The sequence below is a fragment of the Tachyglossus aculeatus genome, chromosome 11 (genome assembly GCF_015852505.1).
Source record: "Tachyglossus aculeatus isolate mTacAcu1 chromosome 11, mTacAcu1.pri, whole genome shotgun sequence".
NCBI classification, from domain to species: Eukaryota; Metazoa; Chordata; class Mammalia; order Monotremata; family Tachyglossidae; genus Tachyglossus; species Tachyglossus aculeatus.
In genome coordinates, this window is record NC_052076.1 from 31,902,189 (window position 1) to 32,024,084 (window position 121,896).

The 121,896-nt window shown below is 50.6% G+C and overlaps 4 protein-coding genes and 1 non-coding gene across 6 annotated transcripts; 2 read left to right on the forward strand and 3 right to left on the reverse strand.

The window, feature by feature from the left end:
* Positions 1-49,496: 49,496 nt before the first annotated feature.
* LOC119935048 (protein piccolo-like) lies at positions 49,497-65,030 on the forward strand. Its single transcript, XM_038754682.1, has 9 exons — positions 49,497-49,583; positions 57,026-57,168; positions 57,621-57,747; positions 57,990-58,137; positions 58,237-58,359; positions 59,853-60,057; positions 63,649-63,745; positions 64,533-64,690; positions 64,787-65,030. Exons 3-9 carry the CDS (start codon positions 57,673-57,675, stop codon positions 65,007-65,009), a joined length of 1,029 nt encoding a protein of 342 aa, XP_038610610.1. The 5' UTR covers positions 49,497-49,583; positions 57,026-57,168; positions 57,621-57,672; the 3' UTR covers positions 65,010-65,030.
* A 781-nt stretch (positions 65,031-65,811) lies between these two features.
* BUD13 (BUD13 homolog) lies at positions 65,812-81,813 on the reverse strand. 2 transcript variants are annotated; one of them, XM_038754802.1, is made up of 11 exons: positions 81,692-81,813; positions 77,384-77,474; positions 71,460-71,544; positions 70,680-70,737; positions 69,867-70,513; positions 69,381-69,622; positions 68,310-68,415; positions 67,927-68,065; positions 66,943-67,127; positions 66,598-66,679; positions 65,812-66,212 (listed from the first exon to the last, which is right to left on the reverse strand). In XM_038754802.1, exons 1-11 carry the CDS (start codon positions 81,808-81,810, stop codon positions 66,119-66,121), a joined length of 1,848 nt encoding a protein of 615 aa, XP_038610730.1. In that variant the 5' UTR covers positions 81,811-81,813; the 3' UTR covers positions 65,812-66,118. The 2 variants fall into 2 exon arrangements, with proteins under 2 accessions (XP_038610730.1, XP_038610731.1); XM_038754803.1 differs by lacking the exons at positions 77,384-77,474; positions 81,692-81,813 and adding an exon at positions 74,021-74,313.
* A 3,510-nt stretch (positions 81,814-85,323) lies between these two features.
* Positions 85,324-96,008, reverse strand: ZPR1 (ZPR1 zinc finger). Its single transcript, XM_038753824.1, has 14 exons — positions 95,817-96,008; positions 91,548-91,709; positions 91,271-91,361; positions 90,661-90,731; positions 90,044-90,130; positions 89,814-89,936; positions 89,539-89,592; positions 89,283-89,349; positions 88,672-88,742; positions 88,301-88,390; positions 87,002-87,112; positions 86,791-86,877; positions 86,540-86,605; positions 85,324-85,933 (listed from the first exon to the last, which is right to left on the reverse strand). Exons 1-14 carry the CDS (start codon positions 96,006-96,008, stop codon positions 85,799-85,801), a joined length of 1,407 nt encoding a protein of 468 aa, XP_038609752.1. The 3' UTR covers positions 85,324-85,798.
* Positions 92,184-92,321, forward strand: LOC119935389. The gene has a single exon (XR_005453273.1). It is a non-coding gene; the product is annotated as a small nucleolar RNA SNORA7 (small nucleolar RNA).
* Positions 96,009-115,531: 19,523 nt separating the features above from the next.
* Positions 115,532-118,868, reverse strand: APOA4 (apolipoprotein A4). The gene is made up of 3 exons (XM_038754606.1): positions 118,791-118,868; positions 117,502-117,631; positions 115,532-116,710 (listed from the first exon to the last, which is right to left on the reverse strand). The coding sequence occupies exons 1-3, from the start codon at positions 118,837-118,839 to the stop codon at positions 115,816-115,818; spliced, it is 1,074 nt and encodes a 357-aa protein (XP_038610534.1). The 5' UTR covers positions 118,840-118,868; the 3' UTR covers positions 115,532-115,815.
* Between the last annotated feature and the right edge of the window lie 3,028 nt (positions 118,869-121,896).

Below are 121,896 nucleotides of genomic sequence, written 5' to 3' on the forward strand. Positions count from 1 at the left end.
AGCCCCCTCAATCCTATAAATCCTGGGGTGGGTACTACTGGGGTGATTCTCTTTTGCTGTCATCACCAACAGGAGTGGCCCAGGGATGAGTGGGCCTGCTTCCCCACCACCACCAAGACTACCTCCCGAATCCAGCCTATAAACCACCCCACCAGTCTTGTCTGCTTCCCCCCTCCCCCCGCCCACACCGGCAATTTGACAGGTGAGACAACAGGAGAAACCACTTTCTTTGAATTGACGAGACACTCCGGGAAGCTTTCTCCCTAGGCCCCCTGCCCACTCCCTCCTCCTGCCCAACCAGTCAAAAGAGAAACAGTGGCTAATTGTTTTTCCCCACTTAGAGATGGGGGATTGATCCGGAGAGCGGAGTGGCTCAGATATTGGTTCCTTATTGATCTCTCCACCTTCTCTCCCCCCTCCCCTCAAACCCCGGTGGTTTTCTTACCAAAGGGAAGAGGAGAAAGGACTTTTTGCTGGGGTCAAGGAGTGGGGGAGTCCTGCCAGTCGGGGCAGTGGGCCCACAGGAAATAGGGGCTTGGGCGTGGGGGAGGGTTCACACCCCACCTAAAAACTCTTGCTGTCGGGAAGTTCTTCCCTCCGAGCGGTCTCACCTCCACCCCTCTGGTTCGGAATCCCTTGGTCGGAGGAGTTCCGGGTCAGCCAGAGGCTTCCTGGAGGAGGTGGCCTTGAGCCGACCCAAGGCCAGGAGGGGCCAGCTGTGATCCGGGGGGGCAGCGACCTTTGGGGAGCGTCCAGGAGCCCGGGGTGGTGGGGAGGGGACGGGGGAGAGCCAGCAGGCCCTTCGTGCCCCGTTTGGAGAGGGTCCCGGAGAGGCCGGGAGCCTCAGGCTGGTGGGAAGAGGGAGGCGGGGGCTCGCTGGCGCCTCGGCCCCCCGCAGGGAGGGTGGGAATCTAATCAACAAAGCATTTGTCACCAGGCTAATTCCATTAGAACGGATCTCAATGGCTGATTTCCTTTTACTAATGAACAATTTAGTTGAATCTACCATCCCCTCTTAGGGCCCCTGAACAGGCGCGACGGCCAAACGCATCGGAGTCGCTGGGACCTGGCCGGCTCGGGGAGCTGCGCTTGGGGGAACAGCAAGGTGTAGTGGTTAGAGCACAGGCCTGAGAGTCAGAAGGTCATGGGTTCTAATCTCGGCTCTGCCACTTGTCCACTGTGTGGTCTTGGGCGAGTCACTTAACTTCTCTGGGCCTCAGTTACCTCGTCTGTAAAATGGGGAATAAGACCTTGAGCTCCATCCAGGGCAGGGGCTGTGCCAAACCTGATTTGCTTGTATCCATCCCAGCGCTTAGTACAGTGCCTGGCACATTGTAAGCGCTTAACAAATTCAATTATTATTACTAAGAGAAACAGCGTGGCTCAGTGGAAAGAGCATGGGCTTGGGAGTCAGGGGTCATGGGTTCTAATCCCAGATCCACCACTTGTCAGCTGTGTGACTTTGGGCAAGCCACTTAACTTCTCTGTGCCTCAGTTACCTCATCTGTAAAATGGGGATTAAGACTGTGATCCCCACGTGGGACAACCTGATCACCTTGTATCCACCCCAGCGTTTAGAACAGTGATTCACACATAGTAAGCACTTAAGAAATACCATTATTATTATTATTACTATAATGCTCTGCACACAGTAAACCCTCATATGATTGATTAACCCTTATGACCTCCCCCGAGCTCCAGGGACTCTCCAATCCCCCAAAGGCCGGCTCTGGAGCCCCTCCTCCGGACACCCCCACCTCCAAACCTCTGGCCTTTCCCAGGAGGGAGGAGACACTGAGCTTGGGGCCGAAACAGAGAGAGCCTCAAGCAGGATCCAGTGAAGTCCAGGACGCTGAAGTTAAGGCGGTTGGAAAGGTTAATAGGAGGAGGAGGAGGAGGAAGAGGAGGTGTAGTAATAATAATACTTGTTAAGCGCTTATTATGTGCCAGGCACTGTACTATGCACTGGGGTGGATTCAAGCAAATTGTGTTGGACACAGACCCTGTCCCACAAGGGGCTCACACTCTTGATCCCCATTTTACAGATGAGGTAACTGAGGCCCAGAGAAGTGAAGTGGTTTGCCCAAGGTCACACAGCAGACAGTTGGCAAAGCCGGAATTAGAATCAATCAATCAATCAATCAATCGTATTTATTGAGCGCTTACTATGTGCAGAGCACTGTACTAAGCGCTTGGGAAGTACAAATTGGCATCACATAGAGACAGTCCCTACCCAACAGTGGGCTCACAGTCTAAAAGGGGGAGACAGAGAACAGAACCAAACATACCAACAAAATAAAATAAGTAGGATAGAAATGTACAAGTAAAATAAATAAATAAATAAATAAATAAATAAATAGAGTAATAAATATGTGCAACCGTGTATACATATATACAGGTGCTGTGGGGAAGGGAAGGAGGTAAGACGGGGGGATGGAGAGGGGGACGAGGGGGAGAGGAAAGAAGGGGCTCAGTCTGGGAAGGCCTCCTGGAGGAGGTGAGCTCTCAGCAGGGCCTTGAAGGGAGGAAGAGAGCTAGCTTGGCGGATGGGCAGAGGGAGGGCATTCCAGGCCCGGGGGATGACGTGGGCCGGGGGTCGATGGCGGGACAGGCGAGAGCGAGGTACAGTGAGGAGATTAGTGGTGGAGGAGAACCCACGTCCTCTGCCTCCCAAGCACGAGCTTTTTCCACTAAGCCACGCTGCTCGTTTAGGAGTATCATGGGATAGTGGTTACCTCTAGTGGGCCTTCCTCCTTTCCCCTTCCCCCCGAGAAAGCAGGACGATCGAACGGCGACCCCTGGGGACTTCAGGCTCGCCCACGGCCTAGGAGACGTCCACCGGCCCTTCCTGCGGTGGCCCCGGGCAAGCCAGGGGGGCAAGTGGGGCAAGGCTCCCAGCTTTCTTCCGGCCCTCGGATCCTTCACGGTGGAAACGGCCACCACGTGCCTGCGGCGCCGCGTTCTGCGAGTCTGAGGTCTTAATGACGCTCTAAATTAGATTCCACCGATCTATATTTAGCTTTTAATTAAAAGGGAGCTGGGAAGGGTGGGGGAAACACCTCAGCCTGCCTGGGGGAGGGACAGCACCTGGTTCGTCCTTGCAAACCGGTTCCTGCAACTTCGTGTGGAAGTGCCCGGGGTGGGGGGCAATAACCTGTTTAATAATTGTAATTGTGGTATTTGTTAAGTGCGTACCAGGCGCCAAGCACTGTTCTAAGCGCTAGGGTTGACATAAGGTAAGCAGGTTGTCCCACGTGGGGCTCACAGTCTTAATCCCCATTTTACAGATGAGGTAACTGAGGCACAGAGAAGCGAAGTGGCTTGCCCAAGGTCACTCAGCAGACAAGTGGCGGAGCGGGATTAGAACCCACGTCCTCTGACTCCCAAGCCTATGCTCTTTCTACTAAACCACGGTTTGTCCAGTCACTGCACCTCCTGACCCTACCACCCAGCCCACCCCTCCCTTTGCCCCAGATAACGCCCCCATACCCCACCATAGACAATTCAGGGAGTTCGGGTCTCCAAATTCTGGGCCTGACTCTGCTGGGTTCCGGCCTTTGGCAAGTCTCTGAACCTTCCTTGGGCCTCCGTTTCCCCGCGTGGGCCAGGAGGAGAAATTTTCCAGCCTCCCTACCCTCTGAAACGGGTTGAGAAGGAGCAGATTCTGGGGTTCAAGTTGCCTTGGGGGGTCATCGAAGGTGATGTCCACACGGCCACCCACGCCTCTCGGGGGTCCTGACCTGCCTCAGTGGAACCTCCGATCCCACCAGGCAGCTCCTCGGGAATCATCGCAGAGAGAGCTGTCCTTGCCCAGTCCGGCCCTGGCTAACCCAGCCTTGCGGAGAAACAAGACTAATTTACCCGCTCGCCAATAGCCTTCCGCAGCTCTCCCTGCCTCCCAGCTGCCCGGCCCCGAAAGTCAAGGAAAGAAAGCTAAGCACTCGGTACAAGCCAAAACTGCTCCCTGCGAGGCTGCTTTGAGACTGCATCTTACCATCTGCTGAGTTCGGCGCACGTTCAGGGGCTATTGTGCTCCTCCTTTTCCAGATGAAGGCCCGGAGCAGTTCAGAAACCTTCTCAAGGTCGCACAGAAGGTAGAAGTGTCCCCTGTCCTCCTCTTCCAGAATTCTCTCTTTCTCTCTCTGTCTCTCTCTCTCATATTTGTTAAGTGTTTAACTATGAGCCAGGCACCGTTCTAAGCACTGGGGTAGATACAAGTTACTTAGGTTGGACACAGGCCCTGTCCCACAAAGGGCTCCGGTCTCAATCCCCATTTTACAGATGAGAACTGAGGCGCAGAAAAGTGAAATGACTTGCCCAAAGTCATTTGGCAGCAGACAAGTGGAGGAATTGGGGCTAGCCTGGGCCTGGGCTCCATCCTCTTTCTCCTCCTCCTTATCATCCCCAGTATACTGTTCCTTTATCCCCGTACTGACACAGTGTTCTGCGCACGGTGAATGCTCATAACATGATTGTTGATTGTTGTGTGCGTGCAGGGTGGCTCAGTGGAAGGAGCACGGGCTTGGGAGCCAGAGGTCATGGGTTCTAATCCCGCCCCTGTCACTTGTCAGCTGTGTGACTTTGGGCAAGTCACTTAACTTCTCTGGGCCTCAGTTACCTCATCGGCAAAATGGGGATTAAGACTGTGAGCCCCATGTGGGACAACCTGATCACCTTGTATTCCCCCCCCCCCCCCCCCCGGGATTAGAACAGTGCTTCACACATAGTAAGCGCTTAACAAATGCCATCATTATTATTATTATTTATTATTATGTGTGAGTGCTGGACTGAGAGCACACAGCTAGGATGGGGTGGGACAAGATCCCTTATCCCAGGGATCTATGAGGGGATATTCCCAGAAACCTCTGCTCCCTTAGCAGGAGCGGGACCAACCCGGGGCCCTGAGCCGAATAACGGGGCCCAGGCTGGGCGAGGTGGGGGACGGCGGGGCCGGAGAGGAGCGGAGGTGGGGGGCGGGAGGGGGTCGCCCGGAGAGTAACTGACCACCGCGCAAAAGAGATGCAAACTGGGGCCCTTTGGTCCATCAGGGCAGGAGGCCCTGCCGCCCCCTCAAGCAGCGTGGTTTAGTGGAAATAACCCGGGCTTGGAAGTCAGAGGTCATGGATTCCAATCCCACCACCGCCATTTGTCAGCTGTGTGACTTTGGGCAAGTCACTTCACTTCTCTGGGCCTCAGTTCCCTCATCTGGAAAATGGGGGTTCAGACTGTGAGCCCCACGTGGGACAACCTGATTACCTTGTATCTACCCCAGCGCTTAGAACCGTGTTTGGCGCATAGTAAGGGCTTAACAAATACTATTATTATTATTGTTATTACTATTATTATTATCATCATTCCTGCCCCCATCGGCCGATGCTTTAGCGGGTGGCCCGCGACCGCGGCCCCGTAGGCGGGACCCTCTAATCCAATTACAAGTTCCCGAGCTGCGCGCCTAAATCCAGCACATTTTTAATCTTAATTAGAAATCTGAGCGGCTCCCGCCGCCCCGGGAGTCAACATTTAAACAGCGCCGACCCCCGTCTCGTCAACTGCGAGAGCCTCTGGCAGGTAAACGGTAGAGGGGCAGGGGGTCGCGGAGGAGCCCAAGCCCACCAAAAGGCCCCCTCCAGCTCCCAAATTCCTGCAGAGACTCGATTCTGGTCCTGAGAGAGACTACGGGAGGGTGAGGGGAGGGCTGGGCCCGAGCCAACCGCCGGACCGGGGTCAGAAAAGAGAGAAAACAGTCCAAAACGGTCCCTCCCGACTGGCCGGCTGGGGGAGAAAGGACACCCACACACCGCCCCCCTCCTCTGGGCCAGGAGCTTCCTTTCTCTGGGTCTCAGTTTTCCAGTCTGTGAAACAGGGAGAAGTGTCCCGGATACAAGTTAATCAGACCGGTCACAATCCCTGTCCCTCAAGGGGTTTCAAAGGCTAAGTAGGAGGGACAGCAGGTGTTGAATGCCCTCCCTCTGCCCATCCGCCAAGCTAGCTCTCTTCCTCCCTTCAAGGCCCTACTGAGAGCTCACCTCCTCCAGGAGGCCTTCCCAGACTGAGCCCCTTCCTCTCCCCCTCGTCCCCCTCTCCATCCCCCCCATCTTACCTCCTTCCCTTCCCCACAGCACCTGTATATATGTATATATGTTTGTACATATTTATTACTCTATTTATTATTTATCTTACTTGTACATATCTATTCTATTTATTTTATTTTGTTAGTATGTTTGGTTTTGTTCTCTGTCTCCCCCTTCTAGACTGTGAGCCCGCTGTTGGGTAGGGACTATCTCTATGTGTTGCCGACTTGTACTTCACAAGCGCTTAGTACAGTGCTCTGCACACAGTAAGCACTCAATAAATACGATTAATTGATTGATTGAATCCCCATTTTATAGGTGAGGAAACTGAGGCACGGAGAAGTGAAGTGGCTTGCCCGAGATCACACAGCAGACAAGTGGCGGAGTCGGGGTTAGAACCCACGACCTTCTGACCCCCAGGCCCGGGCTCTAACCACTAGGGTCATGATGCTTCTAGTCTGTGAGCCCGTTGTGGGCAGGGATTGTCTCTGTTGCTGAATTGTGCTTCCCAAGCGCTTAGAACAGTGCTCTGCACACAGTAAGCGCTCAATAAATACAAATGAAAATGAATGAATGCTGCTCCTCCATCTGGGAGCCGGCAGAGAGAGGGTGGCTGGGCCCAGGGGGGCCGGACTTCGGACGCCCCCCGGGCTGGAGAGCCGATCCAGGGCCGGGGGGACCCGCTGGCAATGGACCCCTTAAGCAAACAGCATCGCTTCCACGGTCCTCGCGCTGGCTATTTATTAAGCGCTCCAAGATCCGCAAAGGAGGCTTGCTCTCTGCCGTTGTCTGCCCCAGCCGAGCAAATTTGGACAGCGCCAGTCAAACACGGGTTTAGGGCTGAGCTAATTGCCGAGCCAGAGTAAAGTTTGGAGACACACACACACACACACACACACACACACAAACACACACACACACTCCCTCTCTCTCTCTCTCCACTCGCGGGGCTGCCACATGTCTCGCCACATGTCTGCTGTGTGACCTTGGGCAAGTCACTTAACTTCTCGGAGCCTCAGTTCCCTCATCTGTAAAATGGGGGTGAAGACTGGGAGCCCCACGTGGGACAACTTGATCACCTTGTATCCCTCCCCAGCGCTTAGAACAGTGCTTTGCACATAGTGAGCGCTTAACAAATGCCATCATTATTATTATAATAAATGCTCAGCAAAATACCACAATCATTCTGCCAAGTGGCACGCGGGTGAGTGTCTGCTCACTAGAGTATGTGGAGACCATTGGTGTGTGTGAATTTAAGGGGGGCTTGGGGAGTACACAAGTAGGCGTTGTTGGGCAGGGACCGTCTCTCTATGTTGCCGACTTGTACTTCCCAAGCGCTTAGTACAGTGCTCTGCACACAGTAAGCGCTCAATAAATACGATTGAATGAATGAATGTGAGCATATGTGTTTATACAGGGGTGAGCGATAGAGAGACAGATAGAGCGAGAGATCCCGCTGCCCCCTCATCCCGACGAGGTGGTTCCTGCTCTGCCTCTGGAGCGGTCTCCACCCTTAATAATAATAATAATAATAATAGCAATAGTAATGATTATTATTATTATTATTATTATATTTGTTAAGTGCTTACTATGTGCCAAGCACTGTTCTAAGCACTGGGGCAGATACAAGGTAGTCAGGTTGTCCCATGTGGGGCTCACAGTCTTCATCCCCATTTTACAGCTGAGGTAACTGAGGCAAAGAGAAATGAAATAGCTTGCCCAAGGTCACATAGCAGACTAGTAGCGGAGCCAGGATTAGAACCCATATCCTCTGACTACCAAGCCTGTGCTCTCCGTTGTGGGCAGGGAAGGTGTCTACCAATTCTGTTATAGCATACTCTCCCAGGCGCTTAGTACAGTGTTCTGCATACAGTGAGTGCTCAGTAAACACCATCGATTGACTGAAGAACTCCATCATTTTGTAATCTCCCAAGGGCCTCTGCACACAGAAAGAGTTCCATAAACACAATTGATTGATTCACCAACTCTGTTATATTATACCCTCCCAAGCGCTTAGTACAGTGTTCTGCACCCAGTAAGCACTCAGTCAATACCATTGATTGATTGATTGATTGATTGATTGATTCACTGGGTGGTGAACAGGACGTGTCCCATAATCCCGCCCATATCCTGCAACCAGGTAATCGTGGTGGAGGCAGGATGGAGGGAGGGGGGTCTCCAAACCTCATTTTATCCATCCCCCTGCCTCCAGGCACATTGAGCCCTCCTCGAGTTTGGGTAAATATGAGATAAAGAGGGAGGGGTCTGGCACATAGTAAATACTTTAAAAAATACCATTATTATTATTATTAGTGGAAACAGCATGGGCCTGGAAATCAGAGGATGTGGGTTCTAATTCTGACTCCACCACTTGCGTGTAGTAAGAGCTTAACAAATACCATTACTGTTATTATATGCCAGGCACTATACTAAGTGCTGAGGTGGTACCAATGTTAGACACAGTCCATGTCCCACATGGAGCTCACACTCTGAATTCCCATTTTAAGGACGAGGAAATGAAGCCCAGATAACGTAAAGCAAGTTGCCCGAGCATGGCTCAGTGGAAAGAGCCTGGGCTTGGGAGTCAGAGGACATGGGTTCTAATCCCGACTCCGCCACTTGTCTGCTGTGTGACCTTGGGCAAGTCACTTAACTCCCCCGGGCCTGGAATGCCCTCCCTCTGCCCATCCGCCAAGCTAGATCTCTTCCTCCCTTCAAGGCCCTACTGAGAGCTCACCTCCTCTAGGAGGCCTTCCCAGACTGAGCCCGCCCCTTCCTTCCTCTCCCCCTCATCCCCCTCTCCATCCCCCCATCTTACCTCCTTCCCTTCCCCACAGCACCTGTATATATGTATATATGTTTGTACATATTTATTATTCTATTTATTGATTTATTTTACTTGTACATATCTATTCTATTTATTTTATTTTGTTGGTATGTTTGGTTTTGTTCTCTGTCTCCCCCTTTTAGACTGTGAGCTCACTGTTGGGTAGGGACTGTCTCTATATGTTGCCAATTTGTACTTCCCAAGTGCTTAGTACAGTGCCCTGCACACAGTAAGCGCTCAATAAATATGATTGATTGATTAACTTTTCTCATCTGTAAAATGGGGATTAAAAGTGTGAGCCCCACGTGGAACAACCTGATTATGCTGTATCTACCCCAGGGCTTAGAACAGTGCTTGGAACATTGTAAGTGCTTAACAAATACTATAATTACTATTATTATTATTAAATGGCGGAGTCATGGTTAGAACTCGGGTCCTTCTGACGCCTAGGCCTAGGCTCTATCCACTAGGCCATGTTGCTTCTCCTCTCCCCTGGCAGCAGCAAATCCTGGCGGTGGCCCGGAGCTGGGTGGCCCCGCTGGCCCTGGTGACTTTGCTGGCCCTGATGGCCCAGCTAGCCCTACTAGCCCTGCTGGCCCAGCCCCAGGCCCGGCTCCTCGTTAACTCTCCAGCGTGTCCGGCACTGGCTAACGAGAACGGATCTGACAGAGGAGGATTACCGCGCCCGGGAAACCAGAGTGATTGTATTTACTCCCAAACCGGGCCCTATTTAGTGGGCGGTGGGCATCATTAATCTTCTTCTGCAATCCGCTCCCCATCTGCTCCCACTTTTTAATGAACTGCCACTTGTCGCTCTCAATAAAATCACCACTTTGTGAAGGGGGCTGGGGGGGAAGGGGGGAGGGGGAGACCGTTGTGTGGTGGAACCCAGTTGCGGAAAACCGAGGTATTGGAGAGAAGGGGAGACCGGCCCGAGCTGGTGACCAGCCGTGGAGTAACGAGGTGGAGGGAAGGGGGTTGGAGGGGAGATGACGGTCATCCTGTTTGGGCCGAGAGCCAGGCTCTATCCCACTTGCTCCCTGCCCCCACCCAAGGTCTGCCCACCCCTAACAGGAAGTCAATAAGGAGCCAGGGCTGGGTGGGGGGAGCCGAGCTCTTCCTCCCCTCCCCACACCCACTCCGTGCAGAAAGGATGGTTACACCGATCAATCAATTATTCAATTGTATTTATTAAACTCTTACTGTGTGGTATTTAGTGAGCGCTTTCTGGGCGCAGAGCACTGTACTGAGCGCCTGGGAGCAGCGTGGCCTAGTGGCAAGGGCACGGGAGTCAGAGGACTCGTCTGCTGTGAGAACTTGGGCGGTGAGCACTTCTCTGTGCCTCAGTTCCCTCGTCTATAAAATGGGGATTAAGACTGTGAGCCCCATGTGGGACAACCTGATTACCTTGTATCTACCCCAGAGTTTAGAACAGTGCTTGGCATATAGTAAGCGCTTAACATATACCATTATCATTATTATTATTACAACCCAACAAAGACGGTAGAGAACAGTGCTTTGCACATAGTAAGCGCTTAACAAATACTATTGTCATTCCCTGCCCATAATGAGTTTACAGTCTAGAAGGGGAGGGAGGCAGGGAGGGTTCCAGCTTTCTGGGGGTTCACAAACTTGGACTTTCCTCCCCCCTTGCCACCAGGGACCTCACCGGGCCTTAAACCAAGGGCACAGACAGAAGGGATGCCGGGACTGGAACCTGAGTCTACAAGTTAACATTTTTCCCATCTGTCTCCACCGCGGCAAGGGGCCGGAGGGGACCTGAAGGGGCCAGAGAAAGGGTCTGAGAGGAACCAAGAGGTCAAGGTCTCCACTGAAATCCATTCTGAATGACAGTCACTACATTTCCCTGGGGGACAGTTTCCCCTGTGTACCTCCAGGCAGGGCTTCAGGAAAAGACCCCTCCCCGTTGGATGTGTGAAGGGGGAGGAAGAGAGAAATGTAGTATTTCAGAGGCTCCTGGGCTTTATAATCCCATAATTTGAGCATGTGCATTGGGAGAGAGCAAAGCTCCCCTCACACCTGCTCAGGAGCTGGAAGACTGGACATAATTTGGAGTTCATTCATTCAGTCATCAATCAATCAATCAATCAATCATATTTATTGAGCGCTTACTTTGTGCAGAGCACCGTACTAAGCGCTTGGGAAGTACAAGTTGGCAACATATAGAGACAGTCCCTAACCAACAGTGGGCTCACAGTCTAAAAGTGGGCTCACAGTCATACTTATTGAGCGCTTACTATGTGCAGTGCACTGTATTAAGTACTTGGGAGAGTACAATATAACAGTAAACAGACATATTCGCGGGCCACAAAGAGTCCATTCTTCAGGAGGGAGGCTCCAGGGCACGGGAACAAAGTATCTGGGATTGAGTGGGGAGGGAGGCAAGGAACTCTGTGCATTTTGGTGCTACAACGTGTAGGCTGTAGCAAGACACAAAGGCTGTTGGGAGTCATCAGCTCTGGTACTTTGCAAAACAGGCCCTGCTGGGCTAGGCCCTGGGCCCTCATCATGGTGGGAACGAACTCGACATCCAAGGAGGAGGAACACTCCTGGGAATCTCCCCACAGAAATGGATTCAACTCCAGCCGAGGGGGCAGAATCCCATTGTCTGCTCTTGGACAGTTACACCCGTAGACTGGAAGCTCCTCACGGACAGGGAACATTTCTACCAAATCCCTCCCCAGCACTTTGTACAGTGCTCTGCACACAGTAAGCTCTGGATAAATGCCACTGAGGAACAGTGTAGCTAAATGGAAAGAGCACAGGCCTGGAATTCAGCGGTCCCGAGTTCTAATCCCAGTTCTGCCACTTGCCTCCTGTGTGTCTTTGGACAAGTCACTTCACTTCCCTATGCCTCAATTTCTTCATCTGTAAAATGGGGATTCAATCCTCCGATTTAGGCCATGACCCCCATGAGGGGCCTGATTATCTTGTATCTACCCCAGTGCTTATTTCAGTGTTTGGCACAGAGTAGGCACTTAACAAATACCATCATCATAATTGATTATTGCCAGTGCAAGGAGTAAGACCACTACCGGAAATCCAGCCCAATGGCCTGCTAGACTCTAGACTCTAGACTGTAAGCTCTCTAGGAGCAGGGAATGTGTCTGTTTATTGTTACTAGTAATAATGGTGTTTGTTAAGCGCTTACTATGTGCCAAGCACTGTTCTAAGTGCTGGAGTAGATACAAAGTCATCAGGTTGTCCCACCTGGGGCTCACAGTCTTAATTCTCATTTCACAGTTGAAGTAACTGAGGCACAGAGAAGCTAAATGGCTTGCCCAAGGTCACACAGCAGACATCAAGTAAACACTCAATAAATATAATTGAAGTGAATGAATACTGCTTCCTCCTGTAAACTGTAAGCTCTCTGTGGACAGGGAACGTATCTACCAATTTTGTTGTATTGTCCTCTCCCAAGAGCACAGCACACAGTAAGCCCTCAATAAATACAATTGATTGATTGATTGATTCCTGGGCCTGTGGCAGACCCCGCTGGACAGGCCTTGACTGGTCTATCTGCAGGGACCTATCTGGCCTCTGAGCCAGAGTGGCTGAGTTGGGGCCGATTTGTCGATTTGATAATTGTCAAATTGACCAATGGTCCTTTGGTCTAAATGGTCAGATTGTCAATTTGAGCATTGCATCACATAACGCACCTCGCCCTCCAGGCACTTCAGATCTTGCTGCAGCTGGGTGGGCCCTGTGAAAGTGGAGAGTCTCTCTGCACACACACCTGGGCACACTCACATCTGTGCTCACGCACCCAACCCTGGGTACACACACCTACCTATATAAACACACATGTTCCCTTACCCCCCCACACAGACCCTCTTTGCACACACACCTGTGTACACCCAAACCTGGGCACACACCTAACCCTGGCACACACACACACGGGCATACATGCTTACCTATACACACAAACACACTCCCTTGCAACCACACACAGACTCTCTCCGCACACACACCTGTGCAAACCCACACCTATACACACACATACACACAAACCTGGGCAAACACAAAGAAGCAGCATGGCTCAGTGGAAGGAGCCTGGGCTTTAGAGTCAGAGGTCATGGGTTCGAATCCCAACTCTGCCAATTGTCAGCTGTGTGACTTTGGGCAAGTCACTTAACTTCCCTGTGCCTCAGTTCCCTCAACTGTAAAATGGGGATTAAGACTGTGAGCCCCCCGTGGGACAACCTGATCACCTTGTAACCTCCCCGGCGCTTAGAACAGTGTTTTACACCTAGTAAGCACTTAATAAATGCCATTATTATTATTATTAAACACATTTATCTATGCTCACAGACATTCCTATGCCTCCACTCACAGACTCTCTGCACATATACCCACACCTGTGCAGACCAACAGCCCTGGGCACACACACCTAGTAATACACACAATAATCCCCTTGCACTCATATACAGACTACCTCCACCACAACTAACGTTCTTTGTCTCTCCCTTGCATTGTTTCTTCCACTTATTCCCTTCTTCCCCCCCCCATCTCTCTCTCTCCCTCTCCCTCTCCATCTCTCTTTCTCTATCTCTCATCCAAGGCCAGCCTCTGCTCCTTCATGCTCCGCTGTCTTCGGCTCCCGCCACCTGCATTGATGTTATCTTTGCAATTTAAGATGTTACGAGTGTCCATTCGTTTTCCCTCTGAACTCTATTGTTTTCCGGTCTGGCGGAGACAGATTCAGACTTCTTATTCTCTGATGATTCTCTTGACTTCTCACCTCTCCGTCCCCTCCATCCCTGTCATCTCCTCTCCGGGGCTGTGGGTGTGGGGGGAAGGAGGAGGAGGAGGAGGTGAGGAGGGGGGCTCCATCCCTGTGGAGGAGGTAGGCGGAGACTGCTGGCTATGGGGGAGCTGCAGAACTTGCCCAGACTCCTCAAGGCTTCCAGCCTCGCCCCTCCCGGCCACAGCTCCAGGACCACTCAGCCTCCACCCCAGGAACTTACGGGTGGCGGGTGGGTCACACCAAGCCCTTGGCAATCTTGTAAATAAGGACCAGGACTCCTCGCCCAGAGTTTGGACTGGTAGCCCCTGGCAGGTCTGGGTTTGGGGAGGGAGGGTGGATTTTCCCCAGGGAGGGAGAGATACTGCAGGCCCGAATGTCACTTGGAGTTTCTCTGCCTCTTTGGATTGTGAATGAGCTGGGCAGGTTGGAAGGGGGAGACCTGGAGGAAACACAGAAAAGGTGATGAAGGGTTTGGGTAAGGGATGAGCTGAGGCCAGAGACAAAAAGAAGTTGGAAGAGGGGGAAGAGGAAAGAGAGAGGGAAGGAAGGTGGATGTGGGGGAGAGAGAGAGAAGGAAGGAGGGTGGGGAGGAGAGAGGGAAGGAAGAAAGCAGCATGGCATAATGGATAGAGTACGGGCCTGGGAATCAGAAGATCATGGGTTCTAATCCCGGCTCAGCCATCTGTCTGCAGTGTGACTTTGGGCAAGTCACTTCATTTCTCTGTGCCTCAGTTACCTCATCTGTAAAATGAGGATTGAGAGTGTGAGTCCTATGTAGGATAGGGATGGTATCCAACCTGATTTGCTTGTATCCACCCCAGCGCTTAGTGCAATGCCTGGCACATAGTAAGTGTTTAACAAATACCACAGTTATTATTATTATCATTAGTATTAAGAAAGGAGGTGGAGAAGAAAAGAAGAGGAAAAGAGGGATCGAGAGGGTGGGAAGAGTCAGAGACAGAGACAGAGACAGGGAGAGATGGAGATAGAGATTGAGATAAAGAGAAGCTGAGAGAGACAGAGAGATGGAGAGGTGGGGGGGCCCCCAGAGAGCGGGCAGGCAGGTGGTCTGTTCTGTCACACCTTTCTCCCCCAGCTGTGAACACTCCCTTGTTCATTATTCTAACGTTCTTCGTGATCAAACAATCCAGTGTTAATGTGGCTCTAATGTACAAACCCATACGGGTCCCACAGCCATTTAGCATTAATTAAACACGCCATCCTAGAGCTGGAATTCTTCTGGGTGCAATTAGCCACCAGAACCAGGAGCGAGGTGGCGGGGTTGGGGAGGGGAAAGGGAGGGGGACGGGCAGTCCTGGCTAGGAGGTTCCTGCTTTGGCAAACAGGAGGAGGAGAGGAATCGGTGGAGGAGGGGGTTGGAGAAAGGGCGAGGTTGTACTGGAGTCCTGGGTACTACACACTGAGCCAAAGGGACCGGTGGTTACGGGGCAAGGGCCCATCTCTCAGGGACCTGTGACACCCAGGAACGTAATAATACTAATAATGATGGTATTTGTTAAGCGCTTACTATGTGCCAAGCACTGTTCTAAGCACTAGGGTAGATACAAGGTAATCAGGTTGCCCCACGTGGGGCTCACCGTCTTAATCCCCATTCTACAGATGAGGTAACTGAGGCACAGAGAAGTTAAGCGACTTGCCCAAAGTCACACAGCTGACAAGTGGTGGAGCCGAGACTAGAACCCATGACCTCTGACTCCCAAGCCAGTGCTCTTTCCACTGAGCCACGCTGCCCTCTCAGTAGAAAGCTAACAAGAGAGGGATCCCCACCTTTGGTCCCCATGCAACTCGGAAGGATGGAGAAACATTAAGGTGAGGCTGTGAGGTTTTCAAGGTTCTGCCCTTAGGCGGCCTTCTGACTGGCTGGAGCATCCGATTGATGGACAGCTGCTCCCTAAGGGTGCTGGCCATTCTGGGCTGTGCTCCTCACCCTGCTGCCAGGCTGCACCAAGCCCCCGGGGGAAAGCAGGGTCCAAGGCTGAGGTCAAAGGGCAAGATGATCCACCTGGACGTGGCCTGGACGAGTCGCTGAAGCCCTGGCTCCACGGGAGCAGTCACGGCCCCCTCTCCGCCAGCGGCTTAGGATGCAGGCTCAAGGCCCCAGTCAACTGTCACTTAGGCACTTACGGGCAGAATCGTGGAAAAAACCAAACCACTGTTATTACACTTAATAACCAGTTTCCGCATCATCAACTCATCGGCGTTTGACAGAGGCTGTTATGGCACCAACTCGCACGGCCTGACAAGTTGGGGCCGAGGAGGCCGTTAGGGGCAGGGGGCTCACTCACACTGAGTTATTCCTCTCGTACACCTGCTTCCACCTCCTCACCCCACCCTCTCCTGCCTCTCTCCCCCATCCCCGACAACCGGGCCCGCTTGTCCATGGTCAGCCTGACCTCATGGCCCTGACTGGCTCCCCGGGCATGGGGACTGGGAGGGTTAGGGGTGGTCTGCCTCCCCTCGGGGGAAGGGGATTGGGAGGGTGGGTAATGTGGGGGACAGGGAAGTAGCTCAGTTAGACTCTGGAGCCGTGGGTTTGTTCAACTGCAGGTCCTCCCAACTGGGACCACAGATGGAACGGTGTTTAGAGCAGCGCTTAGAACAGTGGTTGGCATATAGTAAGCACATTAACAAATACCAGAATTATAATTATTATGGAGGTGGGGCAGGCATGGGGGGCCCCGGGAGCAGTTGGTGGGGGGGCTTTGAGGGAGAGATGCAGGGCCCAAGGACACTGAAACTAGTGGCTAGGGGAGAAGGGGATATTAAAGAGAAAGGATTGAGGGTTTGAGGTCTAAGAATGTTGTCATCATGCGTGATCTGCGGGAATATTCACATCTGCGTCCATTTTTGAACAGTGGTGTGTTTTCATGGGACTTCGGGGTTAGCTGTGGTCAGGCTGGGCTGGGCAGAGCAGGGGGGGATTCATTCCCCTCCCGAGGCCACCATCATCTATCTCAATCGATCAGTGCTATTTACTAAGCACTTACTATGTGCAGAGCTCTGTACTGTCACCATCACCTCTGCCTCCACCCCCTGTCTCCATGATCTGTTTCTCCATCATCTCTGTCACAATCATCTGTCATCACCGTCTTGCTCCCCTTTAAGACCTCAAGCTTGTTGTGGGCAGGGAATGTGTCTCCCAACTCTGCTATATTGTACTCTCCCAAGTGCTTAGTACAGTGCTCCGCATGCAGTAAACACTCCATAAATACTATGGATTGATTGGTGGTAATGATGGTGATGATTCTGGCTGACTCTTTGAGGCCCAATCAATTAATGGTAATTATCGAGGACTTACTATGTGCAGAGCACCATACTAAACACTTGGGAGAGTACAATTCAACAGAGTTGGCAGACACACTCCCTGCCCACAATGGGTTTACAGTCTAGAGGGGAGAAAGGCCTTGTGCCATGCCACCGTAAGAATAATATTAATAATAGTAATAATGATGGTATTTGTTAAGCACTTACTATGTGCCAAGCAGTGTACTAGATAATCAGGCCCCACATGCGGCTCACAGTCTATGTAGGAGGAAGAACGGGTATTGAATCCCCATTTTGCAGATGAAGGAACTGAGAAACAGAGAATTTACCCAGTAACTTGCCCAAGATCACACAGCAGACAAGTAGTAGAGCAGGATTAGAACCCAGGTCCTCTGGATCCCAGGCCATGCTGCTTCTCTGCCACTCGAGGTCACCTACACTGGCCACTCCCTGGAGACCCCAACCCCAGCCAATCTCTTCCCAGCTGGGCAAGGCCCCGCTCCAGACCCCTGGCAGGGACAACCACTTGGCATATGATTACAAGACAACCTAACAAAGCATATGGCTATTAGTGGTACGCATTAATCACAATTACGCAAATCAGCATTTGTGGAGAAAATGCAGACGCAAGAGGCCGCCCCCACCTCCCCGTCCCCCAGACCAGGTCTGTTCCCCACTCCCGGCCTCTCTGCCCTCCTGTCCATGTTCCCCAGAAGCTGCACCCTCTCACCCGAAGAATCAGTGCAATCTCCCAAAAGTTCAGAACTTGAAGGGAAACCTAAGGGGAGTCCCAGGGAACATGGAGCTTCGGGGGGAGGTGAGGTGAAGCTTGATTCTGGGCACCACTGATTGTTCAGTGGAAACCAAGCCTGTCTCCCATCTTTCCCCTTTCACAGACCCTGGTCACACGAGGGAATGTATCTGTTTATTGTTCTACTGGACTCTCCCAAGCACTTAGTACAGTGCTCTGCACACAGTAAGTGCTCAATAAATACAACTGAATTAATGAACCTCCCCAGTTAGCCTAACTAGTGGAAAGGGAAGGCCAGGAGCAAGTTTTCCATCTGGCTGTACCCGTACCCCCTCACTCCACTGGGCAGGGCATTAACCACTAAGCAACCCCTCTCCCCCTAACCCAGCCCCAGGTCTGTTCCCTCACATGGCACCTGTATATATGTACATATGTTTGTATGCATTTATTACTCTATTTATTTTACTTGTACATATTTATTCTATTTATTTTATTTTGTTAATATGTTATTATTATTATTATTACTTAACCACTCTGTGTCTCTTTTCTCATCTTTTCAGTGCCAGGCACTGTTCTAAGCGCTGGGGAGGTTACAAGGTGATCAGGTTGTCCCACGGGGGGCTCACAGTCTTCATCCCCATTTTACAGATGAGGGAACTGAGGCACAGGGAAGTGAAGTGACTTGCCCAAAGTCACACAGCTAAGCGTTGGAGCCGGGATTCGACTTAAGTGACTTGCCCAAGGTCACACAGTAGAGAGGTGACAGAGCTGGGACTGGAACCTGGGTCCTCTAACTCCCTTAGACCACAATAAATATTATTATTCTATGTAATACGATAATAATTGTGGAACTGGTAAAATGCTTACTATGTGCCAAGCACTATGCTAAGCACTGGGGTAAATACAAGATCATCAGGTTTGACACAGTCCCTGTCCCACATGGGACTCACAGTCCAAGCGGTAATACCAGATATTGAATTCCTACTTTACAGATGAGGATACTGAGGCACAGAGAAGTTAAATGCCAGCAGGCAAGTGGCACAGCCAGGACTAGAACCCAGTTCCCAGGCCTGTGCTCTATCCACTAGGCCACGCTGCCTCTGTGCCTCTCCCCTCCTTGGAGAAGCAGCATGACGGAATGGATAGAGCACAGGCCTGGGAATCAGAAGATAGTGGGCTCTAATCCCGGCTCCACCACTTGTCTGCTGTATGACCTTGAGCAAGTCACTTCAATTCTCTGGGCCTCAGTTTCCCCATCTATAAAAGGGTGATTGAGACTGCGACCCCCACGTGGGACAGGGACTGTGCCCAACCCGATTTTCTTGTATCTACCCCAGAACTTAGCACAGTGCCTGGCACATAGTAAGCGCTTAACAAATACCACAATTATTATTCCTCCGTCAGCACCCAGCACAGACAGCAGTCCAGAGCGGGCACGCTCAGTATGGTTGACCGATGGACAAGACGAGAAGTACAGGGGAACAGAAGTACTGGGATGGAGGCCCCCTCCTTCCCTCCCTCCCTGCCGCTAACTGCAATCAATCAATCAATCGTATTTATTGAGTGCTTACTGTGTGCAGAGCACTGTACTAAGCACTTGGGAACTGCAGTCACGAGCTCCATACAGGCAGCTCCCATGTCTCCTTCTGCAGCCCCAAAGCCAGGCAAGGTTCCAGCCAATTTCCTGAGCTTTCATTTCCTTAGGCTTTCCATCCATAGCCTACTTCCCCTCCTGCCTCAGAGAGGCAAAGAGGGCCAAGAGTTGTTCTGCCCATTTCACAGATGGGGAAACCTCTAATGCCAACCTACTCACTGTACCTCCATCTCGTCTATCTCACCCGCGACCTCTCGCCCACATCCTGCCTCTGGCCCGGAATGTCCTCCTGTAATGAAGGCCCATCTCCTCCAAGAAGCCTTCCCTGACTAAGCCCTCCATTCCTCTTCTCCCACTCCCTTCTGCATCACCCTGACTTGCTCCCTTTATTTATGCGCCCTCCCAGCCTCACAGCACTTTTGCACATATCTGTGATTTATTTATTTATATTAATATCTGTCTCCCCTCTAGACTGTAAACTCATTACAGGCAGGGAAAGTGACTGTTTATTGTTCTACTGCACTCTCCCAGGAGCTCAGTACAGTGCTCTGCACACAATAATCACTCAATAAATACAATTGAATGAACGAAGCCAACACTGTGAGCCCATCTTCTAGACTGTGAGCTCGTTGTAGGGTAGGGACCGTCTCTATATGTTGCCAACTTGTACTTCCCAAGCGCTTAGTACGGTGCTCTACACACAGTAAGTGCTCAATAAATACGATTGAATGAATGAATGAATGAATGAATGACAGACCACCACCCTTCCCCACCTTCAAAGCCTTACTGAAGGCACATCTCCTCCAAGACGCCTTCCCTGGCTAAGCTCTCATTTCCTTTTCTCCCATTCCCTTCTGCATCACCCTGATTTGCTCCCTTTATTCACCCCCGCAACTCCCAGCTCCACAGCACTTACGTATATATCTGAAATTTATTTATTATATTAAAGCCAGTCTCCCCCTCTAGGCTGTATACATTCTGCCTCCTACGCTCCCACACTGTGTATAATAATAATAATAATGGCATTTATTTAGCACTTACTATGTGCAAAGCACTGTTCTAAGTGCTGGGGAGGATACAGGGTGATCAGGTTGTCCCACATGGGGCTCACAGTCTTCATCCCCATTTTCCAGATGAGGGAACTGAGGCCCAGAGAAGTGAAGTGACTTGCCCAAAGTCACACAGCTGACAATTGGCAGAGCCAGGATTTGAACCCATGACCTCTGACTCCAAAGCCCGGGCTCTTTTCCACTGAGCCACGCTGCTTCTATGTTTATATGTGGCTTGTGTATTTACCCCTTGGCCTGCAGTTCTCTCTGGGCTCTATCCTCTCGCTCTATAAGCGATGGCCTTACGGGAGTCAGAAGACCTGAGTCCTAATCCCGGCTCTGCCACTTCTTTGCTGTACTACCCCTGGCAAGTCTCTTAACTTCTCTAGGTCTCACTTTCCTCATCTGTAAAATGGGGATTCCGACCCGTTCTCCCTCCTACTTGGACTGTGAGCTCCATGTAGCACAGAGACTGCGTCCGATCTGATCGTAGAGTAGCTACCCAGTTCTTCGTACATGGTTGGCGTATAGTGAACATTTAAAAAATACCCTAATTATTATTATTGGGTGATTCGTATTTGCTCAGTCACCATGCATGCCTGGAAGCCCCGGACGGCAGGGATTCCATCTTCTATTTCGTCTGTCCACAGTTCTGCCCGAGTGACTCCAGTCCATCGTGGGGCTGACCCCAGACCCCAATCCCTCCTGGACATCCTTTACGCCAGGCGCGGCCCGTCCCCTCCATGCCCACACCCCTCCTGCCAGCGCCCCTTCCTCCTCCCGTGCAGCCCACCCGGCCTCCCCTCCTTGGGACATTTCCAATCTGCTCCGTGTTGATTGTAATTAACGGATCCGAAACTGAACAAACAGCCCCTAGCAGGCGGCCACGCGAGTGTGAAATAAGCAAACTGTTTTATCTGCCGCGGCAAAATCCGCGAGGAGATGTCTTCAAATGAATCTGGGTAGGCTCCGACAGCGGAGTCCTGCAGCCAAGCTTCCCGGCCCCCCAAATATTTGTCTTTATCAGAAATCGGGGTGCCTCTGGGGGCCCTCAGGGGTTGTCAACCTGTTTAGTGCCCCCACACCAGTCCTCCCCTTCCACTGCCCAGCCCCATCTCCAGCCGTGGCTCTCGTCAGGAGGCTGTTCCTTAACGGAGGAACAGATCAGATGGAGATTCATTCAATCATTCATTCAATCGTATTTATTGAGCGCTTACCGTGTGCATAGCACTGTACTAAGCGCTTGGGAAGTACAGGTTGGCAACATGTAGAGACGGTCCCTACTCAACAACGGGCTCCCAGTCTAGAAGGGGGAGACAGACAACAAAACAAAACATGTGGACAGGTGTCAAGTCGTCGGAACAAACAGAATTAAAGCTAGATGCACATCACTAACAAAATAAATAGAATAGTACATATGTACAAGATATGCCAATAATCCAGAAGTCACATGGTGAAGTTCCACATTATTGATCCTCCATGATCATCTAACAGTCCTGATTAAGTAGCAACAGAAGAGTAAAGTAAGGATGAAGACAAATATAGCGGTGCCAAAAAGCGCAATGTATATGTTGAAAGGAGATGTCTCCCCCCAGCCCCGCCCCCTCCTGGAAGGCGTGGCGCTTGGGCCTGGGAGTCAAAAGGTCATGGGTTCTAATTCAGCCTCTGCCACTTGTTTGCAATGTGGCCTTGGGCAAGTCACTTTACTTCCCTGAGCCTCAATTATCTCATTTGGAAAATGGGGATTAAGACTGTGAGCTCCATGCGGGACAGGGACTGTATCCAATCCAATCTGCTTGGATCCATCTCAGCGCTTAGTACAGTGCTTGGAACATAGTAAACCCTTAACAAATACCACTATCATTATTATTATTATTATTATTATTATTATTATTATTATTGTTAAGGAGAAGGCCCCAGCTCCACGGGGACAATGTGACCAATGCCACTTGGCTCCCAGTTGTGGAAGTGAAGTCCCCCCTGCACCCCAAGGTGTCTAGGATGGACTTTTAGACTGTGAGCCCACTGTTGGGTAGGGACTGTCTCTATGTGTTGCCAATTTGTACTTCCCAAGTGCTTAGTACAGTGCTCTGCACATAGTAAGCGCTCAATAAATACGATTGATTGATTGATTGACTCCCAGCCCCACTCAAGCCTCTGACCAGACCGGAGAATTCCTGGGCGGGCCAGAGGGACCCCCAAATCAAGTGTTAAGCCCCTCTAGCTGTTCACAATCAGTCAATCAGTCAACTGTATTTATTGAGCGCTTATGTGTAGAGCACTTTACAAAGTGCTTGGAAGAGTATAATACAACAGAATTAGCTGGCATGTTCCCTGCCCACAGCGAGCAACTGCCAGCCTCCCCACCAGCCATCCTGCCAGCTGGATGGCCAAGCAGCTTCAAGTGCCTGGCATCCTCTACCCAGAGACCCCTCTGCCCACCCACTTCACCAGACCTTCAATCAAGCAATCAATCATATTTATTGCACTAGAACAGTGCTTTGCACACAGTAAGTGCCTAACAAATACCAACATTATTATTATTATTATTATTACTGTTGAATGCTTACCATGTGTAGAGCACTGGACTAAGCATTTGGGAGAGTACAATATAATAGAGTTGGTAGACATGTTTCTTGGTCCTCCTCCCCCTCTAGATTGTAAGCTCATTGTGAGCTGGAAATGTATCTGTATAATGTTGGGTTGTACTCCCCCAAGCGCTTAGTATAGTGCTTAGCACACAGGGCTCACAGCCTTACTGTAATAACTGGTATCAAATCCCTATTTTTCAGATGAGGAAATGGAGGAGCGGAGAAGGTAAGACCCTCTCCCGTGGCAACCCACTTCCACTGGTCATCGGCCCCCGGCCCTGTCCGCGAGCCGGGGACAGAGAAGGCAACTGGAGCTGGTCATCAGAGAAAAGTCAGGGGGAGGAGGGGAAGCCTCGGGGTGTGGGGGGCTCTCTGGAACCCCTCACCCACCAACTCAACCTGCAGGGACCAAGTGGAGTCGGCTGCAGGGGTTGGGGGGCGGGGAGTCGGTGCTCAAGGTGGGAGGGGTGGCAAGTTCCTGGGGGACGGGGCTCCAGAGGGGGTGGCAAGCTCGGGGGTGGGGGGGGGGGGCAGTGGTGAGCTCAGGGTGGGAGTGGGGGGTGAGGTCAGGGTCCGATGGTGATCTCCGGAGTTGGAGAAGGGGCAGACAGGCCAGGCCTTGGGGCAGATGCCACTGAACCTTCACACTTGGCTCCTCTGCTACTAACCGTCTCACTGGGCCTCCATCTCGTCCGTCTCACCTCTGACCCTTGACCCACGTCCTGCCTTTGGCCTTGGAACGCCCTCCCTCCTCAAATCCGCCAATCAATCTCCCCCACTTCAAAGCCTTACTGAAGGCCCATCTCCTCCAAGAGGCCTTCCTCATCATCATCATCATCAATCGTATTTATTGAGTGCTTACTGTGTGCAGAGCACTGCACTAAGCGCTTGGGAAATACAAATTGGCAACATACAGAGACAGTCCCTGCCCAACAGTGGGCTCACAGTCTAAAAGGGGGAGACAGAGAACAAAACCAAATATACTAACAAAATAAAATAAATAGAATAGATATGTACAAGTAAAATAAATAAATAGAGTAATAAATATGTACAAACATATATACATATATACAGGTGCTGTGGGGAAGGGAAGGAGGTAAGATGGGGGGGATGCTTTTCCTCGTCTCCCACTCCCTTTTGCGTCACCCTGACTTACTCCCTTCGCTCTTCCCCTTTCTCCCCGCCCCTCAGCACTTACATATATAGCTGTCATTTTTTAAATTTGTATTGATGTCTGTTTATTTGTATTGAAATCTGCCCTCCCCCGCAAACTGCGAGCCTGTTGTGAGCAGTGATTGTCTCTTCGTTGCTGTATTGTACTTTCCCAAGCGCTTAGTACAGTACTCAGCACACATTAAGCACTCGATTAATACGATTGAATTAATTAATTAATTAAGCGCTCAATAAATACGATTAAATGAATGAATGAATGAACCTGCAGATGGTGGGCACACATCCATGCCAGTGTGCGGGGCTGGTTCAGCCTGCGCTGCTGGGGTCCGAATCCCACCCTGGCGCTCTGTGAAGGGTGGGGGTCTGACCGGCAGGTCTGGGGGGTCAGGGGTCAAGGGTCAGGGGTCGGGACAGGGTCCTGCAGGCACTGTCTTTGACACCTGTCTACTTGATTTGTTTTGCTGTCTGTCTCCCCCTTCTAGATTGTGAGCCCATTGTTGGGTCGGGACCTTCTCTATATGTTGCCGATTTGTACTTCCCAAGCGCTTAGTAAAGTGCTGTGCACACAGTAAGCACTCAATAATCTCCAGTGGCTACCAATCAATCTGCACATCAGGCAGAAACTCCTCACCCTGGGCTTCAAGGCTCCCCATCACCTCGCCCCCACCTACCTCACCTCCCTTCTCTCCTTCTACAGCCCAGCCCACACCCTCGGCTCCTCTGCCACCGCTAACCTCCTCACCGGGCCTTGTTCTCGCCTGTCCCGCCATCGACCCCTGGCCCACATCATCCCCCAGGCCTGGAATGCCCTCCCTCTGCCCATCCGCCAAACTAGCTTTCTTCCTCCCTTCAAGGCCCTACTGAGAGCTCACCTCCTCCAGGAGGCCTTCCCAGACTGAGCCCCTTCCTTCCTCTCCATCCCCCCATCTTACCTCCTTCCCTTCCCCACAGCACCTGTATATATGTATATATGTTTGTACATATTTATTACTCTATTTATTTATTTATTTTACTAGTACATATCTATTCTATTTATTTTATTTTGTTAGTATGTTTGGGTTTGTTCTCTGTCTCCCCCTTTTAGACTGTGAGCCCACTGCTGGGTAGGGACCGTCTCTATATGTTGCCAACTTGTACTTCCCAAGCGCTTAGTACAGTGCTCTGCACACAGTAAGCACTCAATAAATACGATTGATTGATTGATTGATCAATAAATGCGATTGAATGAATGAATGAATGAATGAATGAATTGTCCAGCCGGTCCGGCCCGTGCCAGGGCCCGTCGGCGGGGCACCGTGGGCCACGCCTGCCCTCTTGTGGCCACCACGCTGCCTGCAGTCTGCCGGACAGCCGGCCCAGGGCCCTTGTGGCTTTTCTTTTTTTAAAAAAATGATATTTCTTAAGCGCTTACTCTGTGCCAAAATACCAAAATAGATAAAAGCTCATCAGGTCAGATTCTATCCATGTCCCTCATGGGGCTCACCATCTTAATCCCCATTTTACGGATGAGGTAACTGAGGCCCCATCAGGTCGGACACAATCCACGTCCCAGCGCTTAGAACAGTGCTTTGCACATAGTAAGCGCTTAACAAATGCCATTATTATTATTATTATTATCATTATTATTATTATTATGTCCCACGTGGGGCTCACAGTCCCCATTTTACAGATGAGGTAACTGAGGCCCAGAGAAATCACTTGCCCAAGGTTGCACAGCAATATTAGAAACCAGGTCCTTCTGTCTCCCAGGCCGGTGTTCTTTCTTCTAGGCCACACTGCTTCTCTAGTACAGCACTCTGCCCACAGTAGGTATTTAGTACAGCACTTTGCATACTTCTTTACAGCATTCTATACAAAGTGGTCCACTAGGCCACACTCCTTCTCTATACAGGTCTATTCACAGTCTTCTAGACTGTGAGCCTAATGTTGGGTAGGGACCGTCTCTATATGTTGCTGATTTGTAGTTCCCAAGCTCTTAGTACAGTGCTCTGCACATAGTAAGTGTTCAATAAATATGATTGAATGAATGAATGAATTCAGGTCGGGTACAGGGGGTCCTGTTGGGGCAACATGAGCCCCACACCCCTCTAGCCCTCAGCCCTCTAGATGGGTTCTAATCCCAGCTCTGACATTTACAAGTCACTTCACTTCTCAGTGCCTCAGTTACCTCGTCTGTAAAATGGGGACTGAGACAGTGAGCCCTATGTAGGACAGGGACTGTGTCCACCTTGATTTGCTTATATCCTCCCCAGAGCTTAGTATAGTGCCTGGCACATAGTAAGCACTTAACAAATACCATAATTACAATTATCATTACTAAACTCCTGGTGGGGAGGAATCTCTCTATTCCTACTACTCTACTACTTTACTACCTACTCTATGGCATTGTACTCTCCCAAGTGCTCACAGTAAGCACTCAATAAAGATCGCTGATTGATTGGAGGGGAAGCCAGTCCCTAGAAAAAACCCATTAATCCCAGGTCCTTGGTCCCACCCAGGATCCCACTGCCCAACTCTACTTATTCACCCCTACAGTAGTGCCCTGTAAGCACGGGGCATAAATAGCCCAAACACCCACTACAGTGTTCCTCCCTCAGTTAGCACTAACAGTACTCCAGCACTTAGAACAGTGCTTTGCACATAATAAGCACTTAATAAATGCCATTATTATTATTATTACAGGGCTCTGCCCAGAGTAGGCATGCAGTTCAGCCTTCTGCAAATGGTAAGTTCCCAATATGGCACTCTGCACAAGATGGCAGCCACATGGAAAAGATGGGACACAAGGATGGGACAGCAGAGATCCGTTTGTGTGGGGTTTAAGTCAGGGTATCAATCCCCAAATACCTGTGCCATTCAGGCGAGGGGCAACTGCGGTGGTACTGGTGGAGGAGAGTGGTGCTAGAGAATCACTTCCACACATGCTGCATATGACAAGCGCTTAGTACAGTGCTCTGCACACAGTAAGCTCTCAATAAATACGATTGAATGAATGAATGAATGGTTACGTTGTATGTGCACACGGAGAAACATAATAAAGTCAAAGGGTGAGGTGGGAGGCTGGTTTTTCCACCTCAGGCTGGCAAAACCACCAGATTTTACCCTGTTTTCTGTCCGGGTATCTCTAGCCCATCTCTGTGTTTTTAATCTCTGTCTTTCTGCCTCCATATCTCTGTCCCTGACCATCTCCACACCTGTCTCTCTCTCTCCCACTGCCACTCTCATTTCCTCCATTTCCATCCCTTGGGATGTTTTCTGGTTGGGAGAGAGGGCACCCCTCTGCACTCCCCCAGCCCTGCTTCATCAGCAGGAGACAGAACACTGTGCTCTCCACAGCCTGAGGCTGGGGAGGCCAATTAACTTGGCATTTGTCTTGGAAAGCAAGGGAGAGGGGGAGGAGAGAAAAAGAGAGAGAGAGAGACTTAATGTGGCGGGAGCAGAGTCAGCATTTGATGGGAACACCAGCCCAGGGCTCCTTAGCAAGGCGGTAAAAAGAGGTCAGTGGTGTGGGGAAGGTGGGGAGGTACTACACTTTGGATCTGGAAAGAGCACGGGCTTTAGAGTTAGAGGTCATGGGTTCAAATCCCGGCTCTGCCAATTAGCTCTGTGACTTTGGGCAAGTCACTTCACTTCTCTGTGCCTCAGTTACCTCACCTGTAAAATGGGGATTAAGACTGTGAGCCCTCCGTGGGACAACCTGATCACCTTGTAACCTCCCCAGCTCTTAGAACAGTGCTTTGCACATAGTAAGCGCTTAATAAATGCCATCATTATTATTATTATCTGGGTTCCCCCCATCCCCACACCCACCTCCTAACCAGGACTCCTTCCTCTCTGACCTGTTTTACTACAGCCTTGCAGATAAGCCCCAGATATTTACTCACCTGCCCTCTCCCTGAAGTGAAACAAATATCAGGGAATCCTGGAACTGGAAGAGATCTCAAGTGGTCATTTGGTCCAGTCCTCTGCCTCCCCAAGAACTTTGCAGGGTTTTCCAACACTTAGCCCCTCCTCCTCTCCAGAGCAGTGGGGTGGCAGTTCTCAACCTTTTTCGCACCTGCCCTGGCACTCCCTCCCCCTTCAAATCCTTGTCCCTCCTCAGCTTCAAAGCCCTCCTGAAATCCCACCTGGTCTTGGGAGCTCTCCCTATTTTCATTCCATCATCCCAGGCCTTGTAAACTCGTTATGGGCAGGGAAAATGTCTGCTAATTCTATTGTATTGTTCTCTCCCAAATGCTTGGTACAGTGTTCTGCACATAGTAAGAGATCAATAAATGCCATTATTGATGGATTGATATCACCTTGACATCCTCACTATTGGATTCAAAGCTCCCCATCACTGTTCCCCCTCTTACTTCACCTCCCTTATCTCCTTCTAAAGCCCAGCCTGCACACTCCGCTCCTCTGTCGCCACTGATCTCCTCACTGGGCCTCGTTCTCGCCTGTCCCACCATCGACCCCAGGCCCATGTCCTACCTCTGGCCTGGAATGCCCTCCCTCCTCAAATCTGACAAATAATCACACCTCCCCCCTTCAAAGCCCTACTGAAGTCTCACCTTCTCCAAGAGGCCTTCCCAGATTAAGCCCCCCTTTTCCTCAGCTCCCCCTCCCCTCCATGTCGCTCCCTTTGCTCTTCCTTCTTCTCCCCACCCCACTGTACTTGGGTGTATATGTACATAACTATAATTCTATTTATTTATATTAATGCCTGTCTGTTTTGATGTGTATATACCTGTAGTTCTATTTATTTCTATCTATGCCTGTTCACTTGTTTTGATGTCTGTCTCCCCCCTTCTAGACTGTAAGCCTGGTGTGGGCAGGGATTGTCTCTCTTCATTGCTGAATTGTACTTTCAAAGTGCTTAGTACAATGCTCTGCACACAGTAAGTGCTCAATAAATACAATTGAATGAATGAATGAATCCACTTTAGTCCCTACATACCCAAAGCCATCCTTAGCGCTGAGGGAAATATCTATTCATGTATATTATTGATTTATTCCCCATCCTCCTTCAAGGGTTGCTCACTACTCTCTGAATCAATCATATTCACTGAGCACTTACTCTGCAGAGAGTACTGGACTAAGCACTTAGTAGAGTACAATATAACAGATTTGGAAGGCACATTCCCTGCCCTCAGCGAGCCTACAGTCCAGAGGCAAAGTTTCAAGCGGAAACTTCTGACCATTGGCTCTGAGTCACTCACTCAATCCCCTCTCTCTACTAATCCACTCTCTTCTCCCATATACTCCAGCTCACACTCCTCATTCTTCTCAAGCTCACATACGCAGCGTGGCTCAGTGGAAAGAGCCCGGGCTTTGGAGTCAAAGGTCATGGGTTCAAATCCTGGCTCCACCACTTGTCAGCTGTGTGACTTTGGGCAAATCACTTAACTTCTCTGGGCCTCAGTTCCCTCATCTGTAAAATGGGGATGAAGACTGTGAGACCCCCCCATGGGACAACCTGATCACCTTGTTAACCTCCCCAGCACTTAGAACAGTGCTTTGCACATAGTAAGCACTTAATAAATGCTATTATTATTATTATTATTATTATTATTATTATACACACCATACCTTGTTCTCGTCTCTCCCACCATTGACCCCTTACTCACGTTCTCCCCTCAGCCTGGAACACAGCGAAACAGGGTGGCCTCGTGGATAGAGAATGGGCCTGAGCATCAGGAAAACTTGGGTTCTAATCCCGGCTCCACCTCTTGTCTGCTGTGGGACCTTGGGCAAGTCACTTCACTTCCTCAGCTACTTCATCTATAAAATGGGGATTAAGAATGTGAGCCCCATGTGGGACGGGGACTGTGTCCAACCTGATTCGATTGTATCTATCTCAGCCCTTAGGACAGTGCTTGACACATAGTAAGCAGTTAACAAATACCATCATCACCATCATTCAGCAGACCACTGGTCTCCCCACCTTCAAAGTCCTTCTGAAATCACATCTCCTCCAAGAAGCCTTCCCTGGTTAATTTCTCCCCTTCTTTGATCTTATCCCCCAGACTACCATTCCGGCTCTTGGCACAAAACACGGTCTTAAGAACTTACAAACACCTGTAGCTCTTTCGTACATACTTTCTGCTTTAGCATTCACTCATCTAAATATCCATTTTCTTTCTTCCTGTATGAAATTTCTTTTAAGGTCTCCCCTAATAGATTTTAAACTCTTCAAGAGCCAGCCTACTACCTCTATTGCATTCTCTCAATCAATCAGTCATATTTATTGAGTGCTTACTGTGTGCAGAGCACAGTACTAAGAGTTTGGGAGAGTACAATATAACAATACAACAGATGCATTCACTACCCACAAAGAGTTTACAGTCTCGAGGGGGAGATAGACATTAATAAAAATAAACCATAGAAGCAGCATGGCCTAATGCGTAGAACCTGGATCTGGAAATCAGAAGGACCTGGATTCTAATCCCAGCTCCATTACTTGTCTGCTGTGTGACCTTGAGCAAGTCACTTCACTTCTCTGTGCCTCATTTCCCTCATCCGTAAAATGGGGATTAAGACTGGGAGCCCTATGTGGGACAGAGACTGTGTCCAACCCAATTTTCTCATTTCTACCCTAGTGCTTAGAGCAGGGCCTGGCACATTGTATGTGCTTAACAAATGCCGCTATTATTATTGCTGTTATTATTATTAATAATAATGGCGATGGTTATAATAAATTACAGATATGTACATCAGTATTGTGGGGTTGGGGAGGGGATAAAAAAAGGAGCAAGTCAGGACAACAGAGAAGGCAGTGGACAAAAAGGAAAAAAGAACTTAGGAAAGGCCTCTTGGAGGAAATGTGTCTTCAGTAAGGCTTTGATGATGGATAGAGTAATTGTCTGTTGGTTAAGAAGAGGGAGGGCATTCCTGGCCAGAGGAAGTTACATGGGAGAGAGGTCAGCAGTGAGATAGGCAGGATCGAGGTACAATGAGTAGGTTGGCATGAGAAGAGCAAAATATGCAGTCTGGGTTATATAAGGAGAGCAGCAAGGTGAGAGAGGAGGGAGAAAGTGATCTGCTGCTTTAAAGCCACTGGTAAGGAGTTTCTGTTTGATCCAGAAGTGGACATGCAGCCACTGGAGGTTCTTGAGGAGTGGGGAAACATGGACTGAATGTTCTTGCGGAAAAGTGATCTGGGCAGCCGAGTGAAGTATGGACTGGAGTGAGTAGAGACAGGAGGCAGGGAGGCTGATACAGTAATGAAGTCGAGATAGGATAGGTGCTTAGATTAACATGGTAACAGTTTGAATGGAGAGGAAAGGGTGGGTTTTAGCGATGCTGTGAAGGTTGAACCGACAAGATTTACTGATAGATTGAATCTGTGGGTTGAATTCATTCATTCATTCAATCGTATTCATTGAGCTCCTTGTCTTCCCTCCCAAACCTTGTCCTCTCCCTGACTTTCCCATCTCTGTTGACGGCACTACCATCCTTCCCGTCTCACAAGCCCGCAACCTTGGTGTCATTCTCGACTCCGCTCTCTCATTCACCCCTCACATCCAAGCCGTCACCGAAACCTGCCGGTCTCAGCTCCGCAACATTGCCAAGATCCGCCCTTTCCTCTCCATCCAAACTGCTACCCTGCTCGTTCAAGCTCTCATCCTATCCCGTCTGGACTACTGCACCAGCCTTCTCTCTGATCTCCCATCCTCGTGTCTCTCTCCACTTCAATCCATACTTCATGCTGCTGCCCGGATTATCTTTGTCCAGAAACGCTCTGGGCATATTACTCCCCTCCTCAAAAATCTCCAGTGGCTACCAATCAATCTGCGCATCAGGCAGAAACTCCTCACCCTGGGCTTCAAGGCTGTCCATCACCTGCCCCCTCCTACCTCACCTCCCTTCTCTCCTTCTACTGCCCAGCCCTCAACCTCCGCTCCTCCACCGCTAATCTCCTCACTGTACCTCGTTCTCACCTGTCCCGCCGTCGACCCCCGGCCCACGTCATCCCCCGGGCCTGGAATGCCCTCCCTCTGCCCCTCCGCCAAGCTAGCTCTCTTCATCCCTTCAAGGCCCTACTGAGAGCTCACCTCCTCCAGGAGGCCTTCCCAGACTGAGCCCCTTCCTTCCTCTCCCCCTCATCCCCCTCTCCATGCCCCCATCTTACCTCATTCCCTTCCCCATAGCACCTGTATATATGTATATATGGTTGTACATATTTATTACTCTATTTATTTATTTATTTATTTATTTTACTTGTACATTTCTATCCTATCTATTTTATTTTGTTGGTATGTTTGGTTCTGTTCTCTGTCTCCCCCTTTTAGACTGTGAGCCCACTGTTGGGTAGGGACTGTCTCTATGTGTTGCCAATTTGTACTTCCCAAGCGCTTAGTACAGTGCTCTGCACATAGTAAGCGCTCAATAAATATGATTGATTGATTGATTGATTGTGTGCAGACCACTGTACTAAGTGCTTGGGAAGTACAAGTTGGCAACATATAGAGACAGTTCCTACCCAACAGCGGGCTCACAGTCTAGAAGGGGGAGACAGACAACAAAACATATTAACAGAATAAAATAAATAGAATAGTAAATATGTACAAGTAAAATAAATAGAGTAATAAATACTCTAGAGAATAAATAGAGAAGCAGCGTGGCTCAGTGGAAAAGAGCTCGGGCTTTGGAGTCAGAGGTCATGGGTTCAAATCCCAGCTCTGGCACTTGTCAGCTTTGTGACTTTGGGCAAGTCACTTAACTCCTCTGTGCCTCAGTTACCTCATCTGTAAAATGGGGATTAAGACTGTGAGCCCCACGTGGGACAACCTGATCACCTTGTATCCCCCCCAGTGCTTAGAACAGTGCTTTGCACACAGTAAGCGCTTAACAAATGCCATTATTATTATTAAGGACAGGGTTTGAGCAGGAAGGTAAGGAATTTTGTTTTAGGTATGTTGTTTGAGGTGGCAGCAGGACATCCACGGAGAGATGTCTTGAAGAAAGGAGGAATTGCGAGACTGCGGAGAGGGAAAGAGATCAAGGGCTGGAGATGGAGATTTGGGAATCACCCGCATAGAGGTGGCAGTTGAAGTCATTGGAGCAAATGAGTTTTCCAAGGGAGTGGGTGTAGATGAAAAGTAGAAGGGGATCCAGAACTGAACCTTGAGGGACTCTTACAGTTAAGGGCTGGGAGGCAGGGGAGAAGACTGTGAAAGAGGCTGAGAATGAGCAGCCAGAGAGATAGGAGGAGAACCACAGTCAGTGAATAATAATAATAATGTTGGTATTTGTTAAGCACTTGCTATGTGCCAAGCATTGTTCTAACTGCTGGGGTAGATACAAGGTAATCAGGTTGCCCCACATGGGGCTCACAGTCTTCATCCCCATTTTACAGATGAGGTAACTGAGGCACAGTGAAGTGACTTGCCCAAAGTCACACAGCAGACAAGTGGCAGAGCCAGGATTAGAACCCATTACCTCTGACTCCCAAGCCCAGGCTCTTTCCACTGAGCCACGCTGCTTCTCAATGAAGCCAGGGTTGGATCATGTTTCCAGGAGAGGGAGTGGCCGGCAGGGCCGAAGGCAGCTGAGAGGTAGAGGAGGATTAGGATGGAGTAGAGGCCGTTGGATCTGGCAAGAAGGAGATCAATTGTGACCTTGGAGTGGGCAGTCTCTGTGGAGCAAAGGGGACAGAAGCCAGATTGGAGGGGATCAAGGAGGGAATTGGAGGAGAGGAACTTGAGACAGCAGGTGTAGACAAGGAATGTGGAAAGGAATGGTTAGGAGGGAGATGGGACAATAACTGGAGGGAACAGTGGGGTCAAGGGAGGGTTTTTTTTAGGATGGGAAGACATGGGCATGTTTGAAAGCAGTGGGGAAGAAACCATTGGAGAGCAAAAAGGGCATAGTATGGTGTTCTGCACACAAGAGGTGCTCAATAAATACCACGGATTAATTCCTGACTCTTGAGATTGCAATTCTATCTTTGCAATATGACCTTCCTAGGGAAGCAACGTGGCCTAGTGGAAAGATCCCAGGCCTGTGAGTCAGAAGATCTAGATTCAAATCCTGACTCTACCATTTGCTTACTATTTGACCTTGGGCAATGCACTTAACTTCTCCGTTAGGTTACCTTAACCTCATGTGTAAAATGAAGATTAAATTCTACTCCCCACTACTTCGACTGTGAGCCCCATGTGGGACAGGGACTCTGACTGACCCGGCTATCTTGTCTCTACCCTGGTGCTTTAATATAGTGCTTGGAGCAGAGTAAGCACTTAATACATACCATGATTATTCATCATCATCATCATCATCATTATTATTATTATTATCCTTCCACCTGCTTCCAGTAAATTGCAAATGATTTGCTTTTGTCTGCCTTGCCTGCTAAATCACAAACTCCTCAAGGGCAGAGACTTTTACCTTCAGTGTACTTATCCCAGGGCTTAGTACAGTACTCTGCACACAACAGGCTGATTTGTACTTCCCAAGCGCTTAGTACAGTGCTCTGCACACAGTAAGTGCTCAATAAATACGACTGAATGAATGAACAGGCTCTCAGTACAGTGCTCTACCGACGAGCACTTAGTTGAGAACTCTGAACCGAGTAGACATTGAGGAAACATTCATTCATTCATTCAATCAATCATATTTAATGAGAGCTTACTGTGTGCAGAGCACTGTACTAAACGCTTGGGAACTACAAGTTGGCAACATATAGAGACGGTCCCTACCCAACAGTGGGCTCACAGTCTAGAAGGGGGAGTCAGAGAACAAAATAAAACATATTAACAAAATAAAATTAATAGAATAAATATGTACAAATAAATACCACGTCGATGGTGATCTCTAGAGGGGGTGAATGTCCCACCTTCCTCGGTCACCTGCACCGAAGTTCAACCCCTCTGACAGACAGTAAGTTCTTGCTTCAGTCAGACCAAACTCTCTGGCTGCAGCTAAAGCCTTTTTCCTCTTTGGAAAAATAGCAAGTGGGAGACGAAGTCGAAGTGCGATCATAATCGTTGTGATTGTTGTGTTGTTGCTGTCGTTCCTCTGCAGATGTGGAGAGGAATTTGTTGCCTCTTTCCCATGAAACCCCCCCGAGATCTACAGACTGGGTGATTCAGTCCCCGTGCCCCCATGGGGAGGGAGGCATTCTTTCTCCGTGGCTTGGCGCATACAGGTTCTCACCCTTGTCGAGGCCTGTGCCCCCGCACCCCCGTTTTCACCCCTGCCCCCCAACCCCCCAGACAACACCCCTGGCTTGGCCAGACTTTCCTCTGCCCAACTAGATGCTGCCCTCCTGGCTGGGCCACTTCCCTGCGCTAAACTAGCTCTCTTCCTCCCTTCAAAGCCCTACTGAGAGCTCACCTCCTCCAAGAGGCCTTCCCAAACCGAGCCCCCTTTTTCCTCTCCTCCTCCCCATCCCCGCGCCCTACCTCCTTCCCCTCCCCACAGCACCTGTATATATGTTTATACAGATTTATTACTGTATTTATTTTACTTGTACATATTTACTATTCTATTTTGTTAATGATGTGCACTTAGCTTTAATTCTATTAGTTCTGACGACTTGACACCTGTCCACATGGTCTGTTTTGTTGTCTGTCTCCCCCTTCTAGACTGTGAGCCCGTTGGTGGGTAGGGACCGTCTCTATACGTTGCCAACTTGTACTTCCCAAGCGCTTAGTACAGTGCTTTGCACACAGTAAGCGCTCAATAAATACGATTGAAAGAATGAATGAATATGTTGCCAACTTGTACTTCCCAAGCGCTTAGTACAGTGCTCTGCACACAGTAAGCGCTCAATAAATACGATTGAAAGAATGAATGAATACGTTGCCAACTTGTACTTCCCAAGCGCTTAGTACAGTGCTCTGCACACAGTAAGCGCTCAATAAATACGATTGAAAGAATGAATGAATATGTTGCCAACTTGTACTTCCCAAGCGCTTAGTACAGTGCTCTGCACACAGTAAGCGCTCAATAAATACGATTGAAAGAATGAATGAATACGTTGCCAACGTGTACTTCCCAAGCGCTTAGTACAGTGCTCTGCACACAGTAAGCACTCAATAAATACGATTGAAAGAATGAATGAATATGTTGCCAACCTGTACTTCCCAAGCGCTTAGTACAGTGCTCTGCACACAGTAAGCGCTCAATAAATACGATTGAAAGAATGAATGAATACGTTGCCAACTTGTACTTCCCAAGCGCTTAGTACAGTGCTCTGCACACAGTGAGCGCTCAATAAATACGATTGAAAGAATGAATGAATATGTTGCCAACGTGTACTTCCCAAGCGCTTAGTACAGTGCTCTGCACACAGTAAGCGCTCAATATGATTGAAAGAATGAATGAATACGTTGCCAACTTGTACATCCCAAGCGCCTAGTACAGTGCTCTGTACACAGTAAGCGCTCAATAAATACGATTGAATGAATGAACCCCCACAGAGGCTGCTGGGAATGAGCAGAAGTGAGGGGGTGGGAAAGGGAATCAGGGAAAAAGCTCTGCAATTGGACACCCATTAAAGGAACCGCACGTAAATGAAATTCCAAAAAAAAAAAAGAAAGAAATGCAAATGAGAACATCATCCGCTCCCTTTTCTTGTTTATTTGGGAGCCCCCCCACCCCGGGCAGCGTTTGCAGCAGGGGAGTCGGGCTGAGCCTTGGGAGAAGATGGGGAGGAGAGGCAGGCCGAGGGGGCTGTCTCCATGGCAACCTGGGCCCCACCCCGTTCAGCCTGCCCCAGCCCAGGGACTTGGGGGGCAGAGAGAAGCCAGTCGAGTTTGGTTTCCATGGCAACCGGAGGCCGCGGGAGCTTGGGGCTGGGAGGGGAGGATGCAGAGGAGGAGGCAGCTGGCTCTGGGGTGGGGAGGGGGGATTGGGGGTGACCCTTCTCCAGGGGACCCCCTCCCACACAAACATACACAAGCACGTTCTGCCCCCTTGTTCCCTCCCCATCCTCCCAGCGGGGGGGTAACCCTGGAGTTGCCATGGCGACTGAATCCCTGCAGCTCTCCCCATCCCTCCTCCTCGTCCCCACCCCGGCTACAGACCCCCATTTCTCCCCAAACCAGACACCTGCTCACCGCTCCGAACAGCCAGATGGTGCGATGTACACCCCCCAACACTGTCACACACACTCCCGTGACAGACTCAACCAGCCTGCCAAACACCCACCCTCACCTTGTCATATACACACTCACACCCACAGTCACAGACGCATAGCCATCAATGGTATTTATTGAGCTCGTACTCGGTACTGCTCGAGAGAAGCAGCGTGGCTCAGTGGCAAGAGTAAGAGCTTTGGAGTCGGAGGTCATGGGTTCAAATCCCGGCTCCGCCAATTGTCAGCTGTGTGACTTGGGGCAAGTCGCTTCAATCAATCAATCAATCGTATTTATTGAGCGCTTACTGTGTGCTTGGGAAGTACAAGTTGGCAACATATAGAGACAGTCCCTACCCAACAGTGGGCTCACTTCTCTGGGCCTCAGTGACCTCATCTGGAAAATGGGGATTAAGACTGTGAGCCCCCCGTGGGACAACCTGATCACCTTGTAACCTCCCCAATGCTTAGAACAGTGCTTTGCACATAGTAAGCGTTTAATAAATGCTATTATTATTATTATTACTGAGCACTTAGGAGGATACAATAGAGTTAGTAGACACCTTCCCTGCCTTCGAGGAGCTTCCTGTCATGCAGTTACACACTCACACCTACATCCATATTGTCCCCCACACCCTCACACTGCGTAGAGACACAGATTCCCACTTACCCTTAGTATGTGGGCCAACCAACTAACACAGCCTGATAGATGCACACATTAACATAGACACAGAAATACACCCTCATAGGCTAAGATATCTTGAGATGTAAATCCACTCGTCTTGACACAGAAACACACACAGATTTGGATAAGAGCACACCCACACTCTCACACATTCTGTGACACTTGTAGACACACAAACACCCACAAACACACACTCGCGTAGAGACAAGCCATACAACCTCAGAAACACACTCCCGCAGACATACAATCCCAAAGATGCTCAGGCACCGAGGCACCCTCGCTCACCCCCAGTCGCACACTCACGCACATATACACACGCACATGCATGGATATATACACACATGCACACATGCACATACATGGGCACAAGTACTCATAAATGTGTACACACACACACTCATAGGTTTATGCACATTCAGATGTATACACACACCCTCAAACACAGTCGCACAGGTGGTCTATTCACCTCAAATTATTTAGACCATTGGCCCCCATGTGGGACAGGTTCTGTGTCCAATTAATGTCAAAATTATTATTATTAATAATAATAATATTCCAGGTATCTCTAGTTAAATATGCTTAGCATGGTGCCTGGCACATAGTAAGTGCTTAACAAATACCATTACAAACATAGAGCTTAACAAATACCACAGTTATTACCTTCCTCCCACTGGGTTTGGTGGAGATGGGGCCAGCGAATATTCCATGCAGGCTGGTAGAGTCTGAGCTATCCTCACGGTTATTTCAACGGTATTTATTGAGCACTTACTGTGTGTAGAGCACTGTACTAAGCACTTGGGAGTTTACAGTATAACATTATAACAGACACGTTCCCTGCCCACAACAACTTTACAGTATAGAGGGGGAGACATCCCCAGAATGACCAACATGGAAGAATGGCTGGAGTTGACTTAGCCCCCTGTGCTTCTCTCGGGCCCCAGGACTGATGGCAGAAAAAGAGGGATGGGCCTGCCAGCCGTATGACTCCTCAGATTCCCGTAGAGCCTCAGGCAGAGGAAGGCCGGGCTGGCAGAGACCGGGGAGTGAGACCAGGCCCAGGAGCCAACCGGCAAAGCCAAACGATCCGCTGCATAATGAATCACCGTAAAACAGTTTCATTAAGGGATGGTGTTCCGCAGCTGTTAGTCTTAAAAATTTAAACAGCGGAAAGAGAACAAGCGAGAGGAGCCACTTGAGCTTGACATGGGCGACTCTGGGACAAGGCCAACTGTGGACGAGACACTTCCAGATCCTCCTCTTGCCCCCTCTGGCCCTGGTACCCGGATCCAAGGTGGAAGGGGCATCCCGACCCTCCCTCTGCCAGCCCTGACCATCTGGCCTTTCTGCCTCCCAGGCAGTCAGCCCGTCCCCAGGCCCGGGGGGAATCCACCGCTGGGACCCCAGAGACACAGCCCAGTTTCTCCTCAGCCCCTCCCCAAGGACCCTAGCAGGAAGGAGGCAGAGGAGAAGGAGCAGAGCGCCTTGGCAATACCTGGATCTCACGCAAATGATATGCAGAGCAGCTTGCAAAGAAGCGACTCCCCGCTCTGAGTCATCCGCTCAGGCCCGCTTTCAAACCAGCCTGCGGCACAGCTGGGAGACACCCGGTCCAATCTTCCCGGCTAGACCCATCTGATGACCCCAACATCTCCACCACCCGGAGAGAGCCAGGCTGGATGGAGAGGCCAGCTGGACCCAGGCCCTCCTTCCCCAGACCCTCTCGCTGCCAGAGTCCCATCTCTGCCATCATCTACGGATTCAGCCGGGCTTTTCTAGCCAGAGAGGAGAGGGAGAAACAGAGAGATGTTGACAGAGACAAGGGCAGAAAGACAGAAAAGACAGGGAAACAACTTTCTAGACATTCAGCCCCCTCCCACCTCCCCAGTTCTGCAGCCACTGTAGCTTGTGCTTTTTTTTCCCCTCCTTCACTCAGTCAATCAAGTTAATCAGGTTGGACACAATCCCTGTCCTGTCCCACATAGGGTTCACAGTCTTCATCCCCATTTTACAGATAAGATGACTGAGGCACAGAGAAGTTAAGTGACTTTCCCAAAGTCACACAGCAGACAAGTAGTGGGGAGCTGGGATTAGAACCCGGGTCCTTCTGGCTCCCAGGCCCTGCTCTCTCCACTAGACCATGATGTTTCTCATCTAGAATTTTTTTAAACGTCTGTCATCCCCTCTAGACTGTAAACTCCTTGATGGGAGGGATTGTGTCTACCAACTCCACTGTATCGCACTCCCCCAAGCCCTTAGTACTACACTCTGCACACAGGGAACTCTCAGTAAATAGCACTGATTGATTGATTGAAGGAGGGGGAAAAAATGCCTGCATTCATTCATTCAATAGTATTTATTGAGCACTTACTGTGTACAGAGCACTGTACTAAGTGCTTGGGAAGTCCAAGTTGGCAACATATGGAGATGGTCCCTACCCAACAGTGGGCTCACAGTCTAGAAGCAGAACTGGGGAGGTGGGAGTGGGCTGAGTGTTTAGAAGGTTGGATCTCTGCCTGTCTTTCTGTCCACAGTCATAACCCCCATTTTACAGATGAAGGAACTGAGACCCAGACAAGTGAAATGATTTGTCCAAGGTCACACAGCAGACAAGTGTCAAAGCTAGGATTGGAACCTGAGTCCTTCTGACTCCCTAGGCCTGTGCTCACTCCAGTGGGCCATGCTGCTTCCCAGCTCTGTCTCTGTCTGGGAGAAGCCATAATTACTGTAATTGCCATAATCAATCAATTTATGGTATTGATTGAGCACTTACTAATAACTGTGGTTGTTGTTAACAACTTACTATGTGCCAAGCTCTGTACTAAGCAGTGGGGTAGTGTGGAAGCCCAGTGATCAGGGCCTTGCATTTGCTCCTTTTCTTCAGAAGGTGCCCTCTGAGAGATTTTGCCTCCTGACCCCCTTGATTGCCTCATTACCATCTTAAGTGAACGAGAGTAATTCTGGTGACTAGAGCACCTAGGAGAGGTAGAATACCAAGGGATGGAGGCTGATGGGCCTTTAGGCTTAGACTCCATTTTGTCTGGCCAAGCCGCCATTTACTCATAGCAGGCACATAACGTTTCCTCTCTCCTTTGTTCACCCTGTCTGGGTGTCTTGCCTTATCAGGAGCTGTGGCATGTCAAGGTCTTTTTTTTTTTTAATGGCATTTGTTAAGCACTTACTTTATGCCAGGCACTATACTAGCACTGGGGTAGGTACAAGATAATCGGATTGGGCATAGACCCTATCCCACATGGGGCTCGTAGTCTTAATCTCCATTTTACAGATGAGGTAACTGAGGCATAGAAAAGTTAAGTGACTTGTTCAAGGTCACACACAGCAGACGAGTGGTGGAGCCAGGATTAGAACCCAGGTCCTTCTGATTCCCAAGCCCATGCTCTTGGCATTAAGCCAAGAGACAGGGTGGAACCATTTCTAACTTATCAAGCTCAGGATCCTTACCTGGCTTATTAGTGGTATTTGCCCACCTGACCCCTGTAATGAGGAGAACCAGGCAGGGCTGAGCAATAGCCCCCAAAGAGAAATTTCCTGCTGCCCGTCTTAGAGTATAGATCTTGTGTCATCTGTATTCTTAGATCATGAACGAAGCTTGAATGTTATACCAGCTTTATAAAAAGAAACTATATATTTTGTTAATGATGTGCATTTAGATTTAATTCTATTGGTTCTGACGACTTGACACCTGTCCACATGTTTTGTTCTGTTCTCTGTCTCCCCCTTCTAGACTGTAAGCCCGTTGTTGGGTAGGGACCGTCTCTATATGTTGCCAACTTGTACTTCCCAAGCGCTTAGCACAGTGCTCTGCACACAGTAAGTGCTCAATAAACACGATTGAATGAATGAAAGAAACTCTGTATTCTGTGGAGCTGAAATGGTCTTGGCTAGCAGGGAAAACTCTGACTGTCTAGCATTAGTAGAAATAAACTTGTCTCTGACATACCTGCTTGAGCACAACACAGTCTGTGAAGTTTCCTTCCACAGTTGATACAAGCTAATCAGGTCCCACACGGGGCTCACAGTGCTTTGCACATAGTAAGCGCTTAACAAATACCATCATTATTAAGTAGGAGGGAGAATAGGTATTGAATCCCCATTTTGCAGATGAAGGAACTGAGGCACAGAGAAGTTAAGTGCTGTGCCCAACATCACGCCACAAGTACATGGTAGAGTCAGGATTAGAACCCAGATCCTCTGACTCCCGGGCCCTGACTCTTTCCACTAGACAATGCTGTTTCTCTTACTGCTTATGGTATGCAGAGCACTGTACTGAGCACTTGATAGAGTACAATGCAACAGAATTGGTTACCACGTTCCCTGCCCACACGTGTTTACAGTCTAGAGGGGAAGACACAATTAATAAAAATAAATTACAGATAATGTACATAAATTGCTGTGGGGTTGAGGGTGGGGGTTGAATATCAAGAATTGAAAGGAAACTGATCCAAGTGCATGGGCAATACAGAAGGGAGAGAGAGTAGTGGAAATGAGAGCTTAGTTGGGGAAGGAGAGGATGGGATTTTAAAAAGGCTTTGAAGATAGGGAAGGGTGATGGTCTGTCAGATACGAAGGGGGAGGGAGTTCCTGGACAGAGGGAGGAGTCAGCGGCAAAATAGAAAGATTGAGGTACAGCCAGTAGTGGAGGAGCAAAGAGAAGCTGCAGTCTGGGATGAGGTAGGAAATCAGTGAGGTGAGATAGAAGGGGGAGAGCTGATTGATGTGGAAGTGGATGGGTAACCATTGGAAGTTTTTGAGGAGTGGGGAGACATGGACTGAACATTTTTTTTAGAAAAATTATCCGGGCAGCAGAGTGAAGTATGGAGTGGGGAGAAACAAGAGGCAGGGAGGTCAACAAGGAGGTCAAGGCGGGATAGGATAAGTGTTTGGATCAGCATAGTAGCAGGTTGGATGGAGAAGAAAGGGCCGATTTAAGCGATGGTGTGAAGGCAGAACAAATAGGATTCAGTGACAGATTGACTACGTGGGTTGAATAAGAGAGATGAGATGAGAATAATGCCAAGGTTATAGGCTTGCAAGATGGGGAGGATAGTGGTTCTGTCTACAGTGAGGGGAAAGTCTCGGGGAGGACAGGTTTGGGATGTGAATTCCGGGAGTTCTCTTTTGGACATGTTAAGCTTGAGTTGTCGATGGGACATCCAAGTAGGGAGAGCTGTCCTGAAGGCAGGAGGAAATGAGAGACCGCAGAGGAGAGAGGTCAAGGCTGGAGAGGGAGATTTGGGAATCATCCACTTAGAGATGGAAGTTGAAGCCATGGAAACAAATGAGTTCTTCAGGGGAGTGTGTGTAGATGGAGAATAGAAGAGAACCCAGAACTAAACCATGAGGGACCCCCACTGTTAGGGGGTGGGAGGCAGAGGAGGACACCATGAAAGAGACTGAGAATGAGCAGCCAGAGAGATAGGAGGCGAACCAGGAGAGGACAGTGTCCCTGAAGCTGGGGTCGGATAATGTTTCCAGGAGAAGGGGGTGGAGTAGAGCTTCGAGCTTCAGGCAACTTAGCCCAGGCCACAGCCCTGCTGTCTGAAAAGCAGACAGACATTCAACCCGAAGGGGAACTGACAGATTTTTGACTGGAAAGAGCACAGACAGACTTTCAGCCAGAAGGGGAGCAGACAGGCTGGAAGCGGAGTGGGCTGACCCCTTGACTGGAAGGGGATTGGGCAAACACCTGGCCAGAAGAGGGTTGCTCTGTCTAATGCCCTCAGCCAGTCCCCAGATGGGGTATATGAAGCATCAGGAGGCCGAGTCAAGAAACTGGGACATCCTGGGAGCAGGGGCTGGGGCTGAGCCCTGTGCAGTGAAGGGAAGGGACTCAGGACCTGCTCTGGTCTCATCCAGCTGGGTCCCCTCCCTGCTCCTACCTGGCTAAGCTGCTCCTCTCAAAGTCACCTTGTAATGCTTCCCCGCTTCAGGGCGCTGGGCCAGCAGCTGGAGGGAGTGCGGGGGAGGCACAGGGGAGGGGCGGGCCGGCGGCTGGCTTCCTCCCCAGACCGGCCCGGCTACAAGCTGCAGGCCGGCTGAGTTGGGAGAAAGGCCAGCTGGATCCAGGGAGTCAGCCAGTCAATGGTAATTATTGAGATCTTACTGTGTGCAGAGCACTGTACTAAGCAGTGTGGTTTAGCGGAAAGAGCACGGATTTGGGAGTCACAGGATGTGGGTTCTAATCCTGGCTCTGCCACTTCTCTGCTGTGTGACCTTGGGCAAGCCACTTAACTTCTCTGTGCCTCAGTTCCCTCATCTGTAAAATGAGGACTAAGACTGTGAGCCTCACGTGGGACAACCTGATTACCTTGTATCTACCCCAGTGCTTAGAACAGTACATGACACATAGTAAGCACTTAAATACCATCATTGTTGTTGTTATTATTATGCACTTGGGAGAGTACAATACAACAATATAACATTGATATAAATAAATAAATGACAGATAGGTACATAAGTGTTCTCTGTCTCCCCCTTCTAGACTGTGAGCCCACTGTTGGGTAGGGACCGTCTCGATATGTTGCCAACTTGGACTTCCCAAGCACTTAGTACAGTGCTCTGCACACAGTAAGCGCTCAATAAATGCGATTGAATGAATGAATAAGTGCCACGGGGCTGGGGGAGGTGAATGAAGGTAGTAAGTCAGGGTGACACAGGAGGGAATGGGAGAAGAGGAAAAGAGGGCTTGGTCAGGGAAGGCTTTTTGGAGGAGATGAGCCTTTGATAAAGTTTTGAAGGTGGGGGGAGTAACTGTCTGTTGGATATGAGGAGCGAGGATGTTTCAGGCCAGAGGAAGATGTGGGCGAAAGGTCGGTGGTGAAATAGACGAGATAGAGCTACAGTTAGTAGATTGGCATTAGAGAAGTGAGGTGGGTGGGCTTGTAGTAGGAGAGCAGCAAGGTGAGATAGGAGAGACAAGGTGATTATCTGTTTTAAAGCCACTAGTAAGGCGCTTCTATTTGATACGGAGATGGATGTGCAACCACTGGAGGTTCTTGAGGAGTGGGGAAACATGGACTGAGTGTTTTCGCAGAAAAATGATCTGGGCAGCAGAGTGAAGTATGGACTGGAGTGGGGAGAGACAGAAGTCTGGGAGGTCAGCAAGGAGGCTGATACAGTAATCAAGGCAGGATAGGAGGGGCAGAGCCTGGAACCATAATATAATAATGATAGCATTTATTAAGCACTTACTATGTGCAAAACACTGTTCTAAGCACTGGGGAGGTTACAAGGTGATCAGGTTGTCCCACGGGGGGGCTCACAGTCTTAATCCCCATTTTACAGATGAGGTAACTGAGGCCCAGAAAAGTTAAGTGACTTGCCCAAAGTCACACAGCTGGCTATTGGCAGAGCCGGGATTTGAACCCACGACCTCTGACTCCAAAGCCCGAGCTCTTTCCACTGAGCCACGCTGCTTCTCCATGGCCAGCTTCCAGACCTGCGGAGGGGAGGGAAAATCCAGAGCCAGGGGGGAGTCTGAAACCCCACCTTAGAGCAGTTTACAACTGGGCGGAGAGATCTGGGCTGGACTAGCCCTTCCCCTCAGTTCACCTACATTAACCCTCATGCTCCCACCCCAGCGCCCTCAGCTCTCAAAGGGAAACAGAGCCCTACTGAGAGCTCACCTCCTCCAAGAGGCCTTCCCAGACTGAGCCCCCTTTTTCCTCTCCTCTTCCCCATCTCCCCCAGCCCTACCTCCTTCCCCTCCCCACAGCACCTGTATATCTGCTTGTACAGATTTATTACTCTATTTTACTTGTACATATCTACTATTCTATTTATTTTGTTAATGATGGGCATTTAGCTTTAATTCTGTTTGTTCTGACGACTTGACACCTGTCCACATGTTTTGTTTTGTTGTCCGTCTCCCCCTTCTAGACTGTGAGCCCGTTGTTGGGTAGGCGCTCAATAATGAATGATGAATGAATGAATTGAGCACTTACTGTGTGCAGAGCACTGTACTAAGCGCTTGGGAAGTACAAGTTGGCAACATATAGAGACGGTCCCTAGCCAACAACGGGCTCACAGTCTAGAAATAAATACGATTGAATGAATGAATGAATGAACTGAGGCTCAGTGACCCTCAGACTCTATTATAGAGCTGTCAGTGGTATTCACTGAACACCCACTGTGTGCAGAGCACTGTGCTCAGCCGGCAGACAGCTGTCCCCCTGCCTACATCCTGCCAGGGCTCTTCTCCCCATTAAGCAAATACACAGTCGCATGAGAAAACACACACACATGCTCTCACACAGACAGAACCCATGCTCGCAGCATAACCAGAGGTGCCAACAGAAACACACATGTACACAAAACACACATACATGCACATGCCACCCTTTCTAACTGGGAGCTCACTGGGAGAAGCTGGGGTTGTGAGAGCAGGGTGAGAGTTGGGTGGGCAACCAGGAGGTTGCAGGGGGGGCAAAGCCTGGAGGTACACCTGGAGAATGGGCTCCCGGGCCAAGGCCACTGGGATCCTCTTGCGCTCCCAGGAATCGCATCCAGACCCCATAATGAGGAAGTCTGGGCCCAGAATCCAGGAGAACCCCAGCATCCCTGTCCCACCTCCCGCACCCCTCCCCCTGTGCTGGCTTATCGCTCGTCACAGGATGTTTACAATAATTTTTAATTTGTGCAATTATTAATCGCTTTTCTATCTACCTCATTTGCATAATAATTAGTCATCTCGCTGTCTGGCATGCCTGTGAATGACGCTGTTTTAAATTGAATTAAGATTTTAATATTCCATTTTCCTGCGGTTTCCCACCATGCCCGGGCGGGCCCCGATCTAGGTCACATTTTGGCAGCTGAGGAGGATGGAACCAGGGTCAGTGAAGGATGAGCAGTTTCCTGCCGACCGTGCCAGGAGGCTGGCACACCCCGAGCAGATGCCATTTACTCGTCCCCCCTTCTCCCACCATCACCAACCTGTCGGAGTTGGCCCTCAAGGGATCAATCAATCATATTTATTGAGCACTTACTGTGTGCAGTCTGGGAGCTTGGGAGAGTACTAAGCGCTTGGGAGAGTAAAACAGAACAATATAACAGACACACTCCCTGCCCACAATGAGCTTCCAGCTCTTAGGACAGTGCTTGGCACAGAGTAAGTGCTTAACAAATACCATAATAATTATTACAGTCTAGAGGGGGGACTAGCTGAGCCTCGTCACAAATTTCACATTTGTGGGGGGAAATAGTGGAGAAGGGGGCAGTGTCAAAGATTCATTCATTCAATCATATTTACTGAGCGCTTACTGTGTGCAGAGCACAGTACTAAGAACTTGGGAAGTACAAGTTGGCAACATATAGACATATGTTGCCAACATATATGGCCACAACAGTCCCTACCCAATAATGGGTTCACAGTCTAGAAGATGTTCCTTCTTTCCTTTTTCTCCTCACCGTAATAATAATAATAGCATTTATTAAGCACTTACTATGTGCCAAGCAATGCGGTAAATATAAGATAATCAGGTCAGATAGTCCCAGTCGTGTGTGAGTCTCACAGTCTTTAGAAAACGGAGAGAAAGGGTATTAAATACCCAATTTACAGATGAGAAGACAGAGGAACAGAAAAGTAAGGGACTTGTCCAAGGTCACAAAGCAGGCAAGTGACCTCTAATACAGAAACTGGTGGGGGATGCAGGCTACTGCGGTTAGTACAGTGCCTGGAATATAGTAAACACTTAGCGAATACCATTATTATTATTAACATCTGCATTCAGGCTGGTGAGTGTGTCCTTAAACTGCAAGGTTAGGTTAACTCTCGCTCCTCTGAAGTTCATGCACTGGGAAGATGTGGAGTGGCATTCCCAATTTGGGAAGTGGAGGGGGAAAGGGAATGGGATGGAGTGTAATGAGAGGGTGGTAAAAGAGGGCGCAATCAGTACACTGCAGTCTGGCCCATCCTCCCCACCTCCACCTCAAATGGAAACTCCTGACCGTCCACCTCCAAGCTCCAACCAGATGTTTCTCTTACCTTTCCTCCCTCTTCCCCTACTTTGCCCCAGCTCACATTGAACCAGTGGTATTTACTGAGCGCTTACTTTGTGCGGAGCACTGTGCTAAGCACTTACACTCTTCCCTTCTCCCCAGTGAACTCCCTTATTATACTTAGTAATAATGATGGCATTTATTAAGCGCTTACTATGTGCAAAGCATCGTTTCTAAGCGCTGGGGAGATTACAAGGTGATCAGGTTGTCCCACGGGGGGCTCACAGTCTTCATCCCCATTTTACAGATGAGGGAACTGAGGCCCCGAGAAGTGAAGTGACTTGCCCAAAGTCACACAGCTGACTTCGCTTGACTCCAATTCCACCCCAGCAAACCCTCTTACCTGTACCTCGCTCTCTTCTCCATCTTCGTCTCCTTGCCCTTACCCAGCTCTGAACTTCCTCCCCCCTCAAATCTGCCTGTTCACATGCCATCAATCAATCAATCAATAGTATTTATTGAACTCCTCTGCACAGTATGCTGTACTAATCACTCAAGAGTCCAGTGGAATAGATGACACGACCCTTGCCCTCAAGGTTACACTCTGGGAAGAGAAAAACGCTAACATATAAATAAGAGGAAGAAAGAAAGTGCATATGAAGGTGACAAAGGTTAAATAAAAGTGCTACAGGTGATTGTGAGTCAGTGAACTTATGGGTGGGGCAGAAGTGCTGTGGTGCTAACAGCAGAAAGCCCTGGGAGAGGACAGATTAATCTGGGAAGACCTCCAAGAAGAGGTGCGATTTCATACCGCATATCATATCTTTTAGACTGTGAGCCCACTGTTGGGTAGGGACTTTCTCTACATGTTGCCAACTTGTACTTCCCAAGCGCTTAGTACAGTGCTCTGCACACAGTAAGCACTCAATAAATACGACTGATGATGATGATGATGATGATACCGGCTTTTGAAAAAGGGAAGGTCTGTGGTTTGGGAGATTTAAAGTGGCAGGGAGTCCTGGGCAGTGGGAATGGGTCGGAGGTGCAAGAAATGAGAAGGCAGCCCAGCAAATAAACTGGCTTGAGAGGAATGAAGAGTCCAAGCTGGGGTGCTGTGGGAAAAGAGAGTGGAAGGGAGAGTCGATTGTCTTCCAAGTCACCTTAGAAACCTCTACCTCCGGAGGCCTTCCCTGATTAATCCCTCCGTTTCTGCTCATTTCACCCCCCATATCACTCTGGAATTTTGGTGTACGTATATATGTTATTTCAGCCATTTCTTCCTTCATTTATTCTTTTTGGCTTAGTTTTGTTTTTCTCCCGCTCTTACGGGATGTATACCGTCTAGGTCTGCCCGTCTCTCCCATTAGATCTTAAGCTCCTCAAGGGCAGGGAGCACGCTTTCTACTTTTCTTGCACTTCCCCAGATGCCTCACACAGTGCACACCATTTAGCAGGTGCTCAATAAACTGCTAAACTGCTGCTGCTACCAGCTTCCAAACCAAATCCTTGGGTCCCTTTCACCCCCAGCAGCCCCCTCCCCCCCCCCCCCATTCCAACCCTCCCTTTGTGCCCCCCAACCCCAGGCATTGACAAAGTGGTTACCCTGGTGATTGCCATGGTAACCATTGGCACCCTTGCCCTAGGCTCCAGAATCTTGCCCTCAGGTAAGGGGCTGCCTGGCTTTCCAACCACCACCTCCAGAGACCTCCAGGGAGAGGAGCCAGTGCCGGTCGCCGCGACCAGGAACGTGAGTACGGACTGATGCCAAGGTCAGAAGGGAGGGGGGACCCAGGCCAACCCCTCGGGGACCCACTTTCTCCCTTCCCGTAATCCTGCTGCCCCAGGGCAGAGTCAGAAGGACCAAGGTTCTAATCCTGACTCTCCTACTCGTCTGCTGTGCGGCCTTAGACAAGTTGCTTCACTTCTGGCACAGTGGATAGAGCAAAGGCCTGAGTGTAAGAAGGTTGTGGGTTCTAATCCCCGCTTTGCCACGTGCCTGCTGTGTGACCTTGGGCAAGTCGCTTTACTTCTCTAGGCCTCAGTTACCTCATCTATTTTATTTTGTTAGTATGTTTGGTTTTGTTCTCTGTCTCCCCCTTTTAGACTGTGAGCCCACTGTTGGGTAGGGACTGTCTCTATATGTTGCCAATTTGTACTTCCCAAGCGCTTAATACAGTGCTCTGCACATAGTAAGCGCTCAATAAATACGATTGATGATGATGATGATGATGATGATGATCTGTAAAATGGGGATTGAGACTATGAGCCCCATGAGGGAGAGGGACTGTGTCCAACCCGATTTGCTTGTATCTACCCCAGCGCTTGGCACAGAGTACGCGCTTAACAAGTACCACAGTGATTATTGTTATTATTATTATTCTCTGGGCCTCAGTTCCCTCATCTGTAAAATGAGCCCCGTGTGGGACAGGGACTGTGTCCAACCCGATTAGCTTGTATTTACAATTAGCTTGTATTGGAGTAAGCAGCGTGGCTCAGTGGAAAGAGCCCAGGCTTTGGAGTCAGAGGTCATGGGTTCAAATTCCGGCTCCTCCACTTGTCAGCTGTGTGGCTTTGGACAAGTCACTTAACTTCTCTGTGCCTCAGTTACCTCATCTGTAAAATGGGGATTAAGACTGTGAGCCCCACGTGGGACAACCTGATCACTTTATAACCTCCCCAGTGCTTAGAACAGGGCTTTGCACATAGTAAGCGCATAATAAATGCCATCATCATTATTATTATTATTTATCCCAGCACTTAGTACAGGATGTGGCATATAGCAAACACTTAATACCATTTAACTAAAAAAAAGGGCAGAGCCGGGAAGCTCACTAGGCTTCTAGCCCCCGGGGGAGAATCTTCATTCATTCATTCAATCAATCATGATTACTGAGTATTTACTGTGTGCAGAACATTATAGTAAGCATTTGGGAGACTGCACTATAACAGTAAGCAGAATCTGTCAGCTCCAGACGCAGCCGATGACCCTCTCCTGTCCGGAGCCCCAGGAAGGGGGTAGGGGGTGATTCCACACCGCTGCCCACTCTGGGGCAGGGGGACAGGGTGGGCAACGGGACTTAGAGACAGCACTGGGGCTCAGTATCCTTCAGTGGGGTACTCCGGGCAAGGAGACACTTGTGGCATTGGAGAAGCTAGGCTGGTTCTGTAGGGTGATAGATAGCAATAATAATAATCATAACTGTAGGATCTGTTAAGCCCTCTTATGTGTCAAGCACTGTACTAAGCACTGGGGTAACAATAATAATAATAATAATAATGGTATTCATTAAGCGCTTACCATGTGCAAATCAATCAATCAATCAATCGTATTTATTGAGCACTTACTGTGTGCAGAGCACTGTACTAAGCGCTTGGGAAGTACAAGATGGCAACATATAGAGACAGTCCCTACCCAACAGTGGGCTCACAGTCTGAAAGGGGGAGACAGAGAACAACACCAAACATACTAACAAAATAAAATAAATAGAATAGATAAACAGTGCAAAGCACTGTTCTAAGCACTGGGAAGGCTACAAGGTGATCAGGTTGTCCCACAGGGGGCTCGCAGTTTTAATCCCCGTTTTACAGACGAGGGAACTGAGGCACAGAGAAGTTAAGTGACTTTTCTTAAGGAACAAGATACAAGATCATCAGGTCCCACGTGGGGCTCACAGTCTAAGTAGGAAGGAGAACAGGGAGTGAATCCCTATTTTGTACATGAGGAAACTGAGGCAAGAGAAGTGAAGTGACTTGTCCAAGGTCACAGCATGTAAGACAACAATAACAACTGTGGTATTTGTTAAGGGCTTACTATATGCCAGGCACTGTACTAAGCGCTGGGGTGGATAAGAGCAAATCAGGTTAGACACAGTCCCTGTCCCACATGGGGCTCACGGTCTTAATCCCCATTAAACAGATGAGGTAACTGAGGCCCAGAGAAGTGAGTGACTTGCCCAAGGTCACACAGCAGGCAAGTGGCAGAGCAGGGACTAGAACCAAGGTCCTTCTACTCCCAGGCCCAGGATCTTTCCACTTGGCCACACTGCTCCTCACGCACAGTGACATCATGTGCACCGTTTTGTGGAAGTTCTCCAGGGCTTGCCCAATCTAACGTGTTTGTTTCTCCCGGGAGATCCCCGACCCTTCCTCCCCACCCGAGTCTTTGCAACAACCCCCTCCCCACATCCCCTAAAACCTCCGGTGCTCCTGCCCAACCGCGGGAATCAAAGATGGGGGACTTAAAACTACCAGAGAGAAAGCCGGACAAGGCCGTGTCTTCGTGGAAGAGCACGGGCTTGGGAGTCGGGGGTCACGGGTTCTAAACCCGCCTCTGCCACTTGTCAGCTGTGTGACTTTGGGCAAGTCATTTGACTTCTCTGTGCCTCAGTTACCTCATCTGTAAGAAGCAGCGTGGCTCAGTGGAAAGAGCCCGGGCTTTGGAGTCAGAGGTCATGGGTTCGAATCCCAGCTCCGCCACATGTCTGTTGTGTGACCTTGGGCAAGTAACTTAACTTATCTGAGCCTCAGTTACCTCATCTGTAAATGGGGATTGACTGTGAGCCCCACGTGGGAGAACCTGATCATGTTATATCCCCCCAGCGCTTAGAACAGTGCTTTGCACATAGTAAGCACTTGACAAATGCCATTATTATTATTATTATTATTATTATTATGAGGATGAAGACTGTGAGCCCCACGTGGGACAAACTCATAACCTTGTATCTGCCCGAGTGCTTAGAACAGTGGTTGGCACATCAATCAATCAATCGTATTTATTGAGTGCTTAGTGTGTGCAGAACACTGTACTAAGCGCTTGGGAAGTGCAAGTTGGCAACATAGTAAGTGCTTAACAAATACCATCATTATTATTATCTGCTCTGGACAGGGCAGAGACCAGCTGAACAATGGACAGGCCAGTCCAAAACTGGCCACCAGTCAGGGACTAGCCTAGAGGGAGGAGTATTCCCAGAGACTGCGATCTGCAGAGACAGGGACAGAGATACAGAGATAAACAATCACTAGGACAATGAAACAGATTGACAGGGCAGACACACAGGGATGAGGACAGAGACCTAGAGATGCAAAGACAGAGAGAGAGAAACAGTCAAAGAGACGGACAGAGAGGCAGAAAAAAGTCCAAAGCCCCAGAGAGAGAGGAGTCGGGGCCAAAAAAGAGAGACTGTGAGCCCACTGTTGGGTAGGGACTGTCTCTATATGTTGCCAATTTGTACTTCCCAAGCGCTTAGTACAGTGCTCTGCACATAGTAAGCGCTCAATAAATACGATTGATGATGATGATGATGATGACAGAGAGATCTAGAGAAGTAGACAAAGGATTCAGACACTGGGTGGCGGACCCAGAGAGGCAGAACTGAATCTTTGATTTCTAGTATCTGTTTCCAAGTCTTAGTGCGTTGCTCTGCACACAGCAGGAGTTCAGTAAATGGATGGGGGGGATGAGGAGGGGGGGACAGGGAGTGGGGCAGGGGATGAGGGAGGGAAAAGGGGGGAACAAGAAGGGGGATGGGATGACGGGAAGGGAAGGATGACGAGGAGGAAGGGGTGGGGAATATGGGGGATGAGGAAGGGGGTGGTGGGGAGGAGGGGGAAAGAAGAGGGGGGACAAAGAGGGAAGATGGGGGACCAGGAGAGGAGGGATGAAGAGAGGAGGGATGGGGAGATGAGGTGGGGAGGACCACAATGATGAGGAGGATGAGGGGAGGACGGAGAGGACTAGGTGAAGAGGATGAAAGGGGGAAGACGAGGGGGAGGGAGAGAAGGGGGTGACAGGACCAGGGCCAAGGATGAGAAGAGAGAGAGATGGACAAGCAGCCAGTGAAACAGAAAGGCAGTCAGGGCCATCACCATGGTTACCGCAGAGCCAGGGAGGAGAGAGAGGTCAAAAGATGGGAAGGAACAGGGCGGCAGAGACATTCCAAAGAGATGGGGAGAGACCGGGCCGGCTCAGAGCATCCGGGGACCCTCAGACAAGGTTAGGGACAAGGGAGGCGAGAAGCAAGAGAGGCCGACAGCCCCTCTTGTAGAGGTCTGGGGGGTTCGTGGTGGATCACGTCTACCAATTCTGCTCTCTTGTAGTCTCCCAAGTACTTAGTACAGTGCTCTGCACATAGGAAGTGCTCAATAAATACCATTGATTGATTGATTGACCTGTGCAGAGCCCCACAGAGAAGGAAGAGTCAGAACCACTCTGGCAGAGCAAGTGTTTCCACGTGGCCACATCCTCGAGAAGAAGCAGAGAGTGGCCATGTGGAAAGAGCACAGGCCTGAAGTCGGAAGGACTCGGGTTCTAATCCCAACTCTACCACTTGTCTGCTGTATGACCTTGAGCAAGTCATTTAACTTCTCTGGGCCTTAGTTACCTCATCCGCAAAATAGGGATTAAGACTGTGAGCTCTATGTAGGACAGGGACTGTGTCCAACCTAACTTGTATCTACCCCAGCACTTAATACAGTGCCTGGCACATAATGAGCACTTAAATATGATTTAGAAAAGAGAAAGAGCTCGGCCCTGGGAGTCAGAGGATCTGGGGGTCAATCCTGGCTCCATCACTTATTTGTGTGACCTTGGGCAAGTCACTGGGCCTCAGTTTCCTATTCTGTAAAACGGGCTTTCAATATTTGTCCTCTATCCTATGTAGACTGTGAATCCCATGTGTGACAGGGACTGTGTCCGACCTGATATTTTATATAACCCAGCACTTAATACAGTGCTTGGCTCAAAGAAAGAACTTAAATACCGCTATTACTATTATTATTCAATCAATCAGTGGTATTGACTGAAGGCTTACTGTGCGCAGAACACCAGACCAAGTGCTTAGGAGAGTACAATATAACAGAATTCTTACACACGTTCCCTGCCCACAGTGAGCTTACAGTTTAGAGGGACAGACATAATAATAATAATAATGATTATGGTATTTGTTAAGCATTTACTATGTGCCAAGCACTGTTCAGACACCAATATAAATAAATTATGGATATGTACAGTAAGTACTGAGCGGAGGAGTCCTAGATTTCAGGGGATCAAAGTTCATTAGCTTTCTAGCTTTCTAGCTAGCTAGCTAGCTCTCTTCCTCCCTTCAAGGCCCTACTGAGAGCTCACCTCCTCCAGGAGGCCTTCCCAGACTGAGCCCCTTCCTTCCTCTCCCCCCTCCATCCCCCTCATCTTACCTCCTTCCCTTCCCCACAGCACCTGTATATATGTGTATATGTTTGTACATATTTATTACTCTATTTATTTTACTTGTACATATCTATTCTATTTATTTTATTTTGTTAGTATGTTTGGTTTTGTTCTCCGTCTCCCCCTTTTAGACTGTGAGCCCACTGTTGGGTAGGGGCTGTCTCTAGATGTTGCCAACTTGTACTTCCCAAGCGCTTAGTACAGTGCCCTGCACACAGTAAGCGCTCAATAAATACGATTGATTGATTGATTGATTGATTTGAAATGACTGAAGCCCACTGGGAGTTCTCACTCTGATGAAGGGTCTTCCTAATTGGTGGCTGAAAATCCTGTCTCTCCCCACCCGGCCACCGCTTTCACAATCCAAATGGCCCTGGGTGGGCAGGCCAATCTGGCACCATGGAGGCCGTAAGGCGCCAGATCTCAGCTCCATCCTGGCCAGGGAGAGATGGGGCCGGTCCCAGCGTCTCCCATCCCGGGAATCCAGATGCCACCCCATTTCTCTCCCTCTCGCCCCACCTCCAAGTCCCTCCATGGGCCAGGCTTGCTCTGAGGCGGCCTCTCCCAGCTCCCACACCATTCCCCCAAGCTGGAATGCCCTTTCTGTTCCTCTTCTCCAAGTCACGCTGAGGAGCACGGGAGTCAGAGGATCTGAGCCCACTGTTGGGTAGGGACTGTCTCTATACGTTGCCAACTTGTACTTCCCAAGCGCTTAGTACAGTGCTCTGCACACAGTAAGCGCTCAATAAATACGATTTATATATATATATATATATATATATATATATATATCCTAGCTTGTCCACTTGTCCACTTGTCCACTTTTAGACTGTGAGCCCACTGTTGGGTAGGGACTGTCTCTATGTGTTGCCAATTTGTACTTCCCAAGCGCTTAGTACAGTGCTCTGCACATAGTAAGCGCTCAATAAATACGATTGGTTGATTGATTGTCTGCTATTTGACCTCGGGCAAGTCGCTTCACTTTTCTGTGCCTCAGTTACCTCATCTGTAAAATGGAGAGTTAAACTGTGAGCCCCAAGTGGGACATGGGCTGTTTCCAACCCGATTATCTTGTATTTATCCTAGCATTTAATACAGTACCTGGCACACAGTAAGTGCTTAATACTATAAAAAATTATCATTAAAGAACAAAATCTCACCCAACGCCCTCCATCAAATGGCTACTCCTTCAGATTACCCGCCGACATAGCAACATGAGGCCCTGGTGCTCTCTACCCACCTCTGTTCCTAAGGTCAGAACCACCCTGTCCTCCACATAATAATAATAATAATAATAACTGTGGTATTTGTTAAGCACTTACTGTGTGCCAGGCACTGTACTAAGCACTGGGCTGGACACAGGCAAAGTGGGTTGGACATAGTCCCCGTCACACATGGTGCTCACAGTCGTAATCCCCATTTTACAGATGAGGTAACCGAGGCACAGAGAAATGAAGTGACAATAATAATGGCATTTAGTAAGCGATAACTATGTGCAAAACACTATTCTAAGCGCTGGGGAGGTCACAAGATGATCAGGTTGTCCCAAGGGGGGCTCACATCCCCATTTTACAGATGAGGTAACTGAGGCACAGAGAAGTGAAGTGACTTGCCCAAAGTCACACAGCTGACAATTGGAAGAGCCGGGATTTGAAACCATGACCTCCGACTCCAAAGCCTGTGCTCTTTTCCACCGAGCCACGCTGCTTCTCTAAGGTCTTGTCCAAGGTCACCCAGTAGACGAGCGAAGCCGGGATTAGAAGTCAGGGGTTGGGCCCAGCCCTGTATCCTCTGGTCCTTTCCTCTGCTCCGAGTGCTCCCCATCCCATCCCTCAACACACACACCCCATTTCAACCCAACTGGAAACCATCCCTCAACACACACAACCCATTTCAACTGGAAACCATTTGGCACAAATTACTGTCCTGGCATGCCAGGGGGAGGAACTAGGATTCCTAGCAACCAGCCCCCCAAATTCCTGCCACCCTGTCTCTCTGCCCCCTCAGGAGGCACAGCACGGGCAGAACTACACCAGGTGGAGGGCCAGAGGGCATCGCGGACCTGTTCTCCATCTCATCACCAGACCATTCAAGCGCTCCCTGGCAATAAGCAGCCAGGAGGGCATCCACTCATTCCCCGGCAGAAAGCAGTAAGCACTGCCCTGGTGCAGAATGTGCCAGAGCTGGGTGGGTTGGACCTTAGGAGTTTTGTGTGTCATTGAGGGGTCACCACTTACCATGGGCCTGATCCCACCACCCTGGGGAAGGTGGTTGCTTGGGGAGGGGGGGCCTGTCAGCTGGGTGACCTTGGGCTTAACTTCTCTAAGCCTCAGTTTCTTCAACTGTCAAACGAGGATTAAGACCGTGAGCCCTATGGGGGACAGGGACTGGGTCCAACCCGATTACCTTGTAACAACCCCAGCGCCTAGTGCAGTGCCTGTCACACAGTAAGCACTTAACAAGTATTATTATTATTACTCTCATCCGGAATGGGGTTCGAGGGGCCCCGAGAAGGGCTGGGTGGGCATTGCTCCTCATGACGGGAATTACAGCTCTCCCCTTCTCTCCCCATCCCGCAAACCCCGCCACCTCTCTACTTCAGACAGCCACAGAAGATCCCGCTCCTCCTGCTGCCGCCACCCAAGCTCCCGGGCATGGCCTTCAATACCACCCCGCAAAAGATGTCCAGCTCCCAGGCGGCCCCTGAGAGGGTCGGGGTGCGGGAATCGGTAAGCCCTAGGCTGAGGGGGGCAAGAGACCCCCTCAGAGCCCACCTAGAGACTCCCCCCAGCTAAGGGCCCGGCAGGCGGTCGTCTTGGTAACTGGGAGAGAGGGATCGGCTGGGCCAGCCCCCAAAGGGGGTGCACGGCAGGTGGGGGTGGGTTGCTGGAGGGCCCTCTTGGTGGGGGTTAGGGGGAAGGGATGGTGGGGAGTTGAGGCCCTTCCTCCGAGACGCAGGCCCCTCCTGTAGGTCAAGCCCCGTGAGACCCTCCGGGACCTCCTCTACGGTCCGAAGTCCCAGAGGGCCAGTTCCACACCCACCACGACCCACCGGGACTCCTTCCAGCCCTGGAACGCGGAGCCCCCCATCTTCTACGGCGAGAAGCCCTCCGAGGCAGGTACGGTCCGGGCCACGGGGTGGGGAAGGAGGGGGGAAAGGAAGGGTCCCTACATTGACCCTGGCCCAACTGGTCCAACCCTCCAACCCACCCCGCCAGGGAAGCTCCTGTCCCCCAACAAGAATGCGGAGCTGGAAGCCACAAGCCAGAAAGACCACTGCAAGACGCAAGAGGTGCAGCCAGTCCCCCCAAAGAGCCTGGCATCTAATCTAGCTTTCCAAGGTCAGCTCCCCCTTCCCCTCACCCGCTCTCCCAACCCCTTCCCACCCCAACCCCCGTCCTTACACCAGAAGGAGCTGGGGGTCCGCTCCACGGAAGGGGAAGTCTAAATGGCAAGCTCACTATGGGCAGCATGGCCTAGTGGAAAAGGGCCCGGGCCTGGGAGTTGGAGGACCTGGGTTCTAAATCCCGGCCCTGCCGACTGCTTGCCGGGTGACCCTGGGTAAGTCACGTTCATTCATTTACTCATTCAATATTCATTCATTCATTCAACTGTACTTAGGGAGCGCTTACTGTGTGCCGAGCACTGTCACTTTACTTCTCTGGGCCTCAGTTCCCTCATCTGTAAAATGGGGATGAAGACTGGGAGCCCCACGTGGGACAACCTGATTAGCTTGTATCTCCCCCAGCGCTTAGAACAGTGCTTGGCACATAGTAAGTGCTTAACAAATGCCGCCATTATTATAATAATTAGTAGTAGTGGTAGTAAGCACTTGGGAAAAACAAGTCGGCAACATATAGAGATGGTCCCTACCCATCAACGGGCTCACAGTCTAGAAATGGGCTCACAGTCCAGTATTTATTGAGCACTTACTGTGTGTAGAGCACTGTATTAAGCCCTTTGGGGAGTACAGTACAACATTAAACACATTCCCTGACCACAACAAGTTTACAAGTTAAAGGAGCGGAGACAGACATTAATATAAATAAATGACAGATATGTACATTAGAGCTGTGGGGCTGGGAGTGGGGAAAAACAAAGTGGGTCACTGCTTCGATTATCCTTCTAGACTGTGAGCCCACTGTTGGGTAGGGACCATCTCTATATGTTGCCAACTTGTACTTCCCAAGCGCTTAATACAGTGTTCTGCACACAGTACGCGCTCAATAAATACGATTGAATGAATCTCACCCATAGCAGGGGGATGAAATACCTGTTCTCCCTCTTATTTGAACTGTGAGCCTCGTGCAGGAGAGGGACTATGTCTGTCCTAACTAACTTGTACCTACCCTGGTGCTTAGAATAGTGTTTGACATGTAGTAACCGCTCATCAAGTACCATTTAAAAAAACCAACTCTGTTGTACTGTACTCTCCCAAGCACTTAGTTCAGTGCTGCGCAATTGGAAGTAATTGGAAGCCGAGGACCTGATATAATCATAATAATTGTGGTATTTGTTCAGTGCTTCAGGCACCATACTAAGCACTGGGGGATAATAATAATAATAATAATAATGATTGTATTTAAGTGCGTACTATGAGGCAAGCACTGTTCTAAGCACTGGGGTACATGCAAGATAATCAGGTTGTCCCATGTCGGGCTCCCGGTCTTTATCTCCCTTTTACAGATGAGGTAACTGAGGCGCAGAGAAGTTAAGTGACTTACCCAAGGTCACACAGCAGACAAGTCGCAGAACCGGGATTAGAACCCACGTCCTTCTGCCTCTGACAACTGACCCACCCTGCCACCCTCTCCTTGTGGTCTTCTTCCGGCAGGCGAACATGACATGTGTACCACCCACCAGCTGTCTTTCCAGCCCCAGACCGTCGGGCCCCCCAAGTCTCAGGCCCCGAACTGGGGCCAAAGCGAGATCCTGGGTCCCCGAGCCCCCATGGACTGCATCACGATCTACCAGAAAGACTTCCCGGCCCCCAGCCGCCTGCCACCCCCCGACAACCTCGGTCCCCACTGGGGGAACAGGTGGGTCCCTGCTCACACGAGAAAATGTCCTGCCCTAGCCTCCAGGAGCCTGACCAGCCAACTCTAGGCCCCTGGCCATATCTGCAGGCGATGGGAGGACACGGGGAGGGAGAAAACAGCATCTTTTCCTTCTCTCTGCCCTGCCTTCCTGGAAATCAGGGGTTGTGGGGGGCAGGGGAGAGCTGGGGGCAGCGGAGACGAGGAGAAAGAGAAAGGTCAGGAGGCGATCCGCCCCAGACCTCATCTCCTGCTACGTCCCTGCGTGCTCTGCGCAAAAGATGCAGACTTTCCACTGGAAATTCATTCAATCGTATTTATTGAGCGCTTACTGTGTGCAGAGCACTGGACCGAGCGCTTGGGAAGTACAAGTTGGCACCATATAGAGATGGTCCCTACCCAACAGGAAATGTGGGAGTGAAAAGGGGGTAGGGGCTTTAGAGGGTGGGGATGAGTTTGGGAAAGAACAAACTTCAGAGGGTCACCATTTTGGAAACTCTCCTATCTCATCAGAGAGCTGGGCTGAGCGAGCCCAAATCAGAAAGTTCGGGGGAAAGGAGGTCCCATTTGCCCCTGTGGAGTGGGCACCTCCGCTCTGTGCCCTGCCCAACTCACTTCTCACCTCTACCCATGCCTCTCCCATGTTTGAGCCAAATCAATCGTATTTATTGAGCGCTTACTGTGTGCAGAGCACTGTACTAAGCGCTTGGGAAGTACAAGTCGGCAACACAGAGACAATCCCTATCCAACAGCGGGCTCACACCCATCCTCTTCTCCCCACCTTGGGACACCCTTCCCCTGTCCCATTTTTTGGCAACACTGCAAAAAAACCAGAAACAAAGTAAGCCAACAAAAAACCCTCTCTCTCCCAGAAAGTCTTCCCTGATTAACTAGCTCCTCTCTTCAATCGCTCCGGTTCCCTTTGGCTCTTTTCTCTTTTTTCTTGACCGATCAGTGGTATTTATTGGTCACTCAGTGTATGCAGAGCATTGTACTAACCACTTGGGAGAAAACAAGACAGCAGGATTACCGGACATGTTCCCTGCCCATAACAAGCTTGTGCTGGGGAGAGTTGAGGTCATCTGTGTCCAAAAATAATAATAATAATGACATTTATTAAGCGCTTACTATGTGCAAAGCACTGTTCTAAGCACTGGGGAGGTTACAAGGTGATCAGGTTGTCCCAAGTGGGGCTCACAGTCTTCATCCCCATTTTACAGATGAGGTAACTGAGGCCCAGAGAAGTTGAGTGACTTGCCCAAAGTCACACACAGCCGACAAATGGCGGAGCCGGGATTTGAACCCATGACCTCTGACTCCAAAGCCCGGGCTCTTTCCACTGAGCCACGCTGCTTCTCTGATAGCATTCAAAAATACTATCAGACCAAAGAGCAGGCCTTCTGCCTCACTGTCTCCTGCCAGCAAGAGCCAGAAATGGAAAATGAGTTCTTCTCTCTCTGTGTCCCTCCTTAATAATAATAATAATGGCATTTGTTAAGCGCTTACATGTGCCAAGCACTTCCTTCCTACCTCCAGTAAAAGAGCACTGCTAGGGAAGCAGTGGGGCCTAGTGGACCAGAGCACGGGCCTGAGGGTCAGAGGCCCTGGATTCAAATCCCAGTATGCCACTTGTTTGCTGTGCGACCTTGGGCGAGTCACAACTTCTCTGTGCCTCAGTTCCCTCTTCTGCAAAATGGGGATTGAAGTCCTCATCTCCCTCCTTTTCATGCTGTGGGCCTCGTGCGGGAAACAACTATTTGTATTTACCCCAGCGCCTCAGTATGGCGTTTGGCACCCAGCAAGCTCCTAATACCACAATCATCAGGGGATCGGTCTTTAGCTTCGCTTTCCCGGCTGACGGAGGAGACTGGAAAGGAAAATTCAGTTTCTTTCTGGAGAGTTTTCTCCAAGCGCCGGTTCCAAAACATCGCATATTTCAGGAGGACCTGGGTTCCAATCCCAGCTCCCCCCCCCCCCATGTCTGCTGTGTGACCTCGGGCAAGTCACTTAACTTCTCTGAGCCTCAGTTACCTCATCTGGAAAATGGGGATTGAGACTGTGAGCACCATGTGGGACAACGTGATCGCCTTGTATCCCCCCCAGTGCTTAGAACAGTGCTTTGCACATAGTAATCTTTTAATAAACGCCATTATTATTATTTTGTAATTTTTTTTAAATGACGTACTAGAGGCTGAAAATCCACTTTGGAGAAAAGGGGGGGAGTGTCGCCCTCTAGCGGCGGAAAGCTCAATGTCTCCTCCCGCCCAACGAAATCTGGGTGGAGACCTTCCACTCTCAAGTTAGTCCGGCCTGAAAATCCGTAAAAAAAAACGAGTCAGAGAAAATAATAATAATAATAATGACATTTGTTAAGCACATACTATGTGAGAATCACTGTTCTAAGCGCCAGCGGGGAGTACAAGGTGATCAGGTTGTCCCACGGGGGGCTCACAGTTTTAATCCCCGTTTTACAGATGAGGTGAGGCCCAGAGAAGAATAATAATAATAACGGCATTTATCATCATCATCATCAATCGTATTGAGCGCTTACTGTGTGCAGAGCACTGTACCAAGCGCTTGGGAAGCACAAATTGGCAACATATAGAGACAGTCCCTACCCAACAGCGGGCTCATGGTCTAAAAGGGGGAGATAGAGAACAAAACCAAACATACTAACAAAATAAAATAAATAGAATAGATAGGTACAAGTAAAATAAATTTATGAAGCGCTCACTATGTGCAAAGCACTGTTCTAAGCGCTGGGGGTGAAGTGACTTGCCCGAGGTCACTGTTAGGTCATTGTTAGACTGTGAGCCCATTGTTGGGTAGGGAGTGTCTCTTTATGTTGCCAACTTGTACTTCCCAAGCGCTTAGTACTGTGCTCTGCACACAGTAAGCGCTCAATAAATACGATTGATGATGATGACAGCTAAGTGGCGGAGCCGGGATTAGAACCCATGACCTCTGGCTCCCGAGCCCGGGCTCCTTCCACTGAGCCACGCTAAAGCAGGCTGGTGCTTATCTGCAAGGGGTCTAGGCCCTGAGAGCCGGAGTCTCGTGAGTTACAAGGAATCCCTCCCTTCAAGGCCCTGCTGAGAGCTCACCTCCTCCAGGAGGCCTTCCCAGACTGAGCCCCTTCCTTCCTCTCCCCCTCGTCCCCCTCTCCATCCCCCCATCTTACCTCCTTCCCTTCCCCACAGCACCTGTATATATGTATATATGGTTGTACATATTTATTACTCTATTTATTTATTTATTTATTTTACTTGTACATTTCTATCCTATTTATTTTATTTTGTTGGTATGTTTGGTTCTGTTCTCTGTCTCCCCCTTTTAGACTGTGAGCCCACTGTTGGGTAGGGACTGTCTCTATGTGTTGCCAATTTGTACTTCCCAAGCATTTAGTACAGTGCTCTGCACATAGTATGCGCTCAATAAATACGATTGATTGATTGATTGATTGAATCCCCTCTACTCCCACCCCGGAGGCTCCGAGCTGGAGCTCTATAGCCTACGTCCAGTAAGCGCCCAGCGGACGCGCAGGGGAGTCCGCCCCGCATCCTGATCTGACTGCCGGTCCCTCCTTCTCCCCAGCATGGACTCCCAAACTTCCTGCAATTGCTGGCCAATCTGGCCGGGTGAGCCGGGGTGCCAGGGGATGGCTGGGTTTGACGAGAACGCGGTGACCAAGGTAAGCCACCCCGGCGACGGTTGAGTCGAGCAACTTCCAGCCTTCCACACACGCATCTGAATCCTCGGTGGGGTCAGGGGGAAGACCGCTATTTGAGGGGTGCCACTGCCCCTCGTCCTCTCCCAGCTATCCCCCCCATCCCCCTGCTCTGGAACCCAGTCCCAAGACACTACCACACACCAGCAATGCTTCCAGGGATGGGGTGCCCAGCTCCATATCCAACCCAGAGACCCCCCAGCATGGGACCACCACCCAACCCTAGGTAAGGGTATCTGCTTGGTGGCCACATCTGCCACACTGGAATCAAACGGCCCACCCTCTGGCCTGTGAATCTGGCCCTGGCCCCGTCCCTGCAGGCTGGTTAATCTTGAAGAACACACTTACCCTCTCTGGGCCTCAAGCGCTCCATCCAGATTCAAAAAGTAGAAAGGGGAGGCAATGGGTTGCCCGCTATCTGGGGTGGCAGGGAGGAGGAGAGGGAGAGAGGCCATCTGTGAAGAAACGAGCTGGAGACCTGAGAGCCTTTCCTGGGATGGAGATTAAGCGCTTAGTACAGTGCTCTGCACACAGTAAGCGCTCAATAAATACGATTGATTGATTGATTGATTGAGACCCTCACCCAGGAACACCTTCCCCCACCCTCTTGCTCACTGCTGGCCATGGGTTGGGGAGGTAAGGAGAGGGGCAGGAGTGTCAGAGGGTGCACCCACAGAGAAGGTGCCACTGCGACCCCGGCAGCTGACCAACTCCAGCCCCGCCCTCTCCCCCACACCCCTCCTGTACCCAGGCGGCGGGCATTCAGGTTCCATTAAACCACCGGCCCACCATGCAGAGTAGTCTTGGGGCTAAGATGAATGAAGGAACGATGTCAAGCCAGGCCCCGCCGGTCCACGCGGGCAGTGAGGGAGAGCAGACCTTCTCCGCCGTGCACAGGAAGAACTTCAGGTACCGGCGGGGAGGACGGGGGGAACGAAGGCGGATGTGAGGCGGGATGAGGGGAGGGGCGACCTTCACCCCCGACCCATCCGATGCTCCCAACAGGACGACCCAGCAGCCCTCCAGCTTGATGCAGGCTTACGTGTCCTGGCAGCAGGAGCAACAGAGAAGCCCATTTCCATCATCGCCCCGGCCTGATACACCCCAAGGCGCCTGCCCCCCGGCCCAGCCCCCTGCAAGGAGAGAGGGGCGGCCCTTAGCGGGCGGCCCGCTCCCCCAACGGGCCCCTTCCCGCCATTCCAGCTGGGGCGGCTCCCCAACCAATTAAAACCCAAGCACTCGGGAGGTTTCCGGCAGCCGCGGTGAGCCAGTCCTCATTCTTCCCTCCCCGCTCGCCACCGCCGGGCTCCCGGGCACACGGCGCGGCACGGCACCAGGCCCCACGACCCCGGTCTCCCTGCCGGCAAGTTCGGAGAAGCAGTGCCCCCTCAGCCCTGCTCTCTGGCCCCCGTCCCTGGTGCGGGGTGGGGAGGGGGGAGCAGAATGGAGAATCGCGCTTCAGTCCAAGGATTATCCTGGATCTACCCTAGTGCTTAGTACACTGCTTGGCACATAGTAAGTGGTTTAATACCATTAAGAAAGGAGGACCCAGGCTGTACCACTCCTCTTCCTCCTCTCACTCCTGGGGCTCACAGAGCACACGCTCCGGGTGGAACCAGTCTTACAGCACGGAGGTAGGGAGGGGGGCCGCTGGGGCTTCAGGTATCAGCTTTCCCACAGGAAAGATGCCAGCGACAGAGAGCCCTCAAGGAGAAGGCTCTCTATTCAACTTCCGCGTGCCCCAAGCCACCCTCCGGAGAGAGAAATGAGCCAGCGAGATCTGTCACAGACCACACGGCCGTAGTAAAATTGCTTTGAAGCAGGCTTCGCAGGAGGTCCCATCGGGACGGTGCCCCGCCCGGGCTTCAGAGCCCATTCTGAGCACTTGGGGTCGGGAGACCAGCTGTAAGTCTCCCTCCATGGGGTGAGGGTGCTGCTCATCAATAGGGCTCCCAACTGTGGAGGTCCCAGAGGACCATCAACCCCCAAACCCTGTCCCCAAGAAACGGAGAGCTGAGTTGGAAAAGAGCTTGGAAAAATAAAGATGTATTTGTTAGAAAAAAAAGGGAAAAGAATCAAAGGTGGGCTCCCGGGGCTCCTAGCCAGCTAGTCCCAGACGGCCGAGGGGCCAGCTGGGCATCCCCGGGCGCCCGGGTGACCAAGATCTTCCCATCAAGGCTTTGCCCCACCCAAGCCACCTCAGGTCTCCTCTGGGACCGGGCTGTCCGGGAGTGGGCACAGGTAGAGGCTGGCATCCAGTTCCCCCGAGCCTCTGCCTAGCCCCCTGCCTTGCCCCTGGCAGCCGCAGGCCCACTGAGGCCCTGGACCACCACCCGACTACATGTCCTCCACGCTCCACTTGTAGGCGAGCTCCTCGACGGCCTTCTTGCTGGCCAGCCTGGCGAAGCGCTTCTGTTCAAATCCGTTGGACCTGTGGGCAGGATGGGGACCAAGAGTCAGCGGGCAGATGGGCACAAAGCCCACAGAGCCCACTGTTGGGTAGGGACTGTCTCTATATGTTGCCAACTTGTACTTCCCAAGCGCTTAGTACAGTGGTCTGCACACAGTAAGTGCTCAGTAAATACGACACTGATTGATTGATTGATCCTGGGGCTGCTAGTATGATGCAAAGACACACATGGCACTGGAGGAAGGACGGATAGGGACGGTCTCTCTCTTCCTCCTCCTCCTCCCGAGCCTCCCCATCACTGGGGGAAGGAAAGACAAGGAGGCACAATCGCTGCCCTCCAGGGGCTTCCGGTCTAATAGGGGAAGCCAGGACAGGGACACACAGAGACCCCAGAAAATCCACCAACCTGTCCACTCCATCCCAGCGATACCCAGGCCAGATATTGAACCTGTTGAGTGGTGGAGCTGGACCGCTGTACCGGGGCTTGGCTAGAAAGGACAAGGGGAGGTGGTCACCCTTCATTCCCCGCCGTGGGTTGGGCTCTTCTGGGAAGGAACACACCCCTTCGTCCCCAGGGACCCTCCTCCCCGAGAGAAGCGGTCCTGTGCCCGGGCTGTGGATAATCTGGGAACTGGGACAGCAGCAGAACCTGGGGCAAACCACTCACCCAGCCCAGCACGGCCCAATCCCGCCCTCACCGCGCACCCCCCCCCCCCAATCTGGGGTCGGCCCACGGCGCAGAGTCACGCACTTTTCTTGCCCTTGTTCTCCTTGGCCGCCTTCTTCTTGATGAAGCTGGCCATGGGGTCCCCTTCCCTCTCCTGCTCCCGCAGCATCTGGTCCAGGTCCTCGTCGTCGATGTAGCGGGCCAGCGGCTTCTGCATCTCCTTCACGGCGTCCTGCACGTTCTGCTCCTGCTGCCTGCTCTGAGCCAGGCTGGGCGAGAAGAAGGGGGCGGCGGTGGCCAGAGTTGGGGCACCCGGCCCACTGGGCCGGCCCCTCCGGGAGATACCCTGCCTCCGACAGCCGCTTACTCCCAAAGGCTTCGGCCAAAAGCCACTCGGACCCGAGAGGGGAGTGGAACTTTCCGGACCTCACCTGGCCCCCAGGGACGCAGAACCAGAAAGACCGGGAGGATCGGGAGGACCAGGGACGGGCGTTAGGCTATCTCGGGCGCGGCTTGGCCAGCAGGCCGGAGCACTGGGAATCCAGGAACCTCTGGGTAGGTTCGTGGACCATAGACCCACGCGGAAGGTGTAGAGGGGAGGGGGCCTGGCCCCCAGCATCCTGGGGCCAGTCAGTCAGTCCGTCGATCGTATTTATTGAGCACATACTGTGCACAGAGCACTGTATTAAGCGCTCGGGAGAGTACAATCCAACAGTAAGCAGACATTCCCTGCCCACAACGAGCTTACAGTCTAGAGGGGGAGACAGACATTAATATACATAAATAAATTACAGATATGGACCTAAGTGCTGTGGGGTTGGGTGGGGATGAATAAAGGGAGGGGAAAAGAGGAAAAGAGGGCTTAGTCAGGGAAGGCCTCTTGGAGGAGATGGGCCTTCAATAAGGCTTTGAAGGCGGGGAGAGTCATCATCTGTTCAATCAATCAATCGTATTGAGCGCTTACTATGTGCAGAGCACTGTACTAAGCGCTTGGGAAGCACAAATTGGCAACATATAGAGACAGTCCCTACCCAACAGTGGGCTCACAGTCTAAAAGAGCGTACTCACCCCTTCCCCCACTGGGCGTACTGCTCGTCTTTCTCGGACTGCTCCTCTGCCTGTCGCCGATGCTCCAACCGCTCCAGCTTCAGGTCCCTCTTGTGGCCCAGCCGGTCGCGGAAAACCGTCTCCGCGTTTTGGGACTCGGCTGCAGGGGAGGGAAAGGGGGCGAAAGGAAGAGAAGGGCTGAGGCTACAACGCCCCGGAGCTGTAAGCTCTCTTGGGCTGGGAACCTATCTGTTATACTGTTGTGTTGTTGTCTCCCAAGCACTTAGGACAGTGCCCTGCACACAGGAAGTATTCAATAAATACGACTGATTGGTTGTCAGAGAGGGGAGAAGGAGGGGGGTCCCAGCACTGGACTCCCGGGGCCCCGGCTCCCAAGACTTTACCTTCCAGCTGTTTGGTTTCCCGATCTGACTTCCTGAGCTCCTGCTGCTCTTTTCTCACTGCATCAGCCGACTTCAGCCCCGCCTTTGCTCCGGAAAGCATCTGGGCCTGCCACAGAAAAGGGGCGGCACGTTCAGCTCTCTTCCACCCCTTTACCACAACCAAAGAGGGGTGACCGGGTAACCCAGAAGTCTCTCACGGTTGGGAGTGGGCAGTGAAGCAGGCAGCTGCGGTGCCTGCGTCCCCAGGGACACAAAACGCCACGTATTCACGATGCCTCGATGCCCCGATGAACAGCCGAGCTGCCATTCGCTGCCTGGGCAGCACAGGTTCAGGATTTTCCAAACTAAAGACCCTGAAGGCTGCTGCTGGGCCTGCCTCCGGGAATTCGACCAAAGCCACTAAAAACCCACTAGTGACACCCAAAACCTTCGGGCTGAAGGGAGGTCGAGAGATCCTAACCCATCACGCCTCCAGCTCTTGGGCCAGACCTCGCTCAAGCCAACTCACCTGCCGAGCAGCCACGTGCCTACGTTCTCGCAGGCCAGCGGGGGCTTCTGCTCACGACCCCATGGACGAACACGGAGAGAAGCACGCACCCACACAGAGATAGGATTGGGTTCTCCGGACGTCCCTTCAGACCTGCTGAGGGGTGCTCAGCGAGGCCAACCCCTCTAGGGCCATCTCAGCCCAGGCCCCAGGGTGGGACCCATCAGCTCAGTCCACTCCCCGACACCGGGACGGGGGAGTCCAGCCGCCCCGACCACAAGCCCAGGTGAGCCCGACCCCGCGTGTCAGCTCAGCCGGGCCGGCAGCCTGTATTGGAATTAGGGGATCTAATCAGATTACTTCTTTCCATCCATTCTTTTCATCTTTCCAGGTGTCATGGAACCATGCCCGCTCCCTCCATCCGCCCTCTTTAACTTCACCGCTCACCCCCCACATCGCAATGGGGCAGCCAGCACAGAGGCTGTCTCTGGAGCCACTGTCGAATCGAACCGAAGCCACAGCGGGCTGAGGGGGCTGGAGTCTAGGGCGCAGAAAGACAGCCACGCAGCAACAGGGACACCTACCTTCTTTGCACCGGACTGACTACGCCGGGGAGGAGACGGGTCGGAATCGGAAGAGCCGGCCCTCTGCCGCCTCCGCGGAGGGGAGAGATCAGAGTCGGAGCCCCGGGGCCCGGGAGCCCGGCCAACCGCACTGTTCCGTGGTGGGAACAGGTCCGGATCGGGAGGGGGAGAGTCCGAGTCGTGCCTCCGGCGCCGTGTGGGCGACGGGTTCGAAGGATGTTCCCGGCGGGCGGGGGAGCAGCCTGAAAGACACGGGGTTCCTGTCTTGGCCCATGAGGAGGCTCTCGAGCACCAGCCAGAAGCCAAACTCCCGTGGAATCAGACCACCAGCCGCAGGCGGGCACCACCCGAGTTGTGGCAGCCATCGGATCTGGGAGCCGGGACTCGGCAGGCCCAGTTCTGGTCTTGCTCTGCCGGGCTGGTGCCGTTCCACCCGTCCCCTCTCCCCCCCAGCAGGATCTGGCCATTGGCCTTAATGCCACCCACCTTTAGGACCTCGCTGAGGCTTCCGCTCCTTGGGAGGAGACTCTGTTCGCTTCTTCCGCAGAGGAGATGGGTCAAAACCACTCCCAAGTCCGCTGGTCCTGGGGGGCGATTGCTCACGGTGCCGGGGATCCTTCCGACTTAGAGAGGACTTGGTGGAGGGTCTGTCTAGGCCTTTGCTGCTTTTCGTTCTGGTCGAGGACTGGACTGGGGAGTTGTGCCGGGCCCGGCGGGGCGGTGAGAGGTCGGGGGAGTCATGCCGGGCCCGGCGGGGCGGCGGGAGGTCGGGGGAATCGTGCCGAGTCCGGCGGGGTTGCGGGAGGTCGGGGGAATCGTGCCGGGTCCGGCGGGGTTGCGGGAGGTCGGGGGAGTCGTGCCGGGTCCGGCGGGGAGGCGAGAGGTCGGGGGAGTCGTGCCGGGCCCGGCGGGGCGGCGAGGCATAGGGGGAGTCGTGCCGGGCCCGGGCATCTGGGGAGTCGTGCCGGGCCCGGCGAGGCGGTGAGGCGTCGGGGGAGTCGTGCCGGGCCCGGCGGGGCGGTGAGGCATCAGGGGAGTCGTGCCGGACCCGGCGGGGAGGCGAGGCGTCCGGGGAGTCGTGCCGGGGCTTGTCGGAAGACTTCTTGGATTTCATTTGTTTCAAAGTTTCCGAGCTGGAACCACAAAGACACATAGCAAATTAAATATTCCCAGCACAGTTCCAGCCCCCTCACTGTAAATGCCCAATGAACATTTGCTACCTCTTCGCGGCCAACCAATATTCCTCTAATTTAATTGGCAGGGGGTTCCTGGGGAAAACCCAGAAGGCACTGAACTTACCTCCCTGGACGTGGTGCTGCTGGAAAGATCTCTGAGCCTTGGGAGTCTTCATTCTCATCTGAATGCAGGGAGCAAAGGCTCAGTCTCCCACCCCTCCCCGCCCTCATCCCAGCACCAGCCTCCTACCGCGGCTCGTCTGCCCGCCCGGGTCTGCGGCCATAGGGCACCCAGCCAGACGTACTATAGGAAAGGTAGGGCATCACCCCAACACACCAGGTGCAGCCCAGGTCCAAGAGCTCCCCACCCTTGGGGTCTGCTGAGAATTCGACCGACAGCCCCCAACTCCTGAGAAGCAGTAGGAATCGGACATTGCTCCCTGCCTTTACAGAAAAAGAAGCTCCACTCAGCCGCCAACGGATCGGCAGGAAGGAGAGAGTCACGATTCTACTCTGGCAAGAGCATATCCAGGGAGGGGAAGTGATCACAAGGCAGGGAGAGGGTTCAAAGCCACCCTCCCTTTACCTTCCCCGGCTCAGGCGGGTGTGCGGACATTCACATACGAGCAGGAGCTGGAGAGGGGGTCGGGGGGAGGGGACCCCGAGAGAGAATCTCTCGCAGCGCCTCTGCCCATGAGAAAAGGTGTAAATGGCCTCTGCTAAGGGGAAGCTGCTTCTAAAAAGAGGAGCACGCGTGTGTGGCAACCCCTGCGAAAGGAAGAGATTGGAAAAGTCTGCTTCCCGGCTCCCCGTCTTCCACGGGTTCCTGCCCCCGGGAGCAGCCCCAAAGCTTCCAACCGGAGCAGATCCCGGAGACATCCCGGATCCCCGCCTCGGCCCTCACCTCCCAGGAGCCTCCACTTGTTGCTGGTCCGGAATTCTTCCATCCACTTCACCTCCTCCGGGCGCTCATCGATGAACTCTGCCACCTGAAGGGACATGGTCAGTATCGCCGGGAGACCCACCGAAGAGCCCCTGGGACTCAAAGGGTCAAAGCTGTGAGCACCCCCAGAGCCCCAAGAAACAGTGTGGCCTACTGGATAGAGCACGGGCCCGGGAGTCAATAGGAACTGGGTTCTGATCCTGGCTCTCCCACTGGTCTGCTGTGAATTTGCGTAAGTCACCTCACTTCTCTGTGCCGCAGTTATCTCATCTGTAAAATGGGGATTAAGACTGTGACCCCTCGTGGGAGACGTGGACTATATCCAACCTGGTTAGTTTGTACCTACCCCAGGACTAGGTACAGTGCCTGACAGATACTAAGAACTTACCAAACACAATTTAAGAAGAAAAAAAAGAACCCAGCAGGAGTTTTCCTCAGGCTTCCCCTGCCGCCTTCGGCTTCGTAAAACTAGCCCAATCTGAGAACAGCCCCGTATGCCGTGCAATCGATTATATAGAAAGGGAAGTCAATAATTTTGCTCTTTATTAGGCAACTCAGCCCACCTCCCCACCCCACAAAGCTTAACTCCCGACACATAGCCCCAGTTTTACTTTTCACACCATTGCTGCCACTGCATAAAAGCCTTCCGTTCGGCTCATGGAAACTGCAGGTTTCCAACACCTTGGAAAAGCTACTGACCCACTTCGATCCCGTGGCATGGCTGGACCCAGTTTCGCTCCCTAAGGGACGGGGCTGGGGCTTCCCAGAAACACTTCTCTGTGCCACAGGTAGAAGGGCAAGACGACTCACTTCTTGACCCCCTGACAGCTTTTGGGCAAAGCTGTCACCTCTCTACACTTCCAGCCCTAAATACTGGGGTTAAAAACCCATCCAGGCGCACAGCTATCCACAAGGGAAGTCCTCAACAGACACAACATCTGAAATAACTTCTGCTCCACTACCCAATTTCACGACAGGTCTCAGCTCCCTCACCACAGGGCAAGAGTGATGGCCCAAGAGTCCTGTTTGTGGTTGGGGGTATCAGGGTCACCCCCAAAACCATTCAACTCTGTTGGAGCTCTACCATTTTGTGCGTCTTATACTCAGATAGTCCCAGATGGCATCTATCCCCGGTGCTCTGAGGGATCAGGGCTGGGTGGGTGAACACAAATGAAGAAATGTCTACTGGGTGACGAAGGACAAATTAATGACGTTGTGCCTCACCTGGAAAATGGGGAATGCCTATTCTCTCTCCCCCTTAGATTATGATCCTTCTGTGGGGCACAGACTGAGTCCTACAGAAAAATACTAATTGTGGTATTTGTTTAAGTGTATACGACGTGCTAAGCCCCGGGACAGGCGAAAGTTAATCAGGTCGGATACAGTCCTTGCCCCATCCAGAGCTCACCGGTCCAAGCAGGATAGAGAATAGGCATTGAATCCCATATCTGCAGATGAGGAGACTGCAGCAAATCACGGAAGTGATTTGCCTGAGGCGCTACAGCAGGGAAGTGGCGGAGGTAGGATTAGAACACAAGTTCCCAAATTCCCAGGCTTGTGCTAATCCACCCTTTATTCTTCATCCAAACTGCTACCGTACTAATCCAAGCACTTATCCTATTCCACCTTGATTACGGAATCGGCCTCCTTTCTGACTCTCCCCACTTCGGTCCACGCTTCACTCTGCTGCCTGGCTCATTTTTCTACAGAAACATACAGTCCATGTTTCCCCACTCCTTAAGAACCTCCAGTGGGTTGCCCACCCACCAAGTGCTTGAGCCTCCCTGAAGCTCGAGTGAGGATTTCCTTGCCATGAGTAGAAAGATTCCCTCCTGTCCCTTGTCAGAAGCTGAAAATCCTCTCAGCTTGTATGATGTAACCCTTGAGGTCTGCTGTAGCTTGGACTAGTGTAACTACTCATGTAATAAACAGAAAGAGCCATGAAAAAAAAAAAAAAACAAAAAAAAAAAACGCCATGGACCCCCGGCCCACGTCATCCCCCAAGCCTGGAATGCCCCCAATCCCTCTGCCCATCCGCCAAGCTAGCTCTCTTCCTCCCTTCAAGGCCCTGCTGAGAGCTCACCTCCTCCAGGAGGCCTTCCCAGACTGAGCCCCTTCCTTCCTCTCCCCCTCGTCCCCCTCTCCATCTCCCCCATCTTACCTCCTTCCCTTCCCCACAGCACCTGTATATATGTTTGTACATATTTATTACTCTATTTTATTTGTACATATCTATTCTATTTATTTTATTTTGTTAGTATGTTTGGTTTTGTTCTCTGTCTCCCCCTTTTAGACTGTGAGCCCACTGTTGGGTAGGGACTGTCTCTATATGTTGCCAATTTGTACTTCCCAAGCGCCTAGTACAGTGCTCTGCACATAGTAAGCGCTCAATAAATACGATTGATGATGATGATGATGCATCAAATACGTGCCTCACCATAGGCTTTAAAGCAGTCAAACATCTTGCTACTCCAACCTAGCCCGCAGGCATAGCTCCTCTAATGCCAACCTACTCACGGTACCTGGATCTCGTCCATCTTGCCGCCAACTTCACGCCCACGTCCTCCCTCCGGCCTGGATGCGCCCTCCCTCTTCACATTCGACAGACCGCCACTTTCTCCATCTTTAAAGCCTTATTAAAAGCACATCTCTTTCAAGATTTCCTCTTCTACCGCTCCCTTCGACATCGCCCTCGGATTTATTCACCCATTTATTCAACCCTCCCTCAGCCTCACAGCACTGATGTACGCACAAATAGCTTATTTAGATTTACGGCTGTATAGCCCTCTAAATTGTGATGTCGCTGTGGGCGGGGAACCGTGTCTATCAACTCCCTCTCCCAGGTGCTTAATACACTGCCCTGCACCCAATAAGTGCTCAATAAATGCCAATGACTGACTGATCACTTCCCTACTCCAGGAAGCATTATGGCCTAGTGGATAGAGGCTTGGGAGTCGGAAGGTCGTGGATTCTAATCCTGGTTCAACCTCTTGTCTTGCTGTGTGACCTTGGGCAGGTCACTTCATATAATATTTTAGATATTCATATAAACTTTTAGACTGTGAGCCCACTGTTGGGTAGGGACTGTCTCTATATGTTGCCAATTTGTACTTCCCAAGCGCTTAGTACAGTGCTCTGCACATAGTAAGCGCTCAATAAATATGATTGATGATGATGATGATGATAATAATAGTACTAATTATAGTACTTGTTAAGCTCTTACCATCTATACTGTGAGCCCACTGTTGGGTAGGGACCGTCTCTATATGTTGCCAACTTGTACTTCCTAAGCGCTTAGTACAGTGCTCTGCACACAGTAAGCGCTCAATAAATACAACTGAATGAATGAATGAATCTGCCAGGCACTACTCTAAGCGCTGTCAGTCAAGTTAGTCAGTAAGGTTGGACAGGGCCCCTGTCGCACATGGGGCTCACATTCTTAATCCCCATTTTCCAGTTGAGGTAACTGAGGCCCAGTGGAGCGAAGTGACTCACCCAAGGTCACACAGCAGACGTGGAGGAGTGGGGATTAGAACTCATGACCTTTTGACTCCCAAGCCCATGCTCTATCCCCTAAGCCATGCTGTTTCTCGAAATAATGGTATTTGGTAAGCGCTTACTATGCGCTAAGCACCGTAACAAGCGTCGCGGTGGATACAAGCAAATCGGGTTGGATACAGTCCCTGTCCCACGTGGGTCTCACACTCTCAATCCCCATTTTACAGATGATGGGAATGAGGTCTATAAAAGTGAAGCGACTTGCCCAAGGCCACACCGCAGACAGGTGGAGGAGCCGGCATTAGAACCCATGGCCTTCGGATTCTCAGGCCCGCGTTAGAGAAGCAGCGTGGCTCAGTGGAAAGAGCCCGGGCTTTGGAGTCAGAGGTCCTGGGTTCTAATCCCTGCTCCGCTGCTTGTTAGCTGTGTGATTTTGAGCAAGTCACTTCACTTCTCTGTGCCTCAGTTCCCTCCCCTGTAAAATGGGGGTGAAGACTGTGAGCCCCCCGCGGGACAACCTGATCACCTTGTAACCTCCCCTGCGCTTCAAATGGCGCTTTGCACAAAGCTGTTAAAAAATGCTGTTATTATTATTATTCTAGCCACAACACCAAGTTGCTTCTCTGTGCCTCAGTTCCCTCATCTATAAAATGGGGATTAAGACTGTGTGCCCGGTGAGGGACGGGGATTGCGTCCATTGTATTTCCCCTCACCCCCGCAACCCCAGCGCAGAGTACAGTAGAGTGGCTCAGTGGAAAGAGCCCGGGCTTTGGAGTCAGAGGTCATGGGTTCAAATCCCGGCTCCGCCCCTTATCAGCTGTGTGACTTTGGGCAAGTCACTTAACTTCTCTATGCCTCAGTTACCTCATCTGTAAAATGGGGATTAGGACTGTGAGCCCCACATGGGACAACCTGATCACCCTGTAAACTCCCCAGTGCTTAGAACAGTGCTTGGCACATAGTAAGTGCTTAATAAATGCCATTATTATTATTATTATTATTGTTATCATTATCATTATTATTATTATCATTATAGGTTCAAATGCCGGCTCCTCCACTTGTCAGCCATGTGACTTTGGGCAAGTCATGTACATCCTGTACATATTTACTATTCCATTCATTTTGTTAATGATGTGCATCTAGCTTTACTTCTATTTATTCTAATGACTTGACACCTGCCCACGTTTTGTTTTGTTGTCTGTCTCCCCCGTCTCTATATGTTGCCAACTTGTACTTCCCAAGCGCTTAGTACAGTGCTCTGCACACAGTAAGCGCTCAATAAATACGACTGAATGAATGAAGTCACTTCACTTCTCTGGGCCTGCCTCAGTTCCCTCCTCTGTGAAATGGGGATGAAGGTTGTGAGCCCCCCGTGGGACAACCTGATCACCTTGGAACCTCCCCAGCGCTTAAAACAGTGCTCTGCACATAGTAAGCGCTTACTAAATGCCACCATTATTATTATTACAGTACCCGATACATAGTAAGCACTTACTAAATGCCATCATCATTACTATTACAGTACCCGATACATAGTAAGCGCTTACTAAATGCCATCATCATTATTATTAAGAGAAGCAGCATGGCTCAGTGGAAAGAGCACGGGCTTTGGAGTCAGAGGTCATGGGTTCAAATCCCGGCTCCGCCACTTGTCAGCTGTGTGACTTTGGGCAAGTTACTTGACTCTCTGTGCCTCAGTTCCCTCATCTGTAAAATGGGGATTAAGTCTGTGAGCCCCACGGGCGACAACCTAATCACTTTGTATTCTCCCCAGCGCTTAGAACAGTGCTTTGCACACAGTAAACGCTTAATAAATGCCATCATTTGAGAAGCAGCGTGGCTCAGTGGGAAAGAGCCCGGGCTTTGGAGTCAGAGGTCATGGGTTCAAATCCCAACTCCGCCAATTAGCTGTGTGACTTTGGGCAAGTCACTTAACTTCTCTGGGCCTCAGTTACCTCATCTGTAAAATGGGGATGAAGACTGTGAGCCCCCCCGCCACCCCCGGTGGGACAACCTGATCATCTTGTAACCTCTCCAGCGCTTAGAACAGTGCTTTGCACATAGTAAGCGCTTAACAAATGCCATTATTAATTCATTAATTATTATTACAGTACCCGATACACAGTGAGCGCTTACTAAATGCCATCATCATTATTACAGTACCCGATACATAGTGAGCGCTTACTGAATGCCATCATCATTACTATTACACTACCCGATACATAGTAAGCGCTTACTAAATGCCATCATCATTACTATTACACTACCCGATACATAGTAAGCACTTAGCCAATAGGACGGTGGCTGTCATGAGGCCAGAGCTGGGGGCTACCGGCTAGACGCCCGTCCCCCGCCCCCCGGGCCTGGCACTGTTTGGGTGCACCCACCACGGGCAGGTCGCCCTCCTCGTCCTCGTCCACCTTCTGCGGCTCGGTGGCGATGGTGGCCCAGCTCACGTCGTCGTCCACAATCCGCATCCTGGAGGGAGGGGATGGGGGGGACGGAGGGGTCACCGGGGGTCACTGACCCGCCCTCCCCGTCCCGGGTCCCAGGGGAGGCCCGGCCGTCCCGGCTCCATCGTAGCTCAGTGGAAAGCAGAGAAGCAGCGTGGCTCAGTGGAAAGAGCCCGGGCTTTGGAGTCAGAGGTCATGGGTTCAAATCCCGGCTCTGCCAATTGTCAGCTGTGTGACTTTGGGCAAGTCACTTCACTTCTCTGGGCCTCAGTTACCTCATCTGTAAAATGGGGATTCATCATCATCATCATCATCAATCGTATTTATTGAGCGCTTACTGTGTGCAGAGCACTGTACTAAGCGCTTGGGAAGTACAAGTTGGTAACATATAGAGACAGTCCCTACCCAGCAGTGGGCTCACAGTCTAGAAGGGGGGAGACAGAGAACAAAACATATTAACAAAATAAAATAAATAGAATATGTACAAATAAAATAGAGTAATAAATACGTACAAACATATATACATAAATACAGGTGCTGTGGGGTGGGACAACCTGATCACCTTGTATCCCCCCAGTGCTTAGAACAGTGCTTTGCACATAGTAAGTGCTTAACAAATACCATCATTATTATCTCCCCTTCTAGACTGTGAGCCCGTTGTTGGGTAGGGACCATCTCTATATGTTGCCAACTTGGACTTCCCAAGCACTTAGTACAGTGGTCTGCACACAGTAAGAGCTCAATAAATATGATTGAATGAATGACTGAATGAAAGAGCCCAGGCTTTGGAGTCAGGGGTCATGGGTTCAAATCCCGGCTCCGCCACTTGTCAGCTGTGTGACTCTGGGCAAGTCACTTCACTAGACCTCAGTATCCATCCCCCCCACCTTACCTACTTCCCCTACCCACAGCACCTGTATATATGTTTGTACATATTTATTACTCTATTTATTCATTTATTTTATTTGTACATATCTATTCTATTTATTTTATTTTGTTAATATGTTTTGTTTTGTTCTCTGTCTCCCCCTTCTAGACTGTGAGCCCGCTGTATGTATGCATATCCTGTATATATGTATATATGTATATATGTTTGTACATATGTATTACTCTATTTAACTTGTACATATCTATTTATTTTACTTGTACATATGTATCCTATTTATTTTATTTTGTTAGTATGTTTGGTTTTGTTCTCTGTTTCCCCCTTTTAGACTGTGAGCCCACTGTTGGGTAGGGAATGTCTCCATATGTTGCCACTTTGTACTTCCCAAGCACTTAGTACAGTGCTCTGCACATAGTAAGCGCTCAATAAATACGATTGATGATGACGATGATGTTGGGTAGGGACTGGCTCTATACGTTGCCAGCTTGTACTTCCCAAGCGCTTAGTCCAGTGCTCTGCACACAGTAAGCGCTCAATACAATTGAATGAATGAATGAATGTTTGTACATACTTATTACTCTATTTACTTATTTATTTAATTTGTACATATTTATTCTATTTATTCTACTTCGCTAATATGTTTGTTTTCCATCTCCCCCTTCTAGACTGTGAGCCCGCTGTCAGGTAGGGACTGTCTCTAGATGTGGCCAACTTGTACTTCCCAAGCGCTTAGTCCAGTGCTCTGCACACAGTACGCACTCAATAAATACGACTGAATGAATGAATAAATGTTTGCACATATTTATTACTCTATTTATTTTATTTGTACATATTTATTCTATTTATTTTACCTTGTTAATACGTTTCGTTCTCCGTCTCCCCCTTCTAGACTGTGAGCCCGCTGTCAGGTAGGGACTGTCTCTAGATGTTGCCAACTTGTACTTCCCAAGCGCTTAGTCCAGTGCTCTGCACACAGTAAGCGCTCAATAAATACGATTGAATGAATGAATAAATGTTTGTACGTACGTATTACTCTATTTGTTATATTTGTGCATATTTATTCTATTTATTTTATCTTGTTAATATGCTTTGTTCTCCGTCTCCCCCTTCTAGACTGTGAGCCCGCTGTCGGGTAGGGACCGTCTCTAGATGTGGCCGACTTGTACTTCCCAAGCGCTTAGGCCAGTGCTCTGCAAAGAGTAAGCGCTCAATAAATACGATTGAATGAATGAATAAGTGTTTGTAGATATTTACTACTCTATATATTTAATTTGTACGTATTTATTTTACTTTGTTAACAGGTTTGTTTTCCGTCTCCCCCTTCTAGACTGTGAGCCCGCTGTCAGGTAGGGACCGTCTCTGTATGTTGCCAACTTGGACTTCCCAAGCTCTTAGTCCAGTGCTCTGCACATAGTAAGCGCTCAATAAATACGATTGAATGAATAAGTGTTTGTAGATATTTATTACTCTATACATTTAATTTGTACGCATTTATTTTACTTTGTTTTCCGTCTCCCCCTTCTAGACTGTGAGCCCGCTGTCGGGTGGGGACCGTCTCTAGATGTTGCCGACTTGTACTTCCCAAGCACTTTAGCCCAGTGCTCTGCACACAGTAAGCGCTCAATCAATACGACTGAATGAATAAGTGTTTGTAGATATTTATTACTCTCTATATTTAATTTGTATGCATTTATTTTACTTTGTTTTCCGTCTCCCCCTTCTAGACTGCGAGCCCGCTGTCGGGTAGGGACCGTCTCTAGATGTTGCCGACTTGGACTTCTCAAGCGCTTAGTCCCGTGCTCTGCATACAGTAAGCGCTCAATCAATACGATTGAATGAATGAATAAGTGTTTGTAGATATTTACTACTCTCTATATTTAATTTGTACGTATTTATTTTACTTTGTTAATATGTTTGTTTTCCATCTCCCCCTTCTACACTGCGAGCCTGCTGTCGGGTAGGGACTGTCTCTAGATATGGCCGACTTGGACTTCCCGAGCGCTTAGTCCAGTGCTCTGCACACAGTAAGCGCTCAATCAATACGATTGAATGAATAAGTGTTTGTAGATATTTACTACTCTCTATATTTAATTTGTACGTATTTATTTTACTTTGTTAACAACAGGTTTGTTTTCCGTCTCCCCCTTCTAGACTGTGAGCCCGCTGTCGGGTAGGGACCGTCTCAAGATGTTGACAACTTGGACTTCCCAAGCGCTTAGTCCAGTGCTCTGCACACAGTAAGCGCTCAATCAATACGACTGAATGAATAAGTGTTTGTAGATATTTATTACTCTAGATATTTAATTTGTACGTATTTATTTTACTTTGTTAACAGGTTTGTTTTCCGTCTCTCCCTTCTAGACTGAGAGCCCGCTGTCGGGTAGGGACTGTCTCTAGATGTTGCCGACTTGGACTTCCCAAGCGCTTAGTCCAGTGCTCTGCACACAGTACGCGCTCAATAAATACGATTGAATGAATGAATAAGTGTTTGTAGATATTTATTACTCCATATATTTAATTTGTACGTATTTATTTTACTTTGTTAACAGGTTTGTTTTCCGTCTCCCCCTTCTAGACTGCGAGCCCGCTGTCGGGTAGGGACCGTCTCTAGATGTGGCCGACTTGGACTTCCCAAGCGCTTAGTCCAGTGCTCTGCACAAAGTAAGCGCTCAATAAATACGATTGGATGAATAAGTGTTTGTACATATTTATTACTCTATTTACTTATTTAACTTGTACATATTTATTCTATTTATTTTATCTTGTTAATATGTTTTGTTGTCTGTCTCCCCCTTCTAGACTGTGAGCCCGCTGTCGGGTAGGGACCGTCTCTAGATGTGGCCAACTTGGATTTCCCAAGCGCTTAGTCCAGCGCTCCGCACACAGTAAGCGCTCAATCAATACGACTGAATGAATGAATAAATAGGACTGAACGAATGAAAGGGGATGACAATAATAATGATGGCATTTATTAAGCGCTTACTAGGTGCAAAGCACTGTTCTAAGCGCTGGGGTGGATACAAGGTGATCAGGTTGTCCCATGGGGGGGCTCCCAGTCTTCATCCCCATTTTCCAGATGAGGGAACTGAGGCCCAGAGAAGGGAAGTGACTTGCCCAAAGTCACCCAGCTGACAAGTGGCGGAGGCGGGATTTGAACCCATGACCTCTGGCTCCAAAGCCCGGGCTCTTTCCACTGAGCCACGCTGCTTTCCCAGCGATGAAGACTGTGCCCCCCCACACACACCTCATCACCTGGCAACCTCCCCAGCGCTTAGAGCAGCGCTTTGCGCAGAGTGGGCGCTTAACAGATGCCATCGTTAGGATGATTAGGATGATTAGGAGTAAAATTGCCTCACCCTTTCCCGCCGGGCTTGGGCTTCTTCCTGCGCCGCTTGCGGGCAGCGGGCTCGGGCTCGGGCCCGGACAGGTACCGCTTGAGGTACTCGGCCTTGGAGAGCGGCGGAGCGGCCGCCATGACGGACGGACTCTGAGGGGACGGCGACGGAGGGCCGCCGGGGACACGCCAAAACGCGCTGGGCGGTGGCGGCGGCGGCGCGGGGCATGACGGGATTCCGCGCGGGCGGGGCCGCTCTGGAGTCCTCGCGAGAGGAGCGGGGCCCCAGCGTATGGGCGGCGCCGGCCTGGAGTCCTCGCGAGAGGAGCGGGGCCCGCGCGGGGGGTGGTGAAGGGGCGTGGCCTGAGCGGGTGGGCGGGGCCAACCTGGAGTCCTCGCGAGAGGGGCGGGGCCCCAGCGTATGGGCGGGGCCGGCCTGGAGTCCTCGCGAGAGGAGCGGGGCCCGCGCGGGGGGGTGACGAGAGGGCGTGGCCTGAGCGGGTGGGCGAGGCCAACCTGGAGTCCTCGCGAGAGGGGCGGGGCCCACGCGGATTCATTCATTCATTCATTCATTCATTCATTCATTCATTCAATCGTATTTATTGAGCGCTTACTGTATGCAGGGCACTGGACCAAGCGCTTGGGAAGTCCAAGTTGGCAACATCTAGAGACGGTCCTTACCCAACGGCGGGCTCACAGTCTAGTAGGGGGAGACAGAGAACAAAACACATTAACAAAATAAAAGAAATAGAATATGTACAAATAAAATAGAGTGATAACAATGTTGGCATTTGTTAAGCGCTTACTATGTGCAAAGCACTGTTCTAAGCGCTGGGGGGGGACACAAAGTGATCAGGTTGTCCCACGTGGGGTTCACAGTCATAATGCCCATTTTACAGAGGAGGTAACTGAGGCTCAAAGAAGTGACTTGCCCAAGGTCACACAGCAGACATGTGGCGGAGTCGGAATTCGAACCCATGACCTCTGACTCCAAAGCCCTTGCTCTTTCCACTGAGCCACGCTGCTTCTTAATAAATAATAAGTAATAAATGCGTACGTACATATATGCAGGTGCTGTGGGGAGGGGAAGGAGGTAAGGCAGGGGAAGAGGAAGGAGGGGGCTCAGTCTGGGAAGGCCTCCTGGAGGAGGTGAACTCAATACCGCTTTGAAGGATGTAGTGAGAGGGCGGGGCCAGAACAGGAGGGGCGGGGCCAGCCTGGAGTTCTCGCGAGGGGGCGGGGTCATTCATTCAATCGTATTTATTAATAATAATAATAATGATGATGGTATTTGTTAAAAGCTTCCTATGTGCAAAGCACTGTTCTAAGCGCTTGGGGGATACAAAGGGATCAGGTTGTCCCACATGGGGCTCAGTCTTAATCCCCATTTTACAGATAACTTAGGCACAGAAAAGTTAAGTGGCTTCCTCAAGGTTACACAGCTGACAAGTGTTTTATTTTTATTTTATTTTGTTAATATGTTTGTTTTGTTCTCTGTCTCCCCCTTCTAGACTGTGAGCCCATTGTTGGGAAGGGACCGTCTCTATATGTTGCCAACTTGCACTTCCCAAGCGCTTAATACAGTGCTCTGCACACAGTAAGCGCTCAATAAATACGACTGAATGAATGAAAGTGGTGGAGCCGGGTTTCAAACCCATGACCTGACTCCCAAGCCCGTGTTCTTTACTGAGCCATGCTGAGCGCTTACTGTGTGCAGAGCACTGTACTAAGTGCTTGGGAAGTACAAGTTGGCATCATATACAGATGGTCCCTACCCAACAGTGGGCTCACAGTCTAAAAGACTGTCAGCACATAGTAAGCGCTTCACAAATGCCATTATTATTATTATTATTATTATAGTCCCAATCCCTGTCTTCAGTGATTTTAGAATCTGACAGAGTTAGGTCTGAAATGGTGATAAAGTATCAATAATAATTCATGGTATTTTTTAAGCACTCACTGGGGTAGATAGCCAAGAAGTAGCGTGGTTCAGTGGAAGGAGCACAGGCTTTGGAGTCAGAGGTCATGGGTTCAAACCCCAGCTCCGCCACTTGTCAGCTGTGTTACTTTGGGCAAGTCACTTCACTAGGCCTCAGTTACCTCATCTGTCAAATGGAGCTAAAGACTGTGAGCCCCTCATGGGACAACCTGATCACTTTGTAATCTCCCCAGCACATAGAACAGTGCTTTGCACATAGTAAGCACTTAATAAATGCCACTATTATCATTATTGTCACTTCACTGTGCCTCAGTTACCTCATCTGTAAAATGGGGATTAAGACTGTGAGCCCCCCGTGGGACAACCTGATCACCTTGTAACCTCCCCAGCACCTAGAACAGTGCTTTGCACATAGTAAGCGCTTAATAAATGCTATCATTCTTATTATTTCAGCAGAATGGACACCATCCCTGTGTTTCTTTACAGTTTCTTTAGGGGGCTACAGCCCTCCCCTCACCAACCTCCTTGGGGACAAATTAAATATGGGATTAAACTATCCAATGGAAGAGTTTATAAAGCCATAGCCAACTGAGACTACATTCATTTATTCAATCGCATTTATTGAGCGCTTACTGTGTGCAGAGCATTGTACTAAGTGCTTGGAAAGTGCAGTGTAATAATAATAATAATGACAGCATTTATTAAGCGCTTACTATGTGCAAGGCGCTGGGGAGATTACAAGGTGATCAGGTTGTCCCACGGGAGGCCTAGTCTTAGTCCCCATTTTACAGATGAGGTAACTGAGGCCCAGAGAAGTGACTTGCCCAAGGTCACACAGCTGACAATTGGCAGACCCGGAACTTGAACCCGTGACCTCTGACTCCAAAGCCCGGGCTCTTTCCACTGAGCCACGCTGCTTCTAGACAGCAGGGTGGATAGACAGCAGGGTGGACAGAGCATGAGCCTGGGAGAAAGAAGGTCATGGGTTCTAATCCCAGCTCGACCGGTTGTCTGCCGCCTGACCTTCGTGTGCTGTGTGGCCTGCATACTTCACTTCTTTGTGCCTCAGTTACCTTGTCTGTAAAATGGAGATTGAGACTGAGCCCCATGTGGGACAGGGACTGTGTCCAACCTGGTTGGCTTGTATCCACCCCATTGCTAAGTTCGGTGCCCAGCACATAATAAGCACTTAAATACCACAATTTTAGGGGGTTTTTGGCAATAGGTGATGACCAGCCCTGAGCCCTCCCCACTCTCCCACCTCTTTCCAACAATAGAAAAATAATAATAATAATAATAATAATAATAATGGCATTTATTAAGCACTTACTGTTCTAAGCACTGGGGAGGTTACAAGGTGAAGCACCTGTATATATGTCTGTACAGATTTATTACTCTATTTTACTTGTACATATTTACTATTCTATTTTGTTAATGTTGTGCATCTAGCTTTATTTCTATTTATTCTAATGCCTTGACACCTGTCCACATGTTTTGTTTTGTTGTCTGTCTCCCCCTTCTAGACTGTGGGGTAGGGACTGTCTCTCTATGTTGCCAACTTGTACTTCCCAAGGGCTTAGTACAGTACTCTGCACACAGTAAGCGCTCAATAAATACGATTGAATGAATGAATGAACAAAAATGAAAAAGAACCAGCCATGGGGAGAATACACTACAACAGAGTGGAGGCTTACCTCCACCCCCTTCACCCCCAGAACCTCAGCCTCGGGCTCCCCCCGGCTTTCGAGACTGAGCAGGGGGCAGAGGTGCTTTGAAGGCAACACGTTTATTGATAAGCACCCACCCTGCAGGGCTACTGCCCTCCTGTCTCCCAGAAGGGCAGAGGGTCTGCCCATAGGACCCCCCCAACACACAACTTCCTTCACAGCCTCCATCTCCTGCTTCCAGAGAGCCAACCTGGGAGCGGCAGGGCAGGGGGAAACGAGGTGGCTTGAGGGAAAAGCGCTTTTGAACCTGCCCGACGGTGAGCTTCCTCTCCAACGCTGACCTCCAAAATCGGGTCAGTGAACACCTCGACTTGCCCACCTACTGTCTGGAAAGCGTGGGCAGCTTCCTGGCTCCAATCGAGCCCCCTCCGGGCAGCCCGGCCTCAATCCCCAGGCTGCGCCCTTCGGACCTATTACAACGGTAACGATTATCCTTGCCCCTGCCCCTCCGGCGGGCTGGGGGCTACCGCCGGGGGATGCCGCCAGCCTCGTAGCCCTCGGTCTTCATGTCGTTGAGTCCCAGGTCCTCGTTCTGCTGGAACGAGCGCTCGTAGCGCTCCACCTTCAGCTCCGGGTCATCCTCGGGAGCATATACGTTCTGGAGAGGTGGGGGCTGCGGTCAGTGCCTGCATTCACCCCCTCCGCCAACCGCGTGCCAAGACCCCCGCTTCCCTTCCCAAGGGCCTGGGGGGCTCCCCGCTGGGCTCTTGGGGTGCCCTCAGACCCGAAGCTCGGTGCTTCCCCAAGATCGCCAGGCCTGGCAGAGTGAAAAGCCGGGAGGACCCGTTCCTCTGAGCCCCGGCGGACCAGAGAAGCTCTCTCCTCTCGAGAAGCAGCGTGGCTCAGTGGAAAGAGCCCGGGCTTGGGACTCAGCGGTCATGGGTTCTAATCCCGGCTCCGCCGCTTGTCAGCTGTGTGACCTTGGGCTTCTGAGCCTCAGTGACCTCATCTGTAAGATGGGGATTAAGACTGTGAGCCCCACGTGGGACAACCTGATCACCTTGTATCCCCCCAGCGCTTAGAACAGTGCTCTGCACGTAGTAAGCGCTTAACACATCCCGTTATTATTATTTATCCTCTCCCTTTGCTGGAGCAGCCCCACGTCCCTCTGCCCCACAACCTGCGGGGCCCTGAGTTGGAGCCGGTGGTCTGACGGGTCACCACGGCAGCGGCAACACCGTGGCTTCAGCCGGGAAGGCCGTACCTGCAGGTAGCTGTTCCCTGCCGGATCGTCCAGAATGAAATGACAGTTCAGGGTACCGGCAACGATCTGCGGAGGGAGAGAGCGCAGCAGGCAGGGGGGAGATGGCACGTGCCCTGAAGGCAGGGGGGCACCCGCGGAAAGCGGGGCCCAGCCACCCAGTGCATTCAGCTGGAGGGCGGCGGGGGCCCCGGGCCACACTGGCCCTCCGCCGGGGCCAGTCGGGGCCGAAATGGGCCCGTGGGGCCCCTCACCTGATCCAGCTTCCTGCCAAACTCCTCCAGCTTCTCTGCGTGGCGGGAGGAGGAGCTGTCGCCCAGTGTGAAAGGATTCTGAGTGACCTACGGCGGATGGAGACCTCGGGTCAGGACAGCGGGCACACCAGAGGCAGGGGGGCCCACCAGTGGTCCGCCCCAGAGGGCTGGCGGCGGCTGCCCTCTGCCCCGGGGGCCCGGCCGCTCTCACCAGGTCTCGGATGTCCTTGAGCAGCCCCTCCAGGGTGGTGAACTTGCCCCCGAGGACGCCCATCCCCAGCTCAAACTCCAGCTCGGGGATGTCCACGGTGCACGTCTCCGACTGAGGGAGAGAAAGCAATCAGCTGGAGCCTGGAGGGCTTGAGAAGCAGCGTGGCTCAGTGAAAAGAGCACAGGCTTGGGAGTCAGAGGTCATGGGTTCAAATCCCGGCTCCGCCAATTGTCAGCTGTGTGACTGTGGGCGAGTCACTTAACTTCTCTGTGCCTCAGTTACCTCGTCTGTAAAATGGGGATTAAGACTGTGAGCCCCACGTGGGACAACCTGATCACCTTGTATCCTACCCAGCGCTTAGAACAGTGCTTTGCATATAGTAAGCACTTAACAAATGCTATTATTATTATTATTATTATGGCCAGGGATGGGAGGGAGAGGTTGGGCAGGTGCCTCAGTGGGACCCAGCCGGGAGAATACAATGCTCTGCACACAGTAAGCGCTCAATAAATACGACTGAATGAATGAATAAATGATAATAATAATAATAATAATGATGATGATAATTGTTAAGCACTTTCTACGTGCCAAGCACTGTTCTTCTAGACTGTGAGCCCGTTGTTGGATAGGGGCCGTCTCTATATGTTGCCGACTTGTACTTCCCAAGCGCTTAGTACAGTGCTCTGCACACAGTAAGTGCTCAAAAATACAATTGAATGAATGAATGTTCTAAGCACTGGGGGAATACAAGGTAATCCGGTTGTGTGGGGCTCACAGTCTTAATCCCCATTTTACAGATAAGGGGACTGAGGCACAGAGAACTTAAGTGATCTGCCCGAAGTCACACAGCTGACAAGTGGCGAGGCCGGAATTACAACCCATGACCTCGGGCTCCTAAGCCCGTGCTCTTTCCACTTAGCCACACTGTTTCTCTAGAGGCCCGGCCAGCAGGCAGGCTTGGAATCAGGGGGGCGGTGGATATAGACCTGGTCCCCCACATCAGTCTCTCCAGCTTTGCCAAAAGCAGGGAGGAGGGAACACGTCTGCTAATTCTGCTTTATTGTACTCTCCTGAGGGCTTCATACACTGCTCTGTGCATAGTTAGCACTCCATACTGATTGACTGATTGAGGATGGGGGGAAACCTAAGTGATTGGAGAGGGAGGAGGGAAGAGGACTTCATCCAACATCAAGGCGCAGAGGATCGAGTGGGCCTCTCCAGGCCCAGCAGCAGAGAGGGGCCTGCCCGCCCAGCCCCTCCAGGGCCAGGGGGTTGGGGTCCCAGTTGTGGGGCGCCTACCTTGAGGAGGTCTCTGGACATGTCCGAGGAGTCTGTGATGTGCAGGGTTATCCTGGTGCCCAGCGGCTCCACGGCCCCTCCTGACTTTACCTGCACGCACAGCTCGGTCAGCAGGCTGCCCCTCACTGTCCCCACCTCCTTCCGCCCCATCCCGTCCTCCCGCCGCCACCCAAAGGCTTCAGCCTGGTCTCCAGGATGGAGCCGCCAAGCCCCTCCCTCCTCCCGGCAGGCTGGGCCCAAAGCGCTTAGTACAGTGCTCTGCACACAGTCAGCGCTCAATAAATACGGTTGAATGATTGAACGGACACCCCACAGAGGAAAGAGGGGGTGGGGACCCCGCCACCCTCCCAGACAGGCCCTGCCCCACCCACCTCGTTAGTGCGGTGCCCACAGTGCTCGCAGTTGGTGGCCATGATGATCACTTCCTTGAAATGGGGGATTTCTGGGGAAGGGAGTTAAGGAAGCCCAGAATAATAATAATAATAATAGTATTTGTTAAGCGCTCGCTATGTGCCTGGGGTACTCACTGGGGTAGATGCAAGATGATTAAGTTGGACACAGTCCCTGCCCCACGAAGGGCTCACGGGCTTAATCCCCATTTTATAGATGAGGTAAATGAGTCACAGGGAGTTAAGTGATTTGCCCAAGTTCACACAGCAGATGGATGGCAGAGCCGGAATTAAAACCCAGGTCCTTGACTCCCAGACTCAAGGACACAGCCCTTCACCCAACCCCCAAGCCCGGGGGAGGGGGCATGGGCCCCAGGATCCCCACCCTGTCCCAGAGGTGGTAGCCCAGACCCTTCTCCTCCTCTCCCTGCCCCTCCATGAACCAGACTGCTGTTCCCGCCGGCCTGTACCCAGCCCTTCCCTGCCTCCGCGGCAGGGGCCGACCAGGCTTCCCGGGGGTCTGGCTGCTCCCCGGCCCCGGCAGTCCCCGGGCCATTGGCGGAGCCGTGCATGCCGCTCCCGGCCAAGGATACGCACCAGCTTCATGTTGGTGCTGGCGGGAGCATTGCACTCAGGGCAGTTGGTATTGAACTGCAACACCTGGAACGCAAGCCAGGGGTGATGGGCGCCGGGGGGGGGGGGGGGGGGGTCAGCGGTCCAGAAGGGGGCCTGCCTAGGATGGCCACGGCCTGAAACCAGCTCCGCCCCCCGCCCCCGGGGTCAGAGGTGAATGCCACCCGGTCTCCCTCAGCCCCCCACCCCCCCAATGTGAGGCCAAAGACCACTGACCTCATTCCGGAGATCTTCTCCAGAGTCGGCTGGCCTCTCCTCGGGCTCCTCTGTCTGAAATGACAACAGAGCTGCTCTGGGGGTCCAGGGGACGCTGGGGCAGGGGGAGGAGAGGAGGCTGCCAACTCGGCAAGCAGAGCCCCCGGGGGTCTTCCCCACAACGGCCTCCAGCTGCTCCTTCGGCCCACGGGCTGAGGGCCCGGGGCACCGGCCCGAGCACTGCGACAACGGGGAGGGCCCCTGGGAGCCCGGTGTTTGCCTCCTTCCTTGCTCACCTGGAGCCCCAGCATGTCCAGCTGCTGGGGAGTCCTTGTGTAGTGCGTGATGACCAGGGCGTCGTCTCTGTGGGGCGCGAACGGGTTCTCCACAAAGCTGTTCCCCGACGGGTCGTCGATGATCTGCGGGGCGGAGAGCCGAGAGGGGAAACTCTATGGCCTCCGCCGCCATCCCTCCACGACCGGGCCTGGGTACGGGGTCCGCGAGCCACCCGCCCTTCGACACTCACCAGGGTGAAGGGGGAGTCCACCCGCTTCAGCTGCTTCAACTTGGCGATGAACTCGTCGATCTTCCCCGCCACGGCCTCGCCCTTTGCCTGGGACAGGCAGATGAGGTGAGGGGCGAGGCTCCTCCGAACTCTAGTCCCCACCCCGACGGGCAGCATCCCCCGGTCAGCCCGCCCACTGAGTCGACAGATTCGAGCCTACCGAGGACCTGTGGAAACTCTAAGGAAAAACCCCCACCTCCAAGAAGCCTTCCCCGATTCACCCCTCCTCGACTGCTACCCTAAACCGCCCAGCATCCTCTCGGGTCCTAATCTAATTTGTAGGTGCTTCTCTTCTTTGTGTTTTTAAGAGTAACTCTGCCTCAGTGTGACTGCTGATTGGGAATCTGTGGGCATCCGGTCGCCCCACCAAACGGTCGGCTCTCCTCTCGGATGGAGCGGGGCCTGTACTGCTCATTGGCTGCACTCCCCCCTGTCCCACCCAAGCAGAATGCTCAGGCCACCTCCCAAGCACCACCAGACGTCTCCCCGGGCTGCCCATCCTCGCTCAGCTGGGCCACCCAGAATCCCCACGCCAACGTCCACTCTCTTCCCCAAAGCCAGCAATCCCCTAGGCTCACCCTGCGGGCCGGCTGGTCCTGTTCCAGGCCGGAGACTGCCCGATCGATCAGCCCTTCGATGGTGGTCAGCGCTGGTGCAGAAGGGAAGCAAGGGGAAAACACGGCTCATCCCCAGCTTGGCCTCGCCCGCCAACCGAGCCCACCGCCCCGTCCCCCGTGGCTAGACCAGCTGGGCAGCACGGCTTATTGGATAAACCACAGGCCTGGCAGTCGGAAGGACCTGGGTTCTAGCCCTGGCTCCGCCACGTCTGGGCAAGTCACTTAATTTCTCTGGCCTTACCTCACATATAAAATGGGGATTTTTTCACTTTCAATCGTATTTATTGAGCACTTACTGTGTGCAGAGCACTATACTAAGCGTTTGGGAAGTACAAGCTGGCAACATATAGAGACGGTCCCTACCCAACAGCGGGCTCACAGTCTAGAAGGGGGAGACAGACAACAAAACAAAACATATTAACAAAATAAAAGAGTGTGAGCCCCATATGGGACAGAGACTATGTCCAACCTGATTAATTTGTATCTACACTAGTTAAAACAGTGCTTGGCATATAGTAAGCGCTTAAAACAGGTACCATAATTATCGTCACTATTAGTATTATCCATTCACCTCCTTTCTGACTGAACGCCGGGATTTCAAAGTCCAGCTCTGGGATCCGAGCCACGGCACAGTCGGTCTTCACCACCTCTCGGTTCATGTCCTAGGCAGAAAGAGCCACGGAGAAACGAAAGGTTGGGAGGGCAGAGCGCCAGCCCGTCTGCCCGTCCGAACTTCTGGGATGGAGCGGCCCCCCCCCGCCACCCACAGGGCCCTCGCTGCGGAGGCCGGGAGAAGCCAGGAGGTCGACAGTCTGAGATTCGGGACGCTGGTCCCATTTCCCTCCCACCTCTTGGGCCCGCACGGCCAGGGTGTAGCGGACGCCCTGGTCCTGGATCCTGCCCGCCGACTGAATTTCCGTATTGGACCAGCCGCAGTGCTCGCAGGCAAAAGAGCTCACGATGATCTCTTTGAAGAAAGGGATCTTGGTCAGGAGGATGCGGGTCACGCCCTGTGAGGAGACACAACCCCCCACACACACAACAAAGAGATGAGGCCCTCACACTTTCCGTCCCGCATGCTTCCATGACCCCTCATCCCACGATCTCCATCCCCACTCCAAATCTCTCTTGAATCCCCAGATCGTACGCCGGCCAGTGCAGTCTTCACCCCTCACTATTTCTCTTTCTGGCTCCAACCCATTCAGCCTAAACCAAAGTCAAGACTCAACCTGGACTACTGGGAAAAGCACAGGATCGGGGGTCAAGAGCCCTAGGTTCGGATCCTGATTCCATCATTCGCCTGATGCGTGTCTTTAGGGTGAGTCATTAAACTTCTCTGTGCTGCTAAAAACTTTCCCCCTCCTACTTACAAGGTGAGCCCTATAGGGGCTGAGCTGATTATCTTGTTTTGATACCAGTGCTTGGCACAGCGTTGGCTTTTAACAAATACAATCATTACTATTACTATTATCTAGGCAGTGGTGCCCCTCTCAGGGTCACACCTGGAGAGTTTCCAGTACTCTACCAGTCTCGACAATGGAAGGATAGGTCAAGTAGAGGCCCAGTCATTCCATTCCTGGCTTGGCCAGTGGCTAGCGAGTGGAAGGCAATCTGCTACAAGTCAAAACTCAACCATGCTGAGCAGCAGTGGCAGGGGAGAGAGTCGAGGGTGAAGACTCAAGTTTACTGTGCGGAAGATGGCAATGGTAAACCACTGTCAGATTTTTACCAAGAAAGCTCTATGGATATACCACCAGAATGATCGCAGACGGTGACTGGGGTGTTCTGGGAGAGATGCATCCATGGTGTCGCTATGGGTCAGAAACGACTCGACAGCGTAAGACAAGCTAGTAATGTGGAAGAAAACTTTACGGTCTCAATGAAAAGGGTACATACATCAGAGACAAGTTTAATATTATTAGTGCTTCTTCTAGCACTAGTATGTTGGCAAGCAGAGTTTCCTCTACTAATCAAGACCAGCTCAACTTCAAGCAATACAGAGTTTTTTTAATAATAATAACAATAAGAAGAATTGTGGTAGTTAAGCACTATGTAGGCACTGGGGTGATACAAGCAAATCAGGAAGGCCACAGTCCCTGTAGGACTGGGGCAAACAGTCTCAATCCCCACTTTCCAGTTGAGGTAGCAGATATAGAGAAGTGAAGTGGACTAGTCCAAAGTCACAAGGCATTCCTTCATTCAATGGTATTTATCGAGTGCTTACTGTGTGTAGAGCACCAATTAGCAACCCAGCTTCACAGGAAGGACACAAGCCATTGTATGTACCTTAATACAAACAGCAGTAAATTATACTTGGGGTAATTATTAGGCCCTCCCTGGTTCTCTCCATTATAAGGATCTGGTGGGCAAACACTACTGATAAGCCTATTAGGAACCCTGACCTGGTTTTTCCTGTCTCAAGACCTTAACAAATCAAACTTACTGATAAAGAAAAAGACAGATACCTAGCTAGGATAGAACAAAGGAAAGAAGATGCGTCCCAGTAAATGACAGCTTGGCCCGACATGGGGTAATTATTAGGCCCTCCCTGGTTCTCTCCATTATAAGGATCTGGTGGGCAAACACCACTGATAAGCGTATTAGGAACCCTGACCTGGTTTTTCCAGTCTCAAGACCTTAACAAACCAAACTTACTGATAAAGAAAAAGACAAATACCTAGCTAGGATAGAACAAAGGAAAGAAGATGTGTCCCAGTAAATGACAGTTTGGCCCAACAAAATAAAGTCCAGGCCTAAAGGCCTATTACTTTTGTGGCATTCTACCACTGCTAGGGACACTAGTTCCCGGAGTTACTCCTGTTCATTTAAACAAGATGTTTAGGAGACAATCAAAGAGGCCTAGAAATAAAACAGCTCAGAGGGAACGGTTGGGTGAGAAGAGATTAATGCTCTCTTCCTCCCTTCAAAGCCCTACTGAGAGCTCACCTCCTCCAGTACGCCTTCCCAGACTGAGCCCCCTTTTTCCTCTCCTCCTCCCCAACCCCCCACCTACCTCCTTCCCTACCCCACAGCACTTGTATATATTTGCACAGATTTATTACTCTATTTATTTTACTTGTACATATTCACTATTTTGTTAATGATGTACATATAGCTATAATTCTATTTGTTCTGACGATTTTGACACCTGTCTACATGTTGCCTTTCGTTGTCTGTCTCCCCCTTCTAGACCGTGAGCCCGTTATTGGGTAGGGACCGTCTATATGTTGCCAACTTGTATTTCCCAAGCGCTTAGTACAGTGCTCTGCACACAGTAAGCGCTCAATAAATACGACTGAATGAATAACAATAATAATGATGGCATTTATTAAGCGCTGGGGAGGGCACAAGGTGATCAGGTTGTCCCACGGGGGGCTCACAGTCTTAATCCCCATTTTACAAATGAGGGTACTGAGGCACAGAGAAGTTAAGTGACTTGCCCAAAGCCACACAGTTGATAATTAGCAGAGAATAGCAATAGACCATTCATTTGACTCTATTTATTGAGCACTTTCAGTGTGCAGAGAGCACTGACTGAGCACTTAAGAGTACACTGTAACAATAAACAGACACATTCATTCATTCAATCATATTTACTGCATGCTTACTGTGTGCAAAGCAGCATAGCTCAGTGGAAAGAGAATGGGCTTGGGAGCCAGAGGTCATGGGTTCTAATGCCGCCTCTGCCACTTGTCAGCTGTGTGACTTTGGGCAAGTCACTTAACTTCTCTGGGCCTCAGTTCCCTCATCTGTAAAATGGGGATGAAGACTGTGAGCCCCCCGTGGGACAACCAGATCTCCTTCTAACCTCCTCAGCGCTTAGAACAGTGCTTTGCACATAGTAGACGCTTGATACCATCATTATTATAGAAGCAGGGTGGCTCGGTGGAAAGAGCACGGGCTTGAGAGCCAGAGGTCATGGGTTCTAATGCCGCCTCTGCCACTTGTCAGCTGTGTGACTTTGGGCAAGTCACTTAACTTCTCTGGGCCTCAGTTCCCTCATCTGTAAAATGGGGATGAAGACTGTGAGCCCTTTGTGGGACAACCTGATTCATTCAATCGTATTTATTGAACACTTACTGTGTTCAGAGCACTGTACTAAGGGCTTGAGAAGTACAAGTTGGCAACATATAGAGATGGTCCCTACCAAACAGTGGGCTCACAGCTGATCAGCTTGTATTCCCCCCCCCCCCAGCGCCTAAACAGTGCTCCGCACATAGTAAACACTTAACAAATACCATCATTATTACTATTATTATTACTAAGTGCTTGAGAGAGGACAGTATAGCAATAACTGGAGAGCTTCCCTGACCACATATTCATTCTTTTCATTTTATTTTGTTAATATGTTTTGTTTTGTTCTCTGTCTCCCCCCTTTTAGACCGTGAGCCCACTGTTGGGTAGGGACCGTCTCTCTATGTTGCCAACTTGTACTTCCCAAGCGCTTTGTACAGTGCTCTGCATACAGTAAGCGCTCAATAAATCCGATTGAATTCATTCATTCATTCATTTCATTCAATCAACCCATTCACTCATTCAATTCATTCATTCAATCCATTCATTCGATCAATCCATTCATTCAATCAATCCATTCATTCAATCAATCCATTCATTCAATCAATCCATTCATTCAATCATTCAATCAATCCATTCATTCAATCAGTCCATTCATTCACTCATCCAATCAATCCATTCATTCATTCATTCAATCAATCCATTCATTCAATCAGTCCATTCATTCATTCAATCAATCCATTCACTCAGTTCATTCATTCACTCAGTTCATTCATTCATTCAATCAATCCATTCATTCATTCACCCAATTCATTCATTCATCCAACTCCTCCATTCACTCACTCATTCATCCAACACACTCATTCATTCATCCAATTCATTCATTTATTCAACTCATCCATTCATCCAATCAACTCATTCAATTCATTTATTCAATCAATTCACTCATTCAATTCCTTCAATCAGTGAATTAACTCATTCTTTCAATTGAACGAATTAATTCAGTCATTCCGTCGCACTGACTGAGGGCTCCGTGTGTGCCAAGCCCCGTAGTGCCGTGGCGGGTGGAGGAGGGCAGCAGGGGCGGTAGGCGGAGAGCTCACGTCGCGGTAGCAGTTCATGCAGAGGGACTCCATCTCCGTGGGCTGCTGCTGCTCCTCGTCCTCGGCGCTCAGGGGGCGGAACAGGGACGCGGGGACCGGAGCCTCGGCCCGGGCGGACGACGAGGAGGAGGAGGGCGAGGAGGAGAAGGAAGAGGCGGCGGCGGTCGGCTCCAACGCGCCCATGGCCGACATCTTCGCCGCCTCACGCCGACGCCGCTTCCGACTTCCGGTCCCCCCCTCACACGGACTTCCGGTGAGCTGACGCCCCGCCCCCTCTTAAAGGGCCCTGTAAGAGCACTAACGCGCCATTCATTCATTCATTCATTCATTCATTCATTCATTCATTCAATCGGTCAATCGTTTGCCCCGCCCCCTCGTAAAAGGACTAACGGTTCATTCATTCATTCATTCATTCGCCCTGCCCCCTCTTAAGGGGCCCTGTAGTAGGACTGACAGTTCATTCATTCATTCATTCATTCAGTCATTCATTCACCCTGCCCCCTCTTAAGGGGACCTGTAGTAGGGCTAACGGTTCATTCATTCATTCATTCATTCATTCATTCATTCATTCATTCATTCATTCATTTGCCCTGCCCCCTCTTAAGGGGCCCTGTAATAGGACAAACGGTTCATTCGTTCATTCATTCAATCGTTTGCCCCGCCCCCTCTTAAAGGGACCTGTAATAGGACTAACGGTTCATTCATTCATTCATTCATTCATTCATTCATTCATTCGCCCTGCCCCCTCTTAAGGGGCCCTGTAATAGGACTAACGGTTCATTCATTCATTCATTCAATCGTTTGCCCCGCCCCCTCTTAAAGGGACCTGTAATAGGACTGATGGTTCATTCATTCATTCAGTCAGTCAGTCAGTCATTCGCCCTGCCCCCTCTTAAGGGGCCCTGTAGTAGGACTAACGGTTCATTCATTCATTCATTCATTCATTCGCCCTGCCCCCTCTTAAGAGTCCCTGTAATACGACTAACAGTTCATTCATTCATTCATTCAATCGTTGGCCCCGCCCCCTCTTAAAGGGACCTGGAATAGGACTAATGGTTCATTCATTCATTCAGTCAGTCAGTCAGTCATTTGCCCTGCCCCCTCTTAAGGGGCCCTGTAGTAGGACTAACGGTTCATTCATTCATTCATTCATTCATTCGCCCTGCCCCCTCTTAAGAGTCCCTGTAATACGACTAACAGTTCATTCATTCATTCATTCAATCGTTGGCCCCGCCCCCTCTTAAAGGGACCTGGAATAGGACTAACGGTTCATTCATTCATTCATTCAGTCAGTCAGTCATTCGCCCTGCCCCCTCTTAAGGGGCCCTGTAGTAGGACTAATGGTTCATTCATTCATTCATTCATTCATTCATTCATTCATTCACCCTGCCCCCTCTTAAGGGGCCCTGTAGTAGGACTAACAGCTCATTCATTCATTCATTCAATCGTTTGTCCCGCCCCCTCTTAACGGGCCCTGTAATAGGACTAACAGTTCATTCATTCATTCATTCAATCGTTTGCCCCGCCCCCTCCTCAAGGGCCCTTTAATAGGACTAACGTTCATTCATTCAATCGTTTGTCCCACCCCCTCTTAAAGGGCCCTGTAATAGGACTAACGTTCATTCATTCATTCAATCGTTTGTCCCGCCCCCTCTTAAAGGGCCCTGCAATAGGACTAACAGTTCATTCATTCATTCATTCAATCGTTTGTCCCGCCCCCTCTTAAAGGGCCCTGTAATAGGACTAACGGTTCATTCATTCATTTATTCATTCAATCGTATTTATTGAGCGCTTACCGTGTGCAGAGCGCTGTACTAAGCGCTTGGGAAGTACAAGTTGGCAACATCTAGAGACGGTCCCCACCCAACAGCGGGCTCACAGTCTAGAAGGGGGAAACAGACTCAATCACTACTACTACTACTAAAAATGGCATTTATTAAGTGCTTACTATGTGCAAAGCACTGTTCTAAGCTCTGGGGTAGATACAAGGTAATCAAGTTGTCCCACGTGGGGCTCACAGACTTCATCCCCATTTTCCAGATGAGGTCACTGAGGCCCAGAGAAGTGAAGTGACTTGCCCAAAGTCAAACAGCTGACGAGTGGCACAGTCGGGATTTGAACCCATGACCTCTGACTCCAAAGCCCGGGCTCTTTCCACTGAGACACGCTGCTTCTCGAGTGCACTGTGTGCACAGCACTGGACTAAATGCTTGGGAAGTACGAGTCGGCAACCGAAGGAGACGGTCCCGACCCAACAGCAGCCTCACGGTAGAGAAGCAGCATGGCTCAGTGGAAAGGGCCCGGGCTTTGGAGTCAGAGGTCATGGGTTCAAATCCCAGCTCTGCCAATTGTCAACTGTGTGACTTTGGGCAAGTCATTTCATTTTTCTGGGCCTCAGGTACCTCATCTGTAAAATGGGGATTAAGACTGTGAGCCCCACGTGGGACAACCTGATCACCTTGTAACCTCCCCAGCGCTTAGAACAGTGCTTTGCACATAGTAAGTGCTTAATAAATGCTATTATTATTACTAAAGAAGCAGCGTGGTTTAGTGGAAAGAGCACAGGCTTTGGAGTCAGAGGTCATGGGTTCAAATTCCGGCTCAGCCAGTTATCAGCTGTGTGACTTTGGGCAAGTCACTTCACTTCTCTGGGCCTCAGTTACCTCATCTGTAAAATGGGGTTGAAGAGTGTGAGCCCCCAGTGGGACAACCTGATCACCTTGTGACCTCCCCAGTGCTTAGAACAGTGCTTTGCACATAGTAAGCCCTTAATAAATGCCATTATTATTATTATTATTATTATAAGGGTGATAACAATGGTACAATGGGGATTAAGACTGCGAGCCCCCTGTGGGACAACCTGATCACCTTGTAACCTCTCCAGTGCTTAGGACACTGCTTTGCACATAGTAAGCACTTAATAAATGCCATTATTATTATTATTATTATTATTATTATTATTATTATTATTAGGGTGATAATAATACTAAGCAGCATGGCTCAGTGGAAAGAGAATGGGCTTTGGAGTCAGAGTTCATGGGTTCAAATACCGCTCCGCCAATTGTCAGCTGTGTGACTTTGGGCAAGTCACAACTTCTCTGTGCCTCAGTTACCTCATCTGTAAAATGGGGATTAAGACTCTGAGCCCCCCGTGGGACAACCCGATCACCTTGTAATCCCCCAGTGCTTAGAACAGTGCTTTGCACATAGTAAGTGCTTAATAAATGCTATTATTATTATTATTATTATAAGAGTGATAATAATACTAACAATGGTAAAATGGGGGTGAAGACTGTGAGCCCCCTGTGGGACAACTGATCACCTTGTAACCACCCCAGCTCTTAGAACAGTGCTTTGCACATAGTAAGCGCTTAATAAATGCCATCATTATTATTATTTGTAGAGCGCTCACTATGTGCCAGGCACTGTACTAAGCACTGGCGAGGATCCAAGCAAATCAGGTTGGACACGTGTCCTGTGTTGTCCACTCTAGCCGTGTACTCCAGCAGAAGGGGCATCGACTGCATTTTCCCTAAAAGCTTAGCATAACCGACTCCATTGTATGCAGAAAGCAGCGTGGCTCAGTGGAAAGAGCCCGGGCTTTGGAGTCAGAGGTCATGGGTTCAAATCCCGGCTCCACCAACTGTCAGCTGTGTGACTTTGGGCAAGTTGCTTAACTTCTCTGGGCCTCAGTTACCTCATCTGTAAAATGGGGACTAAAACTGTGAGGCCCCCCGTGGAACACCCTGATCACCTTGTAAGCTCCCCAGCGCTTAGAACAGTGCTTTGCACATAGTAAGCGCCTAACAAATACCATCAGTATTATTATTATTGTTATTATTATGCAGGGCTCAATGGCAGGGTGTGTGAGGAATAGGCACCAGCCTCACGAAAGATTCTGTAATCCGAGGAGGGCTCACACCGATCAAAACGGCTGATCAAAGCGGCTATGCCCTGTCTGAGACAACCCCATCCTGTGTGGGCGATGTCTTCTCCTAACATCTCCTCACAACAGGGTGCCAAAGTTTGGGGCGCACGGGAATCCTTTGTGTAGCTCGGGTGAGGGACCAAATAAAATAATAATAATAATAATTTTGGTATTTGTTAAGCGCTTACTATGTGCAAAGCACTGTTCTAAGCGCTGGGGAGGATACATATGGGGCTCACAGTCTTCACCCCCATTTTACAGTTGAGTTAACTGAGGCCCAGAGAAGTGAAGTGACTTGCCCAAAATCACACAGCTGACAAGCGGCAGAGCAGGGATTGGACTCTTTCCACTGAGCCATGCTGCTTCTCTAAATAAAAGGGAAGAAGCGGGTCGGATCAGAGATCGGGGCTGTTCATCCCTCGTACCTCTCCAGAGGTGAACGGGCGAGCAGTCAATCTTCCTACCTTTCCTGTTCTATCTAAACTCATGTCTTCGAGTCATTTTTCCTATCTGCGTTACCACCTTGGGTTCTCGAACCCTGCGGCCTATTTACACCGGTTAATTTATTTTGCCCCCTAATTGTCGATAACACTTGGGTGAGGCTCACAGTCTCAATCGTTTCTTATGAAATCTCTCGCTCCGTCCCTTCTCCCCTCCTTAACTTCCATCCTCAACCACTCACTCTCCACTGGTTCCTTCCCCTCTGCCTTCAAACATGCCCACATCTCTCCCATCCTAAAAAAACCCTCTCTTGACCCCACCTCACCTGCTAGTTATCGCCCTATCTCCCTCCTACCATTCCTTTCCAAACTCCTTGAACAAGTCGTCTACATGCGCTGCCTCGAATTCCTCAACAACAACTCTCTCCTCGACCCCCGCCAATCTGGCTTCCGTCCCCTACATTCCACGGAAACTGCCCTCTCAAAGGTCACCAATGACCTCCTGCTTGCCAAATCCGACGGCTCATACTCTATCCTAATCCTCCTCGACCTCTCAGCTGCCTTCGACACTGTGGACCACCCCCTTCTCCTCAACACGCTATCTGACCTTGGCTTCACAGACTCCATCCTCTCCTGGTTCTCCTCTTATCTCTCCGGTCGTTCATTCTCAGTCTCTTTTGCAGGCTCCTCCTCCCCCTCCCATCTCCTTACTGTGGGGGTTCCTTAAGGTTCAGTTCTTGGTCCCCTTCTGTTCTCGACTCATTCACTGCCTTGGTGACCTCATTCGCTCCCACAGCTTCAACTAGCATCTCTATGCTGATGACACCCAAATCTACATCTCTGCCCCTGCTCTCTCTCCTTCCCTCCAGGCTTGCATCTCCTCCTGCCTTCAGGACATCTCCATCTGGATGTCTGCCCGCCACCTAAAACTCAACATGTCCAAGACTGAACTCCTTGTCTTCCTTTCCAAACCCTGCCCTCTCCCTGACTTTCCCATCACTGTTGACGGCACTACCATCCTTCCCGTCTCACAAGCCCGCAAACTTGGTGTCATCCTCGACTCCGCTCTCTCGTTCACCCCTCACATCCAAGCCGTCACCAAAACCTGCCGGTCTCAGCTCCGCAACATTGCCAAGATCCGCCCTTTCCTCTCCATCCCAACTGCTACCCTTCTCATTCAAGCTCTCATCCTATCCCGTCTGGACTACTGTATCAGCCTCCTCTTCGATCTCCCATCCTCTTGTCTCTCCCCACTTCAATCCATACTACACGCCGCTGCCCGGATCGTCTTTGTCCAGAAACGCTCTGGGCATGTTACTCCTCTCCTCAAAAATCTCCAGTGGCTACCCATCAACCTGCGCATCCGGCAGAAACTCCTCACCCTGGGCTTCAAGGCTGTCCATCACCTCGCCCCCTCCTACCTCACCTCCCTTCTCTCCTTCTCCAGCCCAGCCTGCACCCTCCACTCCTCTGCCGCTAATCTCCTCACTGTGCCTCGTTCCCGCCTGTCCCGCCGTCGACCCCCGGCCCATGTCCTCCCCCGGCCTGGAATGCCCTCCCTCTGCCCATCCGCCAAGCTATCTCTCTTCCTCCCTTCAAAGCCATACTGAGAGCTCACCTCCTCCAGGAGGCCTTCCCACACTGAGCCCCCTCCTTCCTCTCCCCCTCCTCCCCCTCTCCATTCCCCCCCGCCCTATCTCCTTCCCTTCCCCACAGCACCTGTATATATGTCTATATGTTTGTGCATATTTATTACTCCATTTATTTATTTTACTTGTACATATCTATTCTATTTATTTTATTTTGTTAATATGTTTGGTTTTGTTCTCTGTCTCCCCCTTCTAGACTGTGAGCCCGCTGTTGGGTAGGGACCGTCTCTATATGTTGCCAACTTGTACTTCCCAAGCGCTTAGTACAGTGCTCTGCACACAGTAAACGCTCAATAATACGATTGATTGATTGACTGAGTGATTTACGATTATTATTATTATTATTATTGTTATTATTATCGGGGGCGGCTGCGCCAACCGCTGCCGCAACTCGTCCGTGTCCCTCTTCCAGGCAGCGGGCCATTTCCCCGATCTGCCGCAAGGTGTCGCTGCGGAATGCCTCAGTGCGCAGGCGCAAGACCTAGGCCCCGCCCACCGAAGAGGCCCCGCCCCGTCGCTCAGCGGGTCGCGCTGGATTCATTCATTCATTCATTCATTCATTCATTCATTCAATCATATTTATTGAGCGCTTACTGTGTGCACAGCACTGTACTAAGCGCTTGGGAAGCACAAATCGGCAACAGTTAGAGACGGCCCCTACGCAACAACGGGCTCACAGCCTAGAAGGGGGAGACAGACACCAAAACAAAACAGGGAGACAGGTGTCAATCAATCAATCAATCGTATTTATTGAGCACTTACTGTTTGCAGAGCACTGTACTAAGCGCTTGGGAAGTACAAGTCTGCAACACATAGAGACAGTCCCTACCCAACAGCGGGCTCACAGTCTAGAAGGGGGAGACAGACAACACAACAAAACATACTAACAAAATAAAATAAATAGAATAGATATGTACAAGTAAGATAAATAAATAAATAAATAAATAGAGTAATAAATATGTACAAACATATATACATATATACAGGTGCTGTGGGGAAGGGAAGGAGGTAAGATGGGATGGAGAGGGGAACGAGGGGGAGAGGAAGGAAGGGGCTCAGTCTGGGAAGGCCTCCTGGAGGAGGTGAGCTCTCAGTAGGGCCTTGAAGGGAGGAAGAGAGCTAGCTTGGCGGATGGGCAGAGGGAGGGCATTCCAGGCCCGGGGGATGACGTGGGCCGGGGGTCAATACCATCACTGTTCTAAGGGCTGGGGAGATACAGCAGTAATAATAGTAATAATAATGATGGCATCTGTGATGGCTCTGTCTCCCCCATTTAGAAAGTGAGCCCACTGTTGGGTAGGGACTGTCTTTATGTATTGCCAACTTGTACTTCCCAGGCGCTTAGTACAGTGCTCTGCACACAGTAAGCACTCAATAAATATGATTGATTGATTGATTGATTGATTAAGTGCTTACTATGTGCAAAGCACTGTTCTAAGTGCTGGTGGGGGGGGAATACAAGGTGATCGCGTTGTCCCACGTGGGGCTCACAGTCTTAATCCCCATTTTACAGATGAGGTCACTGAGGCTCCGAGAAGTTAAATGACTTGCCCAAGGTCACACAGCAGACATGTGGTGGAGCTGGAATTCGAACCCATGACCTCTGACTCCAAAGCCCGTGCTCATGGGGCTCACAGTCTTAATCCTCATTTTACAGGTGAGGCAACTGAACCACAGAAAAGTTAAGTGATTTTTCCAGTCACCCCATCTGACAAGTGTCTGAGTCAGGATTAGAACCCACGACCTCTGACTCCCAAGCCTGTGTTCTTTCCACTAAGCCACACAATTTCATTCATTCAATCGGTCGTATTTGTTGAGCGCTTCGTGTGTGCAGAGCACTGTACTAAGCGCTTTGGAAAGTACAATTCGGCAACAGATAGAGACGGTCCCTATCCAACAACAGGCTCACAGTCTAGAAAGGGGAGAATCAATCAATCAATCGTATTTATTGTGTGCAGAGCACTGTATTAAGTGCTTGCGAAGTACAAGTTGGCAACATATAGAGACAGTCCCTACCCAACAGTGGGCTCACAGTCTAAAAGAAGACAAGAAGACAACACAAGTAGACAGGCGTCTACTTGTACCATCAAAATAGATAGAGTTATAGCTATATACACAACATTAATAAAATAGAGTAATAAATATGTATAAATATACAAAAGTACTGTGGGGAGGGGAAGGGGATAGGGCAGAGAAAGGGAGTGGGGGCGATGGGAAGGGGAGGAGGAGCAGAGGAAAAGGGGGGCACTCAGTCTGGGAAGGCCTTCTGGAGGAGGTGAGCTCTCAGTAGGGCTTGGAAGGGAGGAAGAGAGCTAGTTTGGCGGATGTGCGGAGGGAGGGCATTCCAGGCCAGGGGGAGGACGTGGGCCGGGGGTCGACGGTGGGACAGGCGAGAACGAGGCCCAGTGAGGAGGTTGGCGGGAGAGAAGCAGAGGGTGCGGGCTGGGCTGGAGAAAGAGAGAAGGGAGGTGAGTTAGGAGTGGGTGAGGGGATGGAGAGGAGAGTGTGCAGGCTGACGGCCATGGAGGGCACCATGCTGTGGTGCAGGTCCTCCACGTGATGCCCGATGCCCGACGCCAGGCGCTCGGCATAGGGGCAGAAGAGGGCCCGCACCTGGCCTGTGGACCCAACCAGGCCCGGGTCCAGTCCTCGCCTGGGGCACCCAGCTGCCGCTGCAACTCCTGCCCGCCTCGGTGCCACCTGCTCCATCAGCTCCATCATTTAGGGCCACAGTGGCTGCCACAGGATGGCCAGCCTCCCGCCCACCTGCTCCCACACCTTCTCCACGTGCGGGGCCAGGAGCATCTGCACCTCCTCCAGCTGGGCCTGGAGTCACTGGGGGAAAGATCATTCATTCAGTCGTATTTATTGAGCGCTAACTGTGGGCAGAGCACTGGACTAAGTGCTTGGGAAGGACAATTCGGCAACAAATAGAGACAATCCCTGCCCACAATGGGTTCCTGCGGGGGCGGCTCCGACCACCCGTCTGGGGGTACCAGCTTCAACAGGAAGTTGTCAATACGGCCAAGTTCCCGCCCAATGTTGTCCTTTGAACTCCTGAGGGAGAGACTCGGATGCTCCTGAGTCCCTCCCCTCACTCCCCCGGCCTTGGAGTACCTGTGCAGATAATGATAATAATAATGATAATAATGATAATAATAATAATAATAATAATAATAATAATAACATTTATTAAGCGCTTACTATGTGCAAAGCACTGTTCTAAGTGCTAGGGAGGTTACAAGGTGATCAGGTTGTCCCATGTGGGGCTCACAGTCTTAATCCCCATTTTACAGACAAGGCAACTGAGGCCCAGAGAAGTGAAGTGACTTGCCCAAAGTCACACAGCCGACAATTGAAGCAGCGTGACTCAGTGGAAAGAGCCCGGGCTTTGGAGTCAGAGGTCATGGATTCAAATCCCGACTCCGCCAATTGCCACCTGTGTGACTTTGGGCAAGTCACTTCACTTCTCTGGGCCTCAGTTCCCTCATCTGTAAAATGAGGATTAAAAGACTGTGAGCCCCACGTGGGACAACTTGATCACCCTGTATCCCCCCCAGAGCTTAGAACAGTGCTCTGCACATAGTAAGTGCTTAACAAATACCATCATTATTATTATTATTTGGCAGAGCCAGGATTCAAACCCATGACCTCTGACTCCAACGCCCGTGCTCTTTCCACTGAGTCACGCTGCTTCTCTGTGTATGTGTATGGAAAAGCAGTGCTCTGCACACAGTATGCCCTCAATAAATACGATTGAATGCGTGAAAGGCTGTCGTGCTCTGAGATACCCACTTAGGGATACACTCCCTTTTCACTCCTCCTTGGTCTCGGACTCTGGGTGGGCACGGAGGACCCCTATTCCACCCTCAGGGTGGGGGTGGGGGGGGCTCAGGGCAGAGGGTAAAATCAAGTGGGGATTCAAGATATCAAATGCCATCTTCTGCTTCTTTTGGGGGCTCCTGGAACCCCCTCCTACTGTCCACCCTGCCCCTCAGTGGCCCATGGGTGTGTCCAGAGGTCACTCACAGGAGCTGCCGGCTCAGCTTCTCCTGCTGCAGCTGGCCTGCTCCGCTCTTGTCCCTGCTGCTCTTCTGGATGTAGTCCCAAAAACCCTCTGAGTCCCAGGAGCCACAGTAGGGAGAGCAGGAGGTCAGGTGGGTTCCGGCTACTACCTGGGTCCCTCCCAAGACTCTCTCTCTTTCTCAGCTCCATACCCACCCCCTCACCCTGCTCCCCCAATAGTTGGCAGATAAAAACCCTCAGTTCCACAAAAACCAATCTGGAGTCAGACCTTCTTGCTAGAGGCTTGGAACTTCTTCCTTATGTTAACCCAAACTCTTTCTTTTGCAATATAAATTAGTTCAGTTCACCATGAAGGTAGGTAATATCTGGTCCAAAAGCTCTTTGTAATTCCCTTTTCAGGCATGTAAAAATTATTAAAGTAAGCACCCCCAACTCCTTGAACTTCTCTGTAGGCCCATTTAATTCCTTTAGTCATTTAGTCACAGTCTTCTAGATTGTGAGCCCTTCTAGACTGTGAGCCTTCTATCAATATCGATCAATCGTATTTATTGAGTGCTTACTGTGTGCAGAGCACTGTACTAAGTGCTTGGGAAGTACAAGTTGGCAACATCTAGAGACAGTCCCTACCCAACAGTGGGCTCACAGTCTGAAAGGGGGAGACAGAGAACAAAACCAAACATACTAACAAAATAAAATAAATAGAATAGATAGGTACAAGTAAAATAAATAAATAGAGTAATAAATATGTACAAACATATATATAGGTGCTGTGGGGAAGGGAAGGAGGTAAGATGGGGTGATGGAGAGGGGGACGAGGGGGAGAGGAAGGAAGGGGCTCAGTCTGGGAAGGCTCTCCCTCCCTCCCCACAAGACTCTCTCTCTTTCTCAGCTCCATACCCACCGCCTCACCCTACTCCCACAATAGTTAGCAGATAAACATCCTCAGTTCCACAAAAACCAATTTGGAGTCAGACCTTCTTGCTAGAGGTTTGGAACTTCTTCCTTATGTTAACCCAAACTCTTTCTTTTGCAATATAAATCAGTTCAGTTCACCATGAAGGTAGGTAATTTCTGGTCAAAAAGCTCTTTGTAATTCCCTTTCAGGCATGTAAAAATTATTAAAGTAAGCACCCCCAACTCCTTGAACTTCTCTGTAGGCCCATTTAATTCCTTTAGTCATTTAGTCACAGTCTTCTAGACTGTGAGCCCTTCTAGACTGTGAGCCTTCTATCAATCAATCAATCAATCGTATTTATTGAGCGCTTACTGTGTGCAGAGCACTGTACTAAGCGCTTGGGAAGTACAAGTTGGCAACATCTAGAGACAGTCCCTACCCAACAGTGGGCTCACAGTCTAAAAGGGGGAGACAGAGAACAAAACCAAACATACTAACAAAATAAAATAAATAGAATAGATAGGTACAAGTAAAATAAATAAATAAATAGAGTAATAAATATGTACAAACATATATACATATATACAGGTGCTGTGGGGAAGGGAAGGAGGTAAGATGGGGGGGATGGAGAGGGGGACGGACGAGGGGGAGAGAAAGGAAGGGGCTCAGTCTGGGAAGGCTCTCCCTCCCTCCCCACAAGACTCTCTCTCTTTCTCAGCTCCATACCCACCCCCTCACCCTGCTCCCCCAATAGTTAGCAGATAAACACCCTCAGTTCCACAAAAACCAATCTGGAGTCAGACCTTCTTGCTAGAGGCTTGGAACTTCTTCCTTATGTTAACCCAAACTCTTTCTTTTGCAATATAAATCAGTTCAGTTCACCATGAAGGTAGGTAATATCTGGTCAAAAAGCTCTTTGTAATTCCCTTTTCAGGCATGTAAAAATTATTAAAGTAAGCACCCCCAACTCCTTGAACTTCTCTGTAGGCCCATTTAATTTTTTTTTAATATAATGGCATTTATTAAGCGCTTACTATGTGCAGAGCACTGTTCTAAGCGCTGGGGAATTTACAAGGTGATCAGGTTGTCCCACGTGGGGCTCACAGTCTTCATCCCCATTTTTCAGATGAGGGAACTGAGGCCCAGAGAAGTTAAGTGACTTGCCCAAAGTCACACAGTTGACAAGTGGTGGAGCTGGGATTTGAACCCATGACCTCTGGCTCCAAAGCTCGTGCTTTTTCCACTGAGCCACGCTGCTTCCTTTAGTCATTTAGTCACAGTCTTCTAGACTGTGAGCCCTTCTAGACTGTGAGCCTTCTATCAATCAATCAATCGTATTTATTGATCACTTACTGTGTGCAGAGCACTGTACTAAGCGCTTGGGAAGTACAAGATGGCAACATATAGAGACAGTCCCTACCCAACAGTGGGCTCACAGTCTAAAAGAGGGAGACAGAGAACAAAACCAAACATGCTAACAAAATAAAATAAATAGAATAGATATGTACAAGTAAAATAAATAAATAGAGTAATAAATATGTACAGACATATATACATATATGCAGGTGCTGTGGGGAAGGGAAGGAGGTAAGATGGGGGGATGGAGGGGGGACGAGGGGGAGAGGAAGGAAGGGGCTCAGTCTGGGAAGGCCTCCTGGAGGAGGTGAGCCCACTGTTGGGTAGGGACCGTCTCTACATGTTGCCAACTCGGACTTCCCAAGCGCTTAGTACAGTGCTCTGCACACAGTAAGCGTTCAATAAATACGATTGATTGATTGATAGTTTCTCTAGGTCCCTTTTGCAGTGGATACCAAAATTAAATCTAATATAGATTTCCTGAACCATTTAACAGAGGTTAACAGAAATCCCCAAACTGACAAAATCATAGTAGGTTAAACAAATGTTTCATGGGGTTAAGGAGTCTGTTGCTTTAATCACACCGCATAAAGTTCAAGGTTTATGTTGGTCAGCACTGTACTATGACAAATATGAATAATAAAATATACAGCACAAAAAAATAATTCTATTTACCTTTTTAGTATTTCTATGAAACAACATGTACACCACAAGTAACCCTTATATTGGTTTAACTAATTTAAAAGGGGAACTTTTCATAAAGACAGGTGAAAGAATATTAAATACTTCTGTTTTTTTACAGGCAGATATTATCAGGCTCCCCCATGCTTTCAGGGAAGTGACATTTTCCTTACTCTTCCACTTTTGTCATATAAAAGGTGAAAAACATGTCAGCTATTTCTAAAAAACAGTACTTCTTTTCTCACTTCAGCTTTCTTGCTTTTGTTTGGCCGAACCTCGGTTTGATACTTTCCTTTGATTTCTCAGTTCGTGACTTTCCCATTTTATTTCAGATCTCTGAACAGTTCTGAGTTGTCAGCTCGGCATCAAACCGCCCTTCCTGTCTAAAAGGCTGACTACAATTGCAAATTGCCTTCAAATACACTGAACTTACTACCGCTTGAATCACCATTTCATTCATTCAATCGTATTTATTGAGCGCTTACTGTGTGCAGAGCGCTGTACTAAGCTCTTGGGAAGTACAAGTTGGCAACATATAGAGACAGTCCCTACCCAAGCCCCCCAGATCAAATTGTATGAAATGCCCAAAAGTGTTTTAGGGGGATAATTTACTTAAGGGATTTTAGGAGAGTAATTTGCACGCTGACATAGAGACAGACCCACTGGAAAGACACTGGGCCAGCAGAGAGGGTTCCGGGGAGCAGCTGAGTGAAGGAGAGCAGTAATCGTGTACTTCAGTTGTACTTCCCAAGTGCTTGTTGTGGGGTTTTTCTCTCAGTAGGCCCTCAAGTACCGTGGGCAGGGAATGTATCTTGTATCGTTATATTATGATGATGATGATGATGATGGCATTTATTAAGCACTTACTATGTGCAAAGCACTGTTCTAAGTGCTGGGGTAGATACAAGGTAATCAAGTTGTCCCCCGTGGGGCTCACAGTCTTAATCCCCATTTTACAGATGAGGGAACTGAGGCCCAGAGAAGTGAAGTGACTTGCCCAAAGTCACACAGCTGACAATTGGCGGAGCCGGGATTAGAACCCACGACCTCTGACTCCAAATCCCGGGCTCTTTCCACTGAGCCACGCTGCTTCTATCATTAATAAATGCCATCCTTTGTGCTTTGCACATAGTAAGCGCTTAATAAACACCATCATTATTATTATCCTTATTATTAATTCATTCATTCAATCATATTTATTGAGCGCTGACTGTGTGCAGAGCACTGTACTAGGCACTTAATAATAACGATGGTATTTGTTAAGCGCTTACTACGTGCAAAGCACTGTTCTAAGCGCTGGGGAGGTTACAAGGTGCTCTCCCCAAGCGCTTAGTACAGTGCTCTCCACTGCCTTCTAGACTGTGAGCCCACTCTTCTAGACTGTGAGCCCACTGTTGGGTAGGGACCATCTCTATATGTTGCCAACTTGTACTTCCCAAGCGCTTAGTACAGTGCTCTGCACACAGTAAGCGCTCAATAGATACGATTGAATGAATAAATACCATTGACTGACTGAATAAAGCGGATGAAGTTCCGCCCCAGTGTAGACCCGGCCCTCTGCCCGACATCCTCCTCCCCCCTCCCTGTGGCCAGCAGAGAAGGCAACCAGAGGGTGCCTCAGTTACCTCATCTGTCAAATGGGAATGAAGACTGTGAGCCCCACGTGGGACAACCTGATCACCTTGTGTCCCCCCCAGTGCTTTGAACAGTGCTTTGCATATAGCAGAGAAGCAGTGTGGCTCAGTGGGAAAAGCATGGGCTTTGGAGTCAGAGATCATGGGTTCAAACCCCAGCTCTGCCAATTGTCAGCTGTGTGACAACCAGAGGGAAGTAGTAAGGTCATGGTCACCAACTTCCCCGCCATGGTCTTCACCACACTGCAGAGAAGGAAGAAAAGGCAGAGGAGAGAGATCCACGAGGGCAGGGGGCTGCCTCCGAGAGCTCTCACCCCTCCTGGATGGATTCCCAGCAGACACAAGGGTTGGAGGAAGTGGGGGATGGAGGGGAGAATCAGTTCCGCGGAGACCAGCTTTAGCCACTTTTCCAAAGGCTCAGCCTCACCTGAGGAGCTCCCCACTGCACCCCCTCTCAAGGACTCTTCTAGACTGTGAGCCCGCTGTTGGGTAGGGACCGTCTCTATATGTTGCCAACTTGTACTTCCCAAGCGCTTAGTACAGTGCTCTGCACACAGTAAGCGCTCAATAAATACGATTGAATGACTGAATGACTCCTGTGCTTCGTAGCAGCCACGACCCTGCAGTTTTCAGAGAGCAAACCTGAAACCCCTGGGGTCACTCACCTGCTCTCCTGCCCCACTCCAGGACCCTTGACTGGGGGCTGTGCTATATAGATGCTTCACCCCCCTCCCTGCGACTCAATCCCGACCCCCCACAGGAAGGCAAACACCACGTGGAGGGTCAGAAACATGGTCCACTCTGCCCCCCCCCACCTCAGCTGGCAGCAGAGTTAACCCCAGAGAGATGGCTCTGCCTCTCCCTTCCCTGGACTGGGCCAGCCCTCATAATAATAATAATAATAATAATAATAATAATAATAATGGTATTTGTTAAGTGCTTACTACTACTACTAATAATAATGGCATTTATTAAGCGCTTACTATGTGCAAAGCACTGTTCTAAGCACTGGGGAGGTTACAAGGTGATCTGGTTGTCCCACGTGGGGCTCACAGTCTTCATTCCCATTTGACAGATGAGGTAACTGAGGCCCAGAGAAGTTAAGTGACTTGCCCAAAGTCACACAGCTGACAATTGGCGGAGCTGGGGTTTGAACCCATGACCTCTGACTCCAAAGCCCATGCTTTTTCCACTGAGCCACACTGCTTCTCTACTATGTGCAAAGCACTGTTCTAAGCACTGGGAGGGATACAAGGTGATCAGGTTGTCCCACGTGGGGCTCACAGTCTTCATTCCCATTTGACAGAGGAGGTAACTGAGGCCCAGAGAAGTTAAGTGACTTGCCCAAAGTCACACAGCTGACAATTGGCAGAGCCGGGGTTTGAACCCATGACCTCTGACTCCAAAGCCCATGCTTTTCCCACTGAGCCACACTGCTTCTCTACTATATGCAAAGCACTGTTCTAAGCGCTGGGGGGATACAAGGTGATCAGGTTGTCCCACGAGGGGCTCACAGTCTTCATCCCCATTTGACAGATGAGGTAACTGAGGTACAGAGAAGTTAAGTGGCTTGCCCAAGGTCACACAGCTGACAGGGTCAAGCGGCCCAGCGCAGCCGCCCAGACTCTGGCCGGGGGTTGGCGGGGCAGCCAGATGCATCACTGCGATATTCTTGCCATCCCCATCATTTGCCCTTTGACCTTCAGCCTCCCTCCGGACCGTGGGGGCACCTTGGCAGCTGCCCCCCAACACTGGTCTAGTAGGTCCAGCACCCAACCCCACCCAGCCCCTGGAACTGACCCTAGACCCTTGAGGGTTAACCATGACAACTGATTCTCCAGGGAAGGGGGGTAGTGGGAAGTGTTGTTGGGCTATATGTTCCCAACTTGTACTTCCCAAGCGCTCAGTACAGTGTTCTGCACACAGTAAGTGCTCAATAAATATGTTTGAATGAATGAATGAATGAAGTTCCCGAGGAGGGCTGAGCAGCAGTGAGAAGCAGCATGGCTCAGTGGAAAAGAGCCCGGGCTTTGGAGTCAGAGGTCATGGGTTCAAATCCCTGCTCCTCCAGTTGTCAGCTGTGTGACTTTGGGCAAGTCACTTAACTTCTCTGGGCTTCAGTTACCTCATCTGTAAAATGGGGATTAAGACTGTGAGCCCCAAGTGGGACAACCTGATCACCTTGTATCCTCCCCAGTGCTTAGAACAGTGCTCTGCACATAGTAAGCACTTAATAAATGCCATTATTATTATTATTATTACTAAGCGCTTGGGAAGTACAAGTTGGCAACATATAGAGATGGTCCCTACCCAACAGTGGGCTCAAGTGACTTTGGGCAAGTCAGTTCACATCTCTATGTCTCAGTTCCCTCATCTGTAAAATGGGGATTAAGACTGTGAGCACCCTGTGGGGCAACCTGATCACCTTGTATCCCCCCAGCGCTTAGAACAGTGCTTTGCACATAGTAAGCGCTTAACAAATGCCATTAAAAAAAAAGGTGCCTTAGGTCTGCCAGAGGCCACTGCATCCCACCAGCTAGAGGGTCAAGTCTGTGTTCTCCCCTCCAGGCCAGGTCTCATGGAATTCTCCACCTCACCTTGCCCTACCCTGGGCAAGCAGTGTGGCTCAGTGGAAAGAGCCCGGGCTTTTGGTCAGAGGTCATGGGTTCTAATTCCAGCTCCGCCACTTGTCAGCTGTGTGACCTTGAGCAAGTCACTTCACTTCTCTGGGCCTCAGTTACCTCCTCTGTAAAATGGAGATGAAGACTTCTAGACTATGAGCCCACTGCTGGGTAGCGACAGTCTCTATATGTTGCCAACTTGTACTTCCCAAGCGCTTAGTACAGTGCTCTGCACACAGTAAGCGCTCAATAAATATGATTGAATGAATGAATGAATGAATGAATGAAGACTGTGAGCCCCCCTTGGGACAACCTGATCACCTTGTAACCTCTCCAGCACTTAGAACAGTGCTTTGCACATAGTAAATGCTTAATAATAATAATAATGGCATTTATTAAGCACTTACTATGTGCAAAGCACTGTTCTAAGCACTGGGGAGGTTACAAGGTGATCGGGCTGTCCCACAGGGGGCTCACAGTCTTAATCCCCATTTTACAGATGAGGTAACTGAGGCCCAGAGAAGTTAAGTGACTTGCCCAAAGTCACACAGCTGACAATTGGCGGAGCCAGGATTTGAACCGATGACCTCTGACTCCAAAGCCCGTGCTCTTTATTATTATTATTACCAAAGCCACCTTCTCCAGAAAACCTTCCAGATTAGTCCCTCTGGACTTTGACCTTTTCAATCGCTCTAACACACCTTAAAAAGCCCTCTTACAATTTATGTCTCCAAGAGGCCCTCCTCGACAACTCCTCATTTCCCTTCCTTCCCCTCCCTTCTGTGTAATCTATGGACTTGCATCTTTACCCCTTGAGCACTTGATATTCACCCCACCCTCATCCCCAGAGCATTTATGTATGCATCCTTAATACTCACCCATTCCCTTAACAGTCATCACTTTTAATGTCTGCCTCCTGCTCTAGACTATGAACTTATGGGCAGGAAATGTGTCTACCAATGTACATTGTCCTCTCCCGAGCGTTTAGTACCTCTGCACACAGTAAGCACTCAATAAATCGTCTCGTCTTATGCTGTCGAGTCATCAACGACCCACAGCGACTCCATGGACACATCCCTCCCAGGACATTCCACTCAATAAATACCACTGATTAAATATTTTTGATTGAACCCCCTTGGGGATTCCTTGGTATACGAGTGACAAGTTCTGGTCACTGGGCTTTTTTTTATGTCCCTCAGTGTTGTGTATTGCTCTGCACACAGTAAGCGCTCAATAAGTACGATTGCATGAATGGATTAATATTGCGTGTGTGTGTATTTATGTGTGTGTGTGTGTGTGCTTGCACCATCAAACTGGCATCCCCTCAAAGGCCGAAATGGTGTCTTCTTCCTCTGTTCCCACCTCAGTAGTGTGTGTGTGTGTCTCTATTAGATGGTCAGCCCTTTGAGGACCAGGACCAAGACTCTTCCTCCTTCCTCCTTCTGTTCCTCCCTAGGGTCCAGGACATACACTTTTGTCTCTCTATCTCTGTCCCCTCCTCCAACCAGAACGGCAGCTCATGGAAGGCAGGGAGGATGTCTCTTCCCTGCTCCCAGCCTTGGGCTAAACTGGATCTCTTCTGCTCCCGGGCCCTCTCCGGGACTCTGGTGTCCTGAACTTTTGATCCAGGCTGGAGGCCCAAATCTTTACAGGTTTGTCCTGCCAAATTCCTGGGGTTCCCAGAACTGCAGACCCCGCAGAAGGGCCCGGGTTGGACTGAGAAGACGGCTGGGGTCAGGAGGCGGAGCTGAACTCTGAAGGAGCTGGATAGGGGCACAGAGGAGCCAAAGGCACCAGCCAGGTGACTCCAAACAAGAGCGGTTGGGGACGAGAGGGTGGGGAATAGGGCAGGCTGGAGAGCACCGGGTTTGTCTCCTATCACTGGGAAAAACAGGCATGTCAGAGAATGCCAGCAGGCCTCCAGCTGTGGGGATGCTCTCAGGCCCACCCCATTGGGGTGGCCTGAATCCTCACAGAATCGGGTTCAAGCCACAGTCAGGTGGGGTGACAGCATGGCCTAGTGGCTAGAGCACGGTCATGGGTTCAAATCCCGGCCCCACCACTTGTCAGCTGTGTGACTTTGGGCAAGTCATTCAACTTCTCTGGGCCTCAGTTACCTCATCTGTAAAATGGAGATTAAGACTGTGAGCCCCACGTGGGGCAACCTGATCACCTTGTAACCTCCCCAGCGCTTAGAACAGTGCTTTGCACATAGTAAGCACTTAATAAATACCATCATTATTATTATTATTATTCTCTGGGCCCCGGTTCCCTCATCTGTAAAATGGCGATTAAGGCCGTGAGGCCTATGTGAGACAGGGACAGCGTCTGACCCAATTTGCTCGTATTCCCACCCGGTGCTTAGTACAGTGTCTGGCACATAGTAAGCACTTAACAAATACCAGTCATCATCAGCATCAATGATCATCATCCTTGCTGCTCTCCCCTGTCCCTGCCCTGCCTCAAAGCTGTGGGGACACAGGGTGGAGAAGCAAGGACAATTCTGATTTTATTGACGGGTATTATCCATGCTGGGTCATTAGAGGGAGAGTCAGGGATGGAGAAGGGAGAGTCAGGGGTGTCGAATGGTCCGGCCTGGGCCATTGGGGATGATTCAAAGCTGGAGAGAGGAGAGTCAGAAATGTTGGATGGACCATGCTGGATCACTGGAGGGAGAATTAAGGAAGGAGAAGGAGAGGGAGCCTGCTCTGTCGGCCAGCAGATGGACGGGGAGGTCGAAGCCCTGGGCTGTGGCCAATGGTGTCGGCTTCACTCCTCACCTTCGGTGAACGGGGGTCCCTGGCTTTGGGTCTGCTGCTTAGCGGAGTTAAGGATGGTGTCAAACTGGTCTTGGAAACCCTTCTCCAGGACGCTGAGGTGCTCCTCTATTTCTCCGGCGTAGGGCTCCAGTGTCTGGCGCAGGCCCGCCACCTGCTTCACCACCGCCTGGTTTAGGGTCTCCTCCAATGGCCGCACGTTCCTGCGGAAATCCTCAACGTGCCGGTCCACATGGCCACTCAGCTTGCCCAGGGACTGCCGCAGCTCCGCGGCGTTGCCTTCCAGGTTCTCCCGCATCTTGTCGGCATAGGGGGCCAACCGGGCCTGCATCTCCTCCGCATAGGGGCTCAGCCGGACCCGCAGCTCGTCGGCATTCTGCTTCATCTGGGAGGACAGCGTGCCCCACTGGTGGCCTAGCTTCTCCTGTGCTTCATAGGCATAGGGGGTCAGGTCCCGTTGCAGTCTGGCCACATCCTGCCTGAGGCGGTCAGCTAAGGGGGCCATGCGGTCCTTCATCTGGTCCACATTCTGGGTGATGGTCGTGTGCAGCTCGTCGGCGATCGGCGTCAGGGAGACCCGTAGCTTGTCCACGTTCCCTCGCAGCTGCTGCTCCAGGTGCCGCGCCAGCTGTGGGGCGGTCTCACTGACCTGGGACTGGAGCTCGGAGGCATAGGGCCCCAGCTTCTCCTGCAGGTCTTGCACGCTGCGGCTGATCTGCTGGTGGAACTTGTCGGAGTAGGCCTGCAGTGAGCCCAGCTCCCGGAGGACCTGCTCCTTCAGCTGGACCGAGTCCAGCTGGCTCAGCTTGGAGTGTAGTTCCGAGGCCAGGGGCTCCAGTTTCTTCTGCAGGGTGCCAGCTTCTTCTATTTTGTCCCTCAAGAGAGTTCTGGGAAGGAGGAGGAGGAGGAGGTGATGAGGAAGAAGGGGCCAGGGTAGAGAGGTTTCACCAAACGATACCTAGCATGGCCTCTTTAGCTTGGACTTCCCTGAGTACGATTTAGACTGAGAGAGCAAGTTCAAGATAAACAGAAGGAAAAGGTTTTGTTCCCCACTGGGCATCCAGAAACCCCAGCAGGGCCCAGAGGAGTTGGCTAGATCCTCTGGCCCGCTAGAAGGAGAGTCAGGGATGGAGAAGGGAAAATCAGGGGCGTTGGGTGGTCCGTGCTGGGCCACTGGGAGGGAGTCAAAGGTGGAGAGGGGAGAGTCAGGAATGTTGGATGGACCGTGCTGGGTCACTGTAGGGGGTGTCAGGGAAGGAGAGGGGAGAATCAGGGGTGTTGGAAGATCTGGGCCGGGTCAATGGGGGAAATGAAGGATGGAAAAGGAAGAGTCAGGAGTGTGGGATGGTCCTTGGTGGGTCAATGGGGCAGTCAGGGATGGAGGGGGAAGAGTCAGGAGTGTTGGGTGGTCTGTTCCTAAATAAGAGGGTGGGGTCCAGGAAGACAGCCAGCATGCTGTTCTGCCCAGAGACCTGCTACTGCTGGTGGAGACCTTCGACTGAGCTGGAGGGGAGGGGGCATCGAATAGTTTTCTCTGTCCCATTATTCTAACTCATTAACCATGAGAGGGGCTACTGGGAGGCCCCGGCCTGGCTCTGAATTCCATCTTGTGCCTCCCTCTTCCCATTGGTGTGTCCCCCCACAGCCCCTCTCAGCCCTCAGGCCCTTGGGTCCTTACTCGAGCTTCTTGCTGAGCTCTGAAAACTGCAGCTCCTCAGTGGTGTCCCTGGGCGGTGCTCCCAGCAGGCTGAGATACTTTCTCACCTCGGTGGCTACTTCATCGGATGAGGGTGTCTCAGCCTGGACCCCTGGAGGCAAATAATAATAATTATTATTATGGTACTTGTTAAGCGTGTACTTTGTGCCAAGCACTGTTCTAAATGCTGGGGTAGATACAACAATTTTTTGTTTTGTTGTCTGTCTCCCCCTTCTAGACTGTGAGCCCGTTGTTGGGTAGGGACTGTCTCTATATGTTGCCGATCTGTACTTCCCAAGTGCTCTGCACACAGTAAGAGCTCAATAAATATGATAAAATGAATGAAGTTAATCGGTTTGGATAAAGTTCTAACACTCTTCATCCCCATTTTTGACAGATGAGGTAACTGAGGCACAGAGAAGTAAATGGACTTGCCCAAAGGCACACAACAGACAAGAGGTGGAGCAGGGAAAGGACCCGTGAGGCCTTGTGAAGGATTGAGTTCCCCTTCCCTCCTCCACAGGGCCCAGCCCACTTCTTCTCCTTCTCTCCGCCCCAAAGCCCGGTTTGTAATAATCGTCGTCATCATCATCGTGGTATTTGTTGATACTTACTATGTGCTAAGCACTGTAGAAATCACCAGAGCAGATACAAGATAATAGGTCCCACAAGGGGCTAGCATTCTAAGTAGGAGGGAAGCCAGGTACTGGGCCCAGCCCGCCCAGGCCCAGTCCATCCAGTTCCAGCCCAGAGCAGTGAGCATTGGGCAAGTTGTGTAGTACTTTCCAAGCTCTTAGTACAGTGCTCTGCACAAAGGAATCGCTTAATAAATACAATTGAATGGATGAATGAATGAACACCACCTTAAGCCAACAGCTGAAGACTTTTTAATAACTTTTAATCGCCCTTTTCCCCCTCTAGACTGTAAGCTTGTTGTGGGCAAGGAACATGTCTACCAATTCTGTTAGTACAGTGCTCTGCTCACAATCAATCAATCAATCAATCAATCATATTTATTGAGCACTTACTGTGTGCAGAGCACTGTACTAAGCGCTTGGGAAGTACAAGTTGGCAACATATAGAGACAGTCCCTACCCAACAGTGGGCTCACAGTCTAAAAAGTCAGTGCTCGATAAATGCTATCGATCAATCGATTAATAACCAGTCAGATGCACTGGGCTTGGCCGCCCCGGCCTCGGCTGAGACATGCCTCACCACGCCACCCCTGCCCCGACCCCTGCACCCAGGGCTGGATTTGCTGGTCTACTTACTGGAGAAGACCAGGGCCACCAGAGAGAGGAGCAGCACTTTGGAGAACATCCTGGCTGTGTCCGGACACCGCACACCGAATCTGGGGGGCAGGAAGCGAGGAGGGCAGAGAGTGAGAGCCGTGGAGTGGGAGAGAACCCCAGGCCGGAGCCTGCCCCCCACTCAGGACCCTTAAGGCGGGCAATGGGAGGAAGGGGCGCCCAGCCGGAGCTCTGCTCACCTCACGTGTGCCGCACCTGCTCTGCTAGCCACCTGTGCCCGGGGCCCCGAATATAAATGGCCCCTGCCCGTTCCACGTTGGAAGGTGACACACGGTTAGAGCAGCTTGGACTTTAATTGCCCTGAGACGTGGCGGGGAATCTGGGCTGGAGGAAGGCCGGGATGGTGAGGGGTGGGGGGAATAGGACCACTCATTCATTCATCATCATCAATCGTATTTATTGAGCGCTTACTATGTGCTGAGCACTGTACTAAGCACTTGGGAAGTACAAATTGGCAACATATAGAGACAGTCCCTACCCAACAGTGGGCTCACAGTCTAAAATTCATTCATTCATTCATTCATTCATTCACAAGGCTCCTGTGGAGGAGGGGCCTTGCTGGGGCTACTGGGGGTTGGGGGTCAGAGCCACTGCCCAGATCTCAGGCCCATGGGGTGGGATGGGGGTGACAGCAAGGGGTACCATCCACCCCCCCTCCGACTTCCCCTCCTCCCGGGCTGATCTCCCAGCCCCTGCTGGGGAATGGTCTTCAGTGCCTCACAGGGGAAGAGGGAGGGTCCAGGAAGGAGGGCCATCTCTACAGCAGCCCCCTCTTTCCACGCACACACACCCATCCTTGCCCTCCCTGGGGCCTCCCTCCCTTCCCACTCCGGGGGTGGTAGTCCTAGCAGCGACGGTAGAGGTACTGTCTCTGTGCCCACACACAGGGGGTGGGGACAGAGCTGGCCTCATCCTCAGCTCCCACCCGGTCCTCCACGGAGAGCCGCGTTATAGCAGGGTGGGGTTGAGGAGAGGCAGTGTCCCCTGGCCATGAGTATGCGTGGGGCGGGTGAGGGTCACCCTATCAGACGCCTGAAACGAACTTTGAGTTCATGGACTTCTGCACAGGTGCCCTTTGGCAGCACTGAGGTAAGCCTGTCTGAGTCAGGGATTTCAGACGGCTCAGAACTTGTCTGATGTAAGCTCCCAGTTGGCAGGAAACGGGTCTAGAATGCTCATTATAGTTTTCTGCACATAGTAAACATTCAATAAATATCATTGATGATGATGATAGAGAAGCAATGTAGCTCAGTGGAAAGAACCCAGGCTTTGGAGTCAGAGGTCATGGGTTCAAATCCCACTCTGCCACCTAGCTGTGTGACTTTGGGCAAGTCACTTAACTTCTTAATAAATGCCATTATTATTATATGATAATGATATTATATTATGTATTAATAATATTATATGATAATACTAATTATATAATAATAATAATGGCATTTATTAAGAAGTTGTGACTTTTATTTAACATTTTATAACATTTATTAAGTGCTTACTATGTGCAAAGCACTGTTCTAAGTGCTGGGGAGGTTAAAAGGTGATCAAGCTGTCCCACGGGGGGCTCACACTCTTAATCCTTATTTTACAGATAAGGGAACTGAGGCTCAGAGAAGTGAAGTGACTTGCCCAAAGTCACAGAGCTGGCAATTAGCAGAGTCAGAATTTGAACCCATGACCTCTGACTCCAAAGCCCGGGCTCTAACGATGATGATGATGATGTGTGTGTGTACAGTGCATTGTATGTGCATGTGCATGAATAGAATAGGGCATGTCTTTGTGTATGTTTGTGTATGTATGTCTGTGGGTATGTACGATCACTCAATCACTAATAGTTATTGAGCACATACTGTGTGCACAGACTACTAAGCACTTGATAGAGTATAATACATTCATTTATTTTATTGTTATTATTGTATTTGTTAAGCATTTACTACGTGCCAGGCACTTTACTAAGCGCTGGGGTGGTTAGAAGCTAAAAGGGTTGGATGGTCCTTGTCCCTCATGAGGCTCCCAGTCATAATCCCCATTTTACAGATGAGGTAACTGAGGTGCAGAGAAGCGAAGTGATTTGCCCAAGGTCACAGAGGAGAAGAGCGGCAGTTGTTCATTCATTCATTCATTCATTCAATTGTATTTATTGAGCGCTTACTGTATGCAGAGCACTGTACTAAGTGCTTGGGAAAGTACAATACATAAATAAAATTACAGATATATATATATAGAAGTGCTGTGGGGGTGGGGGGAGAGAAAAGGGAGCAAGTCAGGGTGCCATGGAAGGGAGTGGGAGATGAGGAAAAGTGGGGCTTAGTCTGGGAAGGCCTCTTGGAGGAGATGGGCCTTCAGTAAGTCTTTGAAGGAGGGGAGAGTAATTGTCTGACCGATTTGAGGGGTGAGGGCATTCCAGGTCAGAGGCAGGACGTGAGCCAGGGGTTTGTGGTGAGACAGGCGAGAACGAGGCGCACTGAGAAGGCTAACACCAGAGGAGGGAAGTGTGTGGGTTGGGTTGTAGAAGGAGAGAAGGGAGGTGAGGTAGGAGGGGGCAAGGGGATGGAGAGCTTTAAAGCTAATGGTGAGGAATTTTTGTTTGATACAGAGGTGGATAGGCAACCACTGGAGATTTTTGAGGAGGGGGTGGTGACATGCCCTGATCGTTTCTGCAGAAAGATAATCCAGGCCGCGGAGTGAAGTATGGACTGAAGTGGGGAGAGACAGGAGGTTGGGAGGTCAGAAAGGAGTTGATGCAGTAATCCATTTGGGACGAGTGACTGTACTAACCTGGTGGCAGTTTGAATGGAGAGGAAAGGGCGGATTTTAGCGACGTTGTGAAGGTGAGACAGGCAGGAAATGGTGACGGATTGGTTATGTGGGTTGAATGAGAGAGCCGACCGAAGGATGATGCCAAGGTTATGGGCTTGTGAGATGGGAAGGAGCTCTGTTTTGGACGTTAAATTTGAGGAGATGGAGGACATCCAAGTAGAGATGTCTTGAAGGCAGGAGGAGATGCGAGCCTGGAGAGAGGGAGAAAGATCAGGGGAGGAGATATAGATTTATTGGCCTAGAGATGGCA

Coding starts and splice junctions, on each gene's coding strand:
- APOA4 (XM_038754606.1), bottom strand. CDS start 118,839: ATGTTCTCCAAAGTGCTGCTCCTCTCTCTGGTGGCCCTGGTCTTCTCC. Junction 117,632..118,790: donor GGTGGCCCTGGTCTTCTCCA/GTAAGTAGACCA, acceptor ATTTGCCTCCAG/GGGTCCAGGCTGAGACACCC. Junction 116,711..117,501: donor GAGCTCAGCAAGAAGCTCGA/GTAAGGACCCAA, acceptor CCTCCTTCCCAG/AACTCTCTTGAGGGACAAAA.
- LOC119935048 (XM_038754682.1), top strand. CDS start 57,673: ATGGCCTTCAATACCACCCCGCAAAAGATGTCCAGCTCCCAGGCGGCC. Junction 58,138..58,236: donor CGAGAAGCCCTCCGAGGCAG/GTACGGTCCGGG, acceptor CCACCCCGCCAG/GGAAGCTCCTGTCCCCCAAC. Junction 60,058..63,648: donor GGTCCCCACTGGGGGAACAG/GTGGGTCCCTGC, acceptor CCTTCTCCCCAG/CATGGACTCCCAAACTTCCT.
- ZPR1 (XM_038753824.1), bottom strand. CDS start 96,008: ATGTCGGCCATGGGCGCGTTGGAGCCGACCGCCGCCGCCTCTTCCTTC. Junction 91,362..91,547: donor TGGCCGTGCGGGCCCAAGAG/GTGGGAGGGAAA, acceptor CTTTCTGCCTAG/GACATGAACCGAGAGGTGGT. Junction 86,878..87,001: donor TCAAGGACATCCGAGACCTG/GTGAGAGCGGCC, acceptor CATCCGCCGTAG/GTCACTCAGAATCCTTTCAC.
- BUD13 (XM_038754802.1), bottom strand. CDS start 81,810: ATGGCGGCCGCTCCGCCGCTCTCCAAGGCCGAGTACCTCAAGCGGTAC. Junction 77,475..81,691: donor CCCAAGCCCGGCGGGAAAGG/GTGAGGCAATTT, acceptor CCCTCCCTCCAG/GATGCGGATTGTGGACGACG. Junction 66,680..66,942: donor GGAGAACAAGGGCAAGAAAA/GTGCGTGACTCT, acceptor TGTCCTTTCTAG/CCAAGCCCCGGTACAGCGGT.